Raw genomic sequence first — 144,179 nt, forward strand, 5'->3', positions numbered from 1 at the left:
GACTGTGGGATCTGTAGCTCTATAGAGGGATCTATAACTGGACTGTGAGATCTGTAACTCTATAGAGGGATCTATAACTGGACTGTGAGATCTGTAACTCTATAGAGGGATCTATAACTGGACTGTGAGATCTGTAACTCTATAGAGGGATCTATAACTGGACTGTGAGATCTGTAACTCTATAGAGGGATCTATAACTATACATGCGGACTGGCACATAGTGACTGTAAACAGTGTCCAGTATAGTCATACATAGGGTAGGGCTCTCTTCCTGTTAATCTACACATGTGTAATGGGATAGCTCACTGTGTCTGACATCAGACCTGCTGACTGTTTCCCAGAACACACAGCAGAATTGTACTAATATCCTGTACGGATGCCCGTGGTCGGCTTTACCCGCTCACACGCAGGTGCAGCAGGATCCAGTGCATTAATTACAGTGACAGATCTATCACCCGCCCGGCGTACACGTCTTCCTCTCTTTTATCCTGCATACAATCCTAAATGCAAAAAAGTGCAAGGACTTCAAATTGTAAAAAAATGTCCACAATTTCAGTGTGAGGGTATAAATCCTCAGTATCAGCACGTGTTCACACTGTATTTTATTTTATATTTTTTGCAGCGAGTTTCTATATATTCTATTCATACAAATATAGATTATCCAATCATCCAGTTTTCATATTGGCCACTAGATGTCAGCAAAAACAGAAACATCTCACTTTATGGTTGCTGTAAAGTCAACAGTCATCTCATTATAATTAGCAGGATGACAACAAAGTGGATGTAGATAGGCAGATTAAATGTGCACTTGCTCCCAGTCAGATGTTTTCCACGATCCTACAGAACTGGTACTTTCTCTCACATGAAGCTGGATGTAGCTATTAGCGCATATGGACTGTGTGAACAGGGACCAGACTGGGTCAGACACCAGTGCTGTTGGTGTGTAATGAGGCTGCTCTAAATGATTATGGAAATGGATAGTGACTTACCGGTCACAGAGACCTCGGAGGTACCAGGGGATCATATACAAGAAACTGGTGCAACCTCCCCAAGCAATGGCAGGTTCTGGTAGCAGACCAACTGTGACACAGAAGGGTCTACCAAGAGTGGTCAGCCGTCTTGGAGGACATTTCACCAATAGCCCTCAATAGAGATTTTGGACTTTCTGCAACTGTTCTCAAGTGCATTCACCTACCAAGTATGAGAGCAACTGTCAAGCTTGTGTACCTCTTCTAGAGACTGCAACCAGTATGCGTGTGCAACAGTAACTGCCTCTCCTTTTATGCCCAGAAAGTGAATGTTACAGCCCCGTGGGGGCGTCGCACCCCTTTCATCTGTATTGTGATGACCTCTGAGGTATTGGTAAAAAGGGTGACTGCCCAAGGAAGAACATTCCAGAAAAGAGGCGCAGCACAGGAGAAGTCTGGCAGATTGATTTCCCAGTCTTCTGTATTCGCTGGAATTCCCCATTCCTGGGACATAGGTAATGGGCGAGGCAGTGACCCCAGTACACATAGACTGGGGCTCTGCACTGTGACCTCAGTCTGGATGATCCTCCACTGGCCATATACTTATACAAGATCCACCAGCAGATCAGAGTGGAGAGTGCGCAGTGGGTAATAGAAGACGAGTGTGACCCCTGGAGTGAACGGTGACCGATGACGAGCATCCTCACATCTGCGCTCACTTTTAGGGCTCATGCACATGGCCGTTGCCGTATTGCTGCCCGCATACGGCGGGTCCGCAATACACGGGGCACCGGCCGTGTGCACCTCGCATCACAGATGTGGACAAATTTACTTGAATGGGTCCGCAAACCCGGAGATGTGGTGCGGAAGCACGGATCGGAACCCCACGGAAGCACTACGAGTGCTTCATTAGTGTAATACAGGTAGCGAGTACACAGGGTACTGAAACGCAAGGGGGGGGGGGGGTGTAACACGTACCTGAGCACACAGGGTACTAAAACCAAAGGGGGGGTGTAACACGTACCTGAGCTCAAAGGGTACTGAAACCAAAGGGGGGTGTAACACGTACCTGAGCACACAGGGTACTGAAACGCAAGGGGGGGTGTAACACGTACCTGAGCACACAGGGTACTGAAACGCAAGGGGGGGGGGGGTGTAACACTTACCTGAGCTCAAAGGGTACTGAAACCAAAGGGGGGGTGTAACACGTACCTGAGCACACAGGGTACTGAAACCCAAGGGGGGGTGTAACACGTACCTGAGCACACAGGGTACTGAAACGCAAGGGGGGTTTAACACGTACCTGAGCAGATGGTACTCAATTCAGCAGACAGTATCACCCATGCTCGAATCAGAAACACAGCTCAGCAAATTATATCATATATGATAGGATTGGATACACAGCTCAGCAGACAGTATCACACAATAGCAATAGATACATTACTATTAAGCATAGCATGAGATTAGATACACATCTCAGCAGGCAGTATCACACATGCTTGTATTAGCTACACAGCTCAGCAGACAGTATCACACATGCTTAGATTAGATACACAGCTCAGCAGACAGTATCACACATGCTTAGATTAGATACACAGCTCAGCAGACAGTATCACACATGCTTAGATTAGATACACATCTCAGCAAGCAGTATCACACATGCTTGGATTAGCTACACAGCTCAGCAGACAGTATCACACATGCTTAGATTAGATACACAGCTCAGCAGGCAGTATCACACAGGATAGGATTAGATACACAGCACAGCAGGCAGTATCACACAGGATAGGATTAGATACACAGCTCAGCAGACAGTATCACACAGGACAGGATTAGATACACAGCTCAGCAGGCAGTATCACACATGCTTAGATTAGATACACAGCACAGCAGGCAGTATCACACAGGATAGGATTAGATACACAGCTCAGCAGACAGTATCACACAGGATAGGATTAGATACACAGCTCAGCAGGCAGTATCACACATGCTCGGATTAGATACACAGCTCAGCAGGCAGTATCACACAGATAGGATTAGATACACAGCTCAGCAGACAGTATCACACAGGATAGGATTAGATACACAGCTCAGCAGACAGTATCACACATGATAGGATTAGATACACAGCTCAGCAGACAGTATCACCCATGATAGGATTAGATACACAGCTCAGCAGACAGTATCACACAGGACAGGATTAGATACACGGCTCAGCAGACAGTATCACACAGGAGAGGATTAGATACACAGCTCAGCAGACAGTATCACACAGGATAGGATTAGATACACAGCTCAGCAGACAGTATCACACAGGACAGGATTAGATACACAGCTCAGCAGGCAGTATCACACATGCTTAGATTAGATACACAGCACAGCAGGCAGTATCACACAGGATAGGATTAGATACACAGCTCAGCAGACAGTATCACACAGGATAGGATTAGATACACAGCTCAGCAGGCAGTATCACACATGCTCGGATTAGATACACAGCTCAGCAGGCAGTATCACACAGATAGGATTAGATACACAGCTCAGCAGACAGTATCACACAGGATAGGATTAGATACACAGCTCAGCAGACAGTATCACACATGATAGGATTAGATACACAGCTCAGCAGACAGTATCACACAGGACAGGATTAGATACACGGCTCAGCAGACAGTATCACACAGGAGAGGATTAGATACACAGCTCAGCAGACAGTATCACACAGGACAGGATTAGATACACAGCTCAGCAGACAGTATCACACAGGATAGGATTAGATACACAGCTCAGCAGACAGTATCACACAGGATAGGATTAGATACACAGCTCAGCAGACAGTATCACACAGGATAGGATTAGATACACAGCTCAGCAGGCAGTATCACACAGGATAGGATTAGATACACAGCTCAGCAGACAGTATCACCCATGATAGGATTAGATACACAGCTCAGCAGACAGTATCACACAGGATAGGATTAGATACACAGCTCAGCAGACTGTATCACACAGGACAGGATTAGATACACAGCTCAGCAGACAGTATCACACAGGATAGGATTAGATACACAGCTCAGCAGACAGTATCACACAGGATAGGATTAGATACACAGCTCAGCAGACAGTATCACACAGGATAGGATTAGATACACAGCTCAGCAGACTGTATCACACAGGACAGGATTAGATACACAGCTCAGCAGACAGTATCACACAGGATAGGATTAGATACACAGCTCAGCAGGCAGTATCACACAGGATATGATTAGATACACAGCTCAGCAGGCAGTATCACACAGGATAGGATTAGATACACAGCTCAGCAGACAGTATCACACAGGATAGGATTAGATACACAGCTCAGCAGGCAGTATCACACATGCTCGGATTAGATACACAGCTCAGCAGACAGTATCACACAGGACAGGATTAGATACACAGCTCAGCAGACAGTATCACACAGGGTAGGATTAGATACACAGCTCAGCAGGCAGTATCACACATGCTCGGATTAGATACACAGCTCAGCAGACAGTATAACACAGGATAGGATTAGATACACAGCTCAGCAGACAGTATCACACAGGAGAGGATTAGATACACAGCTCAGCAGGCAGTATCACACAGGATAGGATTAGATACACAGCTCAGCAGACAGTATCACACAGGAGGGGATTAGATACACAGCTCAGCAGACAGTATAACACAGGATAGGATTAGATACACAGCTCAGCAGACAGTATCACACAGGACAGGATTAGATACACAGCTCAGCAGGCTGTATCACACAGATAGGATTAGATACAATGGCTGCAGATGTTTTCGACGCAGCGGGCGAGGGTGAGTCATGTGATCCTGTTATTCCAGATGTCTGAGGATCTGGGCAGGAAATGTTTACAGAAGATTCAATCACAATGTCTCCCTTCATGTGGATGCCACACAGAGGTCACAGCAGTCCTGTCCTCAGTGACATCATCACATATCCTCCCAGTCAGCACACTCCTCTCCTGAAGTACTCTGTGCTGCTGCCCTTGTGGGTGAACGGTGACACTGTGAAGCATAAAGTGACTAATAACTCAAAAGAGAGAGGCTGTGATTTATCTGGATATAAGGAACACACAGAAAAATTCTCCTTCCTCAAAGATCATTACGTGGAACAACTCAATCATCGAGGATGACCACCGAATCACCAGAACCGACCTCTGTACATCCGGATCACCGAGGATGACCACCGAATCACCAGAACTGACCTCTGTACATCCGGATCACCGAGGATGACCACCGAATCACCAGAACTGACCTCTGTACATCCGGATCACCGAGGATGACCACCGAATCACCAGAACTGACTTCTGTACATCCGTATCACAGAGGATGACCACCGAATCACCAGAACTGACCTCTGTACATCCGTATCACAGAGGATGACCACCGAATCACCAGAACTGACCTCTGTACATCCGTATCACCGAGGATGACCACCGAATCACCAGAACTGACCTCTGTACACCCGGATCACCGAGGATGACCACCCAATCACCAGAACTGACCTCTGTGCATCCGGATCACCGAGGATGACCACCGAATCACCAGAACTGACCTCTGTACATCTGGATCACCACCGAATCACCAGAACTGACCTCTGTACATCCGGATCACAGAGGATGACCACCGAATCACCAGAACTGACCTCTGTACATCCGTATCACCGAGGATGACCACCGAATCACCAGAACTGACCTCTGTACATCCGGATCACTGTAATATCGTAGACTTCTCCTCTGAACATTTGCATCACTAGAGATGAGCGAGTCTGCTGAGCCTCGTATCTAAGCCTCCCATGTGTGATACAGTCTGCTGAGCCTCGTATCTAAGCCTCCCATGTGTGATACAGTCTGCTGAGCCTCGTATCTAAGCCTCTCATGTGTGATACAGTCTGCTGAGCCTCGTATCTAAGCCTATCATGTGTGATACAGTCTGCTGAGCCTCGTATCTAAGCCTCTCATGTGTGATACAGTCTGCTGAGCCTCGTATCTAAGCCTCTCATGTGTGATACAGTCTGCTGAGCCTCGTATCTAAGCCTCTCATGTGTGATACAGTCTGCTGAGCCTCGTATCTAAGCCTCCCATGTGTGATACAGTCTGCTGAGCCTCGTATCTAGGCCTCTCATGTGTGATACAGTCTGCTGAGCCTCGTATCTAAGCCTCTCATGTGTGATACAGTCTGCTGAGCCTCGTATCTAGGCCTCTCATGTGTGATACAGTCTGCTGAGCCTCGTATCTAAGCCTCTCATGTGCGATACAGTCTGCTGAGCCTCGTATCTAAGCCTCCCATGTGTGATACAGTCTGCTGAGCCTCGTATCTAAGCCTCTCATGTGTGATACAGTCTGCTGAGCCTCGTATCTAAGCCTCTCATGTGTGATACAGTCTGCTGAGCCTCGTATCTAAGCCTCCCATGTGTGATACAGTCTGCTGAGCCTCGTATCTAAGCCTCCCATGTGTGATACAGTCTGCTGAGCCTCGTATCTAAGCCTCTCATGTGTGATACAGTCTGCTGAGCCTCGTATCTAAGCCTCTCATGTGCGATACAGTATGCTGAGCCTCGTATCTAAGCCTCTCATGTGTGATACAGTCTGCTGAGCCTCGTATCTAAGCCTCTCATGTGTGATACAGTCTGCTGAGCCTCGTATCTAAGCCTCCCATGTGTGATACAGTCTGCTGAGCCTCGTATCTAAGCCTCCCCTGTGTGATACAGTCTGCTGAGCCTCGTATCTAAGCCTCTCATGTGTGATACAGTCTGCTGAGCCTCGTATCTAAGCCTCTCATGTGCGATACAGTATGCTGAGCCTCGTATCTAAGCCTCTCATGTGTGATACAGTCTGCTGAGCCTCGTATCTAAGCCTCTCATGTGTGATACAGTCTGCTGAGCCTCGTATCTAAGCCTCTCATGTGTGATACAGTCTGCTGAGCCTCGTATCTAAGCCTCTCATGTGCGATACAGTCTGCTGAGCCTCGTATCTAAGCCTCTCATGTGTGATACAGTCTGCTGAGCCTCGTATCTAAGCCTCTCATGTGTGATACAGTCTGCTGAGTGTCGTATCTAAGCCTCTCATGTGCGATACAGTCTGCTGAGCCTCGTATCTAAGCCTCTCATGTGCGATACAGTCTGCTGAGCCTCGTATCTAAGCCTCTCATGTGTGATACAGTCTGCTGAGCCTCGTATCTAAGCCTCGCCTGTGCGATACAGTCTGCTGAGCCTCGTATCTAAGCCTCTCATGTGTGATACAGTCTGCTGAGCCTCGTATCTAAGCCTCTCATGTGTGATACAGTCTGCTGAGCCTCGTATCTAAGCCTCTCATGTGTGATACAGTCTGCTGAGCTGTGTATCTAAGCCTCTCATGTGCGATACAGTCTGCTGAGCTGTGTATCTAAGCCTCTCATGTGTGATACAGTCTGCTGAGCCTCGTATCTAAGCCTCTCATGTGCGATACAGTCTCGGATTCACCAGCTCGCTCTGCTATGACTGCATCTTGGACGCAGTAACAATTCTAAAACTTCCCTTTAAGAGACCCCGCTCCCCTCCCCCACGTCTTACAAAGAAAATATGAAGAAAGCGGATGATGTTTACTCCATTTCTAGACAATTTCCGTAAAAAAATCCTCAAAACCTCTATCATCCTGTCAGCGGAACTGCTGTGTAACCCAAAACATGCCTGACCGCTCTCCAGACTCCTCCCATTATGCAGGCTCCTCCCTCAATGCAGCTAAAATATTGCAGCAGTGCCATAAAGGAGCAGAGCTGCACTGTGAAGCATAGAGGTCTAGAACAGGAGCCTGAGTTAGGAGTTAGACAAAGCAGCTGAGTTGGCGTCACTGCTCATAACCGTGCCATAAAAGAGCACAGCTGTAGTGTAAAGCATAGAGAAGGGACAGAGGAGAAAGTCTGACTGCTTATCAGATCAGATTAGAGATGAGCAAATTGATTCTAAACTAAATCGGATTCATCTTGACTTTCACAAAAATGTTTCTGCCCAAAGTTTTGGTGACTCACGGCCAATCAGGAGACAGGATATTGGCTGGTCTATTAAGTTGTGTGCTAGCTGTGAAGGCCAAGTCTCTGGCAGACACCGCCAGCCCTTATAGGCTTTATTATCAGCAGGGACAGGAGAGGGGCACTTCGTGTACTGGGACCGGCTGGTTTACAGGGAGGCAGCTGCTGGAGCTGTTCACGGCATAAGGTGGCGGGTATCGGGAAGAATGTTCCTGTGAACGCTCGTTACCCACAATCTGCCCGTCTAAAGGTGCCGCTGCTCACCTGATGAGCAAGCAGGGCCCTCATTCATCGGGTGATCCGTTCGTGCAGACACAGCGATCATCATTACGGGGGGGACCACAGAGCGCGGGGTCCAAACTGCAATCTGATGGCAATCGGCTGTGGTGTAAACGTCTGGAGAAAGGTCTTGTAAAGAGACAGTACTCTGTGTGGAAGCCCTTACTCCAGCTTCTACAGCAAAGTGTATTATAGGCAGATTTCCAGCACTGCCAGCAGCATATAGTTTCCTGAATACGGTGCGCAATTGTTCCTTTTTCCTCCCAAAAACCCAGTTGCATTTTTTGCTACTGTTGGAGAAGTTCGTAAGGGAGAGTTCACATCACCATTAGTTTTCCGTTCTTCTGTTCCATCGGAACAGAAAAATAAAGAAAAAAAAAACGGATCCTGTAAAAAATAAAAAATAAAACAAAACAAAAAGAATCCCGTGCATAAGTTCTGCACATTTGGCTTCTATTTGAGTCATTTCCAACAGAAAGCAGAAAAAATAAATAGCGGATTTCAGCCAGAAATGGCTCAAACGGATGCCAAATGTGCAGAACTGATGCATGGGATCTGGGGGTTTTTTTCTTTATTTTTGGGAATAATAATGCTGATTTGAACTCTAAAACCCATATTACACTGGAGCTTTTAGCCTCCTAACATCGATTAGATGCGTTATCGGATCGCAGTGAGGAGAGTATTGAGGATGGAGTCCAGCAGCAGCATCAAAGATTACAGAATGATACACGGAAAGATGGCAACGACGGTGAGGAAAAAGAAGAGAAAAATGTACAAAAAAGAGCAGCCGATATAATGATGAAAGGATCAATAGGAAAATGGGGAAAGAGATGGAGGGTGAAGAGGGTGATGGAGAGACACGGAGAGTAAGAGGAAAGCAGGGGGAAGAAAAACTGTAAAACAGGATTTTTTTCAGGTCAGATAGAAAGGAAATACAAAAGGGGAAGTAGGGGAGGGAACGTCACCAAAAAGAAGAAGACAAAAGGTGTATAATTTGAGTAAATATTCACTCAGGGAAGGAGAACTAAAAGTATTAGAGAAAGGTTTGAAGTTTGCGCGACAACATTTTTTTTATAAATTTGAGGCGTTCATAGGGATACGAAAATTCATGAGGAGATTAGCATTAAAGAAATAATTCATGAATAAAAATAAAAAACAAACAAATGAAAGAGGTGATAATGATGTAACAGCCGCTAGGGGGCATTACCAGTCTTTTTGCCCCAGCTCTATTATCTCTTCTGGTTGACCCTGTGTATTTATTCCTGATCCGGTATAATGTGAAAATGTATTTCCTATTTTGCAACTGTTAAAGTGTAACGTGCCTGGTTCACCAGCAGATGGCAGCGCTAGTTTGTCTGGAGTGGAACCTGCTTTCCATTCTAGCCCTCTCTAGAGAGGGAGGAGTTTGAGTTACAGTAAGTCTAGCCTACCCCTCCTTGGGGACAGGTTGTGTCTAGCCTACCCCTCCTTGGGGACAGGTTGTGTCTAGCCTACCCCTCCTCGGGGACAGGTTGTGTCTAGCCTACCCCTCCTCGGGGACAGGTTGTGTCTAGCCTACCCCTCCTCGGGGACAGGTTGTGTCTAGCCTACCCCTCCTCGGGGACAGGTTGTGTCTAGCCTACCCCTCCTCGGGGACAGGTTGTGTCTAGCCTACCCCTCCTCGGGGACAGGTTGTGTCTAGCCTACCCCTCCTCGGGGACAGGTTGTGTCTAGCCTACCCCTCCTCGGGGACAGGTTGTGTCTAGCCTACCCCTCCTCGGGGACAGGTTGTGTCTAGCCTACCCCTCCTCGGGGACAGGTTGTGTCTAGCTTAGGCTACTTTCACACTAGCGTTCGGGGCTCCGCTTGCGAGTTCCGTTTGAAGGCTCTCACAAGCGGCCCCGAACGCATCAGTTTGGCACCGTTTGGCCTCCGCTCCGCTCAGCAGGCGGACACCTGAACGCTGCTTGCAGCGTTCGGGTGTCCGCCTGGCCGTGCGGAGCCAAACGGATCCGTCCAGACTTACAATGCAAGTCAATGGGGACGGATCCGTTTGACGTTGACACAATATGGTGCAATTTCAAACGGATCCCTCCCCATTGACTTTCAATGTAAAGTCAGGAGTCCCCATCAGATCGGAGTTTTCTCCGATTCGATGGTATATTTTAACTTGAAGCGTCCCCATCACCATGGGAACGCTTCTATGTTAGAATATACCATCGGATTTGAGTTACATCGTAAACCTCAGATCCGACAGTATATTCTAACACAGAGGCGTTCCCATGGTGAAGGGGACGCTTCATGTTAGAATATACTGAGAACTGTGTACATGACTGCACCCTGCTGCCTGGCAGATGCTGCCAGGCAGCAGGGGGCAGACCCCCCCTCCTCCTGTAATTAACTTATTGGTGGCCAGTGCGGCCCCCCCTCCCTCCCCAGTATTAAATATGACCAGTGCGGCCTCCCCCTCCCTCCCCAGTATTAAATATGACCAGTGCGGCCCGGCCCTCCCTCCCTCCCCAGTATTAAATATTACCACTGGCCGCACTGGTCATAATACTTGGAATCAGCACTGGCCGGCCACCAATAAATATAGAGGGAGGGGGCCGCACTGGCCACCAATAAGTTAAATACAGGAGGGGGGGGGTCTGCCCCCTGCTGCCTGGCAGCATCTGCCAGGCAGCAGGGGGCAGTCGTGTACACAGTTCTCAGTATATTCTAACATGAAGCGTCCCCATCACCATGGGAACGCTTCTGTGTTTAGAATATACTGTCGGATCTGAGTTTTCCGAAGTGAAAAATCAGATCTGAAATAAACAGTTATGCAAACGGATCCGTTCTGAACGGATGCAAGCGTTTGCATTATAGGAGCAGATCCGTCTGTGCAGACACCAGACGGATCCGCTCCTAACGCAAGTGTGAAAGTAGCCTTACCCCCTGTAAGGGGAAGAAGCAGGTCCTCCTAGTCACTGCTGGGTGGTCCTTGCCAAAGTCAGCCAGGAGTATCTTCAGCTCTGCTGGAATAAGAGAAAATAAGTAAAGAGCCTCAGAAGCCAGGAAGAGAGAGAGCAAGACAAAGATCAGAGATCCAGACTAAGACAGAGTCAGACTACAGAAAGAGAAGGACAGCAGAAAGGAAAATTTTATATTTAATCTGACAGCACAGCAGAGCTAAAGCGGTTCAGATGTAGCAGAGCTGAATGTGTTTGCCTCCTCAAACTTATTCCAAAGCTTGCTGATGCTGATAACTAAGATAGAGTTTGGAAGATTGTTCCCTGATTAGAGTTTATTCAAGTGGAATGGGAGACGGTGCGTTCTAGCCTTTGTTTATATACCCCCACCATTCTCACTATGTGTTATTAATAGTTTAGTGGAGTTTGCTGAGTCCCGAGGAAAATGCCCCATACTGGTAATGGGAGACTTTAACTCCGTTATGAATAGCTGCTTAGATAGATACTCGGTGACACCAAACGATAAATATGGGATAAGCCAACCAACACTTCTCAAAAGAATATCACAAGAACTGCTGTTAATAGATGTATGGAGGTATCTATATGATGATAAGCGAGCGTACTCATGGTTTGGTTATGGGAGAAAAATCATGTCAAGAATAGATATGGCATTAGCTAGCCCAGAACTGGCAGAGCAGATACTGAAAATGAGGTATGAGGTGAATAGTATCTCAGACCACTCCCCAATCTGCCTGACTCTTAAAACAACAGTTAAACCAAAGGGTAGAGTGTTCCGGCTAAACCCACATTGGCTAAACCTGATAAATAAAGATGAAAGTATTAGCGACGACATAGCAGAGTATTGGAAAAATAATCTTGGATCTGCACAAATAGGTTATGTATGGGATGCATTTAAAGCATACCTACGGGGCATCCTCGTTGGCAGAATTCAGGGCTTAAAAACTGAATTCGCCAAAAAGGAGAGGGAGCTGGGCGAAAAAATAAAGAAACTAGAGGAGAAACTCCAGGCTAATAGTTCACCTGAGACGATGGCGGAGTTAGAAGAGTCTAAAATCTCTCAAAAAAATTATCTGGAGAATAAGGCACAACAAAGAGTGTTTTTTGAGGGGGCCCGATATTTCAGGGAATCTGGGAAACCAGGTAGACTGCTTTCCACTATCGTACAGAATCAGAGGGGGGATGGTAGAATCAAGCGAGTTGAGAGGAGAGATGGGGTGATAACATCCAGCCCGGGAGAAATTGAGCAGGAATTTGTTAAATATTACAGGGACCTCTACTCCTCGGAGGGAGTGGGAGATGGTGGAGATATAAAACTCTTTTTGGAGGGGGCCTTGCTCCCCACTCTCTCCGAGGAGGACAGGGAGTATTTGAATGGTCCAATAGAACAGGAGGAACTATGTGATACCTTGAAATCAATAAAGGGTAACTCTAGCCCCGGGCCGGATGGTCTCCCCTTCGAGATATATAGAAGATACGGGGAGGTTATCCTCCCAGTACTCCTGCGGGTCCTTAAGGAATCTATGGACGGGGGTGAACTTCCGGCCTCCCTGTCAGAGGCTGTAATAACCCTGATAGGGAAAAAGGGGAAAGACGAGAGTAAGGTGGATTCGTATCGCCCCATCTCTCTTCTCAACACGGATTATAAAATATGCGCCAAATTGCTCGCAAACCGCCTAAAAAAAGTGATAGGTAAGATAATACACCCAGATCAATCGGGGTTTATACCGAAACGTCAGGCTCAAATGAATATCCGTCGGGCCCTCCTTAATATCCAGATGGGTGGAGAGGGTGCCCACTCCCTCCTGTCATTGGACGCAGAAAAAGCGTTTGACAGGGTGGAGTGGGCATACCTCTGGAACATAATGCGTGAGCTAAATTTGGGGGATAATTATATTGGCTGGGTGCAACTACTGTACCAACACCCGAAAGTAAGGATTAAAATCAACGGAGAGATATCGGAATCGATGGTGTTGCAAAGGGGAACCAGGCAGGGGTGCCCCCTCTCACCATTACTGTTTGCCATCTTTGTCGAACCGTTAGCATGTAAGGTACGATCAGATGATAACATCAGGGGATTTGGGAGTAGGGGCGCCTCAGATAAAATGTGTTTATATGCGGATGATGTCTTGTTTTTCTTGAAAGGGGGGGCGTCGGCGGTCCCATACTTGATGCGAACTGTAAATCAATTTGGTCAAATCTCCGGCTTCAGGGTGAATTGGATGAAATCAGTGCTACTCCCAATTGGCTACGAAACCAGGAGAACGGATCTTAATGTTAAAGTATTGAAACCCACAGATGCACTGGAATACCTTGGAATCAAAATTAGTGCGAGGATCCAGGAATATACAGAACTGAATCTTGCCCCTCTGCTTAAAAGGGTTAAAAATAAAATAAGTAGTTGGCAAAAAATACTGATAAGACAGGTAGACCGTATAGCTATTATAAAAATGATTTTGTTGCCGCAGGTCCTCTACGTAATATCCTCATGCCCTGTCTGGATAGGTGACCACCATTTCAATGTATTGGAGGGATTGATAAATGATCTTATATGGGGGAAAAAAAGGGTCAGGCTCAAACAAAAATACCTATGGCTTGATGAAGAAGATGGTGGCTTGTCCGTGCCCTGCTTCAGAGGCTACTGTTACGCATCCCAGCTACAATGGTTAATGACAGAGGATGACAGATTACGCCAGTACCTAGTGGGCGAGTTTGTAGGTCTCCAATATAATATTTTTAGTATCTTGGAAGCCGGGATATTAAAAATAAAGGGTAAGAAGTGCCCTATTAGTAATATGATGCACTTGATATGGGTGAATGTTAAAAAATTATTGGGGATAAATTACTCATTAAAGATTACCCCTATATGGGGGAATATAAATTTAGGCGAGTTTCAGAAGTTAGAGGATTATGTATTTTGGGAAAAAAATGGTATTAAGTTTATTTCACAGATTGAGATAAAAGGAAAGCTTAGGACACTAGAAGAATTAGGACTTAGTATAAAATTAGATACCCTTACACGTTTTAGATATTTTCGGTTAAAACACGCATTTGACAGTACTGAGAATAAATTGTATTTAACCACCAAATATTCAGAATTTGTAGAATTTTGCTGTCTCAATAAGGGGACCAAAATATCAATATCACAGATATATAAAATAATTAAAAGGGGTTTAGGGGGAGTGATAAAGTTTGCTAGTGAACAAAAATGGGCACTAGAAGTTGACCCCAACACGCTAGATTGGAGATGTATCTATAAAAGTATAAAAAGAAGTACGGTATCGAGTAATTTGCGACTGATACAGTTCTTTATTGTCCATCGTACCTATATCACCCCATGGGTGTTGAGTAAGATGTATAAAACAAGGGATGCTAGATGCTGGAAGTGCAGGATGGATAATGCGGACTTCACCCACTTGATCTGGCACTGCCCCCTAATGCAGGATTACTGGTCTCAGGTTTATCGGGAGCTGACCAGATCAACTGGGTGCTCAGTCCCAATGGAGATCGCTACAGCGGTGCTTGGATATATCAGGAAAATAGGTCTCGATATAGAAATAGAAAGGAAATGGGCCAAAGGACTAATGCTGGCGCGGGTGGTAGTGGCTAGGGAGTGGGGGGCGGACACACCACCAAACATCGAAGCATGGAAGAACTTATGTGGGAGGGTATGTAGATATGAATATGTCGGTACCCATAAATAAATGGAGGATGTGGAAGAGAGAACGAAAATCTGTGGTATCCATCAAGACAACCATGGGGGGGGGGGGGGGGGGAAGGGGAGGGGTTATATTGTTTTTCTTTTGTTTCCTCGTTTTGTACATGATATGAGGAAAGAAACAGGACAGGGACATACTCCTGATGTCTAAGGATAAGCGAGTAACAAATGTATGTGTATATACAGGAATTAGCATTGTTTATGCCCTGCTGTATTATTGCCTAATGTTATGTCTTGTTTCTGAATTTTTTATACATGATGAAGGAAAAAATAAACTAAAATTACTTAAATAAAAAAAAAAAAAGAGTTTATTCAAGTAAAGCTGTTTTCAACATTAATAAAAGCCTGGACTCCATCATTTCTACCAATCCCTCAACTGCTAACCACCCATCCTTTTCACTTCTGCGGACAACCACATTTGGAGTTCCCAGATATCCAGGTAGGAGCACCGTGACAAGTGCAAAGCCACACCAAAAGGGACACTATAGGCCAGTGATGGCGAACCTTTTAGAGACCGAGTGCCCAAACTGCAAACTGCAAAAGTGGAGAGGGAAGCTGTGACGGCGATGCAAGAGAATAATAACATCACTATACGTCCAATAATTGTAATTATGGATAAATTATTGTAAGGATGCAAAGAATTTATTGGGGACCAAAATACATATAGGATATTGAGGAAAGATCCAGCGGAAACATATATATATATATATATATATATATATATATATATATATATAAAAAAATATATAATTTAATGGATTCATACAAAAGGGGCAAAAAACAGGGTATATTAAATAAAAAGGAGGCGGAATTAGTAGAAATGCGACACCCGAGGACTGCGGCCATAGAAGCACCACGGACCCGCCTGGTAGAGGGATTGTACCAGGCACGGAATGTCTGACCAGCAATGTATGGAGGTGTGCGGATTCCCACGTACAGCCCGGCGGTTACTGACCTGTGCGGGAGACACTAAGCCGACCTGTGCGGGAGACACTAAGCCGACCTGTGCGGGAGACACTAAGCCGACCTGTGCGGGAGACACTAAGCCGACCTGTGCGGGAGACACTAAGCCGACCTGTGCGGGAGACACTAAGCCGACCTGTGCGGGAGACACTAAGCCGACCTGTGCGGGAGACACTAAGCCGGCCTGTGCGGGAGACACTAAGCCGACCTGTGCGGGAGACACTAAGCCGGCCTGTGCGGGAGACACTAAGCCGACCTGTGCGGGAGACACTAAGCCGGCCTGTGCGGGAGACACTAAGCCGACCTGTGCGGGAGACACTAAGCCGGCCTGTGCGGGAGACACTAAGCCGACCTGTGCGGGAGACACTAAGCCGACCTGTGCGGGAGACACTAAGCCGACCTGTGCGGGAGACACTAAGCCGACTAAGCCGACCTGTGCGGAGACACTAAGCCGACCTGTGCGGGAGACACTAAGCCGGCCTGTGCGGGAGACACTAAGCTGACCTGTGCGGGAGACACTAAGCCGACCTGTGCGGGAGACACTAAGCCGACCTGTGCGGGAGACACTAAGCCGACCTGTGCGGGAGACACTAAGCCGACCTGTGCGGGAGACACTAAGCCGGCCTGTGCGGGAGACACTAAGCCGACCTGTGCGGGAGACACTAAGCCGACCTGTGCGGGAGACACTAAGCCGACCTGTGCGGGAGACACTAAGCCGACCTGTGCGGGAGACACTAAGCCGGCCTATGCGGGAGACACTAAGCCGGCCTGTGCGGGAGACACTAAGCCGGCCTGTGCGGGAGACACTAAGCCGGCCTGTGCGGGAGACACTAAGCACGTTTTACAGATATTAATAGAGCGCAGTAGATTATCGGGACACGATGTAAAATCACTTTATACTATAATAGAAAATGAGAAATGATGTGAAGCTGCAAGTTTTTTTTCTTTAGAAAAACAGGGAGAACAACCTAGAGATCAAATCGAGTTCATGGGGGGGGGGGGGGTATATTGTTTATTTTAAAGAAAAATTATTTTGTTTTTGAGGATTCTTTTTATCTTCGGCAGTTGGGTACTGCGATGGGGACGAGCACCGGGGTTCGCTAATTTATACGTGGGGCGGTGGGAACATGAAGTGATCCACCCCAATCGCAAGCTCTGGGCGAACCTCATCCTCGGGAAACGTTTTAAAGACGATGTGGTTTTCATTTGGGGGGAGGGGAAGCAGAATTGGTGCTATTGTTTAAAGAATTAAATAAAAATGAATTTTATTTGGAATTTGCACAGCTGGATTAATTTTTTAGACTTAAAGGGGTTGTCTAGGATCAGAGCTGAACCCGGACATACTTTTATTTTCACCCAGGCAGCCCCCCTGATGTTAGCAGTTCATGCTCCGATGCGCTCCCTTGCCCTGAGATAGATCGCGCAGGGCACGGGCTCTTTTGTTTACAATAACACACTGCCAAGCGGAAGCTTCCGCCCGGCAGTGTGTTCGGTGATGTCACCGGCTCTGATAGGCGGGCTTTAGCGCTGCCCTAGCCAGAAAAACAGCTAGGGCAGCGCTAAATCCGGCCCATCAGTGCCGGTGACGTCACTGGGCTTCCTGGCAGCCCATGGAGAGCCCTGGTACGTCACCGGAACTCAGGAAAATGCCTTTGCCCTGCGCGATTTAGCGCAGGGCAAAGGAGAGCATCGGAGCATGAACTGCTCCGATACTCATGTCAGGGGGGCTGCCGGGGTGAAAATGGGGGGATGTCCAGGTTCAGCTCTGAATCCACACAACCCCTTTAACTATTTATATAGAGAAGGATAAAATATGTACAAGGACATATACCAAACCCACAGATGTGAAAAGCTTCATTTCACGAGACAGTTGTCATCTCCCCCAGTGGCTGGAAAATATACCGAAGAGCCAATTCATGTGAATAAGAAGAAAATGTACAAAAAGGGAGGATTAAGAGAAAGAAGCAAAAGGAACTACAACATAAATTTGAATCAAAAGGTTACAGTAGAGATAGGCTAATAGGACAAAGATCAAAAAGAGCTGAATTAGGAATTAATTAAGAACAAAAGATGTAAAAATGAAAATTGAGAGAAAAATGATGAGGAACAATTTGGAATACGGCCAATTATTACACAATATAAAACGGTCAGACAAACATTATTAAAAAACATTGGGACATTTTGAAATAGGATAAAATAGTAGGTGATTATATCCCCAAGTGTATATATAGGAGGGCAAGAAGTGTGGGGAATGTGGTGGCACCAACAAATAAAAGCATAAATATACAGGTGAATAATCCAAAAATAAAGCAAACATTAAAAGTTTTTTTCCCATGTGGAGCATGTGGGGTGTGCAAAAGGGTAAAATTACTAAGAATCTGGAAGAAATACACAAGTACAACATACAGCTGGCTCCTGTGTGCCGGATACCGGAGGCGTTATTACCTGTCCGTGTAATAAGATCAGAGATGAGGGAATCCCACAACGTGGAATTCTATCCGAATTTCTGGATAAATTCGATTCGCCCACAAGCTGATTTCAAACTTACCGCCTCTATTTGCTCCTGACGCGCCGCCAGTCTGCATCTTGCTTGAAGATCTCGGCCGAAATCCTAGCCGGCGTGATGAAGTAATCTCGTGCTTCACGGGAATTCACAAGCAAATGGAGGCGGTAAATTAATAAATCAAAAAATGCATTGTTAATTTCACTTAGCTGCCGGGATCGTGTATGAATGCGGCATCTGAGGGGTACAATGGGCGGGGCTATCGCAGCTCCCCATCATTGCACCTGCTAGGCTGCTAGTTACAAAAATGCGCGGGACCATATTGTTGATACCGATTTGAACTCGGCCTTACAAGCTTCTGCCAGGAGAAACAGTAGCAAAAATGCAACTTGGTTTTTGGAAGGAAAAAGGCACAACTGTGCAGCGAACTATATGCTGCTGGTGGTGCTGGAAATCTGCCTATAATACTCTTATGTGCTGTAGGAGCTTTCTAACAGGTCAAATGGGGGGGGGGGGGGGGGGGGGGACGACTACCGTCTCCTTAAATGATCTCTCCCTTACAGGCGCTTATTGCGCCTGTTCATTACCACAAAAACCAGCAATTTGTCAGTATAATAATCAGTGCACCAAACCGGAGTAGCCGTGGTTTAGGAGGCTTCATGGTACATTGTGCGCAGGGATCTGCCCCTAACAGAGAGAGGAGTCCTGCGGCCCGAGTCATAGAGCCCCATTCAGGCCAATCGCAGCGCGGGTTATTCAGGTAGAATGCATTCCGACCTGAATCAAATCCGCTCATCTCTATTTTGGATCCCATTTATGCCCGGCTTTACGCAGCAGACTGACGTGGGCAGAACGGCCACTGTCCCCCAGAAGTTGTGTAAGATGATGAAACGCGTTGTGTAACATTACGGGTGGAGATTATGCAAGACTGCAGCGCTTCTGGTCAGCGGCACGCAAAACTTACATTTTACATCCCCGTAGCCATATTCTCTTTCCACAAAACACGGCCATGAATCTATCGGGACCAAACGCAAATTATTTAAAGGGCCAGCGCGCCGTCTTGGTTTATAATATAGGGCAGGGACAGGAACGTTTTTATGATACAGGCCATTAGAAAACGGTGTAGAGAACCTTCTGAGCAAAGCTGTAACGGAGAGTTACTAAGGAGAGAGCGTCCTCGGTCTTCAGCGGTCTACCGAGGACGCCTTTGTGGGACAGATAGCGAGAGGTCACATGTTCATAGTCAGGGACAACAGGCGGCCTCTGTGCGGTCACACAGGAGACTTCAGCGCTCAGGACTGAAGACAGACCCTCCGCGGTAACAGAGCTTTGGCTGGAGGACTTTAATACAAAGACACTTCTCTCTCACGCACACGAGCGCATCCGTTTTATTTGGCAGACACATTGACTTCAATGGATCCACGGATGTACGGAGGCAGACAGCACATGACTGATCCGTGTTCCTCTGCATCCCTGTGGCCGTTCCGCTAAAGGACAGAACACGTCCCATACGTGATCTGGATGAGGGACCTATTGAAGTCAATGTAGATGCACCATGGACGGTATCCGCGATCCGAGGAGCCGGGTGTGTGCACTGCAGTAAAAATAAACCAATACAGCTTCACATCTCCTCGCTGTAGAATGGAGGATGGCGACTTGCTGTCAGTGAATGGATCGATTCATAGTTTACATCCAGAGGTTGAAAACTAATTCCATTGACACAATGTAAGGTAAGAGTTATCAGCCAGGAGGACAGCACCAGAGGCCGACACCCTGTGCAGAGCTGAAGGCTGTTACAATGTATCAGTGCAGCAGGTAAGAGTTATCAGCCAGGAGGACAGCACCAGAGGCCGACACCCTGTGCAGAGCTGAAGGCTGTTACAATGTATCAGTGCAGGTAAGAGTTATCAGCCAGGAGGACAGCACCAGAGGCCGACACCCTGTGCAGAGCTGAAGGCTGTTACAATGTATCAGTGCAGCAGGTAAGAGTTATCAGCCTAGGAGGACGGACCAGAGGCTGAGACCCTGTGCAGAGCTGAAGGCTGTTACAATGTATCAGTGCAGGTAAGAGTTATCAGCCAGGAGGACGGACCAGAGGCCGAGACCCTGTGCAGAGCTGAAGGCTGTTACAATGTATCAGTATCAGCCAGGAGGACAGGACAGGACCAGGGGCTGAGACCCTGTGCAGAGCTGAAGGTTGTTACAATGTATCAGTGCAGGTAAGAGTCATCAGCCAGGAGGACACCACCAGAGGCTGAGACCCTGTGCAGAGCTGAAGGTTCTTACAATGTATCAGTGCAGCAGGTAAGAGTTATCAGCCAGGAGGACGGACCAGGGGCTGAGACCCTGTGCAGAGCTGAAGGTTCTTACAATGTATCAGTGCAGGTAAGAGTTATCAGCCAGGAGGACAGACCAGAGGCTGAGACCCTGTACAGAGCTGAAGGCTGTTACAATGTATCAGTGCAGGTAAGAGTTATCAGCCAGGAGGACGGACCAGGGGCTGAGGCCCTGTGCAGAGCTGAAGGTTCTTACAATGTATCAGTGCAGGTAAGAGTCATCAGCCAGGAGGACAGGACCAGGGGCTGAGGCCCTGTGCAGAGCTGAAGGCTGTTACAATGTATCAGTGCAGGTAAGAGTTATCATCCAGGAGGACAGCACCAGAGGCTGAGACCCTGTACAGAGCTGAAGGCTGTTACAATGTATCAGTGCAGGTAAGAGTTATCAGCCAGGAGGACAGAACCAGAGGCTGAGACCCTGTGCAGAGCTGAAGGCTGTTACAATGTATCAGTGCAGGTAAGAGTTATCAGCCAGGAGGTCGGACCAGAGGCCGAGACCCTGTGCAGAGCTGAAGGCTGTTACAATGTATCAGTGCAGGTAAGAGTTATCAGCCAGGAGGACAGGACCAGAGGCCGAGACCCTGTGCAGAGCTGAAGGTTCTTACAATGTATCAGTGCAGGTAAGAGTTATCAGCCAGGAGGACAGAACCAGAGGCTGAGACCCTGTGCAGAGCTGAAGGCTGTTACAATGTATCAGTGCAGGTAAGAGTTATCAGCCAGGAGGACGGACCAGAGGCCGAGACCCTGTGCAGAGCTGAAGGCTGTTACAATGTATCAGTGCAGGTAAGAGTCATCAGCCAGGAGGACAGCACCAGAGGCCGACACCCTGTGCAGAGCTGAAGGTTCTTACAATGTATCAGTGCAGGTAAGAGTCATCAGCCAGGAGGACAGAACCAGAGGCTGAGACCCTGTACAGAGCTGAAGGCTGTTACAATGTATCAGTGCAGGTAAGAGTTATCAGCCAGGAGAACAGAACCAGAGGCTGAGACCCTGTGCAGAGCTGAAGGCTGTTACAATGTATCAGTGCAGGTAAGAGTTATCAGCCAGGAGGACGGACCAGAGGCCGAGACCCTGTGCAGAGCTGAAGGCTGTTACAATGTATCAGTGCAGGTAAGAGTCATCAGCCAGGAGGACAGCACCAGAGGCCGACACCCTGTGCAGAGCTGAAGGCTGTTACAATGTATCAGTGCAGGTAAGAGTCATCAGCCAGGAGGACAGCACCAGAGGCCGACACCCTGTGCAGAGCTGAAGGTTCTTACAATGTATCAGTGCAGGTAAGAGTTATCAGCCAGGAGGACAGCACCAGAGGCTGAGACCCTGTGCAGAGCTGAAGGCTGTTACAATGTATCAGTGCAGGTAAGAGTTATCAGCCAGGAGGACGGACCAGAGGCCGAGACCCTGTGCAGAGCTGAAGGCTGTTACAATGTATCAGTATCAGCCAGGAGGACAGGACAGGACCAGGGGCTGAGACCCTGTGCAGAGCTGAAGGTTGTTACAATGTATTAGTGCAGGTAAGAGTTATCAGCCAGGAGGACACCACCAGAGGCTGAGACCCTGTGCAGAGCTGAAGGCTGTTACAATGTATCAGTATCAGCCAGGAGGACAGGACAGGACCAGGGGCTGAGACCCTGTGCAGAGCTGAAGGTTGTTACAATGTATCAGTGCAGGTAAGAGTTATCAGCCAGGAGGACACCACCAGAGGCTGAGACCCTGTACAGAGCTGAAGGCTGTTACAATGTATCAGTGCAGGTAAGAGTTATCAGCCAGGAGGTCGGACCAGAGGCTGAGACCCTGTGCAGAGCTGAAGGTTGTTACAATGTATCAGTGCAGGTAAGAGTTATCAGCCAGGAGGACACCACCAGAGGCTGAGACCCTGTACAGAGCTGAAGGCTGTTACAATGTATCAGTGCAGGTAAGAGTTATCAGCCAGGAGGTCGGACCAGAGGCTGAGACCCTGTGCAGAGCTGAAGACTGTTACAATGTATCAGTGCAGCAGGTAAGAGTTATCATCCAGGAGGACAGCACCAGAGGCTGAGACCCTGTGCAGAGCTGAAGACTGTTACAATGTATCAGTGCAGGTAAGAGTTATCAGCCAGGAGGACAGAACCAGAGGCTGAGACCCTGTGCAGAGCTGAAGGCTGTTACAATGTATCAGTGCAGGTAAGAGTTATCAGCCAGGAGGACGGACCAGAGGCCGAGACCCTGTGCAGAGCTGAAGGCTGTTACAATGTATCAGTGCAGGTAAGAGTCATCAGCCAGGAGGACAGCACCAGAGGCCGACACCCTGTGCAGAGCTGAAGGTTCTTACAATGTATCAGTGCAGGTAAGAGTTATCAGCCAGGAGGACAGCACCAGAGGCTGAGACCCTGTACAGAGCTGAAGGCTGTTACAATGTATCAGTGCAGGTAAGAGTTATCAGCCAGGAGGACGGACCAGAGGCAGAGACCCTGTGCAGAGCTGAAGGCTGTTACAATGTATCAGTATCAGCCAGGAGGACAGGACAGGACCAGGGGCTGAGACCCTGTGCAGAGCTGAAGGTTGTTACAATGTATTAGTGCAGGTAAGAGTTATCAGCCAGGAGGACACCACCAGAGGCTGAGACCCTGTGCAGAGCTGAAGGCTGTTACAATGTATCAGTATCAGCCAGGAGGACAGGACAGGACCAGGGGCTGAGACCCTGTGCAGAGCTGAAGGTTGTTACAATGTATCAGTGCAGGTAAGAGTTATCAGCCAGGAGGTCGGACCAGAGGCTGAGACCCTGTGCAGAGCTGAAGGTTGTTACAATGTATCAGTGCAGGTAAGAGTTATCAGCCAGGAGGACACCACCAGAGGCTGAGACCCTGTACAGAGCTGAAGGCTGTTACAATGTATCAGTGCAGCAGGTAAGAGTTATCAGCCAGGAGGTCGGACCAGAGGCTGAGACCCTGTGCAGAGCTGAAGACTGTTACAATGTATCAGTGCAGCAGGTAAGAGTTATCATCCAGGAGGACAGCACCAGAGGCTGAGACCCTGTGCAGAGCTGAAGACTGTTACAATGTATCAGTGCAGCAGGTAAGAGTTATCATCCAGGAGGACAGGACCAGAGGCTGAGACCCTGTGCAGAGCTGAAGACTGTTACAATGTATTAGTGCAGCAGGTAAGAGTTATCATCCAGGAGGACAGCACCAGAGGCTGAGACCCTGTGCAGAGCTGAAGGCTGTTACAATGTATCAGTGCAGGTAAGAGTTATCAGCCAGGAGGACACCACCAGAGGCTGAGACCCTGTACAGAGCTGAAGGCTGTTACAATGTATCAGTGCAGGTAAGAGTTAATCAGCCTAGGAAGACGGACCAGAGGCTGAGACCCTGTGCAGAGCTGAAGGCTGTTACAATGTATCAGTATCAGCCAGGAGGACAGGACAGGACCAGGGGCTGAGACCCTGTGCAGAGCTGAAGGTTGTTACAATGTATCAGTGCAGGTAAGAGTTATCAGCCAGGAGGACAGGACAGGACCAGAGGCTGAGACCCTGTGCAGAGCTGAAGGCTGTTACAATGTATCAGTGCAGCAGGTAAGAGTTATCAGCCAGGAGGACGGACCAGAGGCCAAGACCCTGTGCAGAGCTGAAGGTTGTTACAATGTATCAGTGCAGGTAAGAGTTATCAGCCAGGAGGTCGGACCAGAGGCCGAGACCCTGTGCAGAGCTGAAGGTTGTTACAATGTATCAGTGCAGGTAAGAGTTATCAGCCAGGACAGGACCAGAGGCTGAGACCCTGTGCAGAGCTGAAGGCTGTTACAATGTATCAGTATCAGCCAGGAGGTCGGACCAGAGGCCGAGACCCTGTGCAGAGCTGAAGGTTGTTACAATGTATCAGTGCAGGTAAGAGTTATCAGCCAGGACAGGACCAGAGGCTGATACCCTGTGCAGAGCTGAAGGTTGTTACAATGTATCAGTGCAGCAGGTAAGAGTTATCAGCCAGGAGGACAGGACCAGAGGCCGAGACCCTGTGCAGAGCTGAAGACTGTTACAATGTATCAGAGCAGGTAAGAGTTATCAGCCAGGAGGTCGGACCAGAGGCTGAGACCCTGTGCAGAGCTGAAGGCTGTTACAATGTATCAGTGCAGCAGGTAAGAGTTATCAGCCAGGAGGCCGGACCAGAGGCCGAGACCCTGTGCAGAGCTGAAGGCTGTTACAATGTATCAGTGCAGCAGGTAAGAGTTATCAGCCTAGGAGGACGGACCAGAGGCTGAGACCCTGTGCAGAGCTGAAGGCTGTTACAATGTATCAGTGCAGGTAAGAGTTATCAGCCAGGAGGACGGACCAGAGGCCGAGACCCTATGCAGAGCTGAAGGCTGTTACAATGTATCAGTGCAGGTAAGAGTCATCAGCCAGGAGGACAGGACCAGGGGCTGAGGCCCTGTGCAGAGCTGAAGGTTGTTACAATGTATCAGTGCAGCAGGTAAGAGTTATCAGCCAGGAGGACAGGGCCAGAGGCAGAGACCCTGTGCAGAGCTGAAGGTTGTTACAATGTATCAGTATCAGCCAGGAGGACAGGGCCAGAGGCTGAGACCCTGTGCAGAGCTGAAGGCTGTTACAATGTATCAGTATCAGCCAGGAGGACAGGACCAGAGGCAGAGACCCTGTGCAGAGCTGAAGGTTGTTACAATGTATCAGTATCAGCCAGGAGGACAGGGCCAGAGGCTGATACCCTGTGCAGAGCTGAAGGTTGTTACAATGTATCAGTGCAGCAGGTAAGAGTTATCAGCCAGGAGGACAGGACCAGAGGCCGAGACCCTGTGCAGAGCTGAAGACTGTTACAATGTATCAGAGCAGGTAAGAGTTATCAGCCAGGAGGTCGGACCAGAGGCTGAGACCCTGTGCAGAGCTGAAGGCTGTTACAATGTATCAGTGCAGCAGGTAAGAGTTATCAGCCAGGAGGACGGACCAGAGGCCGAGACCCTGTGCAGAGCTGAAGGCTGTTACAATGTATCAGTGCAGCAGGTAAGAGTTATCAGCCTAGGAGGACGGACCAGAGGCTGAGACCCTGTGCAGAGCTGAAGGCTGTTACAATGTATCAGTGCAGGTAAGAGTTATCAGCCAGGAGGACGGACCAGAGGCCGAGACCCTATGCAGAGCTGAAGGCTGTTACAATGTATCAGTGCAGGTAAGAGTCATCAGCCAGGAGGACAGGACCAGGGGCTGAGGCCCTGTGCAGAGCTGAAGGTTGTTACAATGTATCAGTGCAGCAGGTAAGAGTTATCAGCCAGGAGGACAGGGCCAGAGGCAGAGACCCTGTGCAGAGCTGAAGGCTGTTACAATGTATCAGTATCAGCCAGGAGGACAGGGCCAGAGGCTGAGACCCTGTGCAGAGCTGAAGGTTGTTACAATGTATCAGTATCAGCCAGGAGGACAGGGCCAGAGGCTGAGACCCTGTGCAGAGCTGAAGGCTGTTACAATGTATCAGTATCAGCCAGGAGGACAGGACCAGAGGCAGAGACCCTGTGCAGAGCTGAAGGTTGTTACAATGTATCAGTATCAGCCAGGAGGACAGGGCCAGAGGCTGATACCCTGTGCAGAGCTGAAGGTTGTTACAATGTATCAGTGCAGCAGGTAAGAGTTATCAGCCAGGAGGACAGGGCCAGAGGCAGAGACCCTGTGCAGAGCTGAAGGTTGTTACAATGTATCAGTATCAGCCAGGAGGACAGGGCCAGAGGCTGAGACCCTGTGCAGAGCTGAAGGCTGTTACAATGTATCAGTATCAGCCAGGAGGACAGGACCAGAGGCAGAGACCCTGTGCAGAGCTGAAGGTTGTTACAATGTATCAGTATCAGCCAGGAGGACAGGGCCAGAGGCCGAGACCCTGTGCAGAGCTGAAGGCTGTTACAATGTATTGTTCTGACCGGGTGGTATAAACCATTTGTCTCTTTCCTCGGAAGTATTCCTGACCCCGGTAAATATTTACAGCGGAGGAGCTGGAATCCGTCCACGTCTGCTTCTTCTCGGTGAGGCTGGTGGAGCTGTCAGGCGCTGGCGGAGATTCCTGCTCACTCATACAGACTCCCCGAAACCAAACCTGCCCGGCCAACCCAGCTTTCCCAGACTCCAGATCAGAGGAACACTATACCCATGACTGTGCGGGCAGAAGTGCGGAAAAGCTGGGTGACAACCCCTAAGGGTCGCCCGTCCGTGGTCTCACTCTTACATCGGTGTGGGAAAGCTGGGTGATGGCCGCTGGATGCACAGAAGGAGGCGCGAGGCACAGTGAGAGCTCAGCGTTTATTCCCCAGTATAACAGATACAGCAGAGTGGATGCTTCACCCAGGAAGGGGCCCCAACACAAGCTGACCCCACCCTGCCAGAACCCTCTGTCATGTGACCACCGATCCCGAAGGAGGAGACTCCCCGCGGTGGTCACACAAGATAACACAGAAAGGCACTTTAAGAACGTTCAAGAGGGAAAACTCCAGGAATTAAAGGGGCACTCCGCCTTCAGCTGTCTCTGCCCAAAAGGCTGGAGGTAAAACTACAATGACCAGGTGGAGCGACCCAACCTGCATCATCCATGGACTTCACCTCCTTCCTCACTGGTGGAAACAGCCCAAGGTGAAGAAGCCCTTTAAGAGAAGTCTAGTAGTTTTAGTCAGAGTCTTAAAGCTGAAGATACAATGTGACCATCGGCCATAAGCAGACGGTGCACCCCGCTTCCATTCTGCTAGGCATTTTATTCAAAATACCAACCAGAATGGACTCTTCAGCGTGTGGAGTTCCCCTTTAAGGTGACACGGGTCTGTGCCTGTATGAAGGATACGACAGAGCATGCTGGGACAGCTGCAGCCCGAGAGTAAATAAGGAGACCATTTAGCGTTTATCTTCTAGCGCCCCCTAGTGTTCATACACCACAGTCCCAGAGAGCAGAGGCCCGGGCCTCATCCAGTGGTCTACCCGCGGCATCCACATCCGTAGTGGTTCAGGGCCCAGTGATAGAACAGCAATTTTATAGAAACCCATAAATAGTATGTAATGGAGCGGCCGGCATTAGGAGGGAGGACGTGTAATACAAGGGGCCCCGGCCAGGACGTGCACGCAGGGGGCCCCGGCCAGGACACAGAAGTCTTCTCAGCAGATCAGCCGCTCATGTAGCTGGCACAGCTGCTCGGGGGACAAGACGAGGCGGTGGATCTTGCCCTGACCCGGCTGGCAGGGGAGGGTCACCCGGCCGAAGTACACGGTGTCTTCTCTCTTCTCCTCCTTGGCCTGAAGAAAGAACAGAAGATGGAGAACCCTCTGGTGGAAGAGCCGCAGGTGGCAGAACATGCATGTATCCTCCCCAGCCCCCCCCCCCCCCCCAGAACATGCATGTAACCTCCCCAGCCCCCCTAGAACATGCATGCATTCTCCCCGCACGCCGAAACATGCATGTAGCCCCCCCAGAACATACATGCATTCTCCCCCGCACCCCGAAACATGCATGTAGCCCCCCCAGAACATACATGCATTCTCCCCCGCACCCCGAAACATGCATGTATCCTCCCCAGCCCCCCCCCCTCAGAACATGCATGTACCCTCCCCAGCCCCCCCCCCCCCTCAGAACATGCATTTATCCTCCCCAGCCCCCCCCAGAACATGCATTTATCCTCCCCAGCCCCCCCCCCCAGAACATGCATTTATCCTCCCCAGCCCCCCCCCCAGAACATGCATTTATCCTCCCCAGCCCCCCCCCCAGAACATGCATGTATCCTCCCCAGCCCCCCCCCCCCAGAACATGCATGCATCCTCCCCAGCCCCCCCCCCCAGAACATGCATGTATCCTCCCCAGCCCCCCCGCCCCCAGAACATGCATGTATCCTCCCCAGCCCCCCCCCCAGAACATGCATGTATCCTCCCCAGCCCCCCCCCCCCCAGAACATGCATGTATCCTCCCCAGCCCCCCCCCCCAGAACATGCATGTATCCTCCCCAGCCCCCCCCCCCCCCCAGAACATGCATGTATCCTCCCCAGCCCCCCCCCCCCCCCCAGAACATGCATGTATCCTCCCCAGCCCCCCCCCCCCCCCAGAACATGCATGTATCCTCCCCAGCCCCCCCCCCAGAACATGCATGTATCCTCCCCAGCCCCCCCCCCAGAACATGCATGAATCCTCCCCAGCCCCCCCCCCGAACATGCATGTATCCTCCCCAGCCCATGCATGTATCCTCCCCAGCCCCCCCCCCCCAGAACATGCATGTATCCTCCCCAGCCCATGCATGTATCCTCCCCCCCCCCCCCAGAACATGCATGTATCCTCCCCAGCCCACCCCCCCAGAACATGCATGTATCCTCCCCAGCCCCCCCCCAGAACATGCATGCATCCTCCCCAGCCCCCCCAGAACATGCATGCATCCTCCCCAGCCCCCCCCCAGAACATGCATGCATCCTCCCCAGCCCCCCCAGAACATGCATGCATCCTCCCCAGCCCCCCCCCAGAACATGCATGCATCCTCCCCAGCCCCCCCAGAACATGCATGCATCCTCCCCAGCCCCCAGAAACATGCATGCATCCTCCCCAGCCCCCCCAGAAACATGCATGCATCCTCCCCAGCCCCCCCAGAACATGCATGCAGCCTCCCAAGCCCCCCAGAAAATGCATGCATCCTCCCCAGCCCCCCAGAACATGCATGCAGCCTCCCAAGCCCCCCCCCCGAACATGCATGCATCCTCCCCAGCCCCCCAGAAACATGCATGCATTCTGCCCTGCAACCCGAAACATACATATATTCTCCCCCGCAAGCCGAAGCATGCATGCATTCTCCTAAGTACCATCCACCTTGTACATATAACACGTATGTACCATTCCTATATTGTGAGAAGATTCTCACCTTTATAAAGTCTGTTGATGGAAACGTAGCAAAATCTGTTGGGACATTTGCCCCGGGGCACTGGGAGACCGTCTCCTTCAAGACTTCATCCTATCAACGGGAGAGAAAAGCAGTGTTGCGAGTAGTACAGCCATTGTGTCCTCACCAGGACGACGCCACCCTCTTACACACCCGCCGACATGACCGCCACCCTCTTACACACCCGCCGACATGACCGCCACCCTCTTACACACCCGCCGACATGACCGCCACCCTCTTACACACCAGCCGACATGACCGCCACCCTCTTACACACCCGCCGACATGACCGCCACCCTCTTACACACCCGCCGACATGACCGCCACCCTCTTACACCCGCCGGCATGATAGCGGACACCCACCTTGAGCTTGTCGATGGTGTCGCTCAGAGCCTGCAGCCGGGCAGTCTGCTCCAGGAGCTGGGATGCGGGGTTCCCTGTACGTGGAGAGAACACACCGATGTGACTATGACCCCCCCAGTTAGCGCCCCCCGTCCAGCACAGAAGCACGTACCGCCCTTCTTGTGTGTGATGTTCACCACCTTGGAGTTGGCGCTCATCTGCTGCAGGGTGTCCAGCAGCTGGCTGGTCTTGCGGTACAGTGTGCCAGTCATGGCCTCCTGCCGCTCCTTGGGTAGAGTCAGTTTGGCGATGTTCAGAGGAGGAAGCGTCGCCAGCTCGTCCTTCATGCGCTTAGCCTGGGAGGAGGGGACAGAGAGCGCCTCCATTATAATGCTATTACAGGCTCAGAAATCCAACCACAGATAATGCAGAGCCGAGTGTGCGGCCCAGGGCTGTGACCAGACTCCCACTGTAACAAACACACAGCTGCGGACAAGAAGTGGATGCTGCGGGTCACATGCTCAGGCCTCACCTTCAGCCGGTTGTTCTCGTGCTTCAGGTGCTTCATGGACAGGCGCAGGGTGTCAATCTGCTGCAGCAGCAGGGGCGAGTCCTTCACTTGGACTGGGCCAGAACCGTTCAGCATGGACTGGTTGGCGGGCACACCTGGTACAGGGGGGAGGTGCAAAGGAAACCGTCATCAGGAGGCAGGGGGGAGGAGGGGCACGCATCAAGCACAAGTGGAGAGCATGAGCAGGTAGAACGTAGGCCGCAGCACACAGGATGGATAGACTGGACTCAGCAGGGGTGCTGCATGCACAAAACGAACGGAATGGAAGATACTCCTGCTACAAGAGCTCCACACCTCAAGTCTTCTGCTCCAGACTCACCCAAAGCTGCAGTCAAAATACTGCAGCTACTGTGTCTTATACTCCAGTCACATCAAAAGCTGCATTATGCCCAGTCTGTACTAGTTCTATACATATAGTAACTGCAGTGTGTCTCATACACAAGTCACATCCAAAGCAACAGCAGAATCTCAGATAGCATTCTGAAAACTAGGAAGACTCTGAATGCAGCTCTGGATGTGACTGGAGTAGAATAGGAAGTACAGCTCTGGATGTAACTAGAGAATCAGGCAGAATGTCACTCATATATTGTAGTATTTTGCTCGCCGTCTGTGGCGCTGACGATCCGGATCCCCGAGCTCCTCTGGTTACAATGAATCCTGCCCCACCTGCGCGGGGATGAGACACAAGAAGCATGCGCGGCGTGCAGTACTGTACCTCTCTGCTCTTCCTCTGTCATGTGCAAGGAAGGAAAGAGAGCGTCGCCCAGGAGGAGGTCCGAGGGCGACAGAAGGAGAGAAAGGGGCGGGCATTAAGAAAAGAAGAGGCGGAGTCATCCACAGTCCCCTCCCCTTCAGGAAATAGAGCTTACCTCCAGCAATCCCGGACACGATGGACGCGACCCCCGACCCTGGGGATCCGCGCAGCCCCTCGATGGTACGCTTGGACTGATTGGTCAGCCGCTGGCGGAGCTCCGCCTTCTCAGACTCCAGCTGGTCGATGTCGGCCTGCAGGGCGTCCATGGTCTCCTCAAATTCCCTACACACAATATTATCAGTCAGTGCCCTGGACTCCATCACTAATCTGCTCCTGGTAAAGCTGGGTGACAGCCTATATGGCCGCCATTACAGCTGGTCACAGCTTCCCTACACAGGTCAGACTTACTTCTCCTTCTTCTTCAGCAGGGTCTGAGTTTCCTCCAGTTTCGTCTGGATCTTCTCCACCCGGTCGTCGGCTTCTTTTGAGGCGCTGTCCAATTTCTTCTCCAAAAGACTCAGCCGCACGTGGGCTTCACTCAGCTCCTCGCCCTAAGAGCGGCACATGGAAAATACTGTTACGTGGCGCTGCGCTGCGGGAGGTGTAGCGTTTCCTGGCGCGGCCCTGCACTGCGGGAGGTGTAGCGTTTCCTGGCGCGGCCCTGCACTGCGGGAGGTGTAGCGTTTCCTGGCGCGGCCCTGCACTGCGGGAGGTGTAGCGTTTCCTGGCGCGGCCCTGCACTGCGGGAGGTGTAGCGTTTCCTGGCGCGGCCTGCACTGCGGGAGGTGTAGCGTTTCCTGGCGCGGCCCTGCACTGCGGGAGGTGTAGCGTTTCCTGGCGCGGCCCTGCACTGCGGGAGGTGTAGCGTTTCCTGGCGCGGCCCTGCACTGCGGGAGGTGTAGCGTTTCCTGGCGCGGCCCTGCACTGCGGGAGGTGTAGCGTTTCCTGGCGCGGCCCTGCACTGCGGGAGGTGTAGCGTTTCCTGGCGCTGCACTGCACTGCGGGAGGTGTAGCGTTTCCTGGCGCGGCCCTGCACTGCGGGAGGTGTAGCGTTTCCTGGCGCGGCCCTGCACTGCGGGAGGTTTAGCGTTTCCTGGCGCGGCGCTGCACTGCGGGAGGTTTAGCGTTTCCTGGCGCGGCGCTGCAGTGCGGGAGGTTTAGCGTTTCCTGGCGCAGCGCTGCACTGTGGGAGGTGTAGTGTTTCCTGGTGCGGCACTGTACTGTGGGAGGTGTAGCGTTTCCTGGCGCTGCGCTGTGTGAGGTGTAGCGTTTCCTGGCACTGCGCTGTACTGCAGGAGGTGTAGTGTTTCCTGGTACTGCGCTGTACTGCGGGAGGTGTAGTGTTTCCTGACGATGCACTGTGGGAGGTGTAGTGTTTCCTGGCGCTGCGCTGTACTGCGGGAGGAGTAGTGTTTCCTGGTGCTGCGCTGTACCGCGGGAGGAGTAGTGTTTCCTGGCGCTGCGCTGTACCGCGGGAGGAGTAGTGTTTCCTGGCGCTGCGCTGTGGGAGGTGTAGTGTTTCCTGGCACTGCGCTGTACTGCGGGAGGTGTAGTGTTTCCTGGCACTGCGCTGTACTGCGGGAGGTGTAGTGTTTCCTGGCACTGCGCTGTACTGCGGGAGGTGTAGTGTTTCCTGGCACTGCGCTGTACTGCGGGAGGTGTAGTGTTTCCTGGCACTGCGCTGTACTGCGGGAGGTGTAGTGTTTCCTGGCACTGCGCTGTACTGCGGGAGGTGTAGTGTTTCCTGGCACTGCGCTGTACTGCGGGAGGTGTAGTGTTTCCTGGCACTGCGCTGTACTGCGGGAGGTGTAGTGTTTCCTGGCACTGCGCTGTACTGCGGGAGGTGTAGTGTTTCCTGGCGCTGTACTGCGGGAGGTGTAGTGTTTCCTGGCGCTGCGCGAGGTGTAGTGTTTCCTGGCGCTGCGCTGTGGGAGGTGTAGTGTTTTACTGGCACTGCACTGTACTGCGGGAGGTGTAGTGTTTCCTGGCGCTGCGCTGTAGGAGGTGTAGCGTTTCCTGGCGCTGCACTGTACTGCAGAAGGTGTAGTGTTTCCTGGCACTGTGCTGTACTGCGGGAGGTGTAGTGTTTCATGGCGCTGCGCTGTACTGTGGGAGGTGTAGCGTTTCCTGGCGCTGCGCTGTACTGCGGTAGGTGTAGTGTTTCATGGCGCTGCGCTGTACTGTGGGAGGTATAGTGTTTCCTGGCGGTGCGCTGTGGGAGGTGTAGTGTTTCCTGGCGCTGCGCTGTGGGAGGTGTAGTGTTTTACTGGCACTGCACTGTACTGTGGGAGGTGTAATGTTTCCTGGCGCTGCGCTGTGGGAGGTGTAGCGTTTCCTGGCGCTGCACTGTACTGCAGAAGGTGTAGTGTTTCCTGGCGCTGCGCTGTACTGTGGGAGGTGTAGCGTTTCCTGGCGCTGCGCTGTACTGCGGTAGGTGTAGTGTTTCATGGCGCTGCGCTGTACTGTGGGAGGTATAGTGTTTCCTGGCGGTGCGCTGTGGGAGGTGTAGTGTTTCCTGGCGCTGCGCTGTAGGAGGTGTAGCGTTTCCTGGCGCTGCACTGTACTGCAGAAGGTGTAGTGTTTCCTGGCACTGTGCTGTACTGCGGGAGGTGTAGTGTTTCATGGCGCTGCGCTGTACTGTGGGAGGTGTAGCGTTTCCTGGCGCTGCGCTGTACTGCGGTAGGTGTAGTGTTTCATGGCGCTGCGCTGTACTGTGGGAGGTATAGTGTTTCCTGGCGGTGCGCTGTGGGAGGTGTAGCGTTTCCTGGCGCTGCGCTGTGGGAGGTGTAGCGTTTCCTGGCGGTGCGCTGTGGGAGGTGTAGCGTTTCCTGGCGGTGCGCTGTGGGAGGTGTAGTGTTTCCTGGCGCTGCGCTGTGGGAGGTGTAGCGTTTCCTGGCGCTGCGCTGTGGGAGGTGTAGCGTTTCCTGGCGCTGCGCTGTGGGAGGTGTAGCGTTTCCTGGCGCTGCGCTGTACTGCGGGAGGTGTAGCGTTTCCTGGCGCTGCGCTGTACTGCGGGAGGTGTAGTGTTGTTGCTGATGTCATCCAGGACTCACCTTTATCTTCAGAGACTTCTTTAACTCTTTAATGACCGTTTCCCTGTCTTCTAACTTCAAGCCCAACCCCTCAGCATCCATAATCTCGGCTCGCAGAGCGGCTGCTCGCTGCTCTACAGGAGGTGGAGACTATGAGAGAAGGCGAGACTTGGGTGAGTGACAACCTACATGATCAACAACTACCGCCACCCCGCCCCATGATAAGCCCCTCCCAGCAGAGTTAACCCCATAATAAACCCCTCCAAGCACTCTGGCCATGTTAAATCCATCCAAGAATGCCTCATAAGCCCCTCCCAGCAGACACCCTGCCCCTTGATGAGCCCCTCCCAGCAGACACCCTGCCCCTTGATGAGCCCCTCCCAGCAGACACCCTGCCCCTTGATGAGCCCCTCCCAGCAGACACCCTGCCCCTTGATGAGCCCCCCCCCCAGAAGACCATCCTGCCCCTTGATGAGCCCCCCCCCCAGAAGACCATCCTGCCCCTTGATGAGCCCCCCCCAGCAGACCATCCTGCCCCTTGATGAGCCCCCCCCCAGCAGACCATCCTGCCCCTTGATGAGCCCCCCCCAGCAGACCATCCTGCCCCTTGATGAGCCCCCCCCCAGCAGACCATCCTGCCCCTTGATGAGCCCCCCCCCCAGCAGACCATCCTGCCCCTTGATGAGCCCCCCCCAGCAGACCATCCTGCCCCTTGATGAGCCCCTCCCAGCAGACCATCCTGCCCCTTGATGAGCCCCTCCCAGCAGACCATCCTGCCCCTTGATGAGCCCCCCCCAGCAGACACCCTGCCCCTTGATGAGCCCCCCCCGCAGACACCCTGCCCCTTGATGAGCCCCCCCCAGCAGACACCCTGCCCCTGTATGAGCCCCCCCCCAGAAGACCATCCTGCCCCTTGATGAGCCCCCCCCCCCCAGAAGACCATCCTGCCCCTTGATGAGCCCCCCCAGAAGACCATCCTGCCCCTTGATGAGCCCCCCCAGAAGACCATCCTGCCCCTTGAAGCCCCCCCCAGCAGACCATCCTGCCCCTTGATGAGCCCCCCCCAGCAGACCATCCTGCCCCTTGATGAGCCCCCCCAGCAGACCATCCTGCCCCTTGATGAGCCCCTCCCAGCAGACACCCTGCCCCTTGATGAGCCCCCCCCCCCAGAAGACCATCCTGCCCCTTGATGAGCCCCCCCAGAAGACCATCCTGCCCCTTGATGAGCCCCCCCCCCAGAAGACCATCCTGCCCCTTGATGAGCCCCCCCCCAGAAGACCATCCTGCCCCTTGATGAGCCCCCCCCCAGCAGACCATCCTGCCCCTTGATGAGCCCCCCCCCCCAGCAGACCATCCTGCCCCTTGATGAGCCCCTCCCAGCAGACCATCCTGCCCCTTGATGAGCCCCTCCCAGCAGACACCCTGCCCCTTGATGAGCCCCCCCCAGCAGACACCCTGCCCCTTGATGAGCCCCCCCCAGCAGACACCCTGCCCCTTGATGAGCCCCCCCCCAGCAGACCATCCTGCCCCTTGATGAGCCCCTCCCAGCAGACCATCCTGCCCCTTGATGAGCCCCCTCCCAGCAGACCATCCTGCCCCTTGATGAGCCCCTCCTAGCAGACCATCCTGCCCCTTGATGAGCCCCTCCCAGCAGACCATCCTGCCCCTTGATGAGCCCCTCCCAGCAGACCATCCTGCCCCTTGATGAGCCCCTCCCAGCAGACCATCCTGCCCCTTGATGAGCCCCTCCCAGCAGACCATCCTGCCCCTTGATGAGCCCCTCCCAGCAGACCATCCTGCCCCTTGATGAGCCCCTCCCAGCAGACCATCCTGCCCCTTGATGAGCCCCTCCCAGCAGACCATCCTGCCCCTTGATGAGCCCCTCCCAGCAGACCATCCTGCCCCTTGATGAGCCCCTCCCAGCAGACCATCCTGCCCCTTGATGAGCCCCTCCCAGCAGACCATCCTGCCCCTTGATGAGCCCCTCCCAGCAGACCATCCTGCCCCTTGATGAGCCCCTCCCAGCAGACCATCCTGCCCCTTGATGAGCCCCTCCCAGCAGACCATCCTGCCCCTTGATGAGCCCCTCCCAGCAGACCATCCTGCCCCTTGATGAGCCCCTCCCAGCAGACCATCCTGCCCCTTGATGAGCCCCTCCCAGCAGACCATCCTGCCCCTTGATGAGCCCCTCCCAGCAGACCATCCTGCCCCTTGATGAGCCCCTCCCAGCAGACCATCCTGCCCCTTGATGAGCCCCTCCCAGCAGACCATCCTGCCCCTTGATGAGCCCCTCCCAGCAGACCATCCTGCCCCTTGATGAGCCCCTCCCAGCAGACCATCCTGCCCCTTGATGAGCCCCTCCCAGCAGACCATCCTGCCCCTTGATGAGCCCCTCCCAGCAGACCATCCTGCCCCTTGATGAGCCCCTCCCAGCAGACCATCCTGCCCCTTGATGAGCCCCTCCCAGCAGACATCCTGCCCCTTGATAAGCCCCCCCAGTAGATATGACCCCATGATAGGCCCCTCTGAGCAGAACTCCTGCCCCTTGATAAGCCCCTCCCAGTAGTCACCTTGCCCCTTGATAAGCCCCCCCAGTAGTCACCTTGCCCCTTGATAAGCCCCCCCAGTAGATATGACCCCATGATAGGCCCCTCCCAGCAGACCATCCTGCCCGTTGATAAGCCCCTCCCAGCAGACATCCTGCCCCTTGATAAGCCCCCCCAGTAGATATGACCCCATGATAGGCCCCTCCGAGCAGAACTCCTGCCCCTTGATAAGCCCCTCCCAGCAGAACTCCTGCCTCTTGTTAAGCCCCTCCCAGTAGTCACCTTGCCCCTTGATAAGCCCCCCCAGTAGATAAGACCCCATTATAGGCCCCTCCCAGCAGACATCCTGCCCCTTGATAAGCCCCTCCCAGCAGTCACCTTGCTCTGAGGCTTCTCAGCGTCATACTCTCCCTCCTGCATGGCGGTGGCCATCTTGTTCATGGTGGCGATCAGGATGGCACAGGATTGGCGCAGACATTCGTACGGGTTGCTGCCCTGTGTGCCGTAAATCTACAAGAGTGAGAGGCGGATGTTGGGGGACAGATGTAAATAAAGTTATTCTGGTCTCCGGCGGCCCAGGGTTCGCCCCTCACCTGCTCTGCGGCTTTGAAGGCCACGTCCTCCAGTTTTAGAGCCTGAAGACCCTCATTCTCTCCTAGAGGGGCAATCATCTGCGCCCCTGCAGCCGCCACCTCCTGGAAGACCGCCACCACCCACTTCAGGTGTTTACGGCAGTCTAAGAGTGTCTCGGAAACCTGCAGAGACAGCAATGATGAGGGTGTATTCACCACCACAAGCGTGGTATCTGGCCACCCTAACACATGCACAAGGGGGCGCTCTAATCCTGGAGATGACTGCACGCACCTGCTGACCGAAGCTGAGCGCCGCGGGGATCCCGGCCGCCTCTGTGCCAGGCATCCTGCGCCGAATCTTCTTACAGAACTGCCGGATGTCGCTACACGAAGTCTCCAGGTCCTTCAGGAGGATGGCGAAGTCCGACGCCTCCTGTCCAGGCTGAACGGCACAGAACACACAGGGTCAGATGAGGGGGGCAGTAGTACTGTGGTGGGGGGAGTAGTATGGTGGCAGGAGTAATAATAGAAGTGATAGTAGTAGTAATAGAAGAGATTGTAATGGTGGCGATAGTAGTTGTAATAGAGGTTATACTAATGATGGTGGGAGTAATGATATAGAGGTGATAGCAGTAGTAACAGAGATTGAAGTGTTGATGGTAGTAGTTGTAATAGAGGTTATAGTAAGGATGATGAGAGTAATAATAAAGGTGATCGTAGTAGTAATAAAAGACTAAATGGTGGAGGTAGTAGTTATAGTGGTGGAAGTAATAATAGAGGAGATTGTAATGGTTTTGGTAGTAGCAGTAATACAGGTGATAGTAATGATGGTGGCAGTAGTAATGGACATTGTAATGATGATGGTAGTAGTAGTAATCGAGATGATACTAATGATGGTAGTGGTAAAAGTAACTGTATTAAGTGTAGATGATAACAATGATGGTGGTGGTAGTAGTACTAGCGGCAGCAGCGGTATAGTGGTGGTGGGACTCACATGTAGGAAGGAGCGCAGTCTGCTCGCTTCTACCCCCATACAGTCCAGGGCGCCCTGTGTAAACTGGTGGAGAGAAGGGAGACAGTCAGCAGGACTACTACACCCAGGACAGGAGACAACACTGCCACAATAGACCGTACCATATTCGTAACAGGGGAGGCATGACATCACTACATAGACCATACCACAGCTAGGACAGGGGAGACATGACATCACTGTATAGACCATACCACAGCTAGGACAGGGGAGACATGACATCACTGTATAGATCATACCACACACAGGACAGGGGAGGCATGACATCACTGTATAGATCATACCACACACAGGACAGGGGAGGCATGACATCACTGTATAGATCATACCACACACAGGACAGGGGAGGCATGACATCACTGTATAGATCATACCACACACAGGACAGGGGAGGCATGACATCACTGTATAGATCATACCACACACAGGACAGGGGAGACATGACATCACTGTATAGATCATACCACACACAGGACAGGGGGAGACATGACATCACTGCATAGATCATACCACACACAGGACAGGGGAGACATGACATCACTACATAGGTCATACCACACACAGGACAGGGGAGACATGACATCACTGTATAGATCATATCACACACAGGACAGGGGAGACATGAAATCACTGCATAGATCATACCACACACAGGACAGGGGAGACATGACATCACTGCATAGATCATACCACACACAGGACAGGGGAGATATGACATCACTACATAGACCATACTACAACCCAGGACAGGGGAGACATGACATCACTACATAGATCATACCACACACAGGACAGGGGAGACATGACATCACTGTATAGACCATACCACACACAGGACAGGGGAGACATGACATCACTGTATAGATCATACCACACACAGGACAGGGGAGACATGACATCACTGTATAGATCATACCACACACAGGACAGGGGAGACATGACATCACTACATAGACCATACTACAACCCAGGACAGGGGAGACATGACATCACTGTATAGATCATACCACACACAGGACAGGGGAGACATGACATCACTGTATAGATCATACCACACACAGGACAGGGGAGACATGACATCACTACATAGACCATACTACAACCCAGGACAGGGGAGACATGACATCACTACATAGGTCATACCACACACAGGACAGGGGAGACATGACATCACTGTATAGATCATATCACACACAGGACAGGGGAGACATGAAATCACTGCATAGATCATACCACAGCTAGGACAGGGGAGACATGACATCACTACATAGGTCATACCACACACAGGACAGGGGAGACATGACATCACTGCATAGATCATACCACAGCTAGGACAGGGGAGACATGACATCACTACATAGGTCATACCACACACAGGACAGGGGAGGCATGGACTATACCACACCCAGGACAGGGGCGGCATGGATTATATGCAGCAGCTGTCAGTCCAGAAACCCTCACCTGACGTCTGCGATCACTTACCTTGATGTGGTCGGACAGCTGCATGGTGCAGTCCTCGGTCTGGTCAGCCAGGTGGATGCTGTACAAGTGCTGCCACGGGGCAAAGACAAGAGTCAGATGCAGAAGCTGCACCGGTCACGTGTTCAGTCCCTGCACAGACTCGCACGCCAGGTACCTGGTAATACTTTATGGCCTTGGTGAGCGGCTCCACGTTGACCGTCTCATCCAGCTGATCCTTGTGCATCAATTCAATGAGGAAGTCCAGGGACCGCTCGTGCACACTCATCTCCGGGTACAGCATCCCCACCTTCTTGTAAACCTCCACACTACATTTACCGAGAGCCCTGAGGAGCAAAGCCCAAAGTCACTGCCATGTGCCAGCCGCTGAGAGCGAGACAGCCCTGCCACCTAGTGGAGGGAACTGCACAATACATGTGATCACATGAGCACATCACTGGATCTCCATGTACGATCCCCGGGACAGTCTATACACAGAAGTATTTGAAGACCTGAGAAACAGCAAGAATTCTGTCTCTCAAAGACCTGTTACTGCGCCTTTCTAAAGTCCACCTCTACTCCACTCATTAATCTGACTTAGCAGCACCCGTCTGAGCTCTGTAAAGACCCCTGTCCACCCCACAGTCAGTCAGACGCCAACTACTACCATGGGCAAGACCAAAGAGATGTCAGAAGTCACCAGAGACAGAATTGTGGACCTCCACAAGGCTGGAAAGGGCTACGGGGCAATGGCCAAGCAGCTTGGTGAAAATAGATCAACTGTTGGAGCAATTGTTAGAAAATGGAAGAGGCTGAAGACGACTGTCAGTCTCCCTCGGACTGGGGCTCCATGCAAGATCTCACCTTGTGGGGTATCACTGATAAGAAAGGTGAGGAATCAGCCCAGAACTACACGGGAGGAGCTGGTCAATGACACGAGGAGAGCTGGGACCACAGATTCAAAGGTCACTGTCGTTAGAACACTACGCCGTCATGGTTTCAGATCACACATTGCATGGAAGGTTCCCCTGCTCCAGTCATCACATGTGCAGGCCCGGCTGAAGTTTGCCAATGACCATCTGGATGATCCAGAGGAGGCCGGGGAGAAAGTCACGTGGTCAGAGGAGACCAAAGGAGAACTTTTTGGTCTAAACTTCACTCGTCGTGTTTGGAGGAAAAAGAAGAACTAGTTGCATCCCAAGAAGACCATCCCTACTGTGAAGCATGGGGGGGGGGGGGGGGGGGGTAACATCGTGCTTTGGGGGTGCTTTACTGTGAAGGGGACAGGACGACTGCACTGTATTAGGTCTCATGCACACAACCGTTTTTTTGCGGTCTGCAAAAACGGGTTCCGCAGTTCTGTGATCCGTTTTTTCTTCCGTGGGTCTCCCTTGATTTTTGGAGGATCCACGGACATGAAGGAAAAAGTCGTTTTGGTGTCCGCCTGGCCGTGCGGAGCCAAACGGATCCGTCCTGACTTACAATGCAAGTCAATGGGGACGGATCCGTTTGACGTTGACACAATATGGTGCAATTGCAAACGGATCCGTCCCCCATTGACTTTCAATGTAAAGTCAGGAGTCCCCATCAGAGTTTTCTCCAATCCAATGGTATATTTTAACTTGAAGCGTCCCCATCACCATGGGAACGCCTCTATGTTAGAATATACCATCGGATTTGAGTTACATCGTGAAAACTCAGATCAGACAGTATATTCTAACACAGAGGCGTTCCCATGGTGATGGGGATGCTTCAAGTTAGACTATACTACGAACTGTGTACATGACTGCCCCCTGCTGCCCAATAGAGGGAGGGGGGGCCGGCGCACACTGGCCACCATTGAAATTAATACAATAGAGGGAGGGGGGGCCGCACTGGCCTCATGCACACGACCGTTGTGTGCATCCGTGGCAGTTGTTCCGTTTTCCGCGATTTTCTGCGGACCCATTTACTTTCAATGGGTGCGCAGAAAATCGCGGAAAACGGAACAACGGCCACGGATGCACACAACGGTCGTGTGCATGAGGCCTTAAGGAGAGGATGAATGGGGCCATTTATTGTGAGATTTTGAGCAACAACCTCCTTCCCTGAGTCAGAGCATTGAAGATGGGTCGTGGCTGGGTCTTCCAACATGACAACGACCTGAAGCACACAGCCAGGATAGCCAAGGAGCGGCTCCGTAAGAAGCATGTCAAGGTTCTGGAGTGGCCTAGCCAGTCTCCAGACCTAAATCCAATAGAACATCTTTGGAGGGAGCTGAAACTCTGTGTTGCTCAGCGACAGCCCCGAAACCTGACAGATCTAGAGGAGATCAGTGTGGAGGAGTCGGCCAAAACCCCTGCTGCCGGGTGTGCAAACCTGGTCAATAACTACAGGAGACGTCTGACCTCTGTTATTGCAAACAAAGGCTTCTGTACCAAATATTAACTCTGATTTTCTGAGGTGTTCAAATACTTCTGTTCAGCATCCTGTATTATAATCCAGAGCTGCACTCACTATTCTGCTGGTGGAGTCACTGTGTACATACATTACTTATCCTGTACTGATCCTGAGTTACATCCTGTATTATACTCCAGAGCTGCACTCACTATTCTGCTGGTGCAGTCACTGTGTACATACATTACTTATCCTGTACTGATCCTGAGTTACATCCTGTATTATACTCCAGAGCTGCACTCACTATTCTGCTGGTGCAGTCACTGTGTACATACATTACTTATCCTGTACTGATCCTGTGTTACATCCTGTATTATACTCCAGAGCTGCACTCACTATTCTGCTGGTGCAGTCACTGTGTACATACATTACTTATCCTGTACTGATCCTGAGTTACATCCTGTATTATACTCCAGAGCTGCACTCACTATTCTGCTGGTGCAGTCACTGTGTACATACATTACTTATCCTGTACTGATCCTGTGTTACATCCTGTATTATACTCCAGAGCTGCACTCACTATTCTGCTGGTGCAGTCACTGTGTACATACATTACTTATCCTGTACTGATCCTGAGTTACATCCTGTATTATACTCCAGAGCTGCACTCACTATTCTGCTGGTGCAGTCACTGTGTACATACATTACTTATCCTGTACTGATCCTGAGTTACATCCTGTATTATACTCCAGAGCTGCACTCACTATTCTGCTGGTGCAGTCACTGTGTACATACATTACTTATCCTGTACTGATCCTGAGTTACATCCTGTATTATACTCCAGAGCTGCACTCACTATTCTGCTGGTGCAGTCACTGTGTACATACATTACTTATCCTGTACTGATCCTGAGTTACATCCTGTATTATACTCCAGAGCTGCACTCACTATTCTGCTGGTGCAGTCACTGTGTACATACATTACTTACCCTGTACTGATCCTGAGTTACATCCTGTATTATACTGCAGAGCTGCACTCACTATTCTGCTGGTGCAGTCACTGTGTACATACATTACTTATCCTGTACTGATCCTGAGTTACATCCTGTATTATACTCCAGAGCTGCACTCACTATTCTGCTGGTGCAGTCACTGTGTACATACATTACTTATCCTGTACTGATCCTGTGTTACATCCTGTATTATACTCCAGAGCTGCACTCACTATTCTGCTGGTGCAGTCACTGTGTACATACATTACTTATCCTGTACTGATCCTGAGTTACATCCTGTATTATACTCCAGAGCTGCACTCACTATTCTGCTGGTGCAGTCACTGTGTACATACATTACTTATCCTGTACTGATCCTGAGTTACATTCTGTATTATACTCCAGAGCTGCACTCACTATTCTGCTGGTGCAATCACTGTGTACATACATTACTTATCCTGTACTGATCCTGAGTTACATCCTGTATTATACTCCAGAGCTGCACTCACTATTCTGCTGGTGCAGTCACTGTGTACATACATTACTTTTCCTGTACTGATCCTGAGTTACATTCTGTATTATACTCCAGAGCTGCACTCACTGTTCTGCTGGTGCAGTCACTGTGTACATACATTACTTATTACATCCAGTATTATACTGTGAGGAGTCTGCCGCTCTGTCTGGGTAGGTAGGTAGGCAGGTAGGTCAGACAGAACACTGCCGCTCGGGGTGTGACGCCCACTTACTGCTCGTATTTGTGCAGCGTCGCCTGCAGGAGGCTGAGGGAATACACCAGACCAGCAGCAAAGCTCATCTGCTCCCCCACAGCTCCTCTTATGCCAGTCTTCTCTTCTCTGGCCTCGGACAGCTCAAACTTCTCCTGCGCCTGCTTACTGATGAGCTCCGCCTGAGGAAACATGGACATATTGTGACCCCTGTATCGAGAGCAGGGCACGCCCCATCACACGATATAACATTATGACCCACAAATCAGAGGACACGTTCCTGGAGGCCTGGGTGACACCAGTGTGGCTGCACCACACCTCTCCACAGAGGCGGACTCCTGACCGTGGCGGCGGCTCCACCGCCTCGTCCCCTGACCCTGCTGTCTATGTAAGCGGGTCTGACCTTGCAGATGAGCCTTGGGATGAGCAGCAGCACCAGGATGCAGTCGTGGTCTCCTCCGTGGCGCAGGAAGCTGTCTGGCATGAAGGAGGTGAGCAGGGAGACGTGGCGGTTGGCTTGGTTGACCTCCATCTTGCGCAGCTCCATCTCGATGGCCTGAAGAAGGAGAACATTGAACCTCCAGTCCTAAAAGTCCAGCACCCCCTGGTATGCCCCCTCCCGGCATGCCCCCTCCCAGCATGCCCCCTCCTACCTTGGCGTGGGCTTTAGTCTCGGCAAACTTGATCTTAAAGTCAAACATCTCCAGTGACGGCTGCTGCTCCTTCTCCACGCTGGCCTCCTGCTGGCTGCGGAGTTCTCGGTTCACTTCCTGCAATAGAGGACGCCATGTTGTGGTGAACGCCCCTCAAGGTGTGCGCCACCATGGTGTCTGTGCAGAGGACAATCACTGTCACCTGCAGGTGCGCCGTCAGGTCCCGGTACTTCTTGATGGTCTGCTGGTAGTCCGCCACCGTCTCCTGAGCGGCTTCCACGCGCTTGTCAGCCTCCCGCACTCTGGCTCCTGCCATGTCCAGCTGCTCCCGCAACTCCAGCTCCGTCTCGCGGGCGTTCTCCTGCAGCTCATCGTTCATCTCATTGATGGCTTCCTGGAGAGGTGAAGAACGGAGGGTGAAATGGAAGAACAGAGCTCTGCACTGACCCACCAGGGGGCATATAACCAGGACAGAGCTCTGTACTGACCCACCAGGGGGCATATACCCAGGACAGAGCTCTGCACTGACCCACCAGGGGGCATAACCAGGACAGAGCTCTGTACTGACCCACCAGGGGGCATATAACCAGGACAGAGCTCTGCACTGACCCACCAGGGGGCATATAACCAGGACAGAGCTCTGCACTGACCCACCAGGGGGCATATAACCAGGACAGAGCTCTGCACTGACCCACCAGGGGGCATATAACCAGGACAGAGCTCTGCACTGACCCACCAGGAGACATATAACCAGGACAGAGCTCTGCACTGACCCACCAGGGGCATATAACCAGGACAGAGCTCTGCACTGACCCACCAGGGGGCATATAACCAGGACACAGCTCTGCACTGACCCACCAGGAGACATAACAAGGACAGAGCTCGGTACTGACCCACCAGGGGGCATAACAAGGACAGAGCTCTGCACTGACCCACCAGGGGGCATATAACCAGGACAGAGCTCGGTACTGACCCACCAGGGGGCATAACAAGGACAGAGCTCTGCACTGACCCACCAGGGGGCATAACAAGGACAGAGCTCTGCACTGACCCACCAGGGGGCATAACAAGGACAGAGCTCTGCACTGACCCACCAGGGGGCATATAACCAGGACAGAGCTCGGCACTGACCCACCAGGGGGCATATAACCAGGACAGAGCTCTGCACTGACCCACCAGGGGGCATATACCCAGGACAGAGCTCTGTACTGACCCACCAGGGGGCATATAACCAGGACAGAGCTCTGCACTGACCCACCAGGAGACATATAACCAGGACAGAGCTCTGTACTGACCCACCAGGGGGCATATAACCAGGACAGAGCTCTGCACTGACCCACCAGGGGGCATATAACCAGGACAGAGCTCTGCACTGACCCACCAGGGGGCATATAACCAGGACAGAGCTCTGCACTGACCCACCAGGGGGCATATAACCAGGACAGAGCTCTGCACTGACCCACCAGGGGGCATATAACCAGGACACAGCTCTGCACTGACCCACCAGGGGGCATATAACCAGGACACAGCTCTGCACTGACCACCAGGGGGCATATAACCAGGACAGAGCTCTGCACTGACCCACCAGGGGGCATACAACCAGGACAGAGCTCGGCACTGACCCACCAGGGGGCATATAACCAGGACAGAGCTCTGCACTGACCCACCAGGGGGCATATAACCAGGACAGAGCTCTGCACTGACCCACCAGGGGGCATAACCAGGACAGAGCTCTGCACCGACCCACCAGGAGACATATAACCAGGACAGAGCTCTGCACTGACCCACCAGGGGGCATAACCAGGACAGAGCTCTGCACTGACCCACCAGGAGACATAACCAGGACAGAGCTCTGCACTGACCCACCAGGGGGCATAACCAGGACAGAGCTCTGCACTGACCCACCAGGAGACATATAACCAGGACAGAGCTCTGCACTGACCCACCAGGAGACATATAACCAGGACAGAGCTCTACACTGACCCACCAGGGGGCATATACCCAGGACAGAGCTCTGCACTGACCCACCAGGAGACATATAACCAGGACAGAGCTCTCACTCATTATGTAAATGGTTAATTACATACCAGGTCAGTCACGGTCTCACGCAGTTCTCGGACCTTCTCCTCCAGGTCCAGGTTCCTCTCGGTCAGGGTTTCCACCATTTCTTCAGCTCCTAGAGCAGCATCGACCTGAACAAGTAAATCCATATCCCCTGTCACATGTGAACTAGAAAGGAAGGAGTGACCAAAGGCAATCCGTGGTCGGTAACAGGTGGAGCGTGGAGTACCCTCACCTGTTCCTTCAGCTCATCAACAGTCTTCTCCATCAGTGACGCCTCCTCCTGCAGCTTCTCCTTCTGCTGCCGCAGACTCTCCAGCTCCGCGTTCTTCTTCTCCAGCTGCTTCTGCACCCTGACGTGCTCCTGCTTCTCCGACGCCGACAGATCCCTCATTCTAGAAGATGGAGGCACGATTCTGGTTCTCTGTCTGCTGGCTAGCAGGAGGCATGAGGCACAGGGGACACTTACCTCACCAGCGCCTCCTTCAGTCTGCCGTTCTGCTCTTCCAGCTGCTTCACCTGGTAGCTGGATGCTGCTCCGTCAGACCCTACAGATACAGAAGACATAACAGCCGTCAGTACAGGGAGTCACAGACAGACGTAATACTGACACCGAGCCACAGGGGGGCAGCAGCCACCGAACGCAGCCCAAATACTGACAAGGTGGCGCTAAAGAGGGGTATATGCCGTACACATGTCCTGATATACACCGCACCCCCTGTACATTACTCCACCACGTCCTGATATACACCGCACCCCCTGTACATTACTCCACCATGTCCTGATATACACCGCACCTCTGTACATTACTCCACCAGGTCCTGATATACACCGCACCTCTGTACATTACTCCACCAGGTCCTGATATACACCGCACCCCCTGTACATTACTCCACCACGTCCTGATATACACCGCACCCCCTGTACATTACTCCACCAGGTCCTGATATACACCGCACCCCCTGTACATTACTCCACCAGGTCCTGATATACACAGCACCCCCTGTACATTACTCCACCAGGTCCTGATATACACCGCACCCCCTGTACATTACTCCACCAGGTCCTGATATACACCGCACCCCCCTGTACATTACTCCACCACGACCTGATATAAACCGCACCCCCTGTACATTACTCCACCAGGTCCTGATATACACCGCACCCCTCTGTACATTACTCCACCACGACCTGATATAAACCGCACCCCCTGTACATTACTCCACCAGGTCCTGATATACACCGCACCTCTGTACATTACTCCACCATGACCTGATATACACCGCACCCCCTGTACATTACTCCACCACGTCCTGATATACACCGCACCCCCCGTACATTACTCCACCAGGTCCTGATATACACCGCACCCCCTGTACATTACTCCACCACGTCCTGATATACACCGCACCCCCCTGTACATTACTCCACCAGGTCCTGATATACACTGCACCCCCTGTACATTACTCCACCAGGTCCTGATATACACCGCACCCCCTGTACATTACTCCACCACGTCCTGATATACACCGCACCCCCTGTACATTACTCCACCACGTCCTGATATACACCGCACCCCCCTGTACATTACTCCACCAGGTCCTGATATACACCGCACCTCTGTACATTACTCCACCACGTCCTGATATACACCGCACCCCCTGTACATGACTCCACCACGTCCTGATATACACCGCACCCCCCTGTACATTACTCCACCAGGTCCTGATATACACCGCACCCCCTGTACATTACTCCACCACGTCCTGATATACACCGCACCCCCTGTACATGACTCCACCAGGTCCTGATATACACCGCACCTCTGTACATTACTCCACCACGTCCTGATATACACCGCACCCCCTGTACATTACTCCACCACGTCCTGATATACACCGCACCCCCTGTACATTACTCCACCACGTCCTGATATACACCGCACCCCCTGTACATTACTCCACCACGTCCTGATATACACCGCACCCCCCGTACATTACTCCACCACGTCCTGATATACACCGCACCCCCGTACATTACTCCACCACGTCCTGATATACACCGCACCCCCCGTACATTACTCCACCACGTCCTGATATACACAGCACCCCCCGTACATTACTCCACCATGTCCTGATATACACCGCACCCCCCGTACATTACTCCACCACGTCCTGATATACACCGCACCCCCCGTACATTACTCCACCACGTCCTGATATACACCGCACCCCTGTACATTACTCCACCACGTCCTGATATAAACTGCACCCCCTGTACATTACTCCACCAGGTCCTGATATACTCTGCACCCCCGGTACATTACTCCATGTCCTGATATACACCGCACCCCCTGTACATTACTCCACCACGTCCTGATATACACCGCACCCCCCTGTACATTACTCCACGTCCTGATATACACCGCACCCCCTGTACATTACTCCATGTCCTGATATACACCGCACCCCCTGTACATTACTCCACCAGGTCCTGATATACACCGCACCCCCCCTGTACATTACTCCACGTCCCTGATATACACCGCACCCCCTGTACATTACTCCACCCACGTCCTGATATACACCGCACCCCCCTGTACATTACTCCACGTCCTGATATACACCCGCACCCCCTGTACATTACTCCACCAGGTCCTGATATACACCGCACCCCCCTGTACATTACTCCACGTCCTGATATACACCGCACCCCCTGTACATTACTCCACCACGTCCTGATATACACCGCACCCCCCTGTACATTACTCCACGTCCTGATATACACCGCACCCCCCTGTACATTACTCCACGTCCTGATATACACCGCACCCACCTGTACATTACTCCACCATGTCCTGATATACACCGCACCCCCCTGTACATTACTCCACCACGTCCTGATATACACCGCACCCCCCTGTACATTACTCCACCACGTCCTGATATACACCGCACCCCCCTGTACATTACTCCCACGTCCTGATATACACCGCACCCCTGTACATTACTCCACCAGGTCCTGATATACACCGCACCCCCTGTACATTACTCCACCACGTCCTGATATACACCGCACCCCCTGTACATTACTCCACCAGGTCCTGATATACACCGCACCCCCTGTACATTACTCCATGTCCTGATATACACTGCACCCCCTGTACATTACTCCACCAGGTCCTGATATACACCACCCGTCACGCCCCCCCCGACATACCTTTCTCTTCTATCTCATGTTTTAGAATCTCTAGGTCCATGGTCAGCTCCTCCGCCTTCTCCTTTAAGGTCTCCACCTCCTGCTGTAAGGACTCTGCTCGCTCCTCCGCCATCTCCTTGTCCAGCGTGGCCATCTCTATAGCGTCGGCGGTGTCCGCCATCTCCTCCATGTAGCGCTCCTGAGCCTCCAGCGCTTCCTTGGCTTCCTGCATGGAAGACATAACTGGGTTACTACTCGGGCTCCCTTGCGGTGGCTCCTCCTCCTCGCGGGTCACCCACCTTCTTGGCCTCCTTGAGCTGGCGCTGGACGTCGGCCTGCTGCTCCTGCATCTTGCTCTTCCACTCTTGGAGCTGCTCCAACTGCAGCTTGGATTTCTCCAGCTCCTTCAGCTTGGTCTTGTCCTCGGCTCTCTTCATCTTCAGAGTCTCCAGCTTCTCCTCCAGATCTTTCACCTGGGCCCTCAGGTTCTCCTCCTCCTGCGGAGTCAGCACAGGAATAAGTCTGCGGTGCAAGTGACCCCTAGAACGGGAGAAGGGCCAATCTCTGTCCTTACCTTGGAGGGCCCCAGTGTGGGCAGCGGGGCCACTGGAGAGATCAGTGAGGGTGACGGGATGATGGGAGCCGCCAGTGGGGTCTGGGCTGGAGTGCTGGGCTCGCTGCTGCTGATCTCTCCGCATGATGCCGATGCAGATCCGGAGGCCCCGGCGGTGCCGCTGGATGCAGCAGAGCTGGACGGGCGGGTGGGCTGCAGGCAGGACAGACATCATTAATGGATACCAGTATACACACGGGCTGGTACGGAGTGCTGCGGTCCTCTCTACCGTCACACGGCACCACCGAGGACCCCCCCAGGGGGACGCATCCTGCAGATTATCTCTTCTCTGTTCAGACAGAAAGCAGAATTCTTTCCTCTGCTTCGGATGTGAACAGAGATCAGGGTCAGTACAGGGACATATGGCGGCAGAGGTTGCTGCTTATCCCTCACTGATCAGCGTGTCCGACATGGAGGACAGACGGACCCTCCGCTCTAACCGACGTCACCCACATTTTCAAGATCTCCGTTTGCTGTCAGTAACTATTAACTGAAATCCCCCGATCTAGTCCAGCTCAAAAACAATTGCTCTATTCAGTCACAGTAAGCAGAGATCTTGTAAAAGGTAAACCGGCACATTGCTGTCGATGAGTTTCTTGAATACAAAGAGGCGCAGGGGTGTGCACTGCACAAACAGATGTAGCAGAGCTGAATCCGTTTACCCATTTCTGTACTTCACGAGAAGACACCGATCCATGCCATAAGCTGCGCCAAATGCCAAACTCAGCTCTGCTACATGTGCATACTTCACACCCCTAAGGGCGCTGATGAAGGGTCTTCAGGTAAGGCTGGCAGGGCGTAGACAGAGCAGGACCGAGCCTGTATCGTCGCCCCGTGTAGCAGAGTGCCCTGCAGGACAGACGAGACGGCGCTGATGGTCAGAGGTGAGAAAGCAAGAAACAACCGCAGGCGTCAATACACACGCATTGGAGCGGCTGCAGAGTGCACGGCGCTGCACAGTCGTCACAGTGTAACAGCCACTGACATCAGGACCCCCCCACAATGCACACAGACACTGGTCGCTTGCGCTGCGGCTGCGCTCACCTTGGTGCGGCGGGTGGTGATCTGTGGAGAAGAGGCAGGAAGAGACAGACAGACAGGAGAAGCATCAGCGGCAGGCGGGAGAGAAGACAGCAAGACAGGGGTTAATAGAGCCAAACCTCTACATATAATACTCCAGTCACATCCAGAGCTGCAGTCACTATTCTGCTACTACATGGTGTCTTATAATCCAGTCGCATCCAGAGCTGCAGTCACTATTCTGCTATTACATTGTGTCTTATACTCCAGTCACATCCAGAGGTGCAGTCACTATTCTGCTATTACATCGTGTCTTATACTCCAATCACATCCAGAACTGCAGTCACTATTCTGCCATTACATCGTGTCTTATAATCCAGTCACATCCAGAGCTGCAGTCACTATTCTGCTATTACATCGTGTCTTATACTCCAGTCACATCCAGAGCTGCAGTCACTATTCTGCTACTATGTGTCTTATACTCCAGTCACATCCAGAGCTGAAGTCATCACTATTCTGCTATTACATCGTGTCTTATACTGCAGTCCCACCCAGGTAGGGGGGTGGTACAGGACAATCCCTTTAAAATGAACAAACACGTTTTACTGAATGCTTTCCCACTAGATGATGAACCCGCTCGGCTCTCCCTGCTCCACACACGTGAATGCAGCTCTGGGAGTGACTGGAGTGTAAGACATGAGGTGGCTGCAGATGTGGTAGTGACTGGGCATTATATGGAGACTTCTGCAGATAATCACATGCACAGGTTACATCATGGCACCAGACGGGGGCACATTTGGCATGCCAAGCATGGGCTGCACAGAGGCCTCTTTCACATGGAGTGCACACCCCCAGGACAATCTGTACAGGGGTCCCCAGACCTGAGAGGCAGAGCAGCAGGCCACGCCCCCAGGACAATCTGTACAGGGGTCTGAGACTGGGGGCCCCCAGACCTGAGAGGCAGAGCAGCAGGCCACGCCCCCAGGACAATCTGTACAGGGGTCTGAGACTGGGGGCCCCCAGACCTGAGAGGCAGAGCAGCAGGCCACACCCCCAGGACAATCTGTACAGGGGTCTGAGACTGGGGGTCCCCAGACCTGAGAGGCAGAGCAGCAGGCCACACCCCCAGGACAATCTGTACAGGGGTCTGAGACTGGGGGTCCCCAGACCTGAGAGAGAGGCAGAGCAGCAGGCCACGCCCCCAGGACAATCTGTACAGGGGTCTGAGACTGGGGGCCCCCAGACCTGAGAGGCAGAGCAGCAGGCCACACCCCCAGGACAATCTGTACAGGGGTCTGAGACTGGGGGCCCCCAGACCTGAGAGGCAGAGCAGCAGGCCACACCCCCAGGACAATCTGTACAGGGGTCTGAGACTGGGGGTCCCCAGACCTGAGAGGCAGAGCAGCAGGCCACGCCCCCAGGACAATCTGTACAGGGGTCTGAGACTGAGGGTCCCCAGACCTGAGAGAGAGGCAGAGCAGCAGGCCACGCCCCCAGGACAATCTGTACAGGGGTCTGAGCCTGGGGGTCCCCAGACCTGAGAGAGAGGCAGAGCAGCAGGCCACACCCCCAGGACAATCTGTACAGGGGTCTGAGACTGTACAGGGGTCTGAGTCCCAGACCTGAGAGAGAGGCAGAGCAGCAGGCCACGCCCCCTGCTGACACATTGTAACCAGCACAATGTATCAGGGCACCATGGGGGGGGGGGGGGGCTGCAACTTTCCAACTGAATGAGTTTCAATTCTACACCGCACCACTATCAAGATCTCCGACTGCTGTAAGTGAATGGAAACTTCCTAATTGACGTACAAACCCTGACTGAATACCTATCACAGCTGAAGGACTGCTACCGTCGCCTCCAGTCCGGACACCAGAGGAACTAATCTCTCTCCTGCGCTGATAGTTTGTTACAATGTATCAGAGCAAATTAAATGTGACACAATGCTACAAACCCTCAGCGCTGGGAAGAGTATTTCATGGTAAACATGAAAGATTTCATTCACTGTACACAGTTTGCAGCAGGCGGAGCCTCGTCCTTACTACCTGACCCTGGCTCCTTGTGGGGTGTAGAGCCCGGACATGGCGGCCACAGTGAGGTGCCTCGTCCTTACTACCTGACCCTGGCTCCTTGTGGGGTGTAGCCCCCGGGCATGGCGGCCACAGTGAGGTGCCTCGTCCTTACTACCTTACTCTGGCTCCTTGTGGGGTGCAGCCCCCGGGCATGGCGGCCACAGTGAGGTGCCTCGTCCTTACTACCTTACTCTGGCTGATTGTGGGGTGCAGCCCCCGGGCATGGCGGCCACAGTGAGGTGCCTCGTCCTTACTACCTTACTCTGGCTGATTGTGGGGTGCAGCCCCCGGACATGGCGGCCACAGTGAGGTGCCTCGTCCTTACTACCTTACTCTGGCTCCTTGTGGGGTGCAGCCCCCGGGCATGGCGGCCACAGTGAGGTGCCTCGTCCTTACTACCTGACCCTGGCTCCTTGTGGGGTGCAGCCCCCGGGCATGGCGGCCACAGTGAGGTGCCTCGTCCTTACTACCTGACCCTGGCTCCTTGAGGGGTGCAGCCCCCGGGCATGGCGGCCACAGTGAGGTGCCTCGTCCTTACTACCTGACCCTGGCTCCTTGTGGGGTGTAGAGCCCGGACATGGCGGCCACAGTGAGGTGCCTCGTCCTTACTACCTCACTCCGGCTGATTGTGGGGTGCAGCCCCCGGACATGGCGGCCACAATGAGGTGCCTCGTCCTTACTACCTTACTCCGGCTGATTGTGGGGTGCAGCCCCCAGACATGGTGCCTCGTCCTTACTACCTCACCCCGGCTCATTGTGGGTCGTCCTTACTACCTCACCCCGGCTCATTGTGGGGTGCAGCCGCCAGACATGGTGCCTCGTCCTTACTATCTCACTCCGGCTCATTGTGGGGTGCAGCCTCCAGACATGGTGCCTCGTCCTTACTACCTCACCCCGGCTCATTGTGGGGTGCAGCCCCCAGACATGGTGCCTCGTCCTTACTACCTCACTCCGGCTCATTGTGGGGTGCAGCCCCCAGACATGGTGCCTCGTCCTTACTACCTCACTCCGGCTCATTGTGGGGTGCAGCCCCCAGACATGGTGCCTCGTCCTTACTACCTCACCCCGGCTCATTGTGGGGTGCACCCCCCGGACATGGTGGCCACAGTGAGGTGCCTCGTCCTTACTACCTCACTCCAGCTCATTGTGGGGTGCAGCCCCCAGACATGGTGCCTCGTCTCTACTACCTTACTCCGGCTCATTGTGGGTCGTCCTTACTACCTCACCCCGGCTCATTGTGGGGTGCAGCCCCCAGACATGGTGCCTCGTCCTTACTACCTCACCCCGGCTCATTGTGGGTCGTCCTTACTACCTCACCCCGGCTCATTGTGGGGTGCAGCCGCCAGACATGGTGCCTCGTCCTTACTACCTCACCCCGGCTCATTGTGGGGTGCACCCCCCGGACATGGTGGCCACAGTGAGGTGCCTCGTCCTTACTACCTCACTCCAGCTCATTGTGGGGTGCAGCCCCCAGACATGGTGCCTCGTCCTTACTACCTCACTCCAGCTCATTGTGGGGTGCAGCCCCCAGACATGGTGCCTCGTCTCTACTACCTCACCCCGGCTCATTGTGGGGTGCACCCCCCAGACATGGTGCCTCGTCCTTACTACCTCACCCCGGCTCATTGTGGGGTGCAGCCCTCAGACATGGTGCCTCGTCCTTACTACCTCACTCCAGCTCATTGTGGGGTGTAGACCCTGGACATGGCAGCCACAGTGAGGCGCTTCGTCCTTACTACCTCACCCCGGCTCATTGTGGGGTGCGGCCCCTGGATATGGCACCTCATCCTTACTACCTCACCCTGGCTGATTGTGGGGTGCAGCCCCTGGACATGGCGCCTCGTCCTTACTACCTCACCCCGGCTCATTGTGGGGTGCAGCCCCTGGACATGGCGCCTCGTCCTTACTACATCACTCCGGCTCACTGTGGGGTGCAGCCCCTGGACATGGCGCCTCGTCCTTACTACCTCGCCTGGGCTCATTGTAGGGTGCAGCCCGTGGACATGGCGCCTCATCCTTACTACCTCACCCCGGATCATTGTGGGGTGCAGCCCCTGGACATGGCGCCTCGTCCTTACTACCTCTCCCCGGCTCATTGTGGGGTGCAGCCCCTGGACATGGCGCCTCGTCCTTACTACCTCACCCCGGCTCATTGTGGGGTGCAGACCCTGGACATGGCACCTCGTCCTTACTACCTCTCCCCGGCTCATTGTGGGGTGCAGCCCCTGGACATGGCGCCTCGTCCTTACTACCTAACCCCGGCTCATTGTGGGGTGCAGCCCCTGGACATGGCGCCTCGTCCTTACTACCTCACCCCGGCTCATTGTGGGGTGCAGCCCCTGGACATGGCGCCTCGTCCTTACTACCTGACCCCGGCTCATTGTGGGGTGCAGCCCCTGGACACGGCGGCCACAATGAGGCGCCTCGTCCTTACTACCTCGCCTGGGCTCATTGTGGGGTGCATGGCGGCCTCCCACCTGAGATGCATGCAGACGGCCGCTGCGGAGGAGATGCCCCCGGCCCGTCGTCTTCTGTGCTGATTCTAAGAGATATCGGACCCTGGGAAAGCTGAGTGACCCCAATGTGCGGCTTCCCTGATACCTAGCTGCCCAATTAACAAATAATAGTAACTAGGCACCTCTGCCAACCAGGACTCTAGAAAATCTGGGTGGCAATCCCCATACTCCAGCTCTGCTCATCACCCAGCTTTCCCAGGAGCAGAGCAGACAGAAGAGGACGCCTCAAGGACGCCCAGTGAGGGAGCAGGACACGAGCAGTGCCCAAGGTCTGCGGCTCCACTAGACGGGCACTGGCTGTAAACATGGCTGCCCCCAGCACGGAGGCCTCAGTGACACATCATGCAACACGGGTACAGCGGGCACAAGACAGGGGCAGTGAGGGGAGCGGGTACCTTCCTGGTCGTCGGCGCCTGCTTCATGGTCACACAAGGGCAAGGTGAGGAATAAAGAGAAGAAGGAGAAGAGTTAGGACAAGAAATCAGCGGCCGCAGCTGCCACACAGTCCCTGCAAATGGCTGCAGCGCTCCTCTACGGAGAGGGATCCATCAGCGGAGATCCTGCCAGTCCATGCCACCGCTGCCCCCTCCTCCGGGGATGCTGCAGCACCGCGTCCTCTGTGCAACCACCGCCCCGGGCACAGATTACATCACCAGCGCTCGCCGCTCCCGGGAAGACCTTCTGTACAGCTCAATGGCTCCGATGCTTCCGAGCGGAGGGGAGGGTGAGGAGGCGAGACACAAAGGAGGAGCCGCCGTAACCTAGCAACCCAGCAGCATCAGCCCGTCAGCGGCCTGACAACCCATCACTGGACCACTTGTGTGCCTGGCGTCTCGTGGGGGTTAACCCTGGCAATGCCGGGCCGCTCCACCAGCCAAGAGAGCAGCGGCGCCAGGCACTATTCATACCCCAACAAATACAAATAGGTGAATAATGGGCGATACAGGGGCGACTGCCCAAAACTACAACCCTCCATACATTTCTACAGGGCGCTGCTTGCTACCCGGCACCCTGCGCAGGCGCTGCTTGCTACCCGGCACCCTGCGCAGGCGCTGCTTGCTACCCGGCACCCTGCGCAGGCGCTGCTTGCTACCCGGCACCCTGCGCAGGCGCTGCTTGCTACCCGGCACCCTGCGCAGGCGCTGCTTGCTACCCGGCACCCTGCGCAGGCGCTGCTTGCTACCCGGCACCCTGCGCAGGCGCTGCTTGCTACCTGGCAGATGTGCACCGGACTCAACGGTCACTTTGGGCCCCTGTCTGAAGCACAAGGGTTAACCCCTCTCCCCATCTTCTACAGCCGGAATTGTAAGGGTTAAGCCAATGCACCGAGGAGCGTGAAGAAGATGATTTGCAAAGAAAGGAGCTCAGAAATTCCTCTAATCCCAGCCGGGGCCAAGAAGCCCATTTAAAGGGACAGTAACGCAGGTTACAACAGTGCAGGGGGGCTAGGAGGAGACCGGTTGGTAGCAGTCACATATAGAGGGGTCGTCATTATGGGGGCAGGGATGTGTCAGTATGATAACAGGGAGGAATAGCTTATATACACCCGCCCTATAGTCACCCTGAGGAGGCTGATAACAGGGAGGAATAGCTTATATACACCCGCCCTATAGTCACCCTGAGGAGGCTGATAGCAGGGAACAATAGCTTATATACACCCGCCCTATAGTCACCCTGAGGAGGCCGATAACAGGGAGGAATAGCTTATATACACCCGCCGTATAGTCACCCTGAGGAGGCCGATAACAGGGAACAATAGCTTATATACACCCGCCCTATAGTCACCCTGAGGAGGCCGATAACAGGGAGGAATAGCTTATATACACCTGCCCTATAGTCACCCTGAGGAGGCCGATAACAGGGAACAATAGCTTATATACACCCGCCCTATAGTCACCCTGTGGAGGCCGATAACAGGGAACAATAGCTTATATACACCCGCCCTATAGTCACCCTGAGGAGGCTGATAGCAGGGAACAATAGCTTATATACACCCGCCCTATAGTCACCCTGTGGAGGCCGATAACAGGGAACAATAGCTTATATACACCCGCCCTATAGTCGCCCTGAGGAGGCCGATAACAGGGAACAATAGCTTATATACACCCCCGCCCTATAGTCACCCTGAGGAGGCCGATAACAGGGAGGAATAGCTTATATACACCCGCCCTATAGTCACTCTGAGGAGGCCGATAGCAGGGAACAATAGCTTATATACACCCCCGCCCTATAGTCACCCTGAGGAGGCCGATAGCAGGGAACAATAGCTTATATACCCCCGCCCTATAGTCACCCTGAGGAGGCCGATAGCAGGGAACAATAGCTTATATACACCCGCCCTATAGTCACCCTGAGGAGGCCGATAACAGAACAGCAGAGCGCACACCGGCCCAGCACATGGAGGAGACAGATGGTGGCTGAGCGATACTCTAAGAAGATTAGAGAGCAGCATCTGCCCCCGGGAGTGCAAGGGTTAATGCCGTCACACCTCACGGGATTAGTGGCAGATGAGGGAGCAGATGGGAGTGATGGTCCCCCATCCCCTGTGGGGGTTATAATCCAGGAGCACCAGGAGAGCGCCATCTCTGCCAGGACCAACAGCAAGAGGAACGTGTGAGACGCAGCGGGCGGCACAGGGGTGAGCAACGGCATTTACCAGGGGGCAGAGGCGGGCATATTTACTGTGCCGACTGGTGAAGAACAGAGTCACGCCCCAGTGTATGGCGGTATAGGGTGGGCACTACATGGTAGAGAGATACCTGGCACCACTCTGTGCCTATATAACACATCTCTTCACTGCATGGCATTATTACATGGGCACAGTGTGGCAGCATTATACAGCCAGGGTAAGACAGTATAAGGACACAGATATTAGGTCTCTCTCTAACCAGGCACTAACAGCTGGGCACCGCGCAGCAGCCCTACCCGGGCACCGCGACACACATATTACATCTCTTATTTACACTGTTTCTCCTAATGGGGCCCCGCAGATCTTTATTTGGCCCCGGTATGCACAGGGCCAGGTGTAGCGGGGGGGGGGGGGGGGGGGGGGGGATCTTCTGTGCCATTATACCCCCCACTAATTAAAGAAACAAACTAGCAATCTCAGCGCTGCGCTCATCCAGTGGGGGGGAGGCGGCTGCGAGGACTCCAGACAAGGCGCTCCTGTCCCCACTACTACATCTGTGGTGGGACTACAACTCCCAGAATGCCCTGACAACTGCAGAGAGGCACTAACAACAGCTGAAGACTTCTAGAACTGATAGGAAGAAGAGCTGGAGGGTCGTTACAATGTGTCACTGCTCCCCCCACTTCTGTCTGAACACAGCAGCTGAGCTTTGGTGCAGTGTGTTGGGGCAGAAGTCTCAGTGCAGATGTAACACAATATTCCCGGGGAGATCACTGCTCCTGGAGATGAGCTCATCCATCCCAACAGTCACCCGGGGCGAGCGCAGCCGCCATCAACCAGGAGCCCGGGGGACCATCTGTAACTGGATCCGGGGCCCCGGGACACCACCACTATATACTGTCATAGACACTAATGGCTAAAAAGGATCTCAGCAGCACAGAGGATTTCAGGAGAGGAGTGTGCTGATCTTGTGGAGGTCACAGGATGAGAGTTACATAGTAGAAGGAGCAGGGTCCTCCCAGCAGCACAGAGCATTTCAGCAGAGGAGTGTGCTGATCTAGTGGGAGGTCACAGGCTGAGAGTTACATAGTGGAAGGAGCAGGGTCCCATAGCAGCACAGAGGATTTCAGGAGGGGAGTGTGCTGATCTTGTGGAGGTCACAGGATGAGTTACATAGTGGAAGGAGCAGGGTCCTCCCAGCAGCACAGAGGATTTCAGGAGAGGAGTGTGCCGATCTTGTGGAGGTCACAGGCTGAGTTACATAGTGGAAGGAGCAGGGTCCTCCCAGCAGCACAGAGGATTTCAGGAGAGGAGTGTGCTGATCTTGTGGAGGTCACAGGCTGAGTTACATAGTGGAAGGAGCAGGGTCCTCCCAGCAGCACAGAGGATTTCAGGAGAGGAGTGTGCTGATCTTGTGGAGGTCACAGGACGAGTTACATAGTGGAAGGAGTAGGGTCCTCCCAGCAGCACAGAGGATTTCAGGAGAGGAGTGTGCTGATCTTGTGGGAGGTCACAGGCTGAGAGTTACATAGTGGAAGGAGCAGGGTCCTCCCAGCAGCACAGAGGATTTCAGGAGAGGAGTGTGCTGATCTTGTGGAGGTCACAGGACGAGTTACATAGTGGAAGGAGTAGGGTCCTCCCAGCAGCACAGAGGATTTCAGGAGAGGAGTGTGCTGATCTTGTGGGAGGTCACAGGCTGAGAGTTACATAGTGGAAGGAGTAGGGTCCTCCCAGCAGCACAGAGGATTTCAGGAGAGGAGTGTGCTGATCTTGTGGGAGGTCACAGGCTGAGAGTTACATAGTGGAAGGAGCAGGGTCCCACAGCAGCACAAATGATTTCAGGAGAAGAATGTGCTGATGTAGTGGGAGGTCACAGGCTGAGAGTTACATAGTGGAAGGAGCAGGGTCCTCCCAGCAGCACAGAGGATTTCAGGAGAAGAGTGTGCTGAGCGTGTGGGAGGTCACACGCTGAGAGTTACATAGTGGAAGGAGCAGGGTCCCACAGCAGCACAGAGGATTTCAGGAGAAGAGTGTGCTGATCTTGTGGGAGGTCACAGGCTGAGAGTTACATAGTGGAAGGAGCAGGGTCCTCCCAGCAGCACAGAGCATTTCAGCAGAGGAGTGTGCTGATCTAGTGGGAGGTCACAGGATGAGGGTTACATAGTGCAAGGAGCAGGGTCCTCCCAGCAGCACAGAGGATTTCCAGACCATGTAGGAAATGAGTGACACAGCTCTGGGGTGATGTAATCATTAAGGCTCCTGATGGGGGAAGGGCAGGGGCCCCCAGGGATAGTTGGGGGTACGGAGCGCTGCAGTCTATTTACAGTCATGTATGAGGACACAGACACTGGTGACCACTCATCATAGAACATGCAATACAGAGGGGACACGTATCACACGTCGACCTCCACATGACGGTCCACAGCCTCCAGCACATGCATGTGTACAGCACAGAGCACACGCAGGGGCAGCCACAGGTCAGTACAACAACCCCCAGCATCTGCCGCCAGATAAGTATCCGAGCGCGATAGAATCCGGTCTGATCACCGCCAGGAGGTAACGTGCTGTCCTAATCCACAGATAAACTGTAAACTACCAGGTAATCAGCGTCTGTATCTGGGGAATAACCTGTACATTACTAACTACTACACAGAATAATCTGAAGATGGTAATCTGTATATTACCGTGTGTAGCATTATTATACACCGACTGTAGTATTAGATTATAGTCTGTATACATTGTATTATACACCGACTGTAGTATGAGATTATAGTCTGTATACATTGTATTATACACCGACTGTAGTAGGAGATTATAGTCTGTATACATTGTATTATACACCGACTGTAGTACTAGATTATAGTCTGTATACATTGTATTATACACCGACTGTAGTATGAGATTATAGTCTGTATACATTGTATTATACACCGACTGTAGTATTAGATTATAGTCTGTATACATTGTATTATACACCGACTGTAGTAGGAGATTATAGTCTGTATACATTGTATTATACACCGACTGTAGTATGAGATTATAGTCTGTATACATTGTATTATACACCGACTGTAGTAGGAGATTATAGTCTGTATACATTGTATTATACACCGACTGTAGTATTAGATTATAGTCTGTATACATTGTATTATACACCGACTGTAGTAGGAGATTATAGTCTGTATACATTGTATTATACACCGACTGTAGTATGAGATTATAGTCTGTATACATTGTATTATACACCGACTGTAGTAGGAGATTATAGTCTGTATACATTGTATTATACACCGACTGTAGTACTAGATTATAGTCTGTATACATTGTATTATACACCGACTGTAGTATGAGATTATAGTCGGTATACATTGTATTATACACTGACTGTAGTATTGATTATAATCTGTATACATTGTATTATACACTGACTGTAGTAGGAGATTATAATTTGTATACAGAATGCATGTGGAACCTACACTCGCTGAATTATATGGTAGCCGTCATGGCACATAACAGGTAGAATTTAGTGTTAGGTTCCCGTCTTGCAGAGATCGCATTGACGTGCGGCAGACGGGCTCAAATAATTTTGTACAAAATGATTTGCCAAGCATCTCTAATTTATAAGTATAGCACTAGCAATTATTATGCATTTTTGTACTTTATTTGGTTTGCAGAGAGCTGTAGCATTGCATGTTGTTTTACAATCTGTATACATTGTATTATACACCGACTGTAGTAGGAGATTATAGTCTGTATACATTGTATTATACACCGACTGTAGTAGGAGATTATAGTCTGTATACATTGTATTATACACCGACTGTAGTATTAGATTATAGTCTGTATACATTGTATTATACACCGACTGTATTAGGAGATTATAGTCTGTATACATTGTATTATACACCGACTGTAGTAGGAGATTATAGTCTGTATACATTGTATTATACACCGACTGTAGTAGGAGATTATAGTCTGTATACATTGTATTATACACCGACTGTAGTAGGAGATTATAGTCTGTATACATTGTATTATACACCGACTGTAGTAGGAGATTATAGTCTGTATACATTGTATTATACACCGACTGTAGTAGGAGATTATAGTCTGTATACATTGTATTATACACCGACTGTAGTAGGAGATTATAGTCTGAATACATTGTATTATACACCGACTGTAGTAGGAGATTATAGTCTGCATATATTGTATTATACACCGACTGTATTAGGAGAATATAGTCTGCATATATTGTATTATACACCGACTGTAGTAGGAGATTATAGTCTGTATACATTGTATTATACACCGACTGTATTAGGAGATTATAGTCTGCATATATTGTATTATACACCGACTGTAGTAGGAGATTATAGTCTGCATATATTGTATTATACACCGACTGTAGTAGGAGATTATAGTCTGTATACATTGTATTATACACCGACTGTAGTAGGAGATTATAGTCTGCATACATTGTATTATACACCGACTGTAGTAGGAGATTATAGTCTGTATACATTGTATTATACACCGACTGTATTAGGAGATTATAGTCTGCATATATTGTATTATACACCGACTGTAGTAGGAGATTATAGTCTGTATACATTGTATTATACACCGACTGTAGTAGGAGATTATAGTCTGTATACATTGTATTATACACCGACTGTAGTATTAGATTATAGTCTGTATACATTGTATTATACACCGACTGTAGTATTAGATTATAATCTGTATACATTGTATTATACACTGACTGTAGTTGGAGATTATAATCTGTGTATTACTGTGTAGGCACCGCACAGAACCTCCCCCGACACAATCCCGGGAACACAATGCCGGACATGGCGCACAAATACCAGACTAACGATGGCCGTGCATGGAGATGGAGCGAGCCAGGCCGCGGGCATGCATGGTATGGAGGGCACATGGAGTGGCATGCTCAGGGAGAAAGAAACAGGCACTACACCTTCTTAGGCTTCAATCCACGCTGCATGGAGAAAGGGGAAGACAGGTTAGAGGTCTAATAATCTGTGGGGAGTAGTAGTACCCTGCATGGAGAGAGAGGGGAAATGTCAGACAGGTTAGAGGAGTAGTAGTTCCTTCCAAGGTAAGTAGACGCAAACAAGTATTAGAGCGGATAACACCCCAGGTACCAACTTCATCACAGAGCATCAGCCGTACTACACCCACATCCACCCCGATATGCAGACCACAGCCGTACTACACCCACATCCACCCCGATATGCAGACCACAGCCGTACTACACCCACATCCACCCCGATATGCAGACCACAGCCGTACTACACCCACATCCACCCCGATATGCAGACCACAGCCGTACTACACCGACCCCGATATGCAGACCACAGCCGTACTACACCGACCCCGATATGCAGACCACAGCCGTACTACACCCACATCCACCCCGATATGCAGACCACAGCCGTACTACACCGACCCCGATATGCAGACCACAGCCGTACTACACCGACCCCGATATGCAGACCACTCTCTCCATGCAGTAGTACCCTGCATGGAGAGAGAGGGGAAATGTCAGACAGGTTAGAGGAGTAGTAGTTCCTTCCAAGGTAAGTAGACGCAAACAAGTATTAGAGCGGATAACACCCCAGGTACCAACTTCATCACAGAGCATCAGCCGTACTACACCCACATCCCCCCGATATGCAGACCACAGCCGTACACCCACATCCACCCCGATATGCAGACCACAGCCGTACTACACCCACATCCACCCCGATATGCAGACCACAGCCGTACTACACCCACATCCACCCCGATATGCAGACCACAGCCGTACTACCCATCCACCCCGATATGCAGACCACAGCCGTACTACACCCACATCCACCCGATATGCAGACCACAGCCATACTACACCGACCCCGATATGCAGACCACAGCCGTACTACACCGACCCGATATGCAGACCACAGCCGTACTACACCGACCCCGATATGCAGACCACAGCCGTACTACACGACCCCGATATGCAGACCACAGCCGTACTACACCGACCCCGATATGCAGACCACAGCCGTACTGTGCAGCCCCTACTTAACACCGACCCCGATATGCAGACCACAGCCGTACTACACCGACCCCGATATGCAGACCACAGCCGTACTACACCGACCCCGATATGCAGACCACAGCCGTACTACACCGACCCCGATATGCAGACCACAGCCGTACTACACCGACCCCGATATGCAGACCACAGCCGTACTACACCGACCCCGATATGCAGACCACAGCCGTACTACACCGACCCCCGATATGCAGACCACAGCCGTACTACACCGACCCCGATATGCAGACCACAGCCGTACTACACCGACCCCGATATGCAAGACCACAGCCGTACTACACCGACCCCGATATGCAGACCACAGCCGTACTACACCGACCCCGATATGCAGACCACAGCCGTACTACACCGACCCCGATATGCAGACCACAGCCGTACTACACCGACCCCGATATGCAGACCACAGCCGTACTACACCGACCCCGATATGCAGACCACAGCCGTACTACACCGACCCCGATATGCAGACCACAGCCGTACTACACCGACCCGATATGCAGACACAGCCGTACTACACCGACCCCGATATGCAGACCACAGCCGTACTACACCGACCCCGATATGCAGACCACAGCCGTACTACACCGACCCCGATATGCAGACCACAGCCGTACTACACGACCCCCGATATGCAGACCACAGCCGTACTACACCGACCCCGATATGCAGACCACAGCCCGTACTACACCGCCCCCGATATGCAGACCACAGCCGTACTACACCGACCCCGATATGCAGACCACAGCCGTACTACACCGACCACGACTATGCAGACCACAGCCGTACTACACCGACCCCGACATGCAGACCACAGCCGTACTACACCGACCCCGACATGCAGACCACAGCCGTACTACACCGACCCCGAATGCAGACCACAGCCGTACTACACCGACCCCGATATCCAGACCACAGCCGTACTACACCGACCCCGATATCCAGACCCACAGCCGTACTACACCGACCCCGATATCCAGACCACAGCCGTACTACACGACCCCGATATCCAGACCACAGCCGTACTACACCGACCCCGATATCCAGACCACAGCTGTACTACACCAACCCCGATATCCAGACCACAGCTGTACTACACCCACATCCACCCCAATATCCAGCCAACAGCCGTACTACATCCACCCCAATATCCAGACCAAAGTCGTACTAAAACCACATCCACCCCGATATCCAACCAACAGCTGTACTACACCCACATCCACCCATATATCCAGACCACAGCTGTACTACACCCACATCCACACAACAACCACATCAACCCCGTACTACACCGACCCCGATATCCAGACCACAGCCATACTACACCCACATGCACACCGATATTCAGCCAACAGCCATACTACATCCACCCCAATAGCCAGACCACAGCCGTACTAAAACCACATCCACCTAGATATCCTGACCACAGCCTTACTACACCCACATCCACCCAGATATCCTGACCACAGCCTTACTACACCCACATCCACCCAGATATCCTGACCACAGCCTTACTACAACCACATCCACCCCGATATCCAACTAACAGCTGTACTACACCCACATCCACCCCAATATCCAGACCACCGCCGTACTACAACCACATCCACCCCGATATCCAACTAACCGCTTTACTACACCCACATCCACCCCAATATCCAGACCACCGCCGTACTACAACCACATCCACCCCGATATCCAACTAACAGCTGTACTACACCCACATCCACCCCAATATCCAGACCACCGCCGTACTACAACACATCCACCCGATATCCAACTAACAGCTGTACTACACCCACATCCACCCCAATATCCAGACCACAGCCGTACTACAACCACATCCACCCGGATATCCAACCAACAGCTGTACTACACCCACATCCACCCCAATATCCAGACCACAGCCGTACTACAACCACATCCACCCCGATATCCAACCAACAGCTGTACTACACCCACATCCACCCCAATATCCAGACACAGCCGTACTACAACCACATCCACCCCGATATCCAACCAACAGCTGTACTACACCCACATCCACCCAGATATCCACACAACAACCATACTACAACCACATCCACCCCGATACCCAGACTACATCTGACCCCTCTACTTCATCACTTGGCTCCCTTCTTCACCCCTTCACAAAATCATATGCCCAGTACCCCATGAGTATTTCACACACCCTCTCTCATGGCCCGAGGCGACCACAGACCCCACAGTTTCCCCAGGAGTGCCCCCTACAGGGAACAGTTCAGGTGACTGACCAGAGGGGAGACGAGCCGCCATAGGAGCTCAGACCTCGGGGGACATCATAACCTAAGATCACATCCTCCTGATGCAAAATGAGGCAATTCTGAAAACAACCTTATACCAGCAAAGATGGCAGCTCTGCCCCGCACGGGTCGCCCTCCACAGCGGGAGCCGGACCAATCAGCAGATTCCTTACAAATCACATAGCGCCTCACGGTACGGAGCTTCGTTATCCAGGAATTGATAATGATGACCCGGCCGATCAGCTGTTACACAGAGCCACGCGATAACGGCGGGCTCCCAGCAGCTCTCCGACCACAGCGCCGTCCATTAGATAGTGGCCGTGCTTGGTATTACGGCTCAGCCCCATTCACTGGCCTAGGAAGAGGCTGCTGCACAGCTGATCGGTGGGGGTAATGGGCGTCAGATCCCCACAGATCAGATACTGATAACCAGAGGAGAGCCCATCAATATAAAAATTCCAGGATAACCCCTATAAGAGCAGGAAAAGGCTCAGGAGTATTAATACACAGACGTTACTGCGATCTCTGACTTAGGGTTGCATCAGGTATCGAACTTTCAATACCCAATCAGTACTTTCACACCGGGATTGATACTGTGATTTGCTATTTTACGATACTAGGCTGCGTGCCGCCCTCAGCGTGCGCCATCTTCTCATCAGTCAGCACAGTGGAGGAGGTGGCCACCAATGAGAATAGTACTGACGAGCAGGGAGGGGCTGTGGCCACGGTGCCACCAACGAATAGAATTAACCCGTTAATACAAATGTGGGCAGCGGGTGCCGATCGGTTACCATGGCAGCCAGGACGCTGCTGAAGCCATTCACGGCTGCCATGGTGATCTCTGTGCTGCTGTGTGCACAAAGCCCAGGTCAGCAGGGACAGGGTTAAGTCTTAATCACATTAATAGAGCTCTATTAGGGGGAATGGGACAAGTAAAAAAAAAATAAAACATTTTTTTTTAAGTTTAAATCACCCACTTTCCCAATTTTACATATAAAATATATAAACAAAAATAAATAAATATATTACATGTCGCCACATCCAAAAAAGTCTGAACTAATATACAGTACAGACCAAAAGTTTGGACGCACCTTCTCATTCAAAGAGTTTTCTTTATTTTCATGACTATGAAAATTGTAGATTCACACTGAAGGCATCAACACTATGAATTATCACATGTGGAATTATATACATAACAAAAAAGTGTGAAACAACTGAAAATATGTCATATTCTAGGTTCTTCAAAGTAGCCACCTTTTGCTTTGATTACTGCTTTGCACACTCTTGGCATTCTCTTGATGAGCTCCAAGAGGTAGTCACCTGAAATGGTTTTCACTTCACAGGTGTGCCCTGTCAGGTGTAATAAGTGGGATTTCTTGCCTTATAAATGGGGTTGGGCCCATCAGTTGGGTTGTGGAGAAGTCAGGCGGACACACAGCTGATAGTCCTACTGAATAGACTGTTAGAATTTGTATTATGGCAAGAAAAAAGCAGCCAAGTAAAGAAAAACGAGTGGCCATCATTACTTTAAGAAATGAAGGTCAGTCAGTCAGCCGAAAAATTGGTGCAGTCACAAAAACCATCAAGCGCTACAAAGAAACTGGCTCACATGTGGACCGCCCCAGGAAAGGAAGACCAAGAGTCACCTCTACTGCGGAGGATAAGTTCATCCGAGTCACCAGCCTCAGAAATCGCAGGTTAACAGCAGCTCAGATTAGAGACCAGGTCAATGCCACACAGAGTTCTAGCAGCAGACACATCTCTAGAACAACTGCTAAGAGGAGACTGTGTGAATAAGGCCTTCATGGTAGAATATCTGCTAGGAAACCACTGCTAAGGACAGGCAACAAGCAGAAGAGACTTGTTTGGGCTAAAGAACACAAGGAATGGACATTAGACCAGTGGAAATCTGTGCTTTGGTCTGATGAGTCCAAATTTGAGATCTTTGGTTCCAACCACCGTGTCTTTGTGCGACGCAGAAAAGGTGAACAGATGGACTCTACATGCCTGGTTCCCACCGTGAAGCATGGAGGAGGAGGTGTGATGGTGTGGGGGGGGGGGGGGCTTTGCTGGTGACACTGTTGGGGATTTATTCAAAATTGAAGGCATACTGAACCAGCATGGCGACCACAGCATCTTGCAGCGGCATGCTATTCCATCCGGTTTGCGTTTAGTTGGACCATCATTTAGTTTTCAACAGGACAATGACCCCAAACACACCTCCAGGCTGTGTAAGGGCTATTTGACCATGAAGGAGAGTGATGGGGTGCTGCGCCAGATGACCTGGCCTCCACAGTCACCGGACCTGAACCCAATCGAGATGGTTTGGGGTGAGCTGGACCGCAGAGTGAAGGCAAAAGGGCCAAAAAGTGCTAAGCATCTCTGGGAACTCCTTCAAGACTGTTGGAAGACCATTTCAGGTGACTTCCTCTTGAAGCTCATCAAGAGAATGCCAAGAGTGTGCAAAGCAGTAATCAAAGCAAAAGGTGGCTACTTTGAAGAACCTAGAATATGACATATTTTCAGTTGTTTCACACGTTTTTGTTATGTATATAATTCCACATGTGTAATTCATAGTTTTGATGCCTTCAGTGTGAATCTACAATTTTCAGTCAGGAAAATAAATAAAACTCTTTGAATGAGAAGGTGTGTCCAAACTTTTGGTCTGTACTGTGTATCTCTCCGATGTGGTGAACGCCGTAACAGAAAAATAAATAAGAGACACGTGATTCGCCATTTTTCGTCACCTTGTCCCCCCCAAAACATAGGATAAGACTGCTCCATTATGGGCCGGACTGTTCCATAAAATGCGGAATGTACGCGGCTTTTTTTGCATGTTATCAAGTATTGCAATACTTCATGGTATTGAAATCGAATGAAAATATTGGTATGGCGACAACCCTAGTCTGACGGTGATACATGATCCTCACTGAGAGGTGACCAGTCCTCGCTTTAGTCTATGCCCGGCCACTGGTCCCTGGAAGTTGGAGAGACTCGGGGGGGCTCCTCAGTCACCCACCTGAGATAGACAGAGTACATCAGTAGCTGCAGAGCACTGTACGACCACTAGATGGCGCTGATACAGCTCTGCAAGCAGATAGAGTGCCAGCGCCCTCTCCAGGTACAATATCAACTCTAACTGGACGGATACTGGTCACCGGATCCAAAACCCCAAGATTAAAAAGGAGGAATAAAAAGGAGAGAGCAGATAAAGAAGGGGGCGCTCACACTGTGTTCACTCTGTACATGTGAGGTACACGATGGGAGTATTCACTGGCGCATACTACGTGCCATGTTATGGAGCAGTCAGTGCCACATCTGCCGGGCTCTCCTAGACAGCAGAAAGATGCAGAGATCAGCCCGCACCTGCAACCAGCACAGGATTCCGGCTATGTGTGGGGGATCCCCGACACGCAGTGAACACGGCTGTACAGTCATACTATCACTGTACAGGAGAGCCGCTCATCCTGGCAGAAGCTGTACTGCGCTGTACTGTAGAGGGCGATACAAGAAACCCAGGGCAGTAATACGTACCCAGGCAGATTGGGGGGACCCTACATCTCTGTGGCACTGTGGGCTGAAAATACTGTATCTCCGGGACACTGCAAGTCCAGGGACTGCAGGACTATTAGATGCGGGAGCTCCAAGCCTCCATGGCAGTGCACCCCCCCAGGATCCCAGGGCCTCCACGACAGCACCCCCCCAGGGCCTCCATGACAGCACGCACCCCCCCCCCCCAGGGCCTCCATGACAGCAGAGCACCCTCACAGGGGCCCAGGGCCAACACAGCAGCGCACCCCCCAGGAGCCCACGGCCCACACAGCAGCGCAACCCCCCCCCCCCCCCCCCCCCCCGGATCCCAGGGCCTCCACAGCAGCGAACCCCCCCTGGATGTCAGGGCCACCACAGCAGCGAATACCCCCCCCCCCCAGGATCCCAGGGCCTCCACAGCAGCGCACCCCCCCACCCCACCGGATCCCAGGGCCTCCACAGCAGCACACCCCCATCCAGGATCCCAGGGCCCCCACAGCAGCACCCCCCCCCCCCCCCAGGGCCCGGGGCTTCCACAGCAGCGCAACCCCTCCAGGAGCGCAATGGTAGCTCAGTCTGCTGACCTCATGAAGAGTTCTCTGGGCGGTGAAGCGTGACCCTTAGGCCCCTTTCACACGGGCGAGTTTTCCGTGCGGGTGCGATCCGTGTGGCGAACGTATGGCACCCGCACTAAATCCTGACCCATTCATTTCTATGGGGCTGTGCACATGAGCGTTGTTTTTAATGCATCACTTGTGCGTTCAGTTGAAATCGCAGCATGCTCTATACTGTCCGATTTTGACGTGACGCAGGCCCCATAGAAGTGAATGGGGTGTGTGAAAATCGGATGGCATCCGCAAGCAAGTACGGATGCCGTGAGATTTGCACGCACGGTTGCTAGGAGACGATCGGGATGGAGACCCGACCCGATCATTATTATTTTCCCTTATAACATGGTTATAAGGGAAAATAATAGCATTCTGAATACAGAATGCATAGTAAACCAGCGCTAGAGGGGTTAAAAAAAAATAAAAAATAATTTAACTCACCTTAGTCCACTTGATCGCGAAGCCCGGCATCTCCTTGTGTCTCCTCTGCGCTGAGCGGCTGAACAGGACCTGGGGTGAGCTGCTCCATTAAATACCGGTTAAGGACCTTCGATGACGTCACTCCGGTCATCACATGGTCTTTTACCATGGTGAATCACCATGGTAAAAGATCATGTGACGTACCATGTGATGACCGGAGTGACGTCATCGAAGGTCCTTAACCTGTATTTAAGCAGCAGCTCACCCCAGGTCCTGTTCAGCGCAGAGGAGACACAAGGAGATGCCGGGCTTCGTGATCAAGTGGACTAAGGTGAGTTAAATTATTTTTATTTTTTTTTAACCCCTCTAGCGCTGGTTTACTATGCATTCTGTATTCAGAATGCTATTATTTTCCCTTATAACCATGTTATAAGGGAAAATAATACAATCTTCAGAACATCAATCCCAAACCCGAACTTCTATGAAGAAGTTCGGGTTTGGGTACCAAACATGCGCGATTTTTCTCACGCGAGTGCAACGCATGACAATGTTTTGCACTCGCGCGGAAAAATCGCGCATTTTCCCGCAACGCACCCGGCTCTTATCCAGGCAAAAAAACTGACGCCCGTGTGAAAGAGGCCTTAGGGTTACATGCTCCATCATATACTTACCTGCTATTTATCTCCTTCATTACTAGTCTTCTTTGCCTATGAGCATCAGGTAGTTTGAAGGACACCGGCTGCCTCACCAGCAGCTCTGTACCTCCTCTATGCTTTACACTGCAACTGTACCTCCTCTATGCTACAACTATACAGGTTTGATATCGCTGGATTCGTATTGAGCTGCAGAATGAGGACGTCATATCATTATTAGCGCACAGTGTACGCTGTGACGTCAAAACCCCTAAATCCTTGGTAGAGATATGTTTGTTTTTTGTTTTGTTTTTTTCAAATTAAGCACAACAAAAAAATTCCAGTTTTTCCAATAAAAGACATGATAAATTAAATATTACCATTAAAAAAAACACATCTTGTTCAGCAAAAAATAAGCCCGCGTGTAGTTATGTGAACGGAAAAAAGTTACGGCTATTGGAACATGGGGAGGTGAAATCCAAAATGCAAAACCAAAAATGGGCCTGGCACTTAAGGGGTTAATGTTACCGGAATATCCCTTTAATATCAATATACAAGAGGCGGGTGCATTGCGGGAAAATGCGCGATTTTTCCGCACGAGTGCAAAACATTGACTACAGAATGCATAGTATAATAGTGCTGGAAGGGTTAACAAAATAAAAAAGTTAACTCGCCTTCTCCTCTTGTTCGCGTAGTTCCCGGTCTGTTCTTTGCTAGCTGTGGGCTAAAGGACCTGTGGTGATATCAGATCACATGCTCCATCACCATGGTGATGGACCATGTGATTGGAGCATGTGATCTGACGTCACCACAGGTCATTTAGCCCAAGCCCACAGCTAGCAAAGAACAGACCGGGAACTACGCGAACAAGAGGAGAAGGCGAGTTAACTTTTTTATTTTGTTAACCCTTCCAGCGCTGTTGTACTATGCATTCTGTAGTCAGAATGCTATTATTTTCCCTTATAACCATGTTATAAGGGAAAATAATACAGTGAATAGACTGTCACCTAGAACCCATGCGTGAAAATCGCACCGCATCCGCACTTGCTTGCGATTTTCACGCAACCCCATTCACTTCTATGGGGCCTGCGTTGCGTGGATTATCGCGCCGCAACGCACAAAGAGGAGCATGCTGCGATTTTCACGCAACGCATAAGTGATGCGTGAAAATCACCGCTCATGTGCACAGCCCCATAGAAATGAATGGGTCGGTATTCAGTGCGGGTGCAATGCGTTCAACTCGCGCATCGCACACGCGCGGAATACTCGCTCGTGTGAAAGGGGCCTTAGGAAAATCTTTTTCTAGCAAATAGTGAGGAAGAATATACCAGAAATGATCCACAAGTTTCCTGTCTGAAATACCTCAGGAGAGCGAAACAGGACTACGTGGCGGTATGCTCGGCACTAGGTTTTGGCGTCTAACGTAAAGTGCGGCATTCTGTATTATTCCTTCACTTCTCTATTCCAAGTATCATGTGATTTATACAGGACGCCCCCGTCCCATGTGTCTGCCGCTGGGCGACCCCCAGAGATATCACCTGTACACGGTCAGGACAACGTATAGCGAGGAGGGGGAGACTCACCAGTTTACTGGCCTTCTGGGTGTCCGACGCGTCTACAAGAAATAAGATGTAACAGTAATAATACAACATATATAAAGGAGAACACAGCAGGTACATCTTACACATAGTATACATCATATACGCTGCATCCAGACCCGGACATACCGACAATGTATACCTATAGATCCTGTGTGATGGGTATATATGAGGCGGTGAGGTCAGTACGGCTGTATTCTCTATACCCGGGTGTAGTATATACCATAGATCCTGTGTGATGGGTGTATATGAGGCGGTGAGGTCAGTATGGCTGTATTCTCTATACCCAGGTGTAGTATATACCATAGATCCTGTGTGATGGGTGTATATGAGGCGGTGAGGTCAGTACGGCTGTATTCTCTATACCCGGGTGTAGTATTTACCATAGATCCTGTGTGATGGGTGTATATGAGGCGGTGAGGTCAGTACGGCTGTATTCTCTATACCCGGGTGTAGTATATACCATAGATCCTGTGTGATGGGTGTATATGAGGCGGTGAGGTCAGTATGGCTGTATTCTCTATACCCGGGTGTAGTATATACCATAGATCCTGTGTGATGGGTGTATATGAGGCGGTGAGGTCAGTACGGCTGTATTCTCTATACCCGGGTGTAGTATATACCATAGATCCTGTGTGATGGGTGTATATGAGGCGGTGAGGTCAGTATGGCTGTATTCTCTATACCCGGGTGTAGTATTTACCATAGATCCTGTGTGATGGGTGTATATGAGGCAGTGAGGTCAGTACGGCTGTATTCTCTATACCCGGGTGTAGTATATACAGTCCTGATCAAAAGTTTAAGACCACTTGATAAATGGCAAACAATCCTATTCAGCATGGCTGGATCTTAACAAGGTTTCAAGTGGAGCTTCAGCATGCAACAAGAAGAAATGGGAGTGAGACAGAACATTTTTTGAGCATTCACTTTAATGAAAACAATGAATAAACTGAAACAGGCTGTTTTTCAGCTGATGAAAAGTTTAGGACCTCACCTCCAAAAAAAACGAAACCCCCCGAAAACAGAAATCCAACTTCCAAACATGACCTTAGTAATGAGTAGCTCCGCCGTTATTGTTTCGGCATGCTTGATGCAAGCGTTTCCATGAGGTGAGTGGGAACATTTCTCCAAGTGGTGAAGACGGCCGCACGAAGGCCATCTACTGTCTGGAACTGTTGTCCATTTTTGTAAACTTCCCTTGCCATCCATCCCCAAAGGTTTTCAATTGGATTTAGATCAGGGGAACACGCAGGATGGGCCAAAAGAGTGATGTTATTCTCCTGGAAGAAGTCCCTTGTCCTGCGGGCATTGTGTACTGTAGCGTTGTCCTGTTACCCCACAGACGAGGGCCCTCAGTCATGAGGAGTGCTCTCTGCAACATCTGGACATAGCCACCGGCCGTTTGACGCCCTGCACTTCCTGAAGCTCCATTGTTCCACTGAAGGAAAAAGCCCCCCAGACCATTATGGCGCCCCCTCCACTGTGGCGCGTAGACAACATCTCAGGTGGGATCTGCTTGTCATGCCAGTAACGGTGGAAACCATCAGGACCATCAAGGTTACATGTTTTCTCATCAGAGAATAAAACTTTCTTCCACCTTTGAATGTCCCATGTTTGGTGCTCTCTTGCAAAGTCCAAGCGAGCAGTTCTGTGGCGTTCAAGGAGACGAGGTCTTTGAAGACGTTTTTTGTTTTTGAAGCCCTTCAGTCTCAGATGCGTCTGATGGTTATGGGGCTGCAGTCAGCACCAGTAAGGGCCTTAATGTGGGTCGAGGATCGTCCAGTGTCTTGACGGACAGCCAATTAGATCCTCCGGCTCAGTGCTGGTGACATTTTTTTGGGTCTTCCACTTGACTTTTTTGTTCCATAACCTTCAGGATCATTTAAGAAATTCCAAATGACTGTCTTACTGCGTCCCACCTCAAGATGGCGCGCGGTGAGAGACCCTGCTTATGCCGTTCAACAACCCGACCACGTTCAAAAAGGGAGAGTTTTTTGCCTTTGCCATCACAACGTGTGACTACCTGACAGAAGATGACAATGAATCCACATCTTTGCACAGATTTGGCCTTTTAAAGGCAGGTGGTCCTAAACTTTGGATCAGCTGAAAAACAGCCTGTTTCAGTTTAATTGTTATTTTCATTAAACTAAATGCTCAAAAACTGTTTTGTCTCACTCCCATGTCTTCTTGTTGCATGTTGAAGCTCTACTTGGAACCTTGTTAAGATCCAACAATGTAAAATATGATTTTTTGCCATTTTTCAAGTGGTCTTAAACTTTTGATCAGGACTGTACTATAGATCCTGTGTGATGGGTGTATATGAGGCAGTGAGGTCAGTACGGCTGTATTCTCTATACCCGGGTGTAGTATATACCATAGATCCTGTGTGATGGGTGTATATGAGGCGGTGAGGTCAGTACGGCTGTATTCTCTATACCTGGGTGTAGTATATACCATAGATCCTGTGTGATGGGTGTATATGAGGCAGTGAGGTCAGTACGGCTGTATTCTCTATACCCGGGTGTAGTATATACCATAGATCCTGTGTGATGGGTGTATATGAGGCGGTGAGGTCAGTACGGCTGTATTCTCTATACCTGGGTGTAGTATATACCATAGATCCTGTGTGATGGGTGTATATGAGGCAGTGAGGTCAGTACGGCTGTATTCTCTATACCCGGGTGTAGTATATACCATAGATCCTGTGTGATGGGTGTATATGAGGCAGTGAGGTCAGTACGGCTGTATTCTCTATACCCGGGTGTAGTATATACCATAGATCCTGTGTGATGGGTGTACATGAGGCGGTGAGGTCAGTGCGGCTGTATTCTCTATAGATGGGTGTGGTATATACCATAGATCCTGTGTGATGGGTGTATATGAGGCAGTGAGGTCAGTTTGGCTGTATTCTCTATACCCGGGTGTAGTATATACCATAGATCCTGTGTGATGGGTGTATATGAGGCGGTGAGGTCAGTACGGCTGTATTCTCTATACCCAGGTGTAGTATATACCATAGATCCTGTGTGATGGGTGTATATGAGGCGGTGAGGTCAGTTTGGCTGTATTCTCTATACCCAGGTGTAGTATATACCATAGATCCTGTGTGATGGGTGTATATGAGGCAGTGAGGTCAGTACGGCTGTATTCTCTATACCCAGGTGTAGTATATACCATAGATCCTGTGTGATGGGTGTATATGAGGCAGTGAGGTCAGTACGGCTGTATTCTCTATACCCGGGTGTAGTATACACCATAGATCCTGTGTGATGGGTGTATATGAGGCGGTGAGGTCAGTACGGCTGTATTCTCTATACCCGGGTGTACTATATACCATAGATCCTGTGTGATGGGTGTATATGAGGCGGTGGGCTCAGTACGGCTGTATTCTCTATACCCGGGTGTGGTATATACCATAGATCCTGTGTGATGGGTGTATATGAGGCGGTGAGGTCAGTACGGCTGTATTCTCTATACCCTGGTGTACTATATACCATAGATCCTGTGTGATGGGTGTATATGAGGCGGTGAGGTCAGTACGGCTGTATTCTCTATATCCGAGTGTAGTATATACCATAGATCCTGTGTGATGGGTGTATATGAGGCGGTGAGGTCAGTACGGCTGTATTCTCTATACCCTGGTGTAGTATATACCATAGATCCTGTGTGATGGGTGTATATGAGGCGGTGAGGTCAGTACAGCTGTATTCTCTGTAGATGGGTGTAGTATATACCATAGATCCTGTGTGATGGGTGTATATGAGGCGGTGAGGTCAGTACGGCTGTATTCTCTATACCCGGGTGTAGTATATACCATAGATCCTGTGTGATGGGTGTATATGAGGCGGTGAGGTCAGTTTGGCTGTATTCTCTATACCCAGGTGTAGTATATACCATAGATCCTGTGTGATGGGTGTATATGAGGCCGTGAGGTCAGTACGGCTGTATTCTCTATACCCAGGTGTAGTATATACCATAGATCCTGTGTGATGGGTGTATATGAGGCAGTGAGGTCAGTACGGCTGTATTCTCTATACCCGGGTGTAGTATACACCATAGATCCTGTGTGATGGGTGTATATGAGGCGGTGAGGTCAGTACGGCTGTATTCTCTATACCCGGGTGTACTATATACCATAGATCCTGTGTGATGGGTGTATATGAGGCGGTGGGCTCAGTACGGCTGTATTCTCTATACCCGGGTGTGGTATATACCATAGATCCTGTGTGATGGGTGTATATGAGGCGGTGAGGTCAGTACGGCTGTATTCTCTATACCCTGGTGTACTATATACCATAGATCCTGTGTGATGGGTGTATATGAGGCGGTGGGCTCAGTACGGCTGTATTCTCTATACCCGGGTGTGGTATATACCATAGATCCTGTGTGATGGGTGTATATGAGGCGGTGAGGTCAGTACGGCTGTATTCTCTATACCCTGGTGTACTATATACCATAGATCCTGTGTGATGGGTGTATATGAGGCGGTGGGCTCAGTACGGCTGTATTCTCTATACCCAGGTGTAGTATATACCATAGATCCTGTGTAATGGGTGTATATGAGGCGGTGAGGTCAGTACGGCTGTATTCTCTATACCCGGGTGTAGTATATACCATAGATCCTGTGTGATGGGTGTATATGAGGCGGTGAGGTCACACAGTATATGAGCACCATAATATTCTTACCTCTCTTGAGGACCCTTGTGGTGGACGGTTCGGGGGTTTCAGGGGAGGTCGTGTCCGCTCCGTCATCTGCAACCTGGATCTATAGAGAAAGAAGTCCATGTAAGAAGATAACGCAGAATCTGCGCCCCCTACAGGCGACCTTTGACTACACAGGACATGGCCAGTATTCATAGTCTGTCACGACAGCTTCAGTGAAGCACAGGCATACTGATGTAGCAGAGCCGAGCACACGGAGATGTCACTGTTCCTGTGATTTGTGATACTATCACAAACACAAGGAGAATAATGCAGCAGACGCTGAGGTCACGGCGGCCGGACCTGCCCCACATCACACAATGCAGCACCTCCCTGACATGTGTACACTGTAAATAGACTCAGGGAAAGTAGATTGTCAGCTCTGCTGCACAGGATCTCAAGAGCCAGAGAACAACAGGGCAAAGACATGGTCTGCACTGGGTCACCTCTGACCCCGGCCCATTACCCCCTCAGGTACCTTGTATGAAGCAGACTACAGGCGAGGAGGTGTCACTATGAGCTGACCAGCAGGGGGCGCACACAGACACCTCACTAATCTCACACGGGTGCAGGAGTTGCCTTGTACAGATCAGAGGATTCTATAGATTTGGTACAATGTAACACAGTCTTTGGCTTTGTAGGACAAGGTGCAGGCTCTGGGTGCAAATGATAAAGGTTTGCATTCACTGCAGCAAGCAGAGATCTTGGAAATGGTGTGAAATTGAATATAGAATAATTAAACATTACAAGTGGATGCTCCCCCAATAAAGTAGACAAAGTTAAAGGGGTATTCCGGTACTGCACATTTCAGCAGGAAACATGACATCACTCACTAAGTGATGGTGCATCTGTAAGGCCCGGTTTCCTGCACACCATCGCGGTCACATGACATTTTCTGATGACATCACGTCTACATCTGAGGCATGGCAAGGCTTGTACGGCTACGTCATGTAGATGTGATCTCAGCAGTGATGCGGTGTCTTATGGCTCATTCACGCGGCCGTAGCGCTGCCGGGCCAGCATTGTGGACTGCAAACCACGAGTCCGCAAAACATGGGAAGCGGCCATGCGAAGACACGGCAAAAGATATGGAGGACACGTCCCATCTTTTACTGATCCCAGGCATGGACCCGGAAGCCCATGGAAACACAGGGAAGCCATTCCATGGGCTGCGGGGTCCTTGCTTCCGCTCCGCAAGAGACAATATGGCGCAAGATGGTGGATGGCGCAATTTATTTTACCTTTCCTATGAGTAATATACCATTTATTTAGTGTTACGCCTGTGAAGAAAATAGCTTCCTCAGCACAGAAGAGTCAGCAGGTCTGTAGTGTACTGGTAACTGTCCTGCCTGACACACAGAAGGTCTGTAGTCTACTGGTAACTGTCCTGCCTGACACACAGAAGAGTCAGCAGGTCTGTAGTGTACTGGTAACTGTCCTGCCTGACACACAGAAGGTCAGCAGGTCTGTAGTGTACTGGTAATTCTCCTGCCTGACATACAGAAGGTCAGCAGGTCTGTAGTGTACTGGTAACTGTCCTGCCTGACATACAGAAGGGCTGCAGTTCAAATCCTGGTGGAGACCGGTCACATAATTGTTCTAGTAAAGGTTTATGTACTAGAATAGCGCCGCTCCCCCAACCCAGATCCAACACTGCTTCATTACTGATGGGACTGCTGACCCCGCTTGGATCTGTGATGTTCCAGCTGAGAGCAGAGAAGCTACAGACACTCGCCGTCAGCCTTGCGCTGGGATGTAAAGTCACTCAGAGCGCCATCATCTGGTTGAATGCTGGTGTTTTTAATTTATTTTGGGTAACTGGAAAACCCCTTTAATACAAGGCAATTACTAATGTATTGTGATTGTCCATATCACTTCCTTTGCCGGCTTCATTCATTTCTCCATCACGGTTATACACTTCTTCCATGGTTACGACCACCCTGTAATTCAGCAGCGGTGGTCGCGCTTACACAATAAAGGCAAAAGCGCTGGCCTCCCTGGTGACCAGGACCACGGGAACGCACAAACGCTGGTGCTTTTTCCAGTGTGAAAGCATGACCACACTGGATTGCAGGGTGGTCGTAACCTTGGAAACGAGTGAGTGAAAAATAAATCCAGCCAGCAAAGGAAGCAATATAGAGAATCACAATACATTAGGAAGTGCCTTGTATTCACTTTCTCTACATGATAAATGCCCCTTGTGAAGTGAGAGGACCCCTTTAACCACCTCAGCCCCCCTAGCTTAAACACCCTTAATGACCAGGCCACTTTTTACAATTCTGCACTACACTACTTTCACCGTTTATCGCTCGGTCATGCAACTTACCACCCAAATGAATTTTACCTCCTTTTCTTCTCACTAATAGAGCTTTCATTTGGTGGTATTTCATTCTGCTGACATTTTTACTTTTTTGTTATCAATCGAAATTTACAGATTTGTTTGCAAAAAAATGACATTTTTCACTTTCAGTTGTAAAATTTTTCAAATAAAACTACATTTCTATATACATTTCTCTAAATTTATTGTTCTACATATCTTTGATAAAAAAAAAAAAAAGTGTATATTTATTGGTTTGGGTAAAAGTTATAACGTTTACAAACTATGGTACAAATATGTGAATTTCCGCTTTTTGAAGCAGATCTGACTTTGAGCACCTGTCATGTTTCCTGAGGTTCTACAATGCCCAGACAGTAGAAACACCCCACAAATGACCCCATTTCGGAAAGTAGACACCCTAAGGTATTCGCTGATGGGCATAGTGAGTTCATAGAACTTTTTATTTGTCGTCACAAGTTAGCGGAAAATGATGATTTATTTTTATTTTTTTCCTTACAAAGTCTCATATTCCACTAACTTGTGACAAAAAATAAAAACTTCCATGAACTCACTATGCCCATCACGAAATACCTTGGGGTGTCTTCTTTCCAAAAATGGGGTCACTTGTGGGGTAGTTATACTGCCCTGGCATTTTAGGGGCCCTAATGCGTGAGAAGTAGTTTGAGATCAAAATGTGTAAAAAAATGCCCTGTGAAATCCTAAAGGTGCTCTTTAGAATTTGGTCCCCTTTGCCCACCTAGGCTGCAAAAAAGTGTCACACATGTGGTATCGCCGTACTCAGGAGAAGTTGGGCAATGTGTTTTGGGGTGTCTTTATACATATACCCATGCTGGGTGAGATAAATATCTCGGTAAAATGACAACTTTGTATAAAAAAAAAATGGGGGAAAAGTTGTCTTTTAGAGAGATATTTCTCTCACCCAGCATAGGTATATGTAAAAAAAACACATTGCCCAACTTCTCCTGAGTACGGCGATACCACATGTGTGACACTTTTTTGCAGCCTAGGTGGGCAAAGGGGCCCACATTCCAAAGAGCACCTTTAGGATTTCACAGGGCATTTTTTTACACATTTTGATTTCAAACTACTTCGCACACATATGGGCCCCTAAAATGCCAGGGCAGTATAACTACCCCACAAGTGACCCCATTTTGGAAAGAAGACACCCCAAAGTATTTCGTGATGGGCATAGTGAGTTCATGGAAGTTTTTATTTTTTGTCACAAGTTAGCGGAATATGAGACTTTGTAAGAAAAAAAAAAAAAAAAAAATAATCATTTTCCGCTAACTTGTGACAAAAAATAAAAAATTCTAGGAACTCGCCATGCCCCTCAAGGAATACCTTGGGGTGTCTTCTTTCCAAAAATGGGGTCACTTGTGGGGTAGTTATACTGCCCTGGCATTTTAGGGGCCCTAATGCGTGAGAAGTAGTTTGAAATCCAAATGTGTTAAAAATGCCCTGTGAAATCCTAAAGGTGCTCTTTAGAATTTGGGCCCCTTTGCCCACCTAGGCTGCAAAAATGTGTCACACATGTGGTATCGCCGTGCTCAGGAGAAGTAGGGCAGTGTGTTTTGGGGTGTCATTTTACATATACCCATGCTGGGTGAGAGAAATATCTCGGCAAAAGACAACTTTTCCCATTTTTTTATACAAAGTTGTCATTATAGAGAGATATTTTTCTCACCCAGCATGGGTATATGTAAAATGACACCCCAAAACACATTCCCCAACTTCTCCTGAGTACGGCGATACCAGATGTGTGACACTTTTTTGCAGCCAAGATGCGCAAAGGGGCACAAATTCCTTTTAGGAGGGCATTTTTAGACATTTGGATCCCAGACTTCTTCTCACGCTTTAGGGCCCCTAAAAAGCCAGGGCAGTATAAATACCCCACATGTGACCCCACTTTGGAAAGAAGACACCCCAAGGTATTCAATGAGGGGCCTGGCGAGTTCATAGAAGATTTTTTTTTGGCACAAGTTAGCGGAAATTGATTTATTTTTATTTTTTTTTCTCACAAAGTCTCCCTTTCCGCTAACTTGGGACAAAAAGTTCAATCTTTCATGGACTCAATATGCCCCTCACGGAATACCTTGGGGTGTCTTCTTTCCGAAATGGGGTCACTTATGGGGTATTTATACTGCCCTGGCATTTTAGGGGCCCTAAAGCGTGAAAAGAAGTCTGGAATATAAATGTCTAAAAATTTTACGCATTTGGATTCCGTGAGGGGTATGGTGCGTCCATGTGAGATTTTATTTTTTGTCACAAGTTAGTGGAGTATGAGACTTTGTAACAAAAAAATAAATAAATCAATTTCCGCTAACTTGCGCCAAAAAAATGCCTGAATTGAGCCTTACAGGGGGGTGATCAATGACAGGGGGTGATCAGGGAGTGTATATGTCATGTGTTATATGTGTTTTATGGATCCACGGATCGGATCCGCAAAACACATACGGACGTCTGAATGGAGCCTTACAGGGGGGTGATCAATGACAGGGGGGTGAACAGGGAGTCTATATGGGGTGATCACCACCCTGTCATTGATCACCCCCCTGTAAGGTTCCATTCAGAGGTCCGTATGTGTTTTGCGGATCCGATCCATGGATCCGTGGATCCGTAAAACACATACAGACGTCTGAATGGAGCCTTACAGGGGGGGTGATCAACGACAGGGGGGTGATCAAGGAGTCTATATGGGGTGATCACCACCCTGTCAGGCTCCATTCAGACATCCGTATGTGTTTTGCAGATCTGATCCATGGATCCGTAAAACACATATGGACGTCTGAATGGAGCCTTACAGGGGGGGTGATCAATGACAGGGGGTGATCAGGGAGTCTATATGGGGTGATCAGGGGTTAATAAGTGACAGGGGGGGGGGGGGGTGTAGTGTAGTGCTTGGTGCTACTTATTACAGAGCTGCCTGTGTCCTCTAGTGGTCGATCCAAGCAAAAGGGACCACCAGAGGAGCAGGTAGCAGGTATATTAGACGCTGTTATCAAAACAGCGTCTAATATACCTGTTAGGGGTTAAAGAAAAAAAAAGAAAAAAAAAAAATCGCATCTACAGCCTGCCAGCGAATGATCGCCGCTGGCAGGCTGTAGATCCACTCGCTTACCTGCAGTTCCTGTGAACGCGCGCGCCTGTGTGCGTGCGTTCACAGGAAATCTCGCGTCTCGAGAGATGATGCGTGACTGTGCCTGAGTGAGCCGCCTCCGGAACGCGATCCTGCGTTAGGCGGTCTGGAGGCGGTTAAAGGAGTTTGTCCCTTTACAACAACTTAACCTCTATCACAGGATAAGGCCGCAATCATAGGAACATGTCAGAGCGGTGCAGACCACGGTGATAGAAAGGACATGTCCAGTCTTTTGGGGCTCAGAGGCACGGACCAAGAAACACACCGACACTCTTCCGTCTGCTTCCATATCCAGTGAGCGCCCCCTAGTGGCAGAAGCAGCCCCCCAGAGAGATGTATTAGCACATTTCTATGTCTCCTACCTGTGACTGACGCACAAATATGCCATGGTTCTCTTCGCAGGTGAAGTACCTCCTGCCCTGCACCGTGCCATCATTCTTCCCCTTGGCCTCGTCCAGGATGACTCCCACCCATTTCCCTGTGGCAAACAGCGTGGCACCCACGAAAGCCACAGTGCCGCGGTGTCCCTTCCCGATCACCTCCACTCGAGAGCCCACCTTCAGGGGCTTGCCGGTGGCCTCCACGCTCATCCTGGCCACGGAGCTCGGGGTCTGAGGGAGAAAAACCACACAGCAAGTCAACACGGATTAGAGGGCTGGCAGTAAATACAGGCCCTGTGCGCGGCCGAGCGACAACCAACATGGCCGCCATCACTGCTTCTCGCAACCCTCCAATTTACTTATCTTGTACAGATCCAGACTTCCTTCATTTTCTATACTCTAATTACCTGCAGAGCTGCATGCACAATTCTGCTGACAGTCTGGACACCCTGCTATGAGCAGACCCAACCAGGCTTAACATGGATGACTGCCAGGAACACACTGGCCACCGTACATTATCTCCCACAATGCAGTGCAGCAGACTGGAGCAAGGTCCCTGCTATAAAGGAGGAGTACTGAGGATGATGGGGGTTGTGTATTCCTAAAGAAGCTCACCGTGCTCCAGTTTAAGGACGTTGCCTTCTGCCTGGCGACAACGTCTGCAGCTGGCGCCAAGAGAACTTCTATGTGGAGCAGACGGCGAAGTCTATGGGATCCGGGAAATTATATCCGGGGATGACGGTCACAAGACAAGACCCTCCGGGGGGATAGACAGGATCCCACCCCGACCATCCTGGAGGAGGGGGAGGAGGAGACGTGTCTGTATACAGGGACCGAGGAGGGGGGGGGGGGGGAAGACGTGTCTGTATACAGGGACAGAGGAGGGGGGAAGACGTGTCTGTATACAGGGACCGAGGAGGGGGGGGGGGGGGGAGAAGACGTGTCTGTATACAGGGACAGAGGAGGGGGGAGACGTGTCTGTATACAGGGACAGAGGAGGGGGGAGACGTGTCTGTATACAGGGACAGAGGAGGGGGGAGACGTGTCTGTATACAGGGACAGAGGAGGGGGGAGACGTGTCTGTATACAGGGACAGAGGAGGGGGGAGACGTGTCTGTATACAGGGACAGAGGAGGGGGGAGACGTGTCTGTATACAGGGACAGAGGAGGGGGGAGACGTGTCTGTATACAGGGACAGAGGAGGGGGGAGACGTGTCTGTATACAGGGACAGAGGAGGGGGGAGACGTGTCTGTATACAGGGATAGAGGAGATATGTCTGTATACAGGGATACCATTATATACAGGGAATATTATTATATATATATATACACACACATACATACACACGAGATAATATAATTTTTTCATATATAGGGGATTATATAGAATATAAATAGGATAATATTATACATCTGGAATAACTTTATATAACTATAGGATACATATTAACATAAATATAGATACCATCATATATAGGGGGCACATTATACATATGGGGTCACTATTACATATACATAGGGGACATCATATAGCGGATTATATACATACATATGGCAGGGATCAGCAACCTTCAGCACTCCAGCTGTTGTCAAACTACAATTCCCAGCATGCTCCATTCATTTCTATGAGCGTTCTGAGAAGAGCAGAGCAAGTATGCTGGGAGTTGTAGTTTTATAACAGCTGGAGTGGCAGTCTGCCTACCCCTGATATAAGAGACACCGTTACACACATAAGGAGGGGGGCGCCGCTACACATATAAGGGGGGGGGGGCGCCGTTACACATATGGGGGGGGGGCCGCCGTTACACATATGGGGGGGGGGCCGCCGTTACACATATGGGGGGGGGGGGGCACCGTTACACATATAGGGGGGGCACCGTTACACATATAGGGGGGGGGCACCGTTACACATATAGGGGGGGGGCACCGTTCCACATATAGGGGGGGGGCACCGTTACACATATAGGGGGGGCACCGTTACACATATAGGGGGGGCACCGTTAACATATAGGGGGGGGGCACCGTTACACATATAGGGGGGGGCACCGTTACACATATAGGGGGGCTAGGGGGGGGCACCGTTACACATATAGGGGGGGGGGCACCGTTACACATATGGGGGGGCACCGTTACACATATAGGGGGGGGCACCGTTACACATATAGGGGGGGGCACCGTTACACACATAGGGGGGGCACCGTTACACACATAGGGGGGGCACCGTTACACACATAGGGGGGGCACCGTTACACACATAGGGGGGGCACCATTACACACATAGGGGGGGCACCGTTACACACATAGGGGGGGCACCGTTACACACATAGGGGGGGCACCGTTACACATATAGGGGGGGCACAGTTACACACATAGGGGGGGCACCGTTGCACATATAGGGGGGGGGCACCGTTGCACATATAGGGGGGGGGCACCGTTACACATATAGGGGGGGGGCACCGTTACACATATAGGGGGGGGCACCGTTACACATATAGGGGGGGCACCGTTACACACAGAGGATGGAGGAGGAGCGCACAGTACACGGGTTCCGGCGCCTCCCGTCTGCACACCGGGCACACAGCCGCCACGTCTCCCGCACACCACACTCACCTCGCCTAAGACTGTCCCCCGGGATTCCCCCGCACTTCGCCGTTATCCCTCTCTCAGTTCCGGGCACGGGCTGTGGCCCCACTCACATCAGCCGGTGACAGCAAAACCAAGCCTCGTTCTAGCAGCCAATCACAGAGTCGGAAACAAGGGCGGCCTGCGCCATCCTCCAATCAGCACCGCAGGAGAAGAGCACTCGCCAAACAACAACCAATCAGACGGCGGGAGACGTCGTCTCACACAGAAATCCACAAATCAATGGTAAGGAATCAGGATGAGGCTTGAGACGCTGAGCTGTCTAGTGCGCATGCGTATTCTGTATCTGCCATGCAGGTCACTGAGCCCATTCTAATGTATAGATAGAATATCCACAGGACACTTGTATAGAACATCTGTATAATGGTCCTGTGATATATATAGAGTCCCCCACACTGCACACTCTGTATGTGAACCTCCCCTCTAATCACAGCCATGGAATCTCCATAGACAGACATTGGCCGTGCTGTAAACGTCTGACTCCTCCAGATGGGCCCCACCACCTGTGACCACTGTGCCCCCCAACAGTGCCCACTATGGCGCCGCACCGGTCAGCCGTACATAGCAGCTCCTCCAGACCGCCGGCGGTACCCAAAGTCAGACCCATATATCCTTTGGGTAGTCACTGCCCAAAACTGCAATAAAAGCGATCACATAGAAGCTACAGCTGATACCTGTACTCTGCCTGACATCACAGACATACCCTCCCTCTGGAGCATCCATCCTTATGACTCTGTGTTGGGTCTTTCCTCTGTTACTCCTGCTAAAGTTATCAATGAATTGCCTCCAGTTTGCATGGAAGGTCCAGCTGGGTGTTATTACCAGTTTGGGGGGTGTCCCTGTATAGTCTGACACTATCCAATCAGTGCTGCCAGAGACTGTGCAGGAACACATCCCCAAATGGTAGCACCCAGCTGGACCTTTTCTGCAAACAGCTGGGAATTAATTCATATCTTCTCGTAGGAATAATAAACAAATAGCACAACACGGAGTAATAAGAAGAGATCCTCCAGAATTGTTATTACCGGGGGTGGAGGGGGTGTCTGACCGAAACAGACATGTCAGGAGCGGTGACCCGTCCTCTATAAATGTATTAGTTCAGGCGGTTCCTCAGGGATTAGGGGGACAGGTCACATAAAGATGGCTGATGTAAGCGCCCTAGGTTCTGGGCATGGTGCCAGTCCATATTATTGGCGCCCTCCCCTATCACAGGAGGCTCGAAGTGTGGGCCTATCAGAGGTGATCAGAAGCTGCCGCTCCAGAGAGCATGAGGGTGACGCCGCAGGAGTAGCCATGACATCACTCCAAACAGTAGGTGACAACAATGTACAGTCCTTTCCTAATATAATGTCAGATGATGTATAGAAGTGGATAATCACACCACAGCTGGAGAGTGACCACTGCCCGCTGGGTCCTCTCCCATCACCCAGGTCCTAGAGCTGCTGGATCCTGGAGAGCAGAACCTGACGCACCAGCCGGACATCACTGGACCTTCCATTTGAGTGTTTGGTGACATATATCAGAGCTCTGCTCCTGACTCTCTCTGCTCTCCCCCTCCCTTCTCCAGTGTCAGGGATAGCCGGGGAGAGGGGGTGAGGCTGTACATGACAGATTGTGTGAGAGGATCCAAAGAGGGCACAGGCTGTACACATGAAGGAGAGCAGACCGAAGGGAAGGCAGCAGCATCCTGGACACACAGATCGATCATGTATTACATGGGAGACACACAGGTCCTGCATGTATTACATGGGAGACATACAGATCCAGCATGTATTACTGGGGGACACAGATCCAGCATGTATTACTGGGGGACACAGATCCAGCATGTATTACTGGGAGGACACACAGATCCAGCATGTATTACTGGGGGACACAGATCTAGCATGTATTACTGGGGGACACAGATCCAGCATGTATTACTGGGAGGACACACAGATCTAGCGTGTATTACTGGGAGGACACGCAGATCCAGCATGTATTACTGGGAGGACACACAGATCCAGCGTGTATTACTGGGAGGGACACAGAGATCCAGCATGAATCACTGGTAGGACACACAGATCCAGCATGTATTACTGGGAGGACACACAGATACAGCATATAATACTGGGGGACACACAGATCCAGCATGAATTACTGGGGGGACACACAGATCCAGCATGTATTACTAGGGGACACACAGATCCAGCATGTATTACTGGGGGACACAGATCCAGCATGTATTACTGGGACACACACAGATAGAGCATGTATTACTGGGGGACACAGATCCAGCATGTATTACTGGGAGGACACACAGATCTAGCGTGTATTACTGGGAGGACACACAGATCCAGCATGTATTACTGGGAGGACACACAGATCCAGCATGTATTACTGGGAGGACACACAGATCCAGCATGTATTACTGGGAGGACACACAGATCCAGCATGTATTACTGGGAGGACTCACAGATCCAGCATGTATTACTGGGGGACACAGATCCAGCATGTATTACTGGGGGACACAGATCCAGCATGTATTACTGGGAGGACACACAGATCTAGCGTGTATTACTGGGGGACACAGATCCAGCATGTATTACTGGGAGGACACACAGATCTAGCGTGTATTACTGGGAGGACACACAGATCCAGCATGTATTACTGGGAGGACACACAGATCCAGCATGAATTACTGGTAGGACACACAGATCCAGCATGTATTACTAGGGGACACACAGATCCAGCATGTATTACTAGGGGACACACAGATCCAGCATGTATTACTGGAAGACACACAGATAGAGCATGTATTACTGGGGGACACACAGATCCAGCATGTATTACTGGGAGGACACACAGATCTAGCGTGTATTACTGGGAGGACACACAGATCCAGCATGTATTACTGGGAGGACACACAGATCCAGCATGTATTAATGGGGGACACACAGATCCAGCATGAATAACTGGTAGGACACACAGATCCAGCATGTATTACTGGGGGACACACACAGATCCAGCATGTATTACTGGGGGACACACAGATCCAGCATGTATTACTAGGGGACACACAGATCCAGCATGTATTACTGGGGGACACACAGATAGAGCATGTATTACTGGGGGACACAGATCCAGCATGTATTACTGGGAGGACACACAGATCTAGCGTGTATTACTGGGAGGACACACAGATCCAGCATGTATTACTGGGAGGACACACAGATCCAGCATGTATTACTGGGGGACACACACAGATCCAGCATGTATTACTAGGGGACACACAGATCCAGCATGTATTACTAGGGGACACAGATCCAGCATGTATTACTGGGGGACACACAGATCCACCATGTATTACTAAGGGACACACAGATCGAGCATGTATTACTGGGGGACACAGATCCAGCATGTATTACTGGGAGGACACACAGATCCAGCATGTATTACTGGGGGACACACAGATACAGCATGTATTACTGGGGGACACACAGATCCAGCATCTATTACTGGGGGGGGGGGGACACAGATCCAGCATGTATTACTGGGGGGGGGGGGGGGGGGGACACAGATCCAGCATGTATTACTGGGGGACGCACAGATCCAGCATGTATTACTGGGGGACACACAGATCGAGCATGTATTACTGGGGGACACAGATCCAGCATGTATTACTTGGAGGACACACAGATCCAGCATGTATTACTGGGGGACACACAGATCCAGCATGTATTACTGGGGGGGGGGGGGAGACACAGATCCAGCATGTATTACTGGGGGACGCACAGATCCAGCATGAATGACTGGGGGACAGACAGATCCAGCGTGTATTAATGGGAGGACACACAGATCCAGCATGTATTACTGGAAGGACACCCAGATACAGCATATATTACTGGGGGACACACAGATCTAGCATGTATTACTTGGGTGACACACAGATCCAGCATGTATTACTGGGGAGGACGCACAGATCCAGCATGTATTACTGGGGGGACACACAGATCCAGCATTTATTACTGGGAGGACACACAGATCCAGCATGTATTACTGGGAGGACACACAGATCCACCATGTATTACTGGGGGACACACACAGATCCAGAATGTATTACTGGGGGGACACACAGATCCAGCATATATTACTGGGAGGACACAAAGATCCAGCATGTATTACTAGGAGGACACACAGATCCAGCATGTATTACTGGGGGGAGACACAGATCCAGCATGTATTACTGGGGGGACACACAGATCCAGCATGAATTACTGGGGGACACACAGATCCAGCGTGTATTACTGGAAGGACACACAGATCCAGCATGTATTACTAAGGGACACACAAATCCAGCATGTATTACTGGGGGACACACAGAGCCAGCATGTATTACTGGGGGACACACAGATCCAGCATGTATTACTTGGAGGACACACAGATCCAGCATGTATTACTGGGAGGACACACAGATCCAGCATGTATTACTGGGAGGACACACAGATCCAGCATGTATTACTGTGAGGACACACAGATCCAGCATTTATTACTGGGGGAAACACAGATCTAGCATGTATTACTGGGGACACACAGATCCAGCATGTATTACTAGGGGACACACAGATCCAGCATCTATTACTGGAGGACACACAGATCCAGCATGTATTACTGGGGACACACAGATCCAGCATGTATTACTGGGAGGACACACAGATCCAGCATGTATTACTGGGGGACACACAAATCCAGCATGTATTACTGGGGGACACAGATCCAGCATGTATTACAGGGAGGACAGACAGATCCAGCATGTATTACTGGGGGAAACACAGATCTAGCATGTATTACTGGGGACACACAGATCCAGCATGTATTACTAGGGGACACACAGATCCAGCATCTATTACTGGAGGACACACAGATCCAGCATGTATTACTGGGGACACACAGATCCAGCATGTATTACTGGGAGGACACACAGATCCAGCATGTATTACTGGGGGACACACAAATCCAGCATGTATTACTGGGGGACACAGATCCAGCATGTATTACAGGGAGGACAGACAGATCCAGCATGTGGTACTGGGGGACACACAGATCCAGCGTGTATTACTGGGAGACACACAGATCCAGCATGTATTACTGGGAGACACACAGATCCAGCATGTATTACTGGGGGACACACAGATCTAGCATGTATTACTGGGGGACACACAGATCTAGCATGTATTACTGGGAGACACACAGATCCAGCATGTATTACTGGGGGACACACAGATCCAGCATGTATTACTGGGAGACACACAGATCCAGCATGTATTACTGGGGGACACAGATCCAGCATGTATTACTGGGGACACAGATTCAGCATGTATTACTGGGGACACACAGATCCAGCATGTATTACTGGGAGACACACAGATTCAGCATGTATTACTGGGGGACACACAGATCCAGCATGTATTACTGGGAGGACACACAGATCCAGCATGAATTACTGGGAGGACACACAGATCCAGCATGTATTGATGGGAGGAACACCACACAGATCAAGCATGTATTACTGGGAGACACACAGGTCCAGCATGTATTACTGGGGGACACACAGATAGAGCATGTATTACTGGGGGACACAGATCCAGCATGTATTACTGGGAGGACACACAGATCCATCATGTATTACTGGGGGACACACACAGATCCAGCATGTATTTCTGGGAAACACACAGATCCAGCATGTATTACTAGGCGGACACACAGATCCAGCATGTATTACTGGGGGGGGGGACACACAGATCCAGCATGAATTACTGGGGGACACACAGATCCAGCATGAATTACTGGGAGGACACACAAATCCAGCATGTATTACTGGGGGGGACACAGATCCAGCATGTATTACTGGGGGACAAACAGATCCAGCATGGATTACTGAGAGGACACACAGATCCAGCATGTAATACTGGGGGAACACACAGATCCAGCATGTATTACTGGGGAGCACACAGATCCAGCATGTATTACTAGAAGGACACACAGATCCAGCATGTATTACTGGGGGGGGGGACACAGATCCAGCATGTATTACTGGGGGACGCACAGATCCAGCATGAATGACTGGGGGACAGACAGATCCAGCGAGTATTAATGGGAGGACACACAGATCCAGCATGTATTACTGGGAGGACACACAGATCCAGCATGTATTACTGGAAGGACACAGATCCAGCATGTATTACTGGGGGACACACACATCCAGCATGTATTACTGGGGGGGACACAGATCCAGCATGTATTACTGGGGAGGACGCACAGATCCAGCATGTATTACTGGGAGGACACACAGATCCAGCATGTATTACTGGGAAGACACACAGATCCACCATGTATTACTGGGGGACACACACAGATCCAGAATGTATTACTGGGGACACACACAGATCCAGCATATATTACTGGGAGGACACACAGATCCAGCATGTATTACTGGGAGGACACACAGATCCAGCATGTATTACTGGGGAACACACAGATCCAGCATGTATTTCTGGGGGACACAGAGATCCAGCATATATTACTGGGAGGACACAGAGATCCAGCATGTATTACTAGGAGGACACACAGATCCAGCATGTATTACTAAGGGGGGGGGGGGGACACAGATCCAGCATGTATTACTGGGGGGACACACAGATCCAGCATGAATTACTGGGGGGACACACAGATCCAGCATGAATTACTGGGACACACACAGATCCAGCGTGTATTACTGGGAGGACACACAGATCCAGCATGTATTACTAAGGGACACACAAATCCAGCATGTATTACTGGGACACACAGATCCAGCATGTATTACTGGGAGGACACACAGATCCAGCATGTATTACTGGGAGGACACACAGATCCAGCATGTATTACTGGGAGGACACACAGATCCAGCATGTATTACTGTGAGGACACACAGATCCAGCATGTATTACTGGGGGAAACACAGATCTAGCATGTATTACTGGGGGACACACAGATCCAGCATGTATTACTAGGGGACACACAGATCCAGCATCTATTACTGGGGGACACACAGATCCAGCATGTATTACTGGGGACACACAGATCCAGCATGTATTACTGGGAGGACACACAGATCCAGCATGTATTACTGGGGGGACACACAGATCCAGCATGTATTACTGGGGGACACACAGATCCAGCATGTATTACTGGGTGACACAGATCCAGCATGTATTACTGGGAGGACAGACAGATCCAGCATGTGGTACTGGGGGACAAACAGATCCAGAATGTATTACTGGGAGACACACAGATCCAACATGTATTACTGGGAGACACACAGATCCAGCATGTATTACTGGGGACACACAGATCCAGCATGTATTACTGGGGGACACACAGATCTAGCATGTATTACTGGGAGACACACAGATCCAGCATGTATTACTGGGGGACACACAGATCCAGAATGTATTACTGGGAGGACACACAGATCCAGCATGTATTGATGGGAGGAACACCACACAGATCAAGCATGTATTACTGGGAGACACACAGATCCAGCATGTATTACTGGGGGACACACAGATAGAGCATGAATTACTGGGGGACACAGATCCAGCATGTATTACTGGGAGGACACACTGATCTAGCGTGTATTACTGGGAGGACACACAGATCCATCATGTATTACTGGGAGGACACACAGATCCAGCATGTATTACTGGGAGGACACAAGATACAGCATGTATTACTGGGGGACACACAGATCGAGCATGTATTACTGGGGGACACACAGATCGAGCATGTATTACTGGGGGACACAGATCCAGCATGTATTACTGGGAGGACACACAGATCCAGCATGTATTACTGGGGGACACATAGATACAGCATGTATTACTGGGGGACACACAGATCCAGCATGTATTACTGGGGGACACACAGATCCAGCATCTATTACTGGGGGGGACACAGATCCAGCATGTATTACTGGGGGGGGGGGACACACACAGATCCAGCATGTATTACTGGGGGGGGACGCACAGATCCAGCATGAATGACTGGGGGACAGACAGATCCAGCGTGTATTAATGGGAGACACACAGATCCAGCATGTATTATTGGGAGGACACAGATACAGCATATATTACTGGGGGACACACAGATCCAGCATGTATTACTGGGGGGACACACAGATCCAGCATGTATTACTGGGGACACACACAGATCCAGCATTTATTACTGGGAGGACACACAGATCCAGCATGTATTACTGGGAGGACACACAGATCCACCATGTATTACTGGGGGACACACACAGATCAAGCATGTATTACTGGGAGACACACAGATCCAGCATGTATTACTGGGGGACACACAGATCCAGCATGAATTACTGGGGGGACACACAAATCCAGCATGAATTACTGGGGGACACACAGATCCAGCGTGTATTACTGGGAGGACACACAGATCCAGCATGTATTACTAAGGGACACACAAATCCAGCATGTATTACTGGGACACACAGATCCAGCATGTATTACTGGGAGGACACACAGATCCAGCATGTATTACTGGGAGGACACACAGATCCAGCATGTATTACTGTGAGGACACACAGATCCAGCATGTATTACTGTGAGGACACACAGATCCAGCATGTATTACTGGGGGAAACACAGATCTAGCATGTATTACTGGGGGACACACAGATCCAGCATGTATTACTAGGGGACACACAGATCCAGCATCTATTACTGGGGGACACACAGATCCAGCATGTATTACTGGGGACACACAGATCCAGCATGTATTACTGGGAGGACACACAGATCCAGCATGTATTACTGGGGGGACACACAGATCCAGCATGTATTACTGGGGGACACACAGATCCAGCATGTATTACTGGGTGACACAGATCCAGCATGTATTACTGGGAGGACAGACAGATCCAGCATGTGGTACTGGGGGACACACAGATCCAGAATGTATTACTGGGAGACACACAGATCCAACATGTATTACTGGGAGACACACAGATCCAGCATGTATTACTGGGGACACACAGATCCAGCATGTATTACTGTGGGACACACAGATCTAGCATGTATTACTGGGAGACACACAGATCCAGCATGTATTACTGGGGGACACACAGATCCAGAATGTATTACTGGGAGGACACACAGATCCAGCATGTATTGATGGGAGGAACACCACACAGATCAAGCATGTATTACTGGGAGACACACAGATCCAGCATGTATTACTGGGGGACACACAGATAGAGCATGAATTACTGGGGGACACAGATCCAGCATGTATTACTGGGAGGACACACTGATCTAGCGTGTATTACTGGGAGGACACACAGATCCATCATGTATTACTGGGAGGACACACAGATCCAGCATGTATTACTGGGAGGACACAAGATACAGCATGTATTACTGGGGGACACACAGATCGAGCATGTATTACTGGGGGACACACAGATCGAGCATGTATTACTGGGGGACACAGATCCAGCATGTATTACTGGGAGGACACACAGATCCAGCATGTATTACTGGGGGACACATAGATACAGCATGTATTACTGGGGGACTCACAGATCCAGCATGTATTACTGGGGGACACACAGATCCAGCATGTATTACTGGGGGAGGGGGGGACACACACAGATCCAGCATGTATTACTGGGGGGGGACGCACAGATCCAGCATGAATGACTGGGGGACAGACAGATCCAGCGTGTATTAATGGGAGACACACAGATCCAGCATGTATTATTGGGAGGACACAGATACAGCATATATTACTGGGGGACACACAGATCCAGCATGTATTACTGGGGGGGGACGCACAGATCCAGCATGAATGACTGGGGGACAGACAGATCCAGCGTGTATTAATGGGAGACACACAGATCCAGCATGTATTATTGGGAGGACACAGATACAGCATATATTACTGGGGGACACACAGATCCAGCATGTATTACTGGGGGGACACACAGATCCAGCATGTATTACTGGGGACACACACAGATCCAGCATTTATTACTGGGAGGACACACAGATCCAGCATGTATTACTGGGAGGACACACAGATCCACCATGTATTACTGGGGGACACACACAGATCAAGCATGTATTACTGGGAGACACACAGATCCAGCATGTATTACTGGGGGACACACAGATAGAGCATGAATTACTGGGGGACACAGATCCAGCATGTATTACTGGGAGGACACACTGATCTAGCGTGTATTATTGGGAGGACACACAGATCCAGCATGTATTGATGGGAGGAACACCACACAGATCAAGCATGTATTACTGGGAGACACACAGATCCAGCATGTATTACTGGGGGACACACAGATATAGCATGAATTACTGGGGGACACAGATCCAGCATGTATTACTGGGAGGACACACTGATCTAGCGTGTATTACTGGGAGGACACACAGATCCATCATGTATTACTGGGAGGACACAAGATACAGCATGTATTACTGGGGGACACACAGATCGAGCATGTATTACTTGGGGACACACAGATCGAGCATGTATTACTGGGGGACACAGATCCAGCATGTATTACTGGGAGGACACACAGATCCAGCATGTATTACTGGGGGACACATAGATACAGCATGTATTACTGGGGGACACACAGATCCAGCATGTATTACTGGGGGACACACAGATCCAGCATGTATTACTGGGGGACACACAGATCCAGCATGTATTACTGGGGGGGGGGGGGACACACACAGATCCAGCATGTATTACTGGGGGGGGGACGCACAGATCCAGCATGAATGACTGGGGGACAGACAGATCCAGCGTGTATTAATGGGAGACACACAGATCCAGCATGTATTATTGGGAGGACACACAGATACAGCATATATTACTGGGGGACACACAGATCCAGCATGTATTACTGGGGGGGGGGGGCACAGATCCAGCATGTATTACTGGGGACACACACAGATCCAGCATTTATTACTGGAAGGACACACAGATCCAGCATGTATTACTGGGAGGACACACAGATCCACCATGTATTACTGGGGGACACACACAGATCAAGCATGTATTACTGGGAGACACACAGATCCAGCATGTATTACTGGGGGACACACAGATAGAGCATGAATTACTGGGGGACACAGATCCAGCATGTATTACTGGGAGGACACACTGATCTAGCGTGTATTACTGGGAGGACACACAGATCCATCATGTATTACTGGGAGGACACAAGATACAGCATGTATTACTGGGGGACACACAGATCGAGCATGTATTACTGGGGGACACACAGATCGAGCATGTATTACTGGGGGACACAGATCCAGCATGTATTACTGGGAGGACACACAGATCCAGCATGTATTACTGGGGGACACACAGATACAGCATGTATTACTGGGGGACACACAGATCCAGCATGTATTACTGGGGGACACACAGATCCAGCATCTATTACTGTGGGGGGACACAGATCCAGCATGTATTACTGGGGGGGGACACACAGATCCAGCATGTATTACTGGGGGACGCACAGATCCAGCATGAATGACTGGGGGACAGACAGATCCAGCGTGTATTAATGGGAGAAACACAGATCCAGCATGTATTACTGGGAGGACACACAGATACAGCATATATTACTGGGGGACACACAGATCCAGCATGTATTACTGGGGGGACACACAGATCCAGCATGTATTACTGGGGGGGTGGCACAGATCCAGCATGTATTACTGGGGGGACACACAGATCCAGCATTTATTACTGGGAGGACACACAGATCCAGCATGTATTACTGGGAGGACACACAGATCCACCAAGTATTACTGGGGGGCACACACAGATCCAGAATGTATTACTGGGGGGACACACAGATCCAGCATGTATTACTGGGAGGACACACAGATCCAGCATGTATTACTGGGAGGACACACAGATCCATCATGTATTACTGGGAGGACACAAGATACAGCATGTATTACTGGGGGACACACAGATCGAGCATGTATTACTGGGGGACACACAGATCGAGCATGTATTACTGGGGGACACAGATCCAGCATGTATTACTGGGAGGACACATAGATCCAGCATGTATTACTGGGGGACACACAGATACAGCATGTATTACTGGGGGACACACAGATCCAGCATGTATTACTGGGGGACACACAGATCCAGCATCTATTACTGTGGGGGGACACAGATCCAGCATGTATTACTGGGGGGGGACACACAGATCCAGCATGTATTACTGGGGGACGCACAGATCCAGCATGAATGACTGGGGGACAGACAGATCCAGCGTGTATTAATGGGAGAAACACAGATCCAGCATATATTACTGGGGGACACACAGATCCAGCATGTATTACTGGGGGGACACACAGATCCAGCATGTATTACTGGGGGGGTGGCACAGATCCAGCATGTATTACTGGGGGGACACACAGATCCAGCATTTATTACTGGGAGGACACACAGATCCAGCATGTATTACTGGGAGGACACACAGATCCACCAAGTATTACTGGGAGGACACACACAGATCCAGAATGTATTACTGGGGGGACACACAGATCCAGCATGTATTACTGGGAGGACACACAGATCCAGCATGTATTACTGGGAGGACACACAGATCCAGCATGTATTACTGGAGGACACACACAGATCCAGCATGTATTTCTGGGGGACACACAGATCCAGCATGTATTACTAGGCGGACACACAGATCCAGCATGTATTACTGGGGGGGGGGGGGGGGGGACACAGATCCAGCATGTATTCCTGGGGGGACACACAGATCCAGCATGAATTACTGGGGACACACACAGATCCAGCATGAATTACTGGTAGGACACACAAATCCAGCATGTATTACTGGGGGACACACAGATCCAGCATGTATTACTGGGGGACAAACAGATCCAGCATGTATTACTGAGAGGACACACAGATCCAGCATGTATTACTGGGGGACACACAGATCCAGCATGTATTACTGGGGGAACACAGATCCAGCATGTATTACTGGGGGGCACACAGATACAGAATGTATTACTGGGAGGATACACAGATCCAGCGTGTATTACTGGGGGACACACAGATCCAGCATGTATTACTGGAAGGACACTCAGATCCAGCATGTATTGCTAAGGGGACACATAGATCCGTCATGTATTACTGGGGGACACACAAATCCAGCATGTATTACTGGAGGACACACAGATCCAGCATGTATTACTGGAAGGACACACAGATCCAGCATGTATTACTAAGGGGACACATAGATCCGGCATGTATTACTGGGGGACACACAGATCCACCATGTATTACAGGGGGACACACAGATCGAGCATGTATTACTGGGAGGACACACAGATCCAGCGTGTATTACTGGGAGGACACACAGATCCACCATGTATTACTGGGGGACACACAGATCCAGAATGTTTTACTGGAAGGACAAACAGATCCAGCATGTATTACTGGGACACACAGATCCAGCATGTATTACTGGGAGGACACACAGACCCAGCATGTATTACTGGGGGGGGGGGGGGGAGGGACACACACAGATCCAGCATGTATTACTAGGAGGACACACAGATCCAGCATATATTACTGGATTACTGGGGGGACACACAGATCCAGCATATTTTACTGGGAGTACACACAGAAGCAGCATGTATTACTGGAAGGACAAACAGATCCAGCATGTATTACTGGGAGGACACACACAGATCCAGCATACATTAGTGGGGGGGACACACAGATCCAGCATATATTACTTGGAGGACACACAGAACCAGCATGTATTACTGGAAGGACACACAGATCCAGCATGTATTACTGGGGGACACACAGATCCAGCATGTATTACTGGGAGGAAACACAGATCCAGCATGTATTACTGGGAGGACACACACATCCAGCATGTATTACTGGAGGACACACACAGATCCAGCATGTATTAATGGGGGGGGGGGGGGGGGGGGGTGGACACACAGATCCAGCATATATTAATGGGGGACACACAGATCCTGCATGTATTACTGGAGGACACACACAGATCTAGCGTGTATTACTGGGAGGACACACACAGATTCAGCATATATCAATGGGGGACACACAGATCCAGCATGAATTACTGGGAGGACACACAGATCCAGCATGTATTACTGGGAGGACATACAGATCCAGCATGTATTACTGGGGGACACACAGATCCACCATGTATTAATGGGGGACACACAGATCCAGCATGTATTACTGGAAGGACAAACAGATCCATCAGGTATTACTGGGGGACACACAGATCCAGAATGTTTTACTGGGGGACACACAGATCCAGAATGTTTTACTGGAAGGACAAAGAGATCCAGCATGAATTACTGGGACACACAGACCCAGCATGTATTACTGGGGGGGGGGGGGGGGTAAACGACACAGATCCAGCGTGTATTACTGGGGGTGGGGGGGCGGGGGACACACACACACAGATCCAGCATGTAGTACTGGGAGGACACACAGATCCAGCATGTATTACTGGGAAGGACACACAGATCCAGCATGTATTACTGGGAGGACACACAGATCCAGCATGTATTACTGGGAGGACACACAGATCCAGCATGTATTACTGGGAGGACACACAGATCCAGCATGTATTACTGGGAGAACACACAGATCCAGCATGTATTAATGGGGGACACACAGATCCAGCATGAATTACTGGGAGGACACACAGATCCAGCATGTATTACTGGGAGGACACACAGATCCAGCATGTATTACTGGGAGGACACACAGATCCATGCTGGATCTGTGTGTGTCCCCCATTAACACACAGATCCAGCATGAATTACTGGTAGGACACACAGATCCAGCATGTATTACTGGGAGGACACACAGATCCAGCATGTATTAATGGGGGACACACAGATCCAGCATGTATTACTGGGAGGACACATAGATCCAGCATGTATTACTGGGAGGACACACAGATCCTGCATGAATTACTGGAAGGACGCACAGATCCAGCATGTATTACTGGGGAACACACAGATCCAGCATGTATTACAGGGGAAACACACACAGATCCAGCATGTATTACTGGGGGACACACAGATCCAGCATGTATTACTGGGGGACACACAGATCCAGCATGTATTACTGGGGGACACACAGATCCAGCATGTATTACTGGGGGACACACAGATCCAGCATGTATTACTGGGGACACACACAGATCCAGCATGTATTACTGGGGGACACACAGATCCAGCATGTATTATTGGGGAACACACAGACCCAGCATGTATTACTGGGAGGACTCACAGATTCAGCATGTATTACTGGGGAACACACCGATCCAGCATGAATTACTGGGAGGACACACATTAGTTCTTGTATAATGGGGGTCCTTGTATAATGGGTGAGTCCTTGTATAATGGGGGAGTCCTTGTATAATGGGGGAGTTCTTGTATAATGGGGGAGTTCTTGTATAATGGGGGAGTTCTTGTATAATGAGGGAGTCCTTGTATAATGGGGTCCTTGTATAATGGGGGAGTCCTTATATAATGGGGGTCCTTGTATAATGGGAGTTCTTGTATAATGGGGGAGTTCTTGTATAATGGGGGTCGTTGTATAATGGGGGTCCTTGTATAATGGGGGAGTTCTTGTATAATGGGGGTCATTGTATAATGGGGGTCCTTGTATAATGGAGGAGTCCTTGTATAATGGGGGAGTCCTTGTACAATGGGGGTCCTTGTATAATGGGGGTCCTTGTATAATGGGGGAGTCCTTGTATAATGGGGTCCTTGTATAATGGGGTCCTTGTATAATGGGGGTCCTTGTATAATGGGGGAGTCCTTGTATAATGGGGGTCCTTGTATAATGGAGGAGTCCTTGTATAATGGGAGTTTTTGTATAATGGGGGTCGTTGTATAATGGGGTTCCTTGTATAATGGACGAGTCCTTGTATAATGTGGTCCTTGTATAATGGGGTCCTTGTATAATGGGGTCCTTGTATAATGGGGTCCTTGTATAATGGAGGAGTCCTTGTATAATGGGGGAGTCCTTGTATAATGGGGGAGTCCTTGTATAATGGGGGAGTCCTTGTAAAATGGGGGTCCTTGTATAATGGGGAGTCCTTGTATAGTGGAGGAGTCCTTGTATAATGGGGGTCCTTGTATAATGGAGGAGTTCTTGTATAATGGGGGTCCTTGTATAATGGGGGGTCCTTGTATAATGGGGGTCCTTGTATAATGGGGAGTCCTTGAATAATGGGGGTCCTTGTATAATGTGGGAGTTCTTGTATAATGGGAGTCCTTGTATAATGGGGGTCCTTGTATAATGGTGGAGTCCTTGAATAATGGGGGTCCTTGTATAATGGGGGAGTTCTTGTATAATGGAGGTCATTGTATAATGGGGGTCCTTGTATAATGGAGGAGTTCTTGTATAATGGAGGTCATTGTATAATTGGGGTCCTTGTATAATGGGGGTCCTTGTATAATGGAGGAGTCCTTGTATAATGGAGGTCGTTGTACAATGGGGGTCCTTGTATAATGGGGGAGTCCTTGTATAATGGGGGTCCTTGTATAATGGGGAGTCCTTGTATAATGGGGGAGTCCTTGAATAATGGGGGTCCTTGTATAATCGGGGAGTTCTTGTATAATGGGGGAGTCCTTGTATAATGGGGGTCCTTGTATAATGGAGGAGTCCTTGTATAATGGGGGAGTCCTTGTATAATGGGGGAGTCCTTGTGCAATGGGGGTCCTTGTATAATGGAGGAGTCCTTGTATAATGGGGGTCCTTGTATAATGGAGGAGTCCTTGTATAATGGGGGTCCTTGTATAATGGAGGAGTTCTTGTATAATGGGGGTCCTTGTATAATGGGGGGTCCTTGTATAATGGGGGTCCTTGTATAATGGGGAGTCCTTGAATAATGGGGGTCCTTGTATAATGGGTGAATTCTTGTATAATGGGAGTCCTTGTATAATGGGGGTCCTTGTATAATGGGGGAGTCCTTGAATAATGGGGGTCCTTGTATAATGGGGGAGTTCTTGTATAATGGAGGTTATTGTATAATGGGGGTCCTTGTATAATGGAGGAGTTCTTGTATAATGGAGGTCGTTGTACAATGGGGGTCTTTGTATAATGGGGGTCCTTGTATAATGGGGGAGTCCTTGTATAATGGGGGTCCTTGTATAATGGGGGAGTCCTTGTATAATGGGGGAGTCCTTGAATAATGGGGGTCCTTGTATAATCGGGGAGTTCTTGTATAATGGGGGAGTCCTTGCATAATGGGGGCCCTTGTATAATGGAGGAGTTCTTGTATAATGGAGGAGTTCTTGTATATAATGGGGGAGTCCTTGCATAATGGGGGCCCTTGTATAATGGGGGAGTCCTTGTATAATGGAGGAGTTCTTGTATAATGGAGGAGTTCTTGTATATAATGGGGGAGTTCTTGTATAATGGGAGTCCTTGCACAATGGGGGGGGGGGGGGTCCTTGTATAATGGGGGTCCTTGTATATAATGGGTAGTTCTTGTATAATGGGGGTTCTTGTATAATGGAGGAGTTCTTGTATAATGGGGGTCCTTGTATAATGGAGGAGTCCTTGTATAATGGGGGAGTCCTTGTATAATGGGGGAGTCCTTGTATAATGGGGGAGTTCTTGTATAATGCGGTCCTTGTATAATGGGGGAGTCCTTGTATAATGGGGGAGTTCTTGTATAATGGGGTCCTTGTATAATGGAGGAGTCCTTGTATAATGGGGGAGTCCTTGAATAATGGGGGTCCTTGTATAATCGGTGAGTTCTTGTATAATGGAGGAGTTCTTGTATAATGGGGGTCCTTGTATAATGGGGGGGTCCTTGTATAATGGGGGTCCTTGTATAATGGGGGCCCTTGTATAATGGAGGAGTTCTTGTATAATGGAGGAGTCCTTGTATAATGGGAGTCCTTGCACAATGGGGGGGGTCCTTGTATAATGGGGGTCCTTGTATAATGGAGGAGTTCTTGTATAATGGGGGAGTCCTTGTATAATGGGGGAGTCCTTGTATAATGGGGGAGTCCTTGTATAATGGGGGAGTTCTTGTATAATTGGGTCCTTGTATAATGGGGGAGTTCTTGTATAATGGAGGAGTCCTTGTATAATGGGAGTCCTTGCACAATGGGGGGGTTCTTGTATAATAGGGGTCCTTGTATATAATGGGGGAGTTCTTGTATAATGGAGGTCGTTGTATCATGGGGGTCCTTGTATAATGGGGGAGTCCTTGTATAATGGGGGAGTCCGTGTATAATGGGGGAGTCCTTGTATAATGGGGGAGTCCTTGTATAATGGGGGAGTTCTTGTATAATGGGGTCTTTGTATAATGGAGGAGTTCTTGTATAATGGAGGAGTCCTTGTATAATGGGAGTCCTTGCACAATGGGGGGGGTCCTTGTATAATGGGGGTCCTTTTATATAATGGGGGAGTTCTTGTATAATGGGGTCCTTGTATAATGGAGGAGTCCTTGTATAATGGGGGTCCTTGTATAATCGGGGAGTTCTTGTATAATGGGGGTCCTTGTATATAATGGGGGAGTTCTTGTATAATGGAGGTCGTTGTATAATGGGGGTCCTTGTATAATGGGGGAGTTCTTGTATAATGGGGGAGTTCTTGTATAATGGGGGTCCTTGTATAATGGACGAGTCCTTGTATAATGGGGGAGTCCTTGTATAATGGGGGAGTTCTTGTATAATGGGAGTCCTTGTATAATGGGGGAGTCCTTGTATAATGGGGGAGTCCTTGTATAATGGGGGAGTTCTTGTATAATGGGGGTCCTTGTATAATGGACGAGTCCTTGTATAATGGGGGTCCTTGCGGCTCCTCACTGAGTAGTCCCTGCGTGTTGTGCAGTGATGTATGAAGGTTTATAGGTTACAGATGGACTGAAGGACGCGGCGTCTGATGGGGGATGGGTTAGTGGACCCGGTGACGGGTGGCTCAGTGGTCAGCACTGTTAGCGGTGGGTCCTGGGGTTGACCATGTATGACACTGCATGGAGTTAATATGTTCTCTGGTGTTTCCTTCCCCTCCTTACACAGACTGACAGGTTGAAATGGAGATCAGATTCTCAGCCCAGTGGACACAGCAGAGGCAGTGATGGCGACCTCTGTACAGCGCTGCGCAGTAGGTAAGTGACAGTGTAAGTAGCAGATTTCCTCTGATAATGAATTGTCTCTGGTAAATTACAGTTTGTCGGGCGGTGGCACATAATGGATGGAGGATGAGATTTATCCACGTGATTTATGGTCCTTTTTATTTCCCACAATGATTACAGGGCGGTGATATACCAGAGAAGTCTCCTGGTGCAGATTATCCATAATTAATGGATCGTCTAGATGTCACGTCACATATCACAGCTGGCGGGTAACTCTTCAGTTCACAGCAAAGTAGCATTATGTGGCACCATTATTTGTATATTACAGAGCTAGGAAAGATGGGATGAGAGAGGAGAGCTGGAATAAAAGAGAAGAGCTGGGAAGAAAGAGGAGAGCTGGGATAAGAGAGGAGATCTGGGATGAGAGAGGAGATCTGGGATGAGAGAGAAGAGCTGGAATGAGAGAGGAGAGCTGGAATGAGAGAGAGGAGAGCTGGAATGAGAGAGGAGAGCTGGGATGAGAGAGAAGAGCTGGGATGAAAGAGGAAGGCTGGGATGAGAGAGGAGAGCTGGGATGAGAGAGGAGATCTGGGATGAGAGAGGAGATCTGGGATGAGAGGAGAAGAGCTGGAATGAGAGAGGAGAGCTGGAATGAGAGAGAGGAGAGCTGGAATGAGAGAGGAGAGCTGGGATGAGAGAGAAGAGCTGGGATGAAAGAGGAAGGCTGGGATGAGAGAGGAGAGCTGGGATGAGAGAGGAGATCTGGGATGAGAGAGGAGATCTGGGATAAGAGAGGAGAGCTGGGATGAAAGAGGAGATCTAGGATGAGAGAGAAGAGCTGGGATGAAAGAGGAAGGCTGGGATGAGAGAGGAGATCTGGGATGAGAGAGAAGAGCTGGGATAAGAGGGGAGATCTGGGATGAGAGAGGAGATCTGGGATGAGAGAGAAGAGCTGGGATAAGAGGGGCGATCTGGGATGAGAGAGGAGATCTGGGATGAGAGAGAAGAGCTGGGATAAGAGAGGAGAGCTGGGATGAGAGAGGAAAGCAGGGATGAGAGAGGAGAGCTGGGATGAGAGAGGAGATCTGGGATGAGAGAGAAGAGCTGGGATAAGAGGGGAGATCTGGGATGAGAGAGGAGATCTGGGATGAGAGAGAAGAGCTGGGATAAGAGAGGAGAGCTGGGATGAGAGAGGAAAGCAGGGATGAGAGAGGAGAGCTGGGATGAGAGAGGAGAGCTGGGATGAGAGAGAAGAGGTGGGATAAGAGAGGAGAGCAGGGATGAGAGAGGAGAGCAGGGATGAGAGAGGAGAGCTGGGATGAGAGAGGAGATCTGGGATGAGAGAGAAGAGCTGGGATAAGAGAGGAGATCTGGGATGAGAGAGGAGATCTGAGATGAGAGAGAAGAGCTGGGATAAGAGAGGAGAGCAGGGATGAGAGAGGAGAGCAGGGATGAGAGAGGAGAGCAGGGATGAGAGAGGAGAGCAGGGATGAGAGAGGAGATCTGGGATGAGAGAGGAGATCTGGGATGAGAGAGAAGAGCTGGGATAAGAGAGGAGAGCAGGGATGAGAGGAGAGCTGGGATGAGAGAGGAGAGCTGGGATGAGAGAGGAGAGCTGGGATGAAAGAGGAGAGCTGGGATGAGAGAGGAGATCTGGGATGAGAGAGGAGAGCTGGGATGAGAGAGGAGAGCTGGGATGAGAGAGGAGATCTGGGATGAAAGAGAAGAGCTGGGAAGAGAGAGGAGAGCTGGGATGAGAGAGGAGAGCTTGGATGAGAGAGGAGAGCTTGGATGAGAGAGGAGAGCTGGGATAAGACAGGAGAGCAGGGATGAGAGAGGAGATCTGGGATGAAAGAGAAGAGCTGGGAAGAGAGAGGAGAGCTGGGATGAGAGAGGAGAGCTTGGATGAGAGAGGAGAGCTTGGATGAGAGAGGAGAGCTGGGATGAAAGAGGAGAGCTGGGCTGAGAGAGCAGATCTGGGATGAAAGAGGAGAGCAGGGATGAGAGAGGAGAGCAGGCATGAGAGAGGAGAGCTGGGATGAGAGAGGAGAGCTGGGATGAGAGAGGAGATCTGGGATGAAAGAGGAGAGCTGGGCTGAGAGAGCAGATCTGGGATGAAAGAGGAGAGCAGGGATGAGAGAGGAGAGCAGGGATGAGAGAGGAGAGCTGGGATGAGAGAGGAGAGCTGGGATGAGAGATGAGAGCTGGGATGAGAGAGGAGATCTGGGATGAGAGAGGAGATCTGGGATGAGAGAGGAGATCTGGGATGAGAGAGGAGAGCTGGAATGACACAGGAAAGCTGGGATGAGAGAGGAGAGCTGGGATGAGAGAGCAGAGCAGGGATGAGAGAGCAGAGCAGGGATGAGAGGAAAGCTGGGATGAGAGAGGAGATCTGGAATGAGCCAGGAGAGCTGGGATGAGAGAGAAGAGCTGGAATGAGAGAGGAGATCTGGGATTAGAGAGGAGATCTGGAATGAGCCAGGAGAGCTGGGATGAAACAGGAAAGGTGAGATGAGAGAGGAGAGCTGGAATAAAAGAGAAAAGCAGGGATGAGAGAGGTGAGCTGGAATGACACAGGAGAGATGGGATTAGAGAGAAGAGCTGGGATGAGAGAGGAGATCTGGGATGAGAGAGTTGAGCTGGGATGAGAGAGGAGATCTGGGATGAGAGAGGAGATCTGGGATGAGAGAGGAGATCTGGGATGAGAGAGGAGACCTAGGATGAGAGAGGAGATCTGGGATGAGAGAGGAGACCTAGGATGAGAGAGGAGAGCTGGGATGAGAGAGGAGAGCTGGAATGAGCCAGGAGAGCTAGAATGAGCCAGGAGAGCTGGGATGAGAGAGGAGAGCTGGGATGAGAGAGGAGAGCTGGGATGAGACAGGAAAGCTAGGATGAGACAGGAGAGCTGGAATGAACCAGGAGAGCTGAGACGAGACAGGAGAGCTGGAATGAGCCAGGAGAGCTAGAATGAGCCAGGAGAGCTGGGATGAGACAGGAGATCTGGGATGAGACAGGAGATCTGGGATGAGACAGGATAGCCTTGATGAGAGAGGAAAGCTGGGATGAGAGAGGAAAGCTGGGATGAGACAGGAGAGTTGGGATGAGACAGGAGAGTTGGGATGAGACAGGAGAGTTGGGATGAGACAGGAGAGCTGGGAGGAGAGAGGAGATCTGGGATATAAAGAGGAGATCTGGGATGAGAGAGGAGAGCTGGAATGAGCCAGGAGAGCTGGGATGAGACAAGAGCGCTGGGATGAGACAGGAGAGCTGGGATGAGACAAGAGCGCTGGGGTGAGACAGGAGAGCTGGGATGAGAGAGGAGATCTGGGATGAAAGAGGAGATCTGGGATGAGAGAGGAGATCTGGGATAAGAGAGCAGAGCAGGGATGAGAGGAAAGGTGGGATGAGAGAGGAGATCTGAAATGAGCCAGGAGAGCTGGGATGAGAGAGGAAAGCTAGGATGAGACAGGAGAGCTGGAATGAACCAGGAGAGCTGAGATGAGACAGGAGAGCTGGAATGAGCCAGGAGAGCTAGAATGAGCCAGGAGAGCTGGGATGAGACAGGAGATCTGGGATGAGAGAGGAAAGCTGGGATGAGAGAGGAAAGCTGGGATGAGACAGGAGAGTTGGGATGAGACAGGAGAGTTGGGATGAGACAGGAGAGTTGGGATGAGACAGGAGAGTTGGGATGAGGCAGGAGAGCTGGGAGGAGAGAGGAGAGCTGGGATATAAAGAGGAGATCTGGGATGAGAGAGGAGAGCTGGAATGAGCCAGGAGAGCTGGGATGAGACAAGAGCGCTGGGATGAGACAGGAGAGCTGGGATGAGAGAGGAGATCTGGGATGAGACAAGATAGTTGGGATGAGACAGGAGAGTTGGGATGAGACAGTAGAGATGGGATGACACAGGAAAGGTGGGATGAGACAGAAGAGCTAGGAGGAGAGAGCTGGGATGAAAGAGGAGATCTTGGATGAGAGAGGAGACCTGGGATAAGACTGGAACGCTGAGATAAAAGAGGAGATCTGGGATGAGAGAGGAGATCTGGGATGAGAGAGGAGATCTGGGATGAGAGAGGAGATCTGGGATGAGAGAGCAGAGCAGGAATGAGAGAGGAGACCTAGGATGAGAGAGGAGATCTGGGATGAGAGAGGAGACCTAGGATGAGAGAGGAGAGCTGGGATGAGAGAGGAGAGCTGGAATGAGCCAGGAGAGCTGGAATGAGCCAGGAGAGCTAGAATGAGCCAGGAGAGCTAGAATGAGCCAGGAGAGCTGGGATGAGAGAGGAGAGCTGGGATGAGAGAGGAGAGCTGGGATGAGACAGGAAAGCTAGGATGAGACAGGAGAGCTGGAATGAACCAGGAGAGCTGAGACGAGACAGGAGAGCTAGAATGAGCCAGGAGAGCTGGGATGAGACACGAGATCTGGGATAAGACAGGAGAGCCTTGATGAGAGAGGAAAGCTGAGATGAGAGAGGAAAGCTGGGATGAGAGAGGAAAGCTGGGATGAGACAGGAGAGTTGGGATGAGACAGGAGAGTTGGGATGAGACAGGAGAACTGGGAGGAGAGAGGAGAGCTGGGATATAAAGAGGAGATCTGGGATGAGAGAGGAGATCTGGAATGAGCCAGGAGAGCTGGGATGAGAGAGAAGAGCTGGAATGAGAGAGGAGATCTGGGATTAGAGAGGAGATCTGGAATGAGCCAGGAGAGCTGGGATGAAACAGGAAAGGTGAGATGAGAGAGGAGAGCTGGAATAAAAGAGAAAAGCAGGGATGAGAGAGGTGAGCTGGAATGACACAGGAGAGATGGGATTAGAGAGAAGAGCTGGGATGAGAGAGGAGATCTGGGATGAGAGAGTTGAGCTGGGATGAGAGAGGAGATATGGGATGAGAGAGGAGATCTGGGATGAGAGAGGAGATCTGGGATGAGACAGGAGACCTAGGATGAGAGAGGAGATCTGGGATGAGAGAGGAGACCTAGGATGAGAGAGGAGAGCTGGGATGAGAGAGGAGAGCTGGGATGAGAGAGGAGAGCTGGAATGAGCCAGGGGAGCTAGAATGAGCCAGGAGAGCTGGGATGAGAGAGGAGAGCTGGGATGAGAGAGGAGAGCTGGGATGAGACAGGAAAGCTAGGATGAGACAGGAGAGCTGGAATGAACCAGGAGAGCTGAGACGAGACAGGAGAGCTGGAATGAGCCAGGAGAGCTAGAATGAGCCAGGAGAGCTGGGATGAGACAGGAGATCTGGGATGAGACAGGAGAGCCTTGATGAGAGAGGAAAGCTGGGATGAGAGAGGAAAGCTGGGATGAGACAGCAGAGTTGGGATGAGAGAGGAGAGTTGGGATGAGACAGGAGAGCTGGGAGGAGAGAGGAGAACTGGGATATAAAGAGGAGATCTGGGATGAGAGAGGAGAGCTGGAATGAGCCAGGAGAGCTGGGATGAGACAAGAGCGCTGGGATGAGACAGGAGAGCTGGGATGAGACAAGAGCGCTGGGATGAGACAGGAGAGCTGGGATGAGACAAGAACGCTGGGATGAGACAGGAGAGCTGGGATGAGAGAGGAGATCTGGGATGAGACAAGATAGTTGGGATGAGACAGGAGAGTTGGGATGAGACAGTAGAGATGGGATGACACAGGAAAGGTGGGATGAGACAGAAGAGCTAGGAGGAGAGAGGAGAGCTGGGATGAAAGAGGAGATCTGGGATGAGAGAGGAGATCTGGGATGAGACAGGAACGCTGAGATAAAAGAGGAGATCTGGGATGAGAGAGGAGATCTGGGATGAGAGAGGAGAGCTGGGATGAGAGAGGAGAGCTGGGATGAGAGAGGAGATCTGGGATGAGAGAGGAGATCTGGGATAAGAGAGCAGAGCAGGGATGAGAGGAAAGGTGGGATTAGAGAGGAGATCTGAAATGAGCCAGGAGAGCTGGGATGAGGGAGGAGAGCTGGAATGAGAGAAGAGATCTGGGATTAGAGAGGAGATCTGGAATGAGCCAGGAGAGCTGGAATAAAAGAGAAGAGCAGGGATGAGAGAGGAGAGCTGGAATGACACAGGAGAGCTGGGATTAGAGAGAAGAGCTGGGGTGAGAGAGGAGATCTGGGATGAGAGAGGAGAGCTGGGATGAGAGAGGAGAGCTGTGATAAAAGAGGAGATCTGGGATGAGAGAGAAGAGCTGGAATGACACAGGAGAGCTGGAATGAGAGAGAAGAGCTGGGATAAGAGAGAATAGCTGGAATGAGCCAGGAGAGCTGGGATGAGAGAGGAGAGCTGGGATGAGACAGGAGAGCAGGGATGAGACAGGAAAGCTGGGATGAGACAGGAAAGCTGGGATGAGACAGGAAAGCTGGGATGAGACAGGAGAGTTGGGATGAGATAGTAGAGATGGGATGAGACAGGAAAGGTGGGATGAGACAGAAGAGCTAGGAGGAGAGAGGAGAGCTGGGATGATAGAGGAGACCTGGGATAAGACAGGAACGCTGGGATGAAAGAGGAGATCTGGGATGAGAGAGGAGAGCTGGAATGAGCCAGGAGAGCTGGGATGAGAGAGGAAAGGTGGGATGAGAGAGGTGAGCTGGAATGACACAGGAGAGCTGGGATTAGAGAGAAGAGCTGGGATGAGAGAGGAGAGCTGGGATGAGAGAGGAGATCTGGGATGAGAGAGGAGAGCTGGGATGAGAGAGGAGAGCTGGGATGAGAGAAGAGAGCTGGGATGAGAGAGGAGAGCTGGGATGAGAGAAGAGAGCTGGGATGAGAGAGGAGAGCTGGGATAAAAGAGAAGAGCTGGAATGACACAGGAGAGCAGGAATGAGAGAGAAGAGCTGGGATGAGAGAGAAGAGCGGGTATGAGACAGGAGAGCTGGGATGAGAGAGGAAATTTGGGATAAGACAGGAGAGCTGGGATAAGACCGGAACACTGGGATGAGAGAGGAGATCTGGGATGAGAGAAGAGATCTGGGATGAGAGAGGAGATCTGGAATGAGCCAGGAGAGCTGGGATGAGACAAGAGCGCTGGGATGAGACAGGAGAGCTGGGATGAGACAGGAGAGCTGGGATGAGACAAGAGCGCTGGGATGAGACAGGAGAGCTGGGATGAGACAAGAACGCTGGGATGAGACAGGAGAGCTGGGATGAGAGAGGAGATCTGGGATGAGACAAGATAGTTGGGATGAGACAGGAGAGTTGGGATGAGACAGTAGAGATGGGATGACACAGGAAAGGTGGGATGAGACAGAAGAGCTAGGAGGAGAGAGGAGAGCTGGGATGAAAGAGGAGATCTGGGATGAGAGAGGAGACCTGGGATGAGACAGGAACGCTGAGATAAAAGAGGAGATCTGGGAAGAGAGAGGAGATCTGGGATGAGAGAGGAGAGCTGGGATGAGAGAGGAGAGCTTGGATGAGAAAGGAGAGCTGGGATGAGAGAGGAGAGCTGGGATGAGAGAGGAGATCTGGGATGAGAGAGGAGATCTGGGATAAGAGAGCAGAGCAGGGATGAGAGGAAAGGTGGGATTAGAGAGGAGATCTGAAATGAGCCAGGAGAGCTGGGATGAGGGAGGAGAGCTGGAATGAGAGAAGAGATCTGGGATTAGAGAGGAGATCTGGAATGAGCCAGGAGAGCTGGAATAAAAGAGAAGAGCAGGGATGAGAGAGGAGAGCTGGAATGACACAGGAGAGCTGGGATTAGAGAGAAGAGCTGGGGTGAGAGAGGAGATCTGGGATGAGAGAGGAGAGCTGGGAAGAGAGAGGAGATCTGGGATGAGAGAGGAGATCTGGGATGAGAGAGGAGAGCTGTGATAAAAGAGTAGATCTGGGATGAGAGAGAAGAGCTGGAATGACACAGGAGAGCTGGAATGAGAGAGAAGAGCTGGGATAAGAGAGAATAGCTGGAATGAGCCAGGAGAGCTGGGATGAGAGAGGAGAGCTGGGATGAGACAGGAGAGCTGGGATGAGACAGGAAAGCTGGGATGAGACAGGAAAGCTGGGATGAGACAGGAAAGCTGGGATGAGACAGGAAAGCTGGGATGAGACAGGAGAGCTGGGATGAGACAGGAAAGCTGGGATGAGACAGGAGAGCTGGAATGAACCAGGAGAGCTGGGACGAGACAGGAGAGCTGGAATGAGACAGGAGATCTGGGATGAGAGAGGAGACCTGGGATGAAAGAGGAGATCTGGGATAAGAGAGGAGGGCTGGAATGAGCCAGGAGAGCTTGGATGAGACAAGAGCGCTGGGATGAGACATGAGCGCTGGGATGAGACAAGAGAGCTGGGATGAGAGAGGAGATCTGGGATGAGACAGGAGAGTTAGGATGAGACAGGAGAGTTGGGATGAGACAGGAGAGTTGGGATGAGACAGGAGAGTTGGGATGAGACAGGAAAGGTGGGATGAGACAGAAGAGCTAGGAGGAGAGAGGAGAGCTGGGATTATAGAGGAGACCTGGGATAAGACAGGAACGCTGGGATGAAAGAGGAGATCTGGGATGAGAGAGGAGAGCTGGAATGAGCCAGGAGAGCTGGGATGAGACAAGAGCGCTGGGATAAGACAGGAGAGCTGGGATGAGACAAGAGCGCTGGGATGAGACAGGAGAGCTGGGATGAGACAGGAGAGCTGGGATGAGACAAGATAGTTGGGATGAGACAGGAGAGTTGGGATGAGACAGTAGAGATGGGATGACACAGGAAAGGTGGGATGAGACAGAAGAGCTAGGAGGAGAGAGGAGAGCTGGGATGAAAGAGGAGATCTGGGATGAGAGAGGAGACCTGGGATGAGACAGGAACGCTGAGATCTGGGATGAGAGAGAAGAGCTGGAATGACACAGGAGAGCTGGAATGAGAGAGAAGAGCTGGGATAAGAGAGAATAGCTGGAATGAGCCAGGAGAGCTGGGATGAGAGAGGAGAGCTGGGATGAGACAGGAGAGCTGGGATGAGACAGGAAAGCTGGTATGAGACAGGAAAGCTGGGATGAGACAGGAAAGCTGGGATGAGACAGGAGAGTTGGGATGAGATAGTAGAGATGGGATGAGACAGGAAAGGTGGGATGAGACAGAAGAGCTAGGAGGAGAGAGGAGAGCTGGGATGATAGAGGAGACCTGGGATAAGACAGGAACGCTGGGATGAAAGAGGAGATCTGGGATGAGAGAGGAGAGCTGGAATGAGCCAGGAGAGCTGGGATGAGAGAGGAAAGGTGGGATGAGAGAGGAGAGCTGGGATGAAACAGGAAAGGTGGGATGAGAGAAGATCTGGGATGAGACAGGAGAATTGGGATGAGACAGGAGAGTTGGGATGAAACAGAAGAGCTGGGGTGAAACAGGAAAGGTGGGATGAGACAGGAGAGCTGGGAGGAGAGAGGAACGCTGGGATGAAAGAGGAGATCTGGGTTGAGAGAGGAGACCTGGGATGAGACAGGAACGCTGGGATCAAAGAGGAGATCTGGGATGAGAGAGGAGAGCTGGAATGAGCCAGGAGAGCTGGGATGAGAGAGGAGAGCTGGGATGAAACAGGAGAGCTGGGATGAAACAGGAAAGCTGGGATGAAACAGGAAAGCTGGGATGAGAGGAGATCTGGGATGAGACAGGAGAATTGAGATGAGACAGGAGAGTTGGGATGAGACAGAAGAGCTGGGGTGAGACAGGAAAGGTGGGATGAGACAGGAGAGCTTGGAGGAGAGAGGAGAGCTGAGATGAAAGAGGAGATCTGGGATGAGAGAGGAGATCTGGGATGAGACTGGAGAGCTGGGATGAGACTGGAGAGCTGGGATGATACAGGAGAGCTGGGATGAGAAAGGAAAGCTGGGATGAGAAAGGAGAGCTGGGATGAGAAAGGAGAGCTGGGATGAGACAGGAGAGCTGGGATGAGACAGGAGAGCTGGGATGAGACAGGAGAGCTGGGAGGAGACAGGAGATTTGGGATGAGACAGGAAAGATGGGATGAGACAGGAGAGCTGGGATGAGACAGGAGAGCTGGGATGAGACAGGAGAGCTGGGATGAGACAGGAGAGCTGGGATGAGACAGGAGAGCTGGGAGGAGAGAGGAGAGTTGGGATGAGACAGGAAAGATGGGACATGAGAGGAGAGCTGGGATGAGAGAGGAGAGCTGGGATGAGAGAGGAGAGCTGGGATGAGACAGGAGAGCTGGGATGAGACAGGAGAGCTGGGATGAGACAGGAGAGCTGGGAGGAGAGAGGAGAGTTGGGATGAGACAGGAAAGATGGGACATGAGAGGAGGGCTGGGATGAGAGAGAAGAGCTGGGATGATGGAGAGATCTGGGAATACAGTAGAGCATGGATAAGAGAGGAGAGCTGGGATGAGGCAGGAGAACATAGTTGAGGCAGGAGAGCTGTGAACAAAAAGGAAAGCTGGGATGAAGCAGAAGACCTGGGGAGCGGAGCTTGGATGAGGTAGACTATGAAGCATTCACTCTATGGGGGTGTCAACTGCACAAGTGGTCACACAATGGAGGTTTTGGTTTCAATATTTAGGTCTCGGTCACACTACGGGGGTCTCTACTATGGGGGGGTGGAGCGTGACACCAGGAATCATGGCGCTAAGAGACGTCCCACTCACATTCCGTGTTTCACACGTGTAATAATGTGACCTTTAGACCGTTATGGTGTCACATGATGGCGGACTCATGATAGTTCTGGGTAGAAGACAAGAGTGAACTTTCCCTTCAGGTTCTAATGATATCATCAGAGCCTCCTGTTACCGTGGCAACCAACAGCCGTCATTTCTAGCGGTCACAATGCACACAAAGCCCAATTGTAGAGATAAGTCCGCGGTGAAAGCCATGCGCCGGGGTCACATCCCGCACAGAACAATCCAGCGCTGTGTCTGAGGCACCGCACTACCGCTGACCACCACAAGGAGGCGCCAGGAGCAGGCAGATGTCACACTGCTGCCACTACAGAGCACTGGTATTAACCCCGGCAGTACTACAGGTGTCACACTGCTATTACTACTGAGTACTGGTATTAACCCCTGCAGTACTACAGGTGTCACACTGCTGCTACTACTGAGCACTGGTATTAACCCCGGCAGTACTACAGGTGTCACACTGCTATTACTACTGAGTACTGGTATTAACCTCTGCAGTACTACAGGTGTCACACTGCTATTACTACAGAGCACTGGTATTAACCACTGCAGTACTACAGGTGTCACACTGCTGCTACTACTGAGCACTGGTATTAACCCCTGCAGTACTACAGGTTTCACACTGCTGCCACTACAGAGCACTGGTATTAACCCCGGCAGTACTACAGGTGTCACACTGCTGCTACTACTGAGCACTGGTATTAACCCCTGCAGTACTACGGATGTCACACTGCTGTTACTACTGAGCACTGGTATTAACCCCTGCAGTACTACAGGTGTCACATAGCTACTACTACTACTACTACTGAGCACTGGTATTAACCCCTGCAGTACTACAGGTATCACACTGCTGCTACTACTGAGCACCGGTATTAACCCCCGCAGTACTACAGGTGTCACACTGCTACAACTACTGAGCACTGGTATTAACCCCTGCAGTACTACAGGTGTCACATAGCTACTACTACTGAGTACTGGTATTAACCACTGCAGTACTACAGGTGTCACACTGCTGCTACTACTGAGCACTGGTATTAACCCCTGCAGTACTACAGGTGTCACACAGCTACTAGTACTAATCACGGGTATTAACCCCTGCAGTACTACAGGTGTCACATAGCTACTACTACTGAGCACAGGTATTAATCCCTGCAGTACTACAAGTGTCACACAGCTACTAATACTATTGAGTCACAGGTATTAACCCCTGCAGTACTACAGGTGTCAAACAGCTATTACTACTGAGCACAGGCTATAACCCCTGCAGTACTACAGGTGTCACATAACTACTACTACTACTGAGCACTGGTATTAACCCCTACAGTACTACAGGTTTCACACTGCTGGTACTACTGAGCACTGGTATTAACCCCTGCAGTACTACAGGTTTCACACTGCTGCTACTACTGAGCACTGGTATTAACCCCTGCAGTACTACTGGTGTCACAGAGCTGCTACTACCGAGCACTGGTATTAACCCCTGCAGTACTACGGGTGTCACACTGCTGTTACTAATGAGCATTGGTATTAACCCCTGCAGTACTACAGGTGTCACATAGCTACTACTACTACTACTGAGCACTGGTATTAACCCCTACAGTACTACAGGTGTCAAACAGCTACTACTAATAATCACAGGTATTAACCCCTGTAGTACTACAGGTTTCACCTTGCTGCTACTACTGAGCACAGGTATTAACTCCTGCAATACTACAAATGTCACCCAGCTACTACTACTAATCACTGGTATTAACCCCTGCAGTACTACAGGTGTCACACTGCTACTACTAATAATCACTGGTATTAACCCCTGCAGTACTACAGGTGTCACACTGCTACTACTACTGAGTACTGGTATTAACCCCTGCAGTACTACAGGTTTCACCCTGCTGCTACTACTGAGCACAGGTATAAACCCCTGCAATACTACAAGTGTCATACTGCTGCTACTACTAATCACTTTTATTAACCCCTGCAGTACTAAAGGTGTCACATAGCTACTAATACTATTGAGTCACAGGTATTACCCCCTGCAGTACTACAGGTGTCACACAGCTACTACTACTGAGCACAGGTATTAACCCCTGCCGTTCTACAGGTATCACACAACTACTACTTCTAAACACTGGTATTAACCCTTGCAGTACTACAGTTGTCACACAGCTATTACTACTGAGCACTGGTATTAACCCCTACAGTACTACAGGTTTCACACTGCTGCTAATACTGAGCACTGGTATTAACCCCTGCAGTACTACAGGTTTCACACTGCTGCTAATACTGAGCACTGGTATTAACCCCTGCAGTACTACAGGTTTTACACTGCTGCTACTACTGAGCACTGCTATTAACCCCTGCAGTACTACGGATGTCACACTGCTGTTACTACTGAGCACTGGTATTAACCCCTACAGTACTACAGGTTTCACACTGCTGCTACTACTGAGCACTGGTATTAACCCCTGCAGTACTACAGGTTTCACACTGCTGCTACTACTGAGCACTGGTATTAACCCCTGCAGTTCTACAGGTGTCACACAGCTATTACTACTGAGCACTGGTATTAACCCCTGCAGTACTACAGGTGTCACACAGCTGCTACTACTGAGCACAGGTATTAACCCCTGCAGTACTACAGGTGTCACATAGCTACGAATACTATTGAGTCACAGGTATTAACCCCTGCAGTACTACAGCTGTCACACTGCTACTACTACTGAGCACAGGTATTAACCCCTGCAGTACTACAGGTGTCACACAGCTACTACTACTGAGTACTGGTATTAACCCATGCAGTACTACAGGTGTCACATAGCTGCTACTACTACTGAGCACTTGTATTAACCCCTGCAGTACTACAGGTGTCACACAGCTACTACTGAGTTCTGGTATTAACCCCTGCAGTATTACAGTTGTCACACTCCTACTACTACTGAGCACTGGTATTAACCCCTGCAGTAATACAGCTGTCACACAGCTACTACTACTGAGCACAGGCATTAACCCCTGCAGTACTACAGGTGTCACACAGCTACTACTGAGTACTGGTATTAACCCCTGCAGCACTGGTACTGGTATTAACCCCTGCAGCACTGGTATTAACCCCTGCAGTACTACAGGTGTCACACAGCTACTACTACTGAGCACTGGTATTAACCCCTGCAGTACTACTAGTGTCACACAGCTACTACTACTAAGTACTGGTATTAACCCCTACAGTACTACAGGTGTCAAACAGCTACTACTAATAATCACAGGTATTAACCCCTGTAGTACTACAGGTTTCACCTTGCTGCTACTACTGAGCACAGGTATTAACTCCTGCAATACTACAAATGTCACCCAGCTACTACTACTAATCACTGGTATTAACCCCTGCAGTACTACAGGTGTCACACTGCTACTACTACTGAGTACTGGTATAAACCCCTGCAGTACTACAGGTTTCACCCTGCTGCTACTACTGAGCACAGGTATAAACCCCTGCAATACTACAAGTGTCATACTGCTGCTACTACTAATCACTTTTATTAACCCCTGCAGTACTAAAGGTGTCACATAGCTACTAATACTATTGAGTCACAGGTATTACCCCCTGCAGTACTACAGGTGTCACATAGCTACTACTACTGAGCAGAGGTATTAAACCCTGCCGTTCTACAGGTATCACACAACTACTACTTCTAAACACTGGTATTAACCCTTGCAGTACTACAGTTGTCACACAGCTATTACTACTGAGTACTCGTATTAACCTCTGCAGTACTACAGGTGTCACACAGCTACTACTAATATCACAGGTATTAACCGCTGCAGTTCTCCAGGTTTCACCCTGCTGCTACTACAGAGCACTGGTATTAACCCCTACAGTACTACAGGTGTCACACAGCTACTACTGAGCACTGGTATTAACCCCTGCAATACTACAAATGTCACACAGCTACTACTACTAATCACTGGTATTAACCCCTGCAGCACTACAGGTGTTACACAGCTACTACTACTAAGCACAGGTATTAACCCCTGCAATACTACAGGTGTTACACAGCTGCTACTACTGAGTACTGGTATTATCCCCTGCAGTACTACAGGTGTCACACAGCTAATACTACTGATAACTGGTATTAACCCCTGCAGTACTGCAGGTGTCACACAGCTACTACAAGTATTAACCCCTGCAGTACTACAGATGTCACATAGCTACTACTACTGCGCACTGGTATTAACCCCTGCAATACTACGGGTGTCACACTGCTGCTACTACTGAGTACTGGTATTATCCCCTGCAGTACTACAGGTGTCAGACAGCTATTACTACTGAGTACTGGTATTAACCCCTGCAGTACTACAGGAGTCACACAGCTATTACTACTGAGCACTGGTATTAACCCCTGCAGTTCTCCAGGTTTCACCCTGCTGCTACTACAGAGCACTGGTATTAACCCCTACAGTACTACAGGTGTCACACAGCTACTACTGAGCACTGGTATTAACCCCTGCAATACTACAAATGTCACACAGCTACTACTACTAATCACTGGTATTAACCCCTGCAGCACTACAGGTGTTACACAGCTACTACTACTAAGCACAGGTATTAACCCCTGCAATACTACAGGTGTTACACAGCTGCTACTACTGAGTACTGGTATTATCCCCTGCAGTACTACAGGTGTCACACAGCTAATACTACTGATAACTGCTATTAACCCCTGCAGTACTGCAGGTGTCACACAGCTACTACTACTAAGCACAGGTATTAACCCCTGCCGTTCTACAGGTGTCACACAGTTACTACTACTGAGCACTGGTATTAACCCCTGCAGTACTACAGGTGTCACACAGCTACTACTACTAATCACTGGTATTAACCCCTGCAGTACTACAGGTGTCACACAGCTACTACTACTGCGCACTGGTATTAACCCCTACAGTACTACAGGTGTCACACAGCTACTACTGAGCACTGGTATTAACCCCTGCAGTACTACAGGTGTCACACAGCTACTACTACTAAGCACAGGTATTAACCCCTGCAATACTACAGGTGTCACACAGCTGCTACTACTGAGTACTGGTATTACCCCCTGCAGTACTACAGGTGTCAGACAGCTATTACTACTGAGTACTGGTATTAACCCCTGCAGTACTACAGGTGTCACACAGCTATTACTACTGAGCACTGGTATTAACCCCTGCAGTACTACAGGTGTCACACAGCTACTACTACTGAGTACTGGTATTAACCCCTGCAGTTCTACAGGTGTCACACAGGTACTAATACTGAGTACTGGTATTAACCCCTGCAGTTCTACAGGTGTCACACAGGTACTAATACTGAGCACTGGTATTAACCCCTGCAGTACTACAGGTGTCACACAGCTATTACTACTGAGCACAGTTATTAACCCCTGCAGTACTACAGGTGTCACACGGCTACTACTTCTGAGCACTGGTATTAACCCCTGCCGTACTGCAGGTGTGACACAGCTACTACTACTAAGCACAGGTATTAACGCCTGCCGTTCTACAGGTGTCACACAGTTACTACTACTGAGCACTGGTATTAACCCCTGCAGTACTACAGGTGTCACACAGCTACTACTGCTAATCACTGGTATTAACCCCTGCAGTACTACAGATGTCACATAGCTACTTCTACTGCGCACTGGTATTAACCCCTACAGTACTACAGGTGTCACACAGCTACTACTGAGCACTGGTATTAACCCCTGCAGTACTACAGGTGTTACACTCCTACTACTACTAAGCACAGGTATTAACCCCTGCAATACTACGGGTGTCACACTGCTGCTACTACTGAGCACTGGTATTAACCCCTGCAGTACTACAGGTGTCACACAGCTGCTATTACTGAGTACTGGTATTAACCCCTGCAGTTCTACAGGTGTCACACAGGTACTAATACTGAGTACTGGTATTAACCCCTGCAGTTCTACAGGTGTCACACAGGTACTAATACTGAGTACTGGTATTAACCCCTGCAGTACTACAGGTGTCACACAGCTACTACTACTGAGCACTGGTATTAACCCCTGCAGTACTACAGGTGTCACACAGGTACTAATACTGAGTACTGGTATTAACCCCTGCATTACTACAGGTGTCACACAGGTACTACTACTGAGCACTGGTATTAACCCCTGCAGTACTACAGGTGTCACACAGCTACTACTACTGAGTACTGCTATGAACCCCTGCAGTACCACAGGTGTCACACAGCTAATACTACTGAGCACAGTTATTAACCCCTGCAGTACTACAGGTGTCACACGGCTACTACTTCTGAGCACTGGTATTAACCCCTGCAGTACCACAGTTGTCACACAGCTAATACTACTGAGCACTGGTATTAACCCCTGCAGTTCTACAGGTGTCACACAGGTACTACTACTGAGCACTGGTATTAACCCCTGCAGTACTACAGGTGTGACACTGCAATGTTTAGAAATATTTTACTCGGATACATTATTACTATCAGTTTGATACATCATATAATATATACTACATGAGGAACTACATGAAGCCCCCGCAGTGCACGTGCTGTGTGCGTTACACTGTAACACGTGACATATGACAGTATTTATCACACCGAAGTGTCATTCTATGTGATGATCTGATGAGGCCTCAGTAACCTGTACAAGATGAATGGGGCGGCGCCGCTTATCTCTGGGTCAGACAGGACCACCGATATAGCCGGTATCTGACCATTATCATCATGTTCACACCTCCACAGATACCGCCTGCACCCCCTCACCCCCCCGCCACCCTGCCCTCTCCATTATGTGGCAGTGCCACCCTGCCCTTACCCGGCTGTAGATGTGCCGCTTGCTTTGGGCCATGCTGCTCCAGCTCTCCTCCTTTATTCCGCTGATCTGTTGTTCTCCAGCATGGCTGCTGGGGGAGTCACTGGGGCTGGGCTGTCTCCGTGCAGATGCTGTACGATGGCGGTGCTGTCTGTCTAGAGACCCCCGGCATCCTCCGATGCCAGGCTGCCCAGTGCTGACATGTCCATCCTAGTGCAGCACAGGGCTGAGGCCCTCCTGGGTCCTAGTGCCGGCAGATCTTACAGCTGGAGCCCGTAGCATGCAGCACTGCGTACCTCCTGAGGCACCAGTGAATAGGATGGCATTGTACGCCTCGCCGAGCCTGCACTGAGCCAATAGGGGACCGCACTGCCGAATACAGCGACATCTCACCGGGGAGTGCTCAGACCTTCACCTACTGAGTCCTATCTCCTGTAGAGTGTAAGCTCTTATGGTCAGTGAGGTCCTCTCTCTCCTGTAGAGTGTAAGCTCTTATGGTCAGTGAGGTCCTCTCTCTCCTGGAGAGTGTAAGCTCTTATGGTCAGTGAGGTCCTCTCTCTCCTGTAGAGTGTAAGCTCTTATGGTCAGTGAGGTCCTCTCTCTCCTGTAGAGTGTAAGCTCTTATGGTCAGTGAGGTTCTCTCTCTCCTGGAGAGTGTAAGCTCTTATGGTCAGTGAGGTCCTCTCTCTCCTGTAGAGTGTAAGCTCGTATGGTCAGTGAGGTCCTCTCTCTGCTGTAGAGTGTAAGCTCTTATGGTCAGTGAGGTCCTCTCTCTCCTGTAGAGTGTAAGCTCTTATGGTCAGTAAGGACCTCTCTCTCCTGTAGAGTGTAAGCTCTTATGGTCAGTGGGGTCCTCTCTCTCCTGTAGAGTGTAAGCTCTTATGGTCAGTGGGGTCCTCTCTGTCCTGTAGAGTGTAAGCTCTTATGGTCAGTAGGGTCCTCTCTCCTCCTGTAGAGTGTAAGCTCTTATGGTCAGTGAGGTCCTCTCTCTCTCCTGTAGAGTGTAAGCTCTTATGGTCAGTGAGGTCCTCTCTCTCCTGTAGAGTGTAAGCTCTTATGGTCAGTGAGGTCCTCTCCCTCCTGTAGAGTGTAAGCTCTTATGGTCAGTGAGGTCCTCTCTCTCCTGTAGAGTGTAAGCTCTTATGGTCAGTGAGGTCCTCTCTCTCCTGTAGAGTGTAAGCTCTTATGGTCAGTGAGGTCCTCTCTCTCTCTCTCCTGTAGAGTGTAAGCTCTTATGGTCAGTGAGGTCCTCTCTGTCCTGTAGAGCTGTAAGCTCTTATGGTCAGTGAGGTCCTCTCTCTCCTGTAGAGTGTAAGCTCTTATGGTCAGTGAGGTCCTCTCTCTCCTGTCAGAGTGTAAGCTCTTATGGTCAGTGAGGTCCTCTCTCTCCTGTAGAGTGTAAGCTCTTATGGTCAGTGAGGTCCTCTCTCTCTCCTGTAGAGTGTAAGCTTTATGGTCAGTGAGGTCCTCTCTGTCCTGCAGAGTGTAAGCTCTTCTGGTCAGTGAGGTCCTCTCTCTCCTGTAGAGTGTAAGCTCTTATGGTCAGTGAGGTCCTCTCTCTCCTGTATAGTGTAAGCTCTTATGGTCAGTGAGGTCCTCTCTCTCCTGTAGAGTGTAAGCTCTTATGGTCAGTGAGGTCCTCTCTCTCTCTCCTGTAGAGTGTAAGCTCTTATGGTCAGTGAGGTCCTCTCTCTCCTGTAGAGTGTAAGCTCTTATGGTCAGTGAGGTCCTCTCTCTCCTGTAGAGTGTAGCTCCTATGGTCAGTGAGGTCCTCTCTCTCCTGTAGAGTGTAAGCTCTTATGGTCAGTGGGGTCCTCTTCTCTCCTGTAGAGGTAAGCTCTTATGGTCAGTGAGGTCCTCTCTCTCTCCTGTAGAGTGTAAGCTCTTATGGTCAGTGAGGTCCTCTCTCTCCTGTAGAGTGTAAGCTCTTATGGTCAGAGAGGTCCTCTCTCTCCTGTAGAGTGTAAGCTCTTATGGTCAGTGAGGTCCTCTCTCTCCTGTATAGTGTAAGCTCTTATGGTCAGTGGGGTCCTCTCTCTCCTGTAGAGTGTAAGCTCTTATGGTCAGTGAGGTCCTCTCTCTCCTGTAGAGTGTAAGCTGTTATGGTCAGTGAGGTCCTCTCTCTCCTGTATAGTGTTTTTCTCTTATGGTCAGTGGGAGTCCTCTCTCTCCTGTAGAGTGTAAGCTCTTATGGTCAGTGAGGTCCTCTCTCCTCCTGGAGAGTGGTAAGCTCTTATGGTCAGTGAGGTCCTCTCTCTCCTGTAGAGTGTAAGCTTTATGGTCAGTGAGGTCCTCTCTCTCCTGTAGAGTGTAAGCTCTAATGGTCAGTGAGGTCCTCTCTCTCCTGTAGAGTGTAAGCTCTTATGGTCAGTGGGGTCCTCTCTCTCTCCTGTAGAGTGTAAGCTCTTATGGTCAGTGAGGTCCTCTCTCTCCTGTAGAGTGTAAGCTTTTATGGTCAGTGAGGTCCTCTCTCTCCTGTAGAGTGTAAGCTCTATGGTCAGTGAGGTCCTCTCTCTCCTGTAGAGTGTAAGCTCTTATGGTCAGTGGGGTCCTCTCTCTCCTGTAGAGTGTAAGCTCTTATGGTCAGTGAGGTCCTCTCTCTCCTGTAGAGTGTAAGCTCTTATGGTCAGTGAGGTCCTCTCTCTCTCCTGTAGAGTGTAAGCTCTTATGGTCAGTGAGGTCCTCTCTCTCCTGTAGAGTGTAAGCTCGTATGGTCAGTGGGGTCCTCTCTCTCCTGTAGAGTGTAAGCTCTTATGGTCAGTGAGGTCCTCTCTCTCTCTCTCCTGTAGAGTGTAAGCTCTTATGGTCAGTGGAGGTCCTCTCTCCTGTAGAGTGTAAGCTCTTATGGTCAGTGAGGTCCTCTCTCTTCCTGTAGAGTGTAAGCTCTTATGGTCAGTGAGGTCCTCTCTCTCCTGTAGAGTGTAAGCTCTTATGGTCAGTGAGGTCCTCTCTCTCCTGTAGAGTGTAAGCTCTTATGGTCAGTGAGGTCCTCTCTCTCCTGTATAGTGTAAGCTCTTATGGTCAGTGAGGTCCTCTCTCTCCTGTAGAGTGTAAGCTCTTATGGTCAGTGAGGTCCTCTCTCCTCCTGTAGAGTGTAAGCTCTTATGGTCGTGAGGTCCTCTCTCTCCTGTAGAGTGTAAGCTCTTATGGTCAGTGAGGTCCTCTCTCCTCCTGTAGAGTGTAAGCTCTTATGGTCAGTGAGGTCCTCTCTCTCCTGTAGAGTGTAAGCTCTTATGGTCAGTGAGGTCCTCTCTCTCCTGTAGAGTGTAAGCTCTTATGGTCAGTGAGGTCCTCTCTCTCCTGTAGAGTGTAAGCTCTTATGGTCAGTGAGGTCCTCTCTCTCCTGTAGAGTGTAAGCTCTTATGGTCAGTGAGGTCCTCTCTCTCCTGTAGAGTGTAAGCTCTTATGGTCAGTGAGGTCCTCTCTCTCCTGTAGAGTGTAAGCTCTTATGGTCAGTGAGGTCCTCTCTCTCCTGTAGAGTGTAAGCTCTTATGGTCAGTGAGGTCCTCTCTCTCCTGTAGAGTGTAAGCTCTTATGGTCAGTGAGGTCCTCTCTCTCCTGTAGAGTGTAAGCTCTTATGGTCAGTGAGGTCCTCTCTCTCCTGTAGAGTGTAAGCTCTTATGGTCAGTGAGGTCCTCTCTCTCCTGTAGAGTGTAAGCTCTTATGGTCAGTGAGGTCCTCTCTCTCCTGTAGAGTGTAAGCTCTTATGGTCAGTGAGGTCCTCTCTCTCCTGTAGAGTGTAAGCTCTTATGGTCAGTGAGGTCCTCTCTCTCCTGTAGAGTGTAAGCTCTTATGGTCAGTGAGGTCCTCTCTCTCCTGTAGAGTGTAAGCTCTTATGGTCAGTGAGGTCCTCTCTCTCCTGTAGAGTGTAAGCTCTTATGGTCAGTGAGGTCCTCTCTCTCCTGTAGAGTGTAAGCTCTTATGGTCAGTGAGGTCCTCTCTCTCCTGTAGAGTGTAAGCTCTTATGGTCAGTGAGGTCCTCTCTCTCCTGTAGAGTGTAAGCTCTTATGGTCAGTGAGGTCCTCTCTCCTGTAGAGTGTAAGCTCTTATGGTCAGTGAGGTCCTCTCTCTCCTGTAGAGTGTAAGCTCTTATGGTCAGTGAGGTCCTCTCTCTCCTGTAGAGTGTAAGCTCTTATGGTCAGTGAGGTCCTCTCTCTCCTGTAGAGTGTAAGCTCTTATGGTCAGTGAGGTCCTCTCTCTCCTGTAGAGTGTAAGCTCTTATGGTCAGTGAGGTCCTCTCTCTCCTGTAGAGTGTAAGCTCTTATGGTCAGTGAGGTCCTCTCTCTCCTGTAGAGTGTAAGCTCTTATGGTCAGTGAGGTCCTCTCTCTCCTGTAGAGTGTAAGCTCTTATGGTCAGTGAGGTCCTCTCTCTCCTGTAGAGTGTAAGCTCTTATGGTCAGTGAGGTCCTCTCTCTCCTGTAGAGTGTAAGCTCTTATGGTCAGTGAGGTCCTCTCTCTCCTGTAGAGTGTAAGCTCTTATGGTCAGTGAGGTCCTCTCTCTCCTGTAGAGTGTAAGCTCTTATGGTCAGTGAGGTCCTCTCTCTCCTGTAGAGTGTAAGCTCTTATGGTCAGTGAGGTCCTCTCTCTCCTGTAGAGTGTAAGCTCTTATGGTCAGTGAGGTCCTCTCTCTCCTGTAGAGTGTAAGCTCTTATGGTCAGTGAGGTCCTCTCTCTCCTGTAGAGTGTAAGCTCTTATGGTCAGTGAGGTCCTCTCTCTCCTGTAGAGTGTAAGCTCTTATGGTCAGTGAGGTCCTCTCTCTCCTGTAGAGTGTAAGCTCTTATGGTCAGTGAGGTCCTCTCTCTCCTGTAGAGTGTAAGCTCTTATGGTCAGTGAGGTCCTCTCTCTCCTGTAGAGTGTAAGCTCTTATGGTCAGTGAGGTCCTCTCCTGTAGCGGTTGGTCAGGGTCTCTCTCTCTGTAGAGTGTAAGCTCTTATGGTCAGTGAGGTCCTCTCTCTCCTGTAGAGTGTAAGCTCTTATGGTCAGTGAGGTCCTCTCTCTCCTGTAGAGTGTAAGCTCTTATGGTCAGTGAGGTCCTCTCTCTCCTGTAGAGTGTAAGCTCTTATGGTCAGTGAGGTCCTCTCTCTCCTGTAGAGTGTAAGCTCTTATGGTCAGTGAGGTCCTCTCTGTCCTGTAGAGTGTAAGCTCTTATGGTCAGTGAGGTCCTCTCTCTCCTGTAGAGTGTAAGCTCTTATGGTCAGTGAGGTCCTCTCTCTCCTGTAGAGTGTAAGCTCTTATGGTCAGTGAGGTCCTCTCTCTCCTGTAGAGTGTAAGCTTCTTATGGTCAGTGATGTCCTCTCTCTCCTGTAGAGTGTAAGCTCTTATGGTCAGTGAGGTCCTCTCTCTCCTGTAGAGTGTAAGCTCTTATGGTCAGTGAGGTCCTCTCTCTCCTGTAGAGTGTAAGCTCTTATGGTCAGTGAGGTCCTCTCTCTCCTGTAGAGTGTAAGCTCTTATGGTCAGTGAGGTCCTCTCTCTCCTGTAGAGTGTAAGCTCTTATGGTCAGTGAGGTCCTCTCTCTCCTGTAGAGTGTAAGCTCTTATGGTCAGTGATGTCCTCTCTCTCCTGTAGAGTGTAAGCTCTTATGGTCAGTGAGGTCCTCTCTCTCCTGTAGAGTGTAAGCTCTTATGGTCAGTGAGGTCCTCTCTCTCCTGTAGAGTGTAAGCTCTTATGGTCAGTGAGGTCCTCTCTCTCCTGTAGAGTGTAAGCTCTTATGGTCAGTGAGGTCCTCTCTCTCCTGTAGAGTGTAAGCTCTTATGGTCAGTGAGGTCCTCTCTCTCCTGTAGAGTGTAAGCTCTTATGGTCAGTGAGGTCCTCTCTCTCCTGTAGAGTGTAAGCTCTTATGGTCAGTGAGGTCCTCTCTCTCCTGTAGAGTGTAAGCTCTTATGGTCAGTGAGGTCCTCTCTCTCCTGTAGAGTGTAAGCTCTTATGGTCAGTGAGGTCCTCTCTCTCCTGTAGAGTGTAAGCTCTTATGGTCAGTGAGGTCCTCTCTCTCCTGTAGAGTGTAAGCTCTTATGGTCAGTGAGGTCCTCTCTCTCCTGTAGAGTGTAAGCTCTTATGGTCAGTGAGGTCCTCTCTCTCCTGTAGAGTGTAAGCTCTTATGGTCAGTGAGGTCCTCTCTCTCCTGTAGAGTGTAAGCTCTTATGGTCAGTGAGGTCCTCTCTCTCCTGTAGAGTGTAAGCTCTTATGGTCAGTGAGGTCCTCTCTCTCCTGTAGAGTGTAAGCTCTTATGGTCAGTGAGGTCCTCTCTCTCCTGTAGAGTGTAAGCTCTTATGGTCAGTGAGGTCCTCTCTCTCCTGTAGAGTGTAAGCTCTTATGGTCAGTGAGGTCCTCTCTCTCCTGTAGAGTGTAAGCTCTTATGGTCAGTGAGGTCCTCTCTCTCCTGTAGAGTGTAAGCTCTTATGGTCAGTGAGGTCATCTCTCTCCTGTAGAGTGTAAGCTCTTATGGTCAGTGAGGTCCTCTCTCTCCTGTAGAGTGTAAGCTCTTATGGTCAGTGAGGTCCTCTCTCTCCTGTAGAGTGTAAGCTCTTATGGTCAGTGAGGTCCTCTCTCTCCTGTAGAGTGTAAGCTCTTATGGTCAGTGAGGTCCTCTCTCTCCTGTAGAGTGTAAGCTCTTATGGTCAGTGAGGTCCTCTCTCTCCTGTAGAGTGTAAGCTCTTATGGTCAGTGAGGTCCTCTCTCTCCTGTAGAGTGTAAGCTCTTATGGTCAGTGAGGTCCTCTCTCTCCTGTAGAGTGTAAGCTCTTATGGTCAGTGAGGTCCTCTCTCTCCTGTAGAGTGTAAGCTCTTATGGTCAGTGAGGTCCTCTCTCTCTCCTGTAGAGTGTAAGCTCTTATGGTCAGTGAGGTCCTCTCTCTCCTGTAGAGTGTAAGCTCTTATGGTCAGTGAGGTCCTCTCTCTCCTGTAGAGTGTAAGCTCTTATGGTCAGTGAGGTCCTCTCTCTCCTGTAGAGTGTAAGCTCTTATGGTCAGTGAGGTCCTCTCTCTCCTGTAGAGTGTAAGCTCTTATGGTCAGTGAGGTCCTCTCTCTCCTGTAGAGTGTAAGCTCTTATGGTCAGTGAGGTCCTCTCTCTCCTGTAGAGTGTAAGCTCTTATGGTCAGTGAGGTCCTCTCTCTCCTGTAGAGTGTAAGCTCTTATGGTCAGTGAGGTCCTCTCTCTCCTGTAGAGTGTAAGCTCTTATGGTCAGTGAGGTCCTCTCTCTCCTGTAGAGTGTAAGCTCTTATGGTCAGTGAGGTCCTCTCTCTCCTGTAGAGTGTAAGCTCTTATGGTCAGTGAGGTCCTCTCTCTCCTGTAGAGTGTAAGCTCTTATGGTCAGTGAGGTCCTCTCTCTCCTGTAGAGTGTAAGCTCTTATGGTCAGTGAGGTCCTCTCTCTCCTGTAGAGTGTAAGCTCTTATGGTCAGTGAGGTCCTCTCTCTCCTGTAGAGTGTAAGCTCTTATGGTCAGTGAGGTCCTCTCTCTCCTGTAGAGTGTAAGCTCTTATGGTCAGTGAGGTCCTCTCTCTCCTGTAGAGTGTAAGCTCTTATGGTCAGTGAGGTCCTCTCTCTCCTGTAGAGTGTAAGCTCTTATGGTCAGTGAGGTCCTCTCTCTCCTGTAGAGTGTAAGCTCTTATGGTCAGTGAGGTCCTCTCTCTCCTGTAGAGTGTAAGCTCTTATGGTCAGTGAGGTCCTCTCTCTCCTGTAGAGTGTAAGCTCTTATGGTCAGTGAGGTCCTCTCTCTCCTGTAGAGTGTAAGCTCTTATGGTCAGTGAGGTCCTCTCTCTCCTGTAGAGTGTAAGCTCTTATGGTCAGTGAGGTCCTCTCTCTCCTGTAGAGTGTAAGCTCTTATGGTCAGTGAGGTCCTCTCTCTCCTGTAGAGTGTAAGCTCTTATGGTCAGTGAGGTCCTCTCTCTCCTGTAGAGTGTAAGCTCTTATGGTCAGTGAGGTCCTCTCTCTCCTGTAGAGTGTAAGCTCTTATGGTCAGTGAGGTCCTCTCTCTCCTGTAGAGTGTAAGCTCTTATGGTCAGTGAGGTCCTCTCTCTCCTGTAGAGTGTAAGCTCTTATGGTCAGTGAGGTCCTCTCTCTCCTGTAGAGTGTAAGCTCTTATGGTCAGTGAGGTCCTCTCTCTCCTGTAGAGTGTAAGCTCTTATGGTCAGTGAGGTCCTCTCTCTCCTGTAGAGTGTAAGCTCTTATGGTCAGTGAGGTCCTCTCTCTCCTGTAGAGTGTAAGCTCTTATGGTCAGTGAGGTCCTCTCTCTCCTGTAGAGTGTAAGCTCTTATGGTCAGTGAGGTCCTCTCTCTCCTGTAGAGTGTAAGCTCTTATGGTCAGTGAGGTCCTCTCTCTCCTGTAGAGTGTAAGCTCTTATGGTCAGTGAGGTCCTCTCTCTCCTGTAGAGTGTAAGCTCTTATGGTCAGTGAGGTCCTCTCTCTCCTGTAGAGTGTAAGCTCTTATGGTCAGTGAGGTCCTCTCTCTCCTGTAGAGTGTAAGCTCTTATGGTCAGTGAGGTCCTCTCTCTCCTGTAGAGTGTAAGCTCTTATGGTCAGTGAGGTCCTCTCTCTCCTGTAGAGTGTAAGCTCTTATGGTCAGTGAGGTCCTCTCTCTCCTGTAGAGTGTAAGCTCTTATGGTCAGTGAGGTCCTCTCTCTCTCCTGTAGAGTGTAAGCTCTTATGGTCAGTGAGGTCCTCTCTCTCCTGTAGAGTGTAAGCTCTTATGGTCAGTGAGGTCCTCTCTCTCTCCTGTAGAGTGTAAGCTCTTATGGTCAGTGAGGTCCTCTCTCTCCTGTAGAGTGTAAGCTCTTATGGTCAGTGAGGTCCTCTCTCTCCTGTAGAGTGTAAGCTCTTATGGTCAGTGAGGTCCTCTCTCTCCTGTAGAGTGTAAGCTCTATGGTCAGTGAGGTCCTCTCTCTCCTGTAGAGTGTAAGCTCTTATGGTCAGTGAGGTCCTCTCTCTCCTGTAGAGTGTAAGCTCTTATGGTCAGTGAGGTCCTCTCTCCTGTAGAGTGTAAGCTCTATGGTCAGTGAGGTCCTCTCTCTCCTGTAGAGTGTAAGCTCTTATGGTCAGTGAGGTCCTCTCTCTCCTGTAGAGTGTAAGCTCTTATGGTCAGTGAGGTCCTCTCTCTCCTGTAGAGTGTAAGCTCTTATGGTCAGTGAGGTCCTCTCTCTCCTGTAGAGTGTAAGCTCTTATGGTCAGTGAGGTCCTCTCTCTCCTGTAGAGTGTAAGCTCTTATGGTCAGTGAGGTCCTCTCTCTCTCCTGTAGAGTGTAAGCTCTTATGGTCAGTGAGGTCCTCTCTCTCCTGTAGAGTGTAAGCTCTTATGGTCAGTGAGGTCCTCTCTCTCTCCTGTAGAGTGTAAGCTCTTATGGTCAGTGAGGTCCTCTCTCTCCTGTAGAGTGTAAGCTCTTATGGTCAGTGAGGTCCTCTCTCTCCTGTAGAGTGTAAGCTCTTATGGTCAGTGAGGTCCTCTCTCTCCTGTAGAGTGTAAGCTCTTATGGTCAGTGAGGTCCTCTCTCTCCTGTAGAGTGTAAGCTCTTATGGTCAGTGAGGTCCTCTCTCTCCTGTAGAGTGTAAGCTCTTATGGTCAGTGAGGTCCTCTCTCTCCTGTAGAGTGTAAGCTCTTATGGTCAGTGAGGTCCTCTCTCTCCTGTAGAGTGTAAGCTCTTATGGTCAGTGAGGTCCTCTCTCTCTCCTGTAGAGTGTAAGCTCTTATGGTCAGTGAGGTCCTCTCTCTCCTGTAGAGTGTAAGCTCTTATGGTCAGTGAGGTCCTCTCTCTCCTGTAGAGTGTAAGCTCTTATGGTCAGTGAGGTCCTCTCTCTCCTGTAGAGTGTAAGCTCTTATGGTCAGTGAGGTCCTCTCTCTCCTGTAAGCTCTTATGGTCAGTGAGGTCCTCTCTCTCCTGTAGAGTGTAAGCTCTTATGGTCAGTGAGGTCCTCTCTCTCCTGTAGAGTGTAAGCTCTTATGGTCAGTGAGGTCCTCTCTCTCCTGTAGAGTGTAAGCTCTTATGGTCAGTGAGGTCCTCTCTCTCCTGTAGAGTGTAAGCTCTTATGGTCAGTGAGGTCCTCTCTCTCCTGTAGAGTGTAAGCTCTTATGGTCAGTGAGGTCCTCTCTCTCCTGTAGAGTGTAAGCTCTTATGGTCAGTGAGGTCCTCTCTCTCCTGTAGAGTGTAAGCTCTTATGGTCAGTGAGGTCCTCTCTCTCCTGTAGAGTGTAAGCTCTTATGGTCAGTGAGGTCCTCTCTCTCCTGTAGAGTGTAAGCTCTTATGGTCAGTGAGGTCCTCTCTCTCCTGTAGAGTGTAAGCTCTTATGGTCAGTGAGGTCCTCTCTCTCTCCTGTAGAGTGTAAGCTCTTATGGTCAGTGAGGTCCTCTCTCTCCTGTAGAGTGTAAGCTCTTATGGTCAGTGAGGTCCTCTCTCTCCTGTAGAGTGTAAGCTCTTATGGTCAGTGAGGTCCTCTCTCTCCTGTAGAGTGTAAGCTCTTATGGTCAGTGAGGTCCTCTCTCTCCTGTAGAGTGTAAGCTCTTATGGTCAGTGAGGTCCTCTCTCTCCTGTAGAGTGTAAGCTCTTATGGTCAGTGAGGTCCTCTCTCTCCTGTAGAGTGTAAGCTCTTATGGTCAGTGAGGTCCTCTCTCTCCTGTAGAGTGTAAGCTCTTATGGTCAGTGAGGTCCTCTCTCTCCTGTAGAGTGTAAGCTCTTATGGTCAGTGAGGTCCTCTCTCTCCTGTAGAGTGTAAGCTCTTATGGTCAGTGAGGTCCTCTCTCTCTCCTGTAGAGTGTAAGCTCTTATGGTCAGTGAGGTCCTCTCTCTCCTGTAGAGTGTAAGCTCTTATGGTCAGTGAGGTCCTCTCTCTCCTGTAGAGTGTAAGCTCTTATGGTCAGTGAGGTCCTCTCTCTCCTGTAGAGTGTAAGCTCTTATGGTCAGTGAGGTCCTCTCTCTCCTGTAGAGTGTAAGCTCTTATGGTCAGTGAGGTCCTCTCTCTCCTGTAGAGTGTAAGCTCTTATGGTCAGTGAGGTCCTCTCTCTCCTGTAGAGTGTAAGCTCTTATGGTCAGTGAGGTCCTCTCTCTCCTGTAGAGTGTAAGCTCTTATGGTCAGTGAGGTCCTCTCTCTCTCCTGTAGAGTGTAAGCTCTTATGGTCAGTGAGGTCCTCTCTCTCTCCTGTAGAGTGTAAGCTCTTATGGTCAGTGAGGTCCTCTCTCTCCTGTAGAGTGTAAGCTCTTATGGTCAGTGAGGTCCTCTCTCTCCTGTAGAGTGTAAGCTCTTATGGTCAGTGAGGTCCTCTCTCTCCTGTAGAGTGTAAGCTCTTATGGTCAGTGAGGTCCTCTCTCTCCTGTAGAGTGTAAGCTCTTATGGTCAGTGAGGTCCTCTCTCTCCTGTAGAGTGTAAGCTCTTATGGTCAGTGAGGTCCTCTCTCTCCTGTAGAGTGTAAGCTCTTATGGTCAGTGAGGTCCTCTCTCTCCTGTAGAGTGTAAGCTCTTATGGTCAGTGAGGTCCTCTCTCTCCTGTAGAGTGTAAGCTCTTATGGTCAGTGAGGTCCTCTCTCTCCTGTAGAGTGTAAGCTCTTATGGTCAGTGAGGTCCTCTCTCTCTCCTGTAGAGTGTAAGCTCTTATGGTCAGTGAGGTCCTCTCTCTCCTGTAGAGTGTAAGCTCTTATGGTCAGTGAGGTCCTCTCTCTCCTGTAGAGTGTAAGCTCTTATGGTCAGTGAGGTCCTCTCTCTCCTGTAGAGTGTAAGCTCTTATGGTCAGTGAGGTCCTCTCTCTCCTGTAGAGTGTAAGCTCTTATGGTCAGTGAGGTCCTCTCTCTCCTGTAGAGTGTAAGCTCTTATGGTCAGTGAGGTCCTCTCTCTCCTGTAGAGTGTAAGCTCTTATGGTCAGTGAGGTCCTCTCTCTCCTGTAGAGTGTAAGCTCTTATGGTCAGTGAGGTCCTCTCTCTCTCCTGTAGAGTGTAAGCTCTTATGGTCAGTGAGGTCCTCTCTCTCCTGTAGAGTGTAAGCTCTTATGGTCAGTGAGGTCCTCTCTCTCCTGTAGAGTGTAAGCTCTTATGGTCAGTGAGGTCCTCTCTCTCCTGTAGAGTGTAAGCTCTTATGGTCAGTGAGGTCCTCTCTCTCCTGTAGAGTGTAAGCTCTTATGGTCAGTGAGGTCCTCTCTCTCCTGTAGAGTGTAAGCTCTTATGGTCAGTGAGGTCCTCTCTCTCCTGTAGAGTGTAAGCTCTTATGGTCAGTGAGGTCCTCTCTCTCCTGTAGAGTGTAAGCTCTTATGGTCAGTGAGGTCCTCTCTCTCCTGTAGAGTGTAAGCTCTTATGGTCAGTGAGGTCCTCTCTCTCCTGTAGAGTGTAAGCTCTTATGGTCAGTGAGGTCCTCTCTCTCCTGTAGAGTGTAAGCTCTTATGGTCAGTGAGGTCCTCTCTCTCCTGTAGAGTGTAAGCTCTTATGGTCAGTGAGGTCCTCTCTCTCCTGTAGAGTGTAAGCTCTTATGGTCAGTGAGGTCCTCTCTCTCCTGTAGAGTGTAAGCTCTTATGGTCAGTGAGGTCCTCTCTCTCCTGTAGAGTGTAAGCTCTTATGGTCAGTGAGGTCCTCTCTCTCCTGTAGAGTGTAAGCTCTTATGGTCAGTGAGGTCCTCTCTCTCCTGTAGAGTGTAAGCTCTTATGGTCAGTGAGGTCCTCTCTCTCCTGTAGAGTGTAAGCTCTTATGGTCAGTGAGCTCCTCTCTCTCTCCAGTAGAGTGTAAGCTCTTATGGTCAGTGAGGTCCTCTCTCTCCTGTAGAGTGTAAGCTCTTATGGTCAGTGAGGTCCTCTCTCTCCTGTAGAGTGTAAGCTCTTATGGTCAGTGAGCTCCTCTCTCTCCTGTAGAGTGTAAGCTCTTATGGTCAGTGAGGTCCTCTCTCTCCTGTAGAGTGTAAGCTCTTATGTTTGCTGAGAGGAGGCTATCCAGAGGAGGTTGTGAGGAGAGCGGAAATGGACCTAGGTGTAAAGCCAAGGACCACTGATAGACAGGAAGATGTGCAGTAGGAGGGATGAAGGCTTTAAATGTGTCTTTGTTTATTGCCATGATAAATTGGTGAGAAATACTGTCACTAATGCCTAAAGGGGATCTGAAGATTTACACCTTGGAGACTGCGAGCCCCAAAGGGTTAAATGAAGTCTCTAACCTTGGAATTGTGTTGAATATTTCATGTGGTTAGTTGGCGCCACCTGGTGGAGGGTTGAGCCCCGCACCACATTAACCAGAGCACAGCGCGTTTACTGACTATAGGGAAGGTAATAGGACTTGTGTTTTTAAACAAACTGTGACCTTTGCTCCTTCATTTGCATATTCAATGTTTTTTTTGTTGTTTTATACATTGTACAATGTATAGCTAGGATTGTGTGTATGCACCATTCATTGCTCCTCCGGGAAAAACATGTGTAAATGAGCTCACTTTCCTAAAAGGAAAGAAATCGGAGCCTCTGATGCCACCAGATGTAAGGCAGCTATCCTATAGGTCAATGCTTGACATTTTAAACAGGCCTTGAAACTTAGCTTTGACAATAGCTAAGCCAGCATCTCATCAGCAGGCAGCTGGGGGTGATTGCCCCTCATCAGTACAGAGCACAGAGAACTATTTCTCTCCCCGGTACTTTGTCTCCTGCTGCCAGGTATATGATAACAATGTCTGACTGCAGCCACTAGGGGGAGCTCAATGCATAGTCATGTATACAGTTACCACTGAACTCAATGAACTCTGTAAAATCTGTTTACAGGAAGAAATGGAGCATTGCTTCTGGCATGAGAAGTAAGTGGTTTTGGACTAGATAAGGCCTGAAGATCTTCTGGCTTCACATTGGGAACACTGTCTAATCTTCCTCCCCGAACAAAAGAGTCAGAAAGGGAATCCGTGGCCGGGTTCACATATTTTTGGGAGGTCATTCCTTTGAAGACCAGAATCAGGATCAACCTGGATGTTGGGAGCTGCACTCCCTGGCGTCTGTCCAGGATTAGCGCTCTTTTCCTTGTATTCTGCCTCGTGCATTCGTGGCTATTACACCATGACAGTGCAGAGGCCATTTGGTTTGTTGCTTTTTTCCTTTGAGAATCCCTTTTCTTCTCGCTTTTCTCATGCATTGGTTAGATTGACTCCAGCTATAATAGGGGAGGGCAGGGCTATTCCCGGTGGGGGTTCCGCACGCCCCCTGAAGCTCCCTGTGGTCTGTGTTAATATTACACTCCTCTGGATTTCTTCTAGGCTACACCGCCATCTTGTGGTCATTTTTCAGTACTACAACTGTATCTACGATATGTTCCTCAGAAAACGTTGATTCTTTTCCCCTTGTCATAGTCGGGGTTTTTTTAAAACAAAGTTTTCTTTATTTTATTCAAAATAAATTCTCTTACATAGCATTTTCACTGCATGTCGCAGAGCATTGAATAAAGTATACTTTTTACAATGTAAAATATCAGTCATAATGTTAAAACATCACGATAGTATAATCAGTAATATACATGCCTTGCAGAGAGAAAGAAAATTATAAGTATAAAATAAAATAAAACTATATAACATTTAACACCCCCCCCTCCCTCCCTAGCCCTCCCACCCCATGCTCAAGGATGTCTGATCCTTCAACCCCCTTCTCTTACTGTATTGTCAGTACAGTATATTTCAAAAAATATGATGGTGTGTTATGCATTCCCTAGTTTCTTATATACAATCTCCCTATGCTCCCATTCATTACTGCCTTTGCATACCACTCTGTATATCTAAAGGATGCCATCAGCTCTCCGACATCCCCCCGTGAGAGGTGTCGTTCAATAAAGGTTTGCCATTTACGAAAGAAACCCCTCGTCTTTTTTTCTTTTTGATGTTCCGTGTCCAATTTGTCTATATACATAAAATGGGACATCTGGGAAATTAGTTCACTAACTTGAGGGATACTTGGTTAAGCCAATTGTTTAAAAGGACTCGGAGAGATGTCAACCTCCACTATCAACTTAGGTTTAGAGGCTTCATCAAATATATGGAAAAGGAGTGTCTCAGGACTGTAAGACAAAGTTTCCCCCCACGTACCCCTGATCCAATCAGACACCTCCTTCCAGAAGGTTTGGACATGTGAACACTCCCAAACACAATGTAGCAAATCTGCTCGGTCTGCATCACATTTCAGGCATTTAGTCAAGTAATCTGTTTTAGGAGCTTTTCTTAAGATGTTAAATGCATAGATCGCTGAGTGTATAAGGCGAAAGTGTGATTCTCTCCATTTTTCACAAGGCACCTGCCTTACAAACTCTCATCCATCCCATCAACACCTCTTCCACTGGCAAGGATTTTTTAAGTTTCCTCTCCCATTTCCTAAAGAGACCGGCAACTACTTTTTTGTCTGCAGACTCTCTGATATTGCTATATATGTGGGAAATAGAGTGTCTACCGTCCCCATGCGTTAGTGAAAATGCTAGGGACTGGTTTGTACATTCGCTAGAGACATCCAGTAACCTCTGCTTGCAGAAATGCATAAGCTGTTGGTAAGCCAAGAACTGGGATTTTTCAAGGCCAAATCTGTCACACAGCTCTGGAAATGTCAGATATCTTTTCTCAGACACATGAAGAACATCCAAAAGTCTGTGTATTCCTTTGGACTTCCAAGTCCTGAACATTTTGTTTTGAGCCCCTAAGGGGAACTCTGGATGTTCCCATAATTCCAGGTATCTAGAAGCCAGGAATGATTTCTTGGCTATCTTACGTACCTCTTTCCATGTTACCATGGTGTCTTTTAATATCAGTGAGTGTCTTAGATGGGGCGGAAGTATCCGTCTCCTCGTATGTAACAGATCTGACAATGGCCAACCACCTGCCAGTTGCTGTTCCAGAGAGGTGTTTGAGTAATGGTGAGATCTGTGCATCCAATCTAGGCAGTGTCGGAACAAACAAGCTAGATTATACAATCTTATATTTGGGATGTTCAAGCCCCCTTGGTGTCTAGGCAACATCAATGTAGATAGGGACACTCTAGACTTTCTTCCAGACCATATAAAGGATGTGAACATGGATTGTATACCTTTAATATCAGAGTGTTTCAAGAGTAACGGCAATGTTTGCATGGGGTACAAGAGTTTAGGGAAGCATACCATCTTAATTAGGTGGCTTCTGCCCGTTAAAGACAATGGCAAGTGTTTCCACCTCTCTAAATCATTTTTTATTGCTTTAAATAATGGTATGTAGTTTAAAGCATAAAGTGATTCAGGGGTTCTCCCTATTTTAATACCCAAGTATTTAATATATGTAGTAGCTACTACTATTTGACTACATGACTCTGGTAGCTTAAATTCTGGCGAGGGAGGTCTCAATGTGAGTAATACACACTTGTCCAGGTTTATTTTAAAGCCTGACACCGGTCCAAAAGATGATAACAGTTGTAGCACTTTTTCAAGGTCCATCAACGGGTCAGCAAGAAAAATGAGTAAGTCATCCGCAAATAACGATGTACACACTTCACTCTTCCCTACTTTTATACCTTGAAAAATATTCCCTTCCTCTAATAATCTGATCAGGGGCTCTAGGGCTATATTAAACAATAAAGGCGAGAGGGGACATCCCTGACGTGTTCCTCTAGCTAAGTTAAAAGTTGTTGATAGGAATCCAGGAGTCGAGATTCTAGCTCTAGGATCACTATATAATGCCGAAATGAAGGTTCTGAATGGACCAAGAATCTGCATTTTTTCCATCACTTTGCCTAACCAATCCCATCTCACATTATCAAATGCCTTTTCCAGCATCAAATGCAACTAATGAAGGCATAATTGATTTATCAGATTTCCCTCTCACTGCATCCAGCACTGTGAGGACTTTGCGGATATTGGAAACCGCTGCTCTATTTTTAATAAATCCCGACTGCGATGGGGATACCAAGTCAGGCATTATAAATGAAAGTCTGTCAGCCATTATTTTGGCGGCTAGTTTTAGATCGACATTGATAAGTGAGATGGGACGGAACGACGATGGAAGCAGAGCATCCCTTCCGGGCTTGGGAATCAATTTGATATATGCTACATTATCAGATGTAGACAAAGGTGAACCCGTGAGGATACCATTGAAAACTTTTTCTCCTGCCATCATCTTGTAGAACTCTATTGAGTACCCATCAGGACCTGGCGCCTTATGCAATTTTGAGTATTTAATTGCCCTCGTAACTTCTGAATTAGTAATAGGTGAGTTTAAAGCCTCTAGCTGGGTCTGCGATGGCGAAGGGAGATTAGTGCATTTCAGAAAGAACTCGGACATTGGGTCAATCGGTCCCGGATCTTCATATAGCTTTGCATAAAAGTCACGTAAAACAGAAATTATTTTCTCTGGTTTTTGATGTATCTCACCCCTAGAGTCAGCAATAGACGTTATGTGGTGTTGTCGCTTAGCATTTTTCACTAATGACGCCAATAATCTACCTGACTTATTCCCCTCTCTAAAAAACTTGGCCGTGGAGATTGACATGTCAGTTTTTGCTTTTCTTTCATACCATAGCTCGTAATTTTCCCCGGCTGTTTTCCATTTCGCTCTATTTTGATCGGAGGGATTGGACATATGCTCAGTATATGCTGATCGGAGCAATTTACTATACTTTATCAATTCATGTGCTACTTTCTTTTTGAGTCCCTGTGTATACGCCATGATACGTCCTCTTAACACCACTTTAGCCGCATCCCAATAAATGGACGGCGAATCCTGATAGGAACTATTATCTCCCTTATACTCCCAGTACCAACCCCTAAGTAGATCCTGAAAATTCTCATCATGGTATAAAAATGACGGGAATCTCCATAGAATGTCTGAACCTCTAGGCTGCTGTTCTGCTATATTTATAGAGATCGGGGCATGGTCTGATATGATTAAGTCATGAATCTTGGTTCCTATAATTCTATTAGAAAGGTTACCTGAGGTAAGAAGGTAATCGATTCTCGACCACGAGTCATGAGGATTAGAGTAGAAAGTAAACTCCCTACTGTCAGGATTCAAAAGCCGCCAGGAGTCTATCAACGCCGTATCCTCCACAAAGTTTACCAAAGCTCCTTCCACTATGGACAACTTTTCCCTAGATATCCTAGAGGATTTCCTATCTTCTTTCAAGGAGTACACAGCATTGAGGTCTCCCCCCCACTACCTTTTTGGCAGACGCGTCTTTGATAATGACCCCAGCCAAATCAGATAAGAAAGGCCTGTTGTCTCCATTAGGAGCATAGACATTATAGATCGTAAGTTCGTCCACTCCCAACGAGATTCTTGCCATGCACCATCTCCCCTCATCATCACCCGACCGATCCAAAACAACTGAGGACAAATTTTTGTGTATTAATATTAAGACCCCCGCTTTGCGGTTGACCGCTGCAGAGCCCAGCACAGTTCCCACCCATGTCTTCTTCATTCTGTCATAATCCTCCTCTACCAGATGAGACTCCTGCAAGAGGGCTATATCGGCTCGGAGGTTTTTCAGGTGCCTTAGTATCTTATTACGCTTTTGAGGGGAGCGCAGCCCCTTAACGTTCCAGGAGACTATTCTCATGGAGGTCTCCACCGAACGTTAAATTGCATATGGAAGCGGGAAGAGGTAGACATCCAGTTTTCAAGAGCAAGCAACTTTACCCAAGATCCCCCCTGAAAGCAATAACGAAAAACAACATAACAGGTATTAAACTTAAGAGCTCTAGGCCCTAGATATGGCCCTAAAGGCCATATCTCCCCATGTGCAAGCGAGCGACCAAAGCATTAAATTAGCATGAGCGCTCCACTCCCCAAACCACCTTGTGACTATAAACGTACTTCCATCTTCTGACCCAGCTGTACATTGATTCCAGCTAGCTCATCAAACCAGGCAGATCACAATAACAATTATACTACATAGTATGTTATCACAAGACTAAATTATTGCTTCATCATACTGCCTCAGTGTTGAATTGCCATACTGCTGTGGTAAACCTGCCCCCCGAATTCAAGGGATCCGGGCAATAAAGATTGGGTAAAACCCAATCATCTCCCCAAGAGCGAGAGACGCACCCGGCCTCACCCGTCCCGAGAGTCAGTTATATCACTCTGCAGCCCAAGTTTCCTCATGACTCTATACAATGAAATACATTTACATGGCTACAGGTAAGTCGTCAAATGAGTAAATCTTATCCATGGTATAATAGCCAGATATATTGGCATGGTGCATCCACCCTCCACATCATAGAAACCGGGCCTTAGGGATTAAATGAATTTTGATCATCCCCACTGGAGCAAAATCGCCCCCGGCTTCTCTCACATAGAAGGCTGATCCCCCAAACAAACATACCGGTGTTAGCGCTTATCAGTCCACGTTCTATCCTGGACCTGTACAATAGAATGCAATGCCGAACCTAAGCGCCAGCTCATCTTGTCTCGCGCTGTTGGCTTGAACCGGCTCGGCCTGCATATGAACGTTCCTGTGTTCCCTGCAGCGGCGGGTCATCTGCTAGTGCACTAGATCTCTCGTCTCGATCATGGCGTCTCGGCGATCTCTGCAGTCCCCGAGGAGGTGACGCATTTCTATCCAGGGATCTGGACGCCTCATCAGGGGAATGATACAGCGTGGAGGAGCCATCTGGGCGGTAAATTCGCAATGAAGCCGGATAAATCAAATGCAAATCTGATATTCTTGTTATGCAACTGGGTACAAATCGGAGAGAAAAGCCTTCCGCCTCTTAGAAACCTCCGCAGAATAGTCCCCAAACAACAGGATTTTCGCTCCCTCTCAGTATAATAGGGCCTTTGCGTGCTTTATACGCTCTGAGGATGAGTTCCTTATCAGAGTAATCTAAGTACCGCATGATGACCTGCCTAGGTCTGGTGGGCAGACGATCGTCGCTACGGTTATTCGGGCCCACTCTATGTGCGCGCTCCACCTTGCAATGGCGCGAAATTCCCAGGATACCGGGCAGTTCATTTTCACATATGGCCATTAGATCTCCCACCGGAATCGACTCTTGTAGCCCCACCAGCCTCAGGTTATTGCGTCTGGAGCGGTTTTCTAAATCTTCCACCTTCTCGCCCAATCTTTTATTCTCTGTGAGGACTTTATGAAGCTTGTGCAGGATCGATTCTGCAGTGTCCCCCATGTATTCTGGACTCGGCCACATCAAGTCTGGCATCATGCTGCTGTACAGTATCCTGTAGCTGCTGCATCACATGAGTGACCGAGGTGGCCAGAGTTTCCCGCAGGTCTGGAGCTAGGTGAGCAGCTACTTCCACTGCGAGTGCTTTGTAATCGATATGTTTTATCAGGGAGTCCGGTAGAACATTTTGTACCTCATTCCCCTCTGTTAGTTGCCCAGTCTGGGTTTGGGTCCCGGCCACGTCCGCGGCATCTGGGATCGGCGCCATGTCATTAGACGTCTCGTCTTGTTGCAGCGGCGACGAAAGCACTCTGCTCTTCAGTGTTTTGCCCATATTCACAAGATAACGATCCAT

General features: G+C 50.1%; 1 protein-coding gene across 2 annotated transcripts; it reads right to left on the reverse strand.

Moving 5' to 3' along the window:
* Positions 1-27,004: 27,004 nt before the first annotated feature.
* On the reverse strand, positions 27,005-87,256 carry LOC122938959 (dynactin subunit 1). 2 transcript variants are annotated; one of them, XM_044294854.1, is made up of 29 exons: positions 87,127-87,256; positions 84,499-84,747; positions 78,648-78,726; positions 73,947-73,978; positions 50,499-50,690; positions 50,224-50,421; positions 49,946-50,150; positions 47,196-47,274; positions 46,962-47,121; positions 46,753-46,857; positions 44,868-45,059; positions 44,666-44,782; positions 44,416-44,568; positions 44,034-44,194; positions 40,099-40,267; positions 39,945-40,013; positions 38,427-38,489; positions 37,725-37,874; positions 37,454-37,615; positions 37,239-37,370; positions 34,336-34,464; positions 31,691-31,833; positions 31,398-31,564; positions 31,244-31,258; positions 30,490-30,623; positions 30,130-30,313; positions 29,979-30,052; positions 29,598-29,687; positions 27,005-27,996 (listed from the first exon to the last, which is right to left on the reverse strand). In XM_044294854.1, the coding sequence occupies exons 2-29, from the start codon at positions 84,724-84,726 to the stop codon at positions 27,859-27,861; spliced, it is 3,720 nt and encodes a 1,239-aa protein (XP_044150789.1). In that variant the 5' UTR covers positions 84,727-84,747; positions 87,127-87,256; the 3' UTR covers positions 27,005-27,858. The 2 variants fall into 2 exon arrangements, with proteins under 2 accessions (XP_044150789.1, XP_044150797.1); XM_044294862.1 differs by lacking the exon at positions 31,244-31,258.
* Between the last annotated feature and the right edge of the window lie 56,923 nt (positions 87,257-144,179).

Source organism: Bufo gargarizans, chromosome 1, assembly GCF_014858855.1.
Source record: "Bufo gargarizans isolate SCDJY-AF-19 chromosome 1, ASM1485885v1, whole genome shotgun sequence".
NCBI classification, from domain to species: domain Eukaryota; kingdom Metazoa; phylum Chordata; class Amphibia; order Anura; family Bufonidae; genus Bufo; species Bufo gargarizans.

Coding starts and splice junctions, on each gene's coding strand:
- LOC122938959 (XM_044294854.1), bottom strand. CDS start 84,726: ATGAGCGTGGAGGCCACCGGCAAGCCCCTGAAGGTGGGCTCTCGAGTG. Junction 46,858..46,961: donor TTGATGAGCTGAAGGAACAG/GTGAGGGTACTC, acceptor TTACTTGTTCAG/GTCGATGCTGCTCTAGGAGC. Junction 37,616..37,724: donor CGCTCAGCTTCGGTCAGCAG/GTGCGTGCAGTC, acceptor CTGTCTCTGCAG/GTTTCCGAGACACTCTTAGA.